The sequence below is a fragment of the Panthera onca genome, chromosome C2 (genome assembly GCF_046562875.1).
Source record: "Panthera onca isolate mPanOnc1 chromosome C2, mPanOnc1 haplotype 2, whole genome shotgun sequence".
NCBI lineage: Eukaryota > Metazoa > Chordata > Mammalia > Carnivora > Felidae > Panthera > Panthera onca.
The window spans coordinates 109,594,195-109,738,373 of record NC_138347.1 but is presented as its reverse complement, the minus strand read 5'-3'; the positions used below and the strand labels follow the sequence as shown (position 1 = coordinate 109,738,373).

At 38.2% G+C, this 144,179-nt stretch overlaps 1 protein-coding gene across 5 annotated transcripts; it reads left to right on the top strand.

The window, feature by feature from the left end:
• The first annotated feature begins 35,129 nt into the window (after window positions 1–35,129).
• Window positions 35,130–141,826, top strand: MME (membrane metalloendopeptidase). 5 transcript variants are annotated; one of them, XM_078432230.2, is made up of 23 exons: window positions 35,130–35,269; window positions 48,826–48,992; window positions 49,723–49,758; window positions 78,760–78,921; window positions 80,091–80,171; window positions 80,258–80,353; window positions 80,472–80,590; window positions 82,367–82,432; window positions 94,076–94,210; window positions 96,419–96,520; window positions 98,043–98,179; window positions 98,289–98,382; window positions 99,528–99,656; window positions 100,628–100,726; window positions 103,687–103,767; window positions 105,072–105,175; window positions 121,971–122,029; window positions 127,971–128,090; window positions 129,121–129,254; window positions 130,077–130,142; window positions 133,057–133,152; window positions 133,486–133,562; window positions 140,963–141,826. In XM_078432230.2, exons 2-23 carry the CDS (start codon window positions 48,836–48,838, stop codon window positions 141,060–141,062), a joined length of 2,250 nt encoding a protein of 749 aa, XP_078288356.1. In that variant the 5' UTR covers window positions 35,130–35,269; window positions 48,826–48,835; the 3' UTR covers window positions 141,063–141,826. The 5 variants fall into 5 exon arrangements, with proteins under 5 accessions (XP_078288356.1, XP_060495013.1, XP_060495017.1 ...); XM_060639030.3 differs by lacking the exon at window positions 35,130–35,269 and adding an exon at window positions 43,798–43,906; XM_060639034.3 differs by lacking the exon at window positions 35,130–35,269 and adding an exon at window positions 44,060–44,173.
• Window positions 141,827–144,179: the final 2,353 nt, after the last annotated feature.

Here is a 144,179-nt window from a genome sequence, read left to right as displayed (position 1 = left end):
AATGCTTAACCGGCTGAGCCACCCAGGACCCCCTGAAGTCTCTCATGCATTTTAACTGCAATGACTGGCCCAATCCTTAGTTCATACTACGTGCTCACATGGTAGGTTTATTTAGTGAATGAATAAATCTTTTACCTACAGTATATTTTTATTTCTCATCAGCATAATCAAATAAAGGCAGAGTACACCCTTGCCTTGTTTTTAGTTATCTATTTACTAATTTCTAGCAATCTGTTTATGCATAGGTAAATGCCACTCTAAAAAAAAGATGATTCTTTTGGAATGCCAGTGAATTCACTGGAAAAGGGTGACAACTGCCATTTATTCACTCGATTGTTATATATCACTCTCTATTCTAGGCTCTGGGGATTCAGTGAAAAGAAAGACAATAATATCCTTACTCTCCAAGAGCTTGAATGGTATAAAGAAAATAAACAAGTAAACAGAAAAGAAAGGTAATTGTATCTATTGATAAGGGTTATGAGGACCATAAAATGGAGTGATGTGTAATATCGTAACTAATTAAGGATGGCGGTTAGATTGGGTGGTTACTTCCCTGATGAGGTGAGAATGTAGAAAAGGAGCTAGCCATGTAAACATCTGGAGGTAGAGGGGCTAGGAGGGCACAGTCTAAAGACAGGGATCAGGAGAAGAAAGGAAACACATGTGGCTGGCACATTATTAACAAGGGGACTGTACAGGGGACCAGACACTGTCCTATCTGCTTTCTGTATTTCCAACTAATACATGTAATACTGATTACATACTGGAAAAAGAAAAAGGCTTTTTTTTTTTTTTTTTTGAAGGTGGGAGAGACAGAGAGAAAGAATAGGAGAGAGAATCTTAGGCAAGCTCCATACTCAGCACAGAGCTCGACATGGGGCTCGATCTCACAACCCTGAGATCATGACCTGAGCCAAAATTAAGAGTTGGACATCTAACTGACTGAGCCACCCAGGCACTCCTGCAATCCATGTTTTATAGAAGGGGCAATAAGTGTCATGGCATGAAAGAACTTTCTCAAAGTCTCATATGTTAGAAGTGGAAGGTACAGTTAATCTTAATGAACTGACTGTCTTCAAAGTTCAGGATCAAAAGTCAACCTTAGGTAAAACACCTTTAGATTTCACTACCTTTTTACTGTTTTATTACTAAACCACTGTGAACACAATAAGAAGCAATTATGGAAAAAATTCTTAACATATTGTTGTCAGAATAAACAATGCCGTCCACCATCGAGGCTAAGTGTATTATATTAAGCTTTTCCTTATTTGCAAGTTAATGTATTTCAAAAAAAATGTTTATTCATTCAAACTGTGGTAGAAACCAGCTTCATTACAAAAGAATTCTAATAGATAAAACTAAAAACTTATTGATATAAATACCAATAAAATTAAAACTCATAGTTACATGAGGATATAGACTATTTGAACCATTTTCTAAAGTTTATTTTATTAAACAAATTTTTTTACTGTTTATTTATTTTTGAGAGAGGGAAAGATAGACGAGCACGAGCAGGAGAGGAGCAGAGAGAGAGGGAGACACAGAATCCAAAGCAGGCTCCAGGCTCTGAGCTGTCAGCACAGAGCCCAACGTGGGGCATCGAACCCACCAACCATGAGATCATGACCTGAGCCGAAGTGGGCCACTTAACCAACTGAGCCATCCAGGTGCCCCCATTTTCTAAAGTTTAAAATAAAATAACAGACAATTTCAATGTTAAAAGGTAACATTTATCTGCCCAGCGTTGTTTCCTATTGATGTTAAAACATTCTATCCATAGTTGAAGGCTGAAATAGCAGATTAAACAAATAAGAAAATGTTGCCATGAAGCAACTATGGGCACTTCAAAAATAAGATTTAGTTTGTAGTCAATATAATGAACAGATGTAGCTGTGTTCTATTAAAAATAAAATAATCTATCGGAGGTAACCACCAAAAGGCTAATTAAAAAGTTAATGAAAATCCCAGGCAACTTTCTTCCCTTGGGCCAGAATAAATTCGAGGTGATATGCAATTTAATTACAACTACATCAGAAGAAATTCCTTAAACCAAAGATATCAACAGATTCAAAATTAGAGAAGTATCTCAATTAATGTATATAGAAAACTTGGCCAGTTGCTTTAAAGAATTAGGCTGCAGATTTTTAGAATGTACACAAGGAAAGAGATGACATCTAAATCCTGTCTAAGAAACACATCTTCCTCTCAGCTTAACAAGTAAGACTCAAGTTTTGAGGAATTGGTCTTTGGGGAGGGGGTAACATAGGGACAGTTTACCTGTCTAGCAAGTACCAGAGGGTTACGACAGAGAGGAAGATAAGGATTTGGGACGGTATGTTCCCCAACCGTCACCAGTAAATTCCTGAGTTCCAAACACATGACAGAAGATTTACTTTTTCTTTTATATCTGTTTTTCCTGTCCCCGCAGGAATCCCCTGGTAATAATAAGCATCTTACTTTACATTCAAAAACCTCATTAGAAATAAGGACCAGACTTATCAGTTCGATTTTAGGAGCAAGAGAGTGGAAATGATGTTTCCCTGGCCTTGTGGACTTCATCTCACTTAGAAAAGGTACAGAGCGTGTTCATAAAGGGCTCTCGTTAACAAGGAAGCAAACAATTTGAAGGGTTTTCTGTACTTGCCTTTGAGATCTGTGATTGATTAGACTTTAGGAGGCTACGAAAGAATAGGACTCAACTAAATTGAGATCTTGTCAAGGCACAGATGAAGGAGAACTGGGAGTCTTATTTTTAAGCTAAACCCCTAGAGTCTTAATAAAATATGCAGTAATCATTATTTAATGTACTGTCTGCCTCTTTGGTCCATCCCAGCAAGGCTGGAAAAGCTTTAAAGAGCGTGTAATTTCCATTTTACCCCATGGGTCCATGTCTCTTGGTCAGTTTGGAAATCAAGCCTAAAACAACTACCAAAGAAAGTTTGAATTTACATCTAGGACAACAAACAGGTTTCATATTCCCTGCCAAATCCAATCAATTAAAGGTGGCTGCCTGGAGTTCTGCAGTTGAGCAGAATGGCAGACAGAGCACACTGGCTGAGTGCTGAAGAAGCCAGAATGAATTATTTATGTTTATAGTAGACTCCGAGAGGACATATGACAGCACTTCCAAGCATTTGTAGGCTGTGATGAAAGATGTTCACGCAACAGTGGAGACAGATGATTGTTTTAGGGAATTATGATGGAGTAAAAATAAAGCTTCCATAGCAAGGGGCGCCTGGGTGGCTCAGTATGTTAAGCCTCTGACTTCGGCTCAGGTCATGATCTCATGGTTTGTGGGTTCAAGTCCCACGTTGGGCTCTGTGCTGACACCTCAGAGCCTGAGGTCTGCTTTGTATTCTGTGTCTCCCTTTCTCTCTGCCCCTCCCCTGCTCACACTGTCTCTCTCTCAAAAGTAAATGAAAACATTAAAAGAAAACAAAACTCCCATAGTAAGAAGGGAGAAAATATAAAATGCATATGTGTGTATAATGCCTCAAGACTAAATCAATTCATTCATTTATTCAATAAATATTTGCATGCTTATTAATATTAATATATTATAATTTATATATTACATATAATATGTATCTTATATTTAAAATATTTATGTACTAAACATATATTAATGTAAAACCAATGTAAATTATATGTTATGTATGACTAGTAAAATAATAAAAATTTATTGAGTGCACCATTCCAGGTGCTAGAGATAAAGAAAACAAAACAAGCTTCCCACTCTCTTATAGTCTATGTGAGGAAAAGACCTAACAAAAGCAATTAAACAAATAAATATACGTCTGGGAATTATAAGGACCGAGAGTAAAAATGCAGCAAGGAAAAGGAACAGAGATCACTTGGTAGGGTTGGGGGTAGCCTGTGACAGGAGACAGAAAGAAGTGACAGCTGAGCTTTGCAGACGAGCTGGCCTGCTCTCCTTCAGGGAGGAGCGAGCACATGAAGACCTTGACTGGAACTGTCTTTGACACGTTTGAGCAACAGCAAGGATTTCAGTGGAATTTGGGGAGAGGGGAGGGGATGCAGTGAGAGAGGTAATATGGGGCAGATGATGGGGTCCAGCCCAGCAGGCCAGTGTAAGAAAGTTGTCTCTGACTCGGAATGAGACAAGTTACCAGTGGAGAGCAGTAGAACACATACCATAAATGAGCTGGAGCTGCTAAGAAAAACTTCCTCAGGGAGGTGGCTTCAGTAATCCAGGCAAAAATGATGGTAGCTTGAACCAGTGCAGTCGTGGTGAAGGTGACGAGAAGTGATCATATTCAAGATGTATTTTTTTAACATTCAACATTTTTTAACTCAAAGTATTTAAATTAAAAAAAAAAAAAAAAACAGTTCACCCATTTCTCCCACCCTACCCCTGCCTCTTGCAACCACTAATCTGTTCTCTCTATCTTTGAGTTTGTTTTCTTTATTTTCTTTTTAAGATTCCACATACAAAAGAGAACATATGTATTTTTCTTTCTCTGCCTGGTTTATTTCACTTACCATAATGCCCTCAAGGTCCATCCATGTTGTAACACATGGCAAGATTTCATTATTTTTTACTGCTGGATAATACTCCCGTGTGTGTGTGGGGGGGGGGGGGGGTGTAGACACCACTTTTTTTTTTTTTTTTTAGTGTTTATTTATTTATTTTGAGAGAGAGAGAAAGAGAGCTCAAACACATGCACATGCACATGAGCAGGGGAGGGGCAGAGAGAGAGGGAGAAGAGAGAATCCCAAGCAGGGTCCGTGTGGTTCCTATCCCAGGAACCCTGAGATCATAATCTGAGCTGAAATCAAGAGTTGGATGCTTCACTGACTGAGTCACCCAGGCGCCCCCACACCACATCTTCTTTACCCATTCATCCATCAGTGGACACTTAGGTTGTTTCTATATCTTGGCTGTTATAAATAATGCTGCAATGAAAATGGGAGCAACAGATATCCTTCAAGTTAATTTTCATTTTCTTTGGATAAATACTTAGAACTGGAATTGCTGGATAATATGGTATTTTTATTTTTAATTTTTTGAGGAACCTCCATACTAGTTTTCCATTTTGGTTTTGCCAATTTACATTCCCACCAATCAAATGTATTTTGAAGGTAAAGCTGATGGAATTTGCCAGTGGGTTAGAGGTGAAACATGAGAGAAAGAGAAGAGTGAAGAAAGACTCTGACTGATGGCCTGAGCAGTTGGAGAAATAAATTTTTCATATATTGAAATGGCCAGAATTGGGAGAACAGAAGGTTTTCAGGAAAAGTCAATAATTCATGTTTGGGCATATTACATTCTTTTTAACTTTTTAATAAAATTAATTTAATTGAAGTAAAATTCATAAACAAAATGCACCAAGTTAAAGTGTTCTGTTCAATGAGTTTTGACAAATGCATACATTTGTATAGCTACCATTGCAATCAATAAGTAGAATGTTTTCCATCATCCCCCAAATTTCCCTTGTACCCTGTCCTAATCCATTCCCTAATACCACAGGTCCTGGGTAACAACTGATCTGTTTGCTGTCCCTGTACCTTAGATTTGCCTCCTTCAGAGTTTTATATACACGTGGTCATATAGTATGTAATCTTTTGGTTAACTTCTTTCACTCAAAGTAGTATTTTCCCGGTTTCATACATGCTGTGTGCATCAGTAGTTTATTTCTTTTTATGACTGAGTGTTGTTTGCTTTTTTACTATTGGGCTGTAAGAGTTCCTGCTACATTCTGGGTATCACTCTTTTGTCAACTATATGCATAGAAAATAATTTCTTCTGGTCTGTGGCTTGCCTCTTCTTTTGAAGAGTAGTGTATATTGAAGAGCAGAACTTTTAATTTTGTTAAAGTCTAATTCATCAAAAATTGTGTATGGTTTGTGGTTTCTATTTCCAAAAAAATTTTGGCTTACCTTGTTTGCAACTACTTTATCCTATGTTGTTTGTTTTTTTTGCTAGAAGTTTTATAGTTTTAACTTTCAGGGTTAGCTCAGTGGTTTATCTCGTTAATTTTTATATACAGTGTGCAGTTTATTTTTTTTCCCCAAATGGATATACTGTTTTCCCAGTACTATTTTTTGAAAATAATTTACTTTATCCATTGAATTATGCTGGCACCTTTTTCAAAATTCAATTAATTATACTATTTTTGGACTCTCTGTTCTGTTGAATTGATTGATATGTGTATTCTAATGACAGTTCCATACTCTCTTGAGTATTATAGCTTTCTAGTAAGTCTTTCTTTGTCTCTCCAGGTAGTGGTAGTGGCTTATTGTCATTACTAATAATGTCTGGATTTCCTCAGCATCCCTTGGTTGGCTTTTCAACTCTTCTAATCACTTACACTACTATTAGAATGCATTAAATTCCCTTTGTTGTAAATGCTTAAAGTGGCTTATGTTTTCCAACTTAAATTTGACTAGTATCAATTCTCCCCAAATTGGTAAGTAAGTACTGTAATTATCCCCGCTTCACAGCTAAGGAAATTGAGGCACAGAGAAATAATTTCCTATGTTTAAAGGGCTAGTAACTGGAGGGGGCACGTTCAAAGCCAGGTAGTTAGCTCCAGAGTTTGTGACCTTAACAGTCTGCTCAGCAGCTGGCAGACATCATTGTATACATGATATTAAAACATTGAAACTGAGTGAAATGGCGCAAAATGGGAATAGGAAGAGAAGTGCTCAGAGGAGTGAGCCCAAGAGAACTCCAGCCTTTAGAGCTCAAACAGTTGAAGAAGAACCAACAAAGGAAACAGAAAAGAAGGAATGAGTGAGGGAGGAAAACCATGGAGTAACCTACAAGCCAAGTGAAGAAAGTATCTCAAGAAGGAGGGAATGCCCAATTGTGTCAAATGCTGCTGGTAAGTCAAATGAAGTGAGCATTGGGAAATGATCATTGAATCTGAAAACATAGGTCACCGATGATCTTGGTGAGAACAATTGTAATGGAATTGTAGGGGAGAATTGGCCTAACTGGAGAGGAAGTGGAGATAATGAGTGTACACAACTCTGTGTTTATTGTAAGGGGAATGGGTAGTAGGGGGAGTGATGGTGGTAGGGAGTGATGAAGTCAGCTTTGGGTGGTCAAGTGGATGATCTAATGAAGAAGATATTGATGACTCAAAAGTGGGGAGAGAAAACCACAGAACACAAATGCTGGAGGAGGCCGTTGAGGCCCACAAATGCTGGATGCGGACCAGACCCAGTGCCAAGAGGAAGGGTGGACTATAGGTAGGAGGAAAAATAACCCCTTCATAGTGGCAGGAAAATAAGACAGAGGATTGGGTACAAGACGGTTTGACAGGCTTTGTGGTGAGAATGTATGGAAGTCCTCTTTTGTTGGCTACTCTTTCCTCAGTGAAGTAAAAAGATCATCAGCTGAGAGTGAAAAGAGGCAAGAGAGTTGTAAGAATTTGACAAAAATGGAAAAGGTGTGTCAGTTAGGAAAGTGAGAATTAAATAGATCAGGGAGAGATAGTAGAATTGCCAGGCGGTAAGGATTTGAGGGTAAGGATCATAAATTTAAAATGAGATTCTGTCAGTTGGTACTGAACAAATACCTCTCATTTTTAAAATGCCCACTTTTTTTTTTTAATATATGAAATTTATTGTCAAATTGGTTTCCATACAACACCCAGTGCTCATCCCAAAAGTGCCCTCCTCAATACCCATCACCCACCCTCCCCTCCCTCCCACCCCCCATCAACCCTCAGTTTATTTTCAGTTTTTAACAGTCTCTTATGCTTTGGCTCTCTCCCACTCTAACCTCTTTTTTTTTTTCCTTCCCCTCCCCCATGAGTTTCTGTTAAGTTTCTCAGGATCCACATAAGAGTGAAACCATATGGTATCTGTCTTTCTCTGTATGGCTTATTTCACTTAGCATCACACTCTCCAGTTCCATCCACGTTGCTATAAAAGGCCATATTTCATTCTTTCTCATTGCCACGTAGTATTCCATTGTGTATATAAGCCACAATTTCTTTATCCATTCATCAGTTGATGGACATTTAGGCTCTTTCCATAATTTTAAAATGCCCACTTTTAAGGCACCTGGGTGACTCGGTTAAGTGTCCGACTCCTGATTTAGGCTCAGGTCGTGATTTCGAGGTCACTGAGATGGAGTCCCATGTTGGGTCCTGCACTAACTGTACAGAACCTGCCTGGGATTTTCCCTCTTCCTCTCTCTCTGTCCTTCCCCCACTGTCTCTTGTGCTCTCTCTCTCTCTCTGTCTCTCTCAAATAAATAAACTTAAAAAAAAAAATAAAATGGGAAAGTGTTATGCTAAGTGAAATAAGTCATACAGAGAAAGACAGATACCAAATGTTTTCACTCTTATGTGGATCCTGAGAAACTTAACAGAAGATCATGGGGGAGGGGAAGGAAAAAAAAAGTTAGAGAGGGAGGGAGCCAAACTATAAGAGACTCTTGAAAACTGAGAATAAACTGAGGGTTGATGGGGGGGTGGGAGGGAGGGGAAAGTGGGTGATGGGCATTGAGGAGGGCACTTGTTGGGATGAGCACTCGGTGTTGTATAGAAACCAATTTGACAGTAAATTTCATATTAAATATATATATATATATGTATATGTATATATATATATATATATGTATATAAATAAAAAAATAAAATGCCCACTTTCATTCCAATAACATTGCTGGGAAAAGATATTAAGCTAGATCTTTGCATTTAAAAATAATGGCCAAAACAATCTCCATAAAATTGGCTGATTATAGTATTGTATTAAAGATAATTTCCTGATTTTGAGCATTTTAGAGTGATTGTGCAAGAGAATTGCTTGTTTTTAGAAAATCCACAGCGGCATATTTGGGGGAAAAGGGACATCATGTCTGCAACTTACTCTCAAGTGGTTCAGAAAAAGAATAATGTGTAAGTATAAGGTTAAATATACACATATGTACACACATATATGTGATATATATTGTGTATTGTGTAGAGAGAGAATAGAGCAAATACAGCAAATGTTCATATTTGGAGGAATCTGGGTAAAAATATATAATATTTCTTTATAGCATTCTCTTTTTTTTAATATTTATTTTGTATAGAGAGAGTGCGCGCGCACAAGCACAAGAGAGAGAGAGAGGAAGGGAGAGAGAGAGAGGGAGACAGAGAATCTCAAGCAGACTCTGTGCTGTCAGCACAGAGCCTGACACAGTGCTGGACCTCATGAATTGTGAGATCATGACCTGAGCCAGAATGAAGAGTTGGGCACTCAACTGACTGAGCCACTCAGATGCCCCTGTTTATAGTATTCTTGCAACTTTCCTGTAAGTTCAAAAGTATCTCAAAAAAAAAAAAAAAAAAAGAAAGAAAGAAAAGAAAAAAGGAGACTGGTCAACAATATTTCAGACCTATATTTAAAATGGAATACATTTGAAAAAACTAAAATTTTTAAAAATTATCTGGATTCCTCCATATAGCCTTATAATGTTACGATTTAGAAATTTTAAGTAACTATTTAAAATTTATATTTGAGGAAAAAGTCAAGGTGAGACTGATGCTAGTGATTCTGAATCTGTGTCTCAAAGCATTAGGGAAACCTGCCATTGAAATGTCAATTTCTGTTGCAAAGAAAGAACATGGCTCTACTAGGTGGTATCTAGACCCTCTCTATTTGCATTTTCCCTAGGACTGTGCAACATAACAAAGAGCATCAGACCACAAAAATTCCACAAAATTCCATGAACCCTTCCTGCAGCCTCTCACTCCCTTTCCACACTTAGTGCAACAGAAAATGCTGTTGTTTTGATCTTTCATATCCATCCTGAATCCCTTACTTCAGTCTCTCTCTAATTGTCACTGGTCCACGTCCACACCATCACTCCCCTGCAGATCTGCCCTCACTATTGTTTCTCCCTCCAATCCATTTTCTATGGAGCAACCAAAGTCATCTTTTATATTTAGACAGTCATGTCTGAATAAATACAGTGCTGTATGTTAACTACACTAGAACTGAAAAGGAAAAAAAAAGTTCATGTCGTAAAAATAAAATAAAATAAAGCCAGTCATGTCTCAATGTTTAAAATATTCCAATGCACCTAGAATTTTCTGGGCCTTGCGTATGCCCATATCTCTCCTCTCCATCGTTCGCATGTTCCGACCACACTAACCTTTCTGCGGTTCCTGAAATAAGCCATATCTGTTCTCAGATCAGTAGTCTTGGAATGCTCTTCTCCTTGATCTCCCTCATCTCAATATTTTTTTCAGCAAAGATTTGTGAAGTATCTCCTATGTGCTGTAGGCTTTAAGATTACGATGATGAAAGCAGCTGACACAGCCTTTTCACGGGGTTTACATTCTAATCAGTGACACGGTAAGGATTTGTAGAGCCTTAAATGAACATAATTTGGCAGGCCCTCTCTAAGACAAAGCAACCTACAAATTATAGATATCAAATTAGATATAGTAGTGGCTACTTATTGGGAATAAGAGAAAAAAATCCAACCACTTTCGGGGCATTGGAGGTTCAGGCCCCTTTCTTCTGAGATACCTGTAAGCAAATTACTAGACATGCCTACATGCTAAGGCCTCTCAGTGGCAGACTGCCTTCCCCTCTTTACCCTGAATACTCCACAGCTTCCAGAAACTCCCAGCACTCACACGGGCCCCAGGTGAAACAGGGGCTCTGAAGTTTAGCTTCATTGACTTCATGGGAAATTGGCCTCCAATCTATGAACAACACAGATAACACAATTATACCAAAAAAATATTTTCAGAGAGTGAGAAGTACGATAAAAATATAAAAGTGGGCAGGCAATGTGATACAAAATGCATGGGCAGGTACTATTAAATATGGTGGCAGCAAAGACCTTAAACTTGATTCCAGAGTACAGATAAAAAAGCCACACACCTAGAAAGGTCACAACTTCTTTGGTTTCTTGACTATTTCTATCGCAGCAAATTTTCAGAAGGGATTTCATGGAAGGGTAGCAGAAGGCTATGTTGCACTTATTATTACACAAAACCGTTTTATAGCTTTAAAAAGATCCATAAATTTAATTTTAAGAGAAAAGAAGGATTTTGTCATGAGATAAATAAAACTAATAAGAAAAAGTAAGACAAGCAACCATTACTTTTATCTTTGAAATGATGGTTCAAATCATCCTGCAGGGTATTTAAGGCCTATTAATCCACCCAAAGACGTTTTGGAAATTGTCTTCATACTCCAGAATCTCTATTTAAATAGAAGTGCACAGGGTGGTATCTTAGAGAAATGAATGAAAAGAAGGAAGAGGGAGTTCAATTTTAATAGAAAACAAAGAGCTAGAGATGAAAAGATAGGAAAGGAAAATGGAAAAACTTAAATCCTCAAGTACCACGTCTTAAATGCCAAAGACCCAAAGGCTGTGTATCAAGTTACTAAAAGGTACAGCCATTTAGAGTCAGAGAGGAAAGAAGATTGTCAGCAGCATCATACTGTCTCAATCAGAGAGATAAACATTCTAAATGTTTCTAAACTTTTATGAACCACTCCTTTTAATCTTTTTGAAATTGAACTTTGTCATCTTATAAGAACTCTACTTAGCTCTCAAAAATGTTTTCAACAAAGGAGTATTTCAATTTAGGAGTTTAGAGAAATTAGTCAAATGGAGTTGGCTGTCTTAATGACCATGCTGGCTTTCATCTTCTCTGAGATAATGTGCACAGACACTCAGGTACTGAGAGCTTTTCCCAACTGCTCTTTTAAATCCTCCTGTCAGGTAAGTTCAGAAGAAAAGATACAAACTAGCTGCTGAGAATCTCTGCAATGGAATTCCTTCCATCAGCCTGGTCATCTTTTGTGAGAATATGAGAGGTAGGCGTCTGGCTAGTTTCTTTTTATTTTGAGATACAGAATTATGGTTAGGGAAAAAAAAAAGGAAAACCCTGTAAACAAAAACATTCATGATATAAAAAGAAAATGTCTCTCTTCCCATTTCATGAAGAGTCCTTCTCTCCAAAGGTAACTAATGGGAAGAGTTTCTTACGGATCCTTCAGGGAGAAGGGGAAAGACACACACACACACACACACACACACACACACACACACACACGTGTTTAATGTTTTACACAAATTGCATCATATACCAAAGAGAATTTGAATCTTCTCATTTTTCAATTTGAATAACTGTTGCTGAATTATCTTTCAAAGAAGTTGTATATTTTGTTTTCCTACCAGTGATACATGAATGCATATGTTTCTTCATACCCTCCCTGACATTGAATATCAAACCTCCTTACCTTTGTTAATGTAAAAGGTGAAAAAGATCACCATTTTTTGCTTTTGTCAACTTTAATTATGAGTGAAAGTGAGTATCTTTTCATGGTTTTGGCCATTTACATTTCTTTCTCCATTAAGCATTTATCACCTTTGCGTGTTTTTCTAGACTCATTGTCTTTTACGTGGGGATTCATATAAACCATCTGTAAATTTAGGAAAATCACCATTTGTAAGCTTTATCTGTTATAAATTTTTTTCCAAGTTCGTCTTTTTTTCTTTTTCTTCTTGCAAATACATTTCTTTTAACTTTTCTTTTATGGCTTTGGTGTTTGGTGTCCTGCCTAGAAAGCCTCCCAATAACAAGATTACATATAAGTTTACCCACTTTTCTCTTAGTAATTTTATAATTTTATTTTTAGATTTTTAATGTACCTAGAAACTATTTTGAGATTCATTTTAAGTAAGGGATAAATTTATTTTTTCTAAACTGTTAGCAAGTTTTTCCAATGCTATTAATTAATCTTTTTTTTCCCCACTGATTTCATATGGCACCTTCATAATATCCTAATTTCCCATAAATAGTTGCACCAACCACAGGATCATTTACTATGTTTCCTAGGTGTATTTCTTTGGTATACTAAACTCTTTTAGGTGTTTTAACTCGATTACACATTTTATTATCTAGTAGACTAGTTTGTTTGTTTTTTTTCATTGCTTTTCCAGAATTGTCCTTCCTATCCTCATATGTTTACTTCCACAAATTTACTCTGGTAACACTTTGTCTAATTTCCCCCCAACCTTTCAGTGTTTCAATGAGATTGAATGACTTAAATTAATAAATTAAGTTAGCATTAATTGATCATTTTTCTTACCTACCCATAAACGAAGTATCATTTCCTTTACCAATCTCAATAGTTTTAAAAATGTAGTCAAAAAAGTCTTATAAATTAAGTGCGTATCTTTTTAGAACCATTGTGAATGGCACCTTTTCTTTTTTTCATCTGACATGTTATAGTTTGTTGTTAGAGAAGGTTCTGACTTTTGTACATTAATTTTGAAACCAGCCATCTTACTAAAATTTCTTTTAGTTTTATTTGATTTCAATTAACTTAAATTTATTTTAAAATTTATTTTAATTGTAAGAGGGTTGTTTTGTGTGTGGTTCTTTTAAATTTTCAAAGTAGACAATCATCTCACCTGCAAATAAGTTTTTCTTTGTTTTCCCTTTTCTTTTTTCCTTCCAGTATTTATCCTTCTAATTTCTTTGTCTTGTTTAATTTGTATTCACTATTACTTCCTGAACAATATTAATAATATTATTAACATTGGGAATCCTTGCCTTTATCCTGATTTTAATTTGAATGTTTATACTGTTTCTCCACTAAGTGTTTTGATTATGATAGGTGTTTGTCAAATATCTTCATTTGAATAGGATAAGAATAATCAGTTTTCCTCTTTTAGGCCAATATTATGAGTAATTAAATTACTTCATTTTCCAAGGTGTAAATATCTTTTCATTCTTGGGATGAACCTCACCAAGCCAAGAAATAGTATTCCTTAATTGACTACTTAATGCTATTTACAAAATTTAAAAGATACTTGCATTAATATTATGAGTGAGACTAGGTTATAATTTTAGAGTGGGGCGGGGAGCACGTTTTGGTATCATTTTTCTCCTGAACTAGTCATGATTTAGGAGAACTAGTGGAACTAGTCACTAGTTTTCCTTTCACTATTCACTGAAAAAAAAAAAAAAAATATATATATATATATATATATATAGTAATTTGAGTAAGCTCTACACCCAGTGTGGGGCTTGAACTCACAACCCTGAGATCAAGAGTTGCATGCTCTACCAACTGACCCAGCCAGGTGCCCCTCCCTGAAATACTTTTAAATCAGGTTGTAATTATCTATGAAACTATTTAAACTGATGTTTTAGAGTATATCACTGCTATATTTTGCATACATTTAGTTTGATATTTTGTTTACCAAAAGGTCTCTTTAGGAAAAGTGTAAATTTTCAGGAAGTTATGGTTTGAGGTTTTTTAAAATTAATCATCATTTTAATATGTGTAGGCTCTTCTCTAATATATTTTTCATTCCTGATCATGACAATTTATCTTCTTTTTCTTTTTTCTTGATCACTTTACCTAAGAATGTGTTGGTCTGTGTTGATTTCGTTGGTTTTTTCAATGGGCCAACTTTTGACTTTGTTAATTTTCTTTATTGTTTGTTTTCTATTTTGTTGATTTCTAATCTTTATTATTTCCTTTATTCTACTGACTTTGGACCTGTTTCACTCTTTCTTTAGCTTCTTAATATGGAATGTTAGGCATTGATTTTAGATTTCTTCTTTTCTTTCTTTTTTTTTTAATCTTATTTTAGGGAGAGAGAGCACACTAGTGGAGGAGAGGGGCAGAGGAAGGAGGAAAGAAGTAATCTTAAACAGACTCCATACTCAGAGTAGAGCCTGTGGGATCTCATTTCCACAACCTTGAGATCATGATATAAGCCCAAATCAAAATCAGACGCTTAACTGACTGAGCCACTCAGGTGCCCCAAGATTTCTTCTTTAAAGCATTTAGTGTTTTAAGTTTTACTCTTAGAACAGCTTTATCTCATAACTGTGGATATGTTGTCTTTTAAGTATAATTCAGTCCAAAGTATTGTCTTATTTTCCTTATTTTCCATGATATTCTTTGAGTTTATACTGTTTGGAGTTTGCTGATCTTGAATCTATAAATTTATGACTTTCAACAAATTTGAGAAGTTTCAGCCGCTTTTTTCTTCAGCCATTTTTTGTGCTTCTATGTCTCTTACACAGACTCTCTGGAACTCTGCTCATGTGCTAGACCTTTTGGTATTGTCACATTAGTCCCTAAGAGCTGAGGTGGTTTGTTATTGTTTTTTTTCTTCCCCAATCTTTTTTTCCTCTATTCTTCAGGTTGGGTAATTTCTATTGACTTATTTCACATTTACTGACTTGTTCCTCTGTCATCTCAATTCAACTTGTAGGTCTATCTACCAGTAAGTTTTTTTAATTTATTTATTACATTTATCATTTCAAAATTTCCTTTTTATAGACTCTACTTATCTTATGAGGCTTTCTCTCATTCCATCTTTTTAGGAGTGTTTCCTCCGCATCACATTGCATAGTTTTAATATATAATAGCTGCATTAAAGTCTCTTCTTGGTTCTGTGTATACAGAGTAGTTTTCTATTGTATCCTGGACATTGTGAAAGTTATGTTGTATAGATGATAGGGCTTGTTTTAATCCTCTGGAGAAACTAATATGACTTACACATTAGGATTGATGGGGCACCTGGGTGGCTCAGTTGGTTAAGCGAATGACTTCGACTCAGGTCATGATCTCAAGGTTCACTAGTTGGAGCCCTACGTCAGACACTGTGCTGACAGCTCAGAGCCTGGAGCCTGCTTCGGATTCTGTGTCTCCCTCTCTCTGCCCCTCCCCTGCTCGTGCTCTCTCTCTCTCTCTCTCAAAAATAAATAAACCTTAAAAACAAATTTTAAAGAAACAGTAGAATTGGTCTTATTTCTATGAGTGGGAATTCAAATATCAGTTCAGTTTTTTGAGGCTTTGCAAATCTCTGGCCCTTGCGTTCATGGATTAGTATGAGAATTTTTGGAGTAGTCCAGTTTTCGGGTCAGGTCTTTTTAGGCCTCTGTTTGGGTCTTTCCCGTATAGATATTGTTCCAGGATAACGTTATTCCTGGGTGAAGCTGAGACTTGTGCATATGGCTCAAAGCTCAGCTCCATGTTTGAAGGCCTTGCCATGTGCTCGTTGACCTATGTACCCAGAGATCAGGAGCTGGGCCTGATCTAGGATCTAGGTGTAGGATCCTGCCTCAAATCAGAAATCCCCTTCTTTCCCTCTCTCCTTTCCAGGACTTCCCTTAAGGCACACTCTTCAGCTGGTGACGACCCCTTCCCCTGATTTCTGTGGGGTCTACCCTTAGAGCAAGGCCACAGAGGAAAGATAAATTCATAAGTAAATGAGAAAGTCACCCTACGTGGAACATTTTCTCAGTTTTTGCTCTTCTACCACCTATCTGGTTTTGTTTCTTTTCAGAGTCCTTGAGCAATTCAGAACATTCTTGTTTATTTGTTGTTCAGAGTTTGTTTCATTGTGATCAGTGGGAGAGATGGGCTAGAGTGAGATATTTCTTGAGATGTTTGCATTTGTTTAAAGATAGCTTTGCCTTAGGGGCGGTTGGTAGAGCATATGACTCTTGATCTCAGGGTCCTGGTTCAAACCCCATGTTGGATGTAAAAGCTTACTTAAGGAAAAAAAAAGATAGCTTTGCCTTGGTGCTTACATAACAAGGCTTACATAAAAATTTTTATTAACTTTTCCCTCAGAGTTTAGTAGAGATTGCCTCACTGTAAAATCTGAGGAAGTCTGAAATTTCCTGAATATAGCCTTTCTATCACTATATTTTTGCAGATTTTTTTGTCCTTGGAGTTCAGTAAATTCTTCAGAACATCCCTTGCTAATGAACAGCCTGCATCAATTTTTCCTCGAACATCGTGGGCCTTTTAATCCGTAGTTTCAGTTTTTCCTTTTTCCTATAAAAATACTCATTATTCTGTATCAGAATACTTTTTCTACTCTAGTGTTTAGTTTATCTTATTCACAGATACTGGAGATCTTTATGTGGCATTGACTTTTGCTCTCCACATTTATTACCTGCCCTCTAGTTGCTTTAATCTTTGTTGCTTTTATGTCAAATCACTGTGATTATCCCAAACCTTTTCTCCATTTCAGAAACTTTGTCTTTGACATGTCTATTCTAATCCTTACTAATTCTAATTTGTTCATTACTTCTGTATTAAGCACCCTCTTTGTTCCCTTGGCCCTGAAATCTCCCATTTCATCTTTCTGAAACTTCACTATTTTATTTTGTATCTCTTTTTTCTAACCCAAATCATGTTCTTCCTAATTCTTTTGCAGTCAGACTTCTCATGGTGTGTGCAATGGGTTGAACTGTGTCCTCCCAAAATTCATGTCCACCCAGAACCTCAGAATATGACCTTATTTGGGAATAGGGTGTTTGAAGATATAATTAAGCCAAGAATTGAGATGAGGTAATGCTGGATTAGAGGGTGCCCTGAATCCCATGACACTGCCTTTATTTGAAACAGAAAAAAAACAAAGAGACACAGGAGAAAAAGGCCACGTAAAGATGGATGAAGAGGTTCGAGTAGTAGTTCTATGAGCTAGGAATGCCAAGGGTTGCTGGCAACCAACCACGAGAAGCCAGGAGAGAGACATGGGAGAGTTTCTCCTTCAAACCAACCCTGCTGACACTTGATTTTGAACTCCTGGCCTTGTGAAGTGCGAAAGAATAAATCTGGTTTTTAAAGCTACCTGTTTATAGTAATTTGTTATGGCAGCCCCAGCAAAGTACCAAAAATGCCAATTTTGGTACTGGAAAGTGAGAGGCTGCAGTACCAAATACCTAAAACTGTGGAAGTGGCTTTGGAATTGGGAAATGAGTAGAGGCTGGAAGAATTTTCATAGAAAAAGTCTAGATGCCTTAAAGAGATGGTTGAGAGAAATATGAATGTTAAAGGCACGTCAGCTGAGGGCTCAGATGGAAGTGAGGAGCATGGTAGACGCAGCTTCCACCACCTTAGAAAACACATGTGTTGTCATGAACTGAATGTTGGTGAGAAATATGAACATCCAAGGTGCTCCTGGTGAGGTCTCAGGAGGAAACAAGGGATATGTTATCGTCAAATAGAGGAAAGATGATTCATGTTATGAAGTGCCAGAACCTTTGGCTGAGTTGCATTCTATAGTTTGGTGAAAAGCAGAATTTATAAATGATGAACTTGGATATTCAGCTAAGGATACTTCCAAGCGAAGTGTGATGGGTTCAACCTAGTTTCTTCTTGCTGAAGCTGATAGTAAACTGTGAAAGGCAAGAGATGGCACCAAATCTGATGATTTGGAAAATTATCAGCCTAATGTAGATAGCACGCTCTAAAGGCAGGATCAAGGATTCTGGGCAACTTTTGTTGAATAGATGAAGTACGGAAATCATGGATCGATCAACCTTCCCAACCAAAGCTGGGGAAGATCTGTGGAGGACTTTCTTGTAAGATGGCATAGACCACTGTGAATTACATGGGAGACTAACAAGTCTTCTGAGAATGTTATATGAGCAGACACACTACCAGCCTGGACTAAAAAGAGACAGAGATGGGACAAAATGAAGGAAAGCTGTCACACTTCTGAGATTCTACAAGGGGGGAAAAAAAAAGCTGATAAATTTCTTGGCTGCAAATATGGGCTTGGCCTTGGCCTTCAAGGACACAGAGTGGTTCCAAAGGCAGAGCTACAGATGCAAAGGGAGAGGCCAGAGGGTAAGGCCACTGCCACAGGCCCAGAGGACACAGCATCACACCTTAGATGATGATTCCCAGGCCTTCCATCTATCTAATGGAATTTTCCCTGCTGGGTTTTAGACTTGCTTGAGACTTGCTTTATTCCTTCTGATTTCTCCCTTGGGAATGGTCCTGTGCCTGACCTACCATTATATTTTGAAAGCAGATAGCTTGTTTTCTAGTTTCACAGGCCCACAGAGAGAGAAGATGGCCAAGGATTGCCAGCAATCAACAGAAGCTATCCTCCAGAACTGTGAGAGAATAAATTTCTGTTGTTTCAAGTCACCTAGTTTGTGGTAATATGTTATGGCAGATGTAGGACACTAATGCAGTGTGCAATTTACTTTTATTTCTTTGGCCTTGTTTTCTTTTTTTTTTTTTTTTTTTTTTTTTTTTTTGCCATATCATGTATTTCACCTACTAGAATTTTTTTATACTAATTCTTTTTTTAATAATTTTTATTATAGTGATTTTATGTAGCTTTCATGCAATTTCTTTTTGCCTTCATTGTTATTCATTTGAGTTTTTTGCCAAAACCTTCTTTTGGTGGTAAATAATTTGGGTACATTCTTCTTATCTTCCTTCCATGTAACTGAGACCCTATTTTTTATTCCATGGAGTTTTGGTATGAATACTATCATTTCCCTAATTGTGCATGAATAGAAAGAATTAAGTCCAGCTATGACAAATCACAGACAGATGATCTTGCCTATGTGCTCTCTCATATCATTGTTAGAAATTCACTATACTTGAGAATGGGCTAAAGACTTCAATGAGTATCTTTTGGCCAATAAACAAACATATGGCTAAAATGACAATGAATGAATTGGCAAGGATCTAAAGTAAACAGAAATCTCATAAATTGCTAATATAAACTACTTCAACAATCTTGCAAAATTGTTTGGCAGTATCCATCTACTAAACCTGAGTCATATGTATACTCCATTACCCAGCAATTCAACTCTTAAATATATAATGAACATGAGTATTATATTCATGTGTTTGCCAAATGTATTCATACGTTCACTAAAAGACATATAAAATATGCTCATAGCATTTCCAAACAAGAAACTGTTCAAATATCTCAACTGTAAAATGGGGGGAAATGTGATATGCTCACACAATGAAATACCATATAGTAATAAGAATGAATACACAGAAATTACAAACAATGTTGAGCAAAAAAGGGAGAATCTGTTACAGATTAAATGTGTCCACTCAAAACATAAATTGAAGCCCTAACCCCCATTGTGACTGCATTCGGGCCTTAGGAGAAAATGAAGATTAAAGAGGTTATGAGTATGGGGCCACAATCTGATAGGATCAGTGCCCTTCTAAGAGGACACACCAGAGAACTTGCTTTCTCTCCGCTATGTGAAGGCACAGCAAAAAGACAACTGTCTGCAAGCCAGGAAGAGAGCTCCCTGCCATGAAACTGAATTCACTGAAACTTGATCTGGGACTCCCAGCCTCCAGAAATGAGAAAGTACATTTCTGTTGTTTAGCCACTAAGTCTTGCCGTTTTTTTTTCCCTGACAGCCCAAAGTAATACAAAGTCTATTGCGTGAATTCTCCATTTATAAACAGTTAAAAAACTAACCTGTGGGATGAGAAGTTTGAATAATGGGTACTTCTGGGACAAATAGGGAATGACTAGTAATGGGTCAAGGGGGATCTCGGAGGCACTAGCAAGGTTTCACTTTTTGGTGCAATTGTGCGGGTGTCTTAACTTTGTGAAAATTCAGAGATGTATACTTGTGATTTATGCGTTTTTCTAAATGTATGTTATACAAAAAGTATAATAAAAAATTGGTTTGCCTTTTTTTAAAAGAGTTCAGGGCCTTAGTTTACTCGTTGTAGTCAGGCCACAGATTTGGGGGGTTTTGTTTTTTGTTGCTTTATTTCTTTTTTAAGAATTTTTTAAATGGAACTACTCTTAGGATATAGCTCATTTTTCTCCATTCAGCAACTTCAGATAGTAATCCCAGATCTTCAATTCCCTTACCATATTTTTTTAGCTGAATTCAGTCTCCTCCCACTCAGGTATTTTTTGTTTTTAACTATAAGACATTGGTTTGTAGAAAATAAAATTGATGGGCTTTCACCTGCAGTTCTCCAAGTGCCTCTCCCCTAGGATGATTTTATTTTATCATTTGGCATCCTTTTTACTAGATCCCTAAACTGTTTTAAAAGACCAATTAGGGGTGGCTCAGGCAGTTGAGCATCAGACTCTTGGTTTTGGCTCAGGTCACGATCTCGTGGTATGTGAGTTCAAGCCCTACATTAGGCTTTGTGCTGACAGCATGGAGCCCTCTTGGGATTCTTTCTCTCTCCCTCTGCCCCTCCCACATACACCCCCCAAAATAAATAAACTTAAAAAAAAAATAAAAGGCCAATTAATTTGGCTGATTATTATACCTTTTCAGACTTCTCTACTCAGCTCACCTCTCGCTGGGTAAGCCCTAGTGGACTTGCCTGCCTCTGGTGTGCTGATAGATAGCTGTTTATATTTCATACTCTCAAAGGGTTTGAGAGTTCTTCCCAAGCTGACGTCTTTATTCATTCCTTTGTCTTTGAACTGTAATGACTGTGTGAGAGGGGAAGGGAACAGTGAAAGGGTAAGGATCAATGATACTTTTTAGGATATAATTCATCTTTCCCCCAATGGCTTACAGGAGGGATGAGGGAAGGAATCTTCACAATGCCTGTTACATTCTACCTCTCTTTCCCTGGCTTGGTTATGTATTTATTTGTTTGACTCCTACTACTACACTAATATTTTCTTTCATGCATGTTTGCAATTGCTGTTTTAAACTTATTTTCATTTTTTTAATTTTTAGAGAAAGAGGGGTCTATGATATAACTTTTTTTTTTTTTTTTTTTTACCATCTTGCTCTGGAAAGCCCATGGCAAACATACTGAACAACAGAGGATACCAACTTACTTAGCTATCACATATTCTAAGATGTATCAATAGGAAGTTGATTTAAAAAAAAACTTGCATAAATCCTTATAAGTAATAATAATAATAATAATACATGTGTACAGTTAAGCTAAAATTGTCAAAATTTTAAATAAAGACTCCTGATCATAATTGACCTCAAGGGTTAGGCAGTAGAATTCTATCAGTTCAAACCCAAGAAAGAGGAAAAGCATCCCCCTGTCCTCAGAGCACATTTAATCACTGCATTTATTCTTGTTGAAGGCAATGCCCATTTTGTTTACTGTTCACTGCCCTACACTCACTTCCAGCACCCTGGACAATGTCTAGTTCTAAATAAATATTTGTGAATGAATCAATTAACTAATTAGTGAGAATGTAATCATAACAAATAACATATAAATATAGTGTGCTTGTGTTAGAAAAAGAGAAAGAAGGGTGCCCAGGTGGCTCAGTCGGTTAAGTGTCTGACTTCGACTCAGGTTATGATCTCACGGTTCATGGGTTTGGGTCCCACGTTGGGCTCTGTACTCAAAGCTTGCTCAGAACCTGGATCCTGCTTCGGATTCTGTGTCTCCCTCACTCTCTGCCCCTCTCCCACTCACTCTCTGTCTCTCTCTCAAAAATAAATAAACATTAATGGCCAACTAATCTTTGACAAAGCAGGAAAGAGTACCCAATAGAAAAAAGAGAGTCTCTTTAGCAAATGGTGCTGGGAAACTGGACAGCAACATGCAGAAGAATGAAACTAAACCACTTTCTTACACCATGCACAATAATAAACTCAAAATGGATGAAATATGAAACCTAAATATGAGACAGGAAACCATCAAAACCCTAGAGGAGAAAACAGGCAACAACCTCTTTGACCTCAGCTGCAGCAATTTCTTACTTGACGAATCTCCAAAGGCAAGGGAATTAAAAGCAAAAATGAACTATTGGGAGCTCATCAAGATAAAAGTTTCTGCACTGCAAAGGAAACAATCAACAAAACTAAAAAGCAACCAAAGGAATGGGAGAAGATATTTGCCAGCAAATGGCTTATCAGATAAAGAGTTAGTATCCAAAATCTATAAAGAACTTACCAAATTCAATACCTGAAAAACAAATATTCCAGTGAAGAAATAGGCAGAAGACATGAATAGACATTTTTCCAAAGAAGACATCCAGAAGGCCAACAGACACATGAAAAGATGCTCAATGTCACTCATTACAAATCAAAACCACAATGAGATACCACCTCAGACCTGTCAGAGTGGCTAGTATTAACAACCCAGGAAACAACAAATGCTGGCAAGGATGTGGAGAAATGGGAACCTTCTTGCACTGTTGGTGGGAATGTGCACTGGTGCAGCCACTCTGGAAAACAGTTTTAGAGGTTCCTCAAAAAATTAAAAATAGAACTACCCGGGGCGCCTGGGTGGCTCGGTTGGTTGAGTGTCTGACTTCAGCTCAGGTCATGATCTCGCAGTTTGTGGGTTCAAGCCCTGCATCGGGCTCTGTGCTGATGACTCAGAACCTGGAGCCTGCTTCAGATTCTGTGTCCCCCTCTCTCTCTGCCCCTCCCCAGCTCACGTTCTGTCTCTCTCTTAAAATAAATAAACTTTAAAAAAATAATAATAAAAATAAAAATAAAAATAAAACTACCCTACAACCCCACAATAGCACTACTAGGAACTTATCTAAAGGATACAGGAGTGCTGATTCATAGGGGCACATGTACCCCGATGTTTTATAGCAGCACTTTCAACATTAGTCAAATTATGGAAAGAGCCCAAATGTCCATCAACTGATGAATGGATAAAGAAGATGTGGTTTATGTATACAATGGAATACTACTTGGCAATGTGAAAGAATGAAATCATTCCATTTTCAGCACCGTGGATGGAACTGGAAGGTATTACGCTGAGTGAAATAAGTCAGAGAAAGACAGATATCATATGTTTTCACTCATATGTGGATCTTGAGAAGATTAACAGAAGACCATGGGGGAAGGGAAGGGGAAAAAAAATAGGGACAGAGAGGGAGGGAGGCAAACCATAAGAGACTCTTAAATACAGAGGACGAACTGTGGGTTGATGGGGGAGTGGGGGAGAGGGGAAAATGGGTGATGGGCATTGAGGAGGGCACTTGTTGGGATGAGCACTGTTTTCATGTGTAAACAATGAATCTTAGGAATCTACCCCAAAAACCAAGAGCACACTTTACACACTGTATGTTAGCCAATTTGACAATAAATTATATTTATAAATAAATAAATAAATAAGATCAGGGGCACCTAGATGGCTTAGATGGTTGAGCGCCTGACTGACTCAGGTCATGATCTCGCAGTTCACGAGTTTGAGCCCCGCATCAGGCTCTGTGCTGACAGCTCAGAGCCTGGAGCCTGTTAAGGATTCTGCATCTTCCTCTCTCTCTCCCTGCACCCCTCCCCGACTCCTCCTCTCTCTCTCTCTCTCTCTCAAAAATCAACATTAAAAAATAAAACATAAATAAATAAATAAACATTAAAAGAAAAGGAGAAGAAACATCTCTTAACTATTTCTTCGCACTTTTAAAGCAGTTTGCCAACATTGTACCAAAGAACAAACTAAAGCATTTAACATAAGTTAGAAAAACCCAAAAAACGAAAATAATATTAAAAGATGACATCAGAATTAAATGGAAAAAAGGAACAAATAAAGAATAAGTTGATAACCAAACCATAACCTGACTCTGAAAATGCCACAAATGAATACATATATTTTAAGTTTCATTAAGAAAAGATTAAAAACAAAACCCATATATTGATACATTTGAAAAATCTTAATATTTTCAAATAGCAAGTGTAATTTTCCAGTAAACTACCCATATCCAAAAAACTACGCCAAGAAGATAAAGAAAATGTGAATTTGTCAATATGCTATCCCCACCCCCTGCCAAAGGGCACAGGTTTTGGGTGATTTCATAACTGAGTTATTTCAAATCCCCAAGGAATAGATAATTATTCTGCCTTTTAAGTGTTTCCAGATCATAGAAAAAGAAGGATCACTTCCAAGTGTGTTTTATGAGGTTAGCATATTGATAGCAAAACCTGGCCAGAATGACGTTAAGACATGGCCAGAAAGACGTTAATGCTTATAAAGAGCTTTTTGTATAAAAAGGACTACTGTAAGTGTTCCAAGAATATAAATTCATTTAACTCTCACAAAATGCTTATGAAATAGATACTATTATCACCTTTTACAGATTAGAAAACTTATACACAGAGAGGTTAAGATCCCACAATTAATAAATGGTGGGCTTGAGATGGAACTCAAGTAACTTGGTTCTAGAAGACAAGCTATTAACTATTACCTTGCCTACCTCCCATAGAGAACAGAAGCTAAAGGCATATGTCTTTTATGAATGAAGATGCCACCATCTGCGATAAATTGCTAGCAAGTTTAAATCAATAGTATATTAAATGATTAAAAAAGAAAAATATAGAGGTGCCTGGGTGGCTCAGTCAGTTGAGTGTCTGACTCATGATCCCAGAATCTTGGGATTTATATATATATAGATATATATAGATATATATAGATACATATATATAAAACCAATGACCAATGTAGGTTTTATCCAAGAAAATCAAAGATATATAAATGGTAAAAGCTATTTCTAGAATTCTGAAATTCTAGGTAAATGAACATTTATATGTAACAAATTCAATAAAAAAGAACAAAATTCAACAAAAAAGAAGCAAAAATTATCATTATTCACACCTAGTATAGTAAACACAAGAAAATAAAATGAAAAAAAATTTTAACAATATAAGAATTGAGTAAAAATGTTGTTGAATAGATTTGGGCCTATGAGACTAGACCCAGAGTGTCCAAGCAGGAGCTGATAATCTGTTTACGGCTCTCTTGAATTATAAGGATAAGCGTAGAAGAATGTGGTCACAAATACTTTGTGTGCCACCTAAAATTACATTGGGCCATTAGATCATAGGTTACTGACTTCAAGAATAGACCTTTATACCTGCCCTTTGAGAGGCTGGGGACAAAAATGATGTTCTGAGAAGTTGCAGCAAAATTATATAATTTCATATATGTGAGACAGTCTCTGTGATCTGCAGATGTCCCTTTGGGCCGGCTGCAAGCTAAAACCCCATTATTAAAGTCCTTTTCTTTTGCTAGAAGCTTTCTTAATGTGTTAGGTGAAATACTTATGGTTATGATGGTTTACTAAGTTTTACAACAGGTATTTATTCCTTAGTGCAGTAATTTAGGGCAAGTATGCTGGCCTCTCTGATCCTTAGTTTACTCATTTGTAAAATGAGGGGGTCTGAACAAATAATCTAAGATTTTTTTTCCAGCTGTAACGTTCCATGATTCTAGAGCCCTCAGGTCCCTCCCAGAGAGCCAGAACTAATGGCTGTACTGGAGGGGAAGTCCAAAGGTCCTGATGACAATAACTGGGTTGGGGGGGTGTGAATCTTTCACTCTGAATCTTTCACAACTTTGTCTGAGATATGCCTTATCAAAGGATAACTTTGCATGTAGCCTATGTGAAAAAAGATGTCCCAACGTGAAAACAGTATGTAAGTAAAAAGTATCTTAGAAGGGACAGATTGTTTTCAGTACATCCTCCTCTTTAAGGTATATCCTTTGGAGTCTAAATCCAAAGCACTGAGGGGTTCACTAGTTTCCTTCTTTGGCAGGCTCTAGCCTCCACTGTGTCTTTCTTGCTGCACAAACTTGTCAAAGCACTGCCGTCTCAGGCTCTCAGACCTCATCAAGAATTGATCCTTTTCCCTAGAGTTTTCCTCTAGGGCCCTGAAGTGAGGACTCACTTTCTAGGTTACCTCTTTCTCCAGATCTTGACCCCTGCTTTTTCACTATTTCATCATGTTATCTTCCTTTGTTTTTCTGTTGTTCACAGTGGGAATGTTGTTCTGAATTAGGCAGCCCGCTATTATTGATGACCACTTTTTAATTCAAATTCCTAAGGTCTCTTGGTCATTAAAAAAATTCTTTTTCTCAAAAAAAAATTCTCAACAATAATATAGCTGGATAAAAGTTGCTAGGTGATCACAGAAGTACCTTATAAATTTTATCTTAAAGGAGGTAAAAGGATTTTAAAATTGCATTTCTACTTCTCCGAGGTATAAATCAGGCACAAACATTTATTTTTCAGACAGGATAACATGATCCTGTGTTCATTGTATGACTGATTTTGTTCTGCCAACGAAAATTGATTTCAGCAAATTTTACACCACATCATTGTCTTATATAATACAATACAGTACAATACAATACAATAGTTGTTGTCAGGCAAAGGCAACCAAAGCATAAAATAATCCTTAACTGAAAGTTATTTGGAATCACGTTTTATCATATGATGACCTTCCTGACAGTGCGCTGGTTAGAATGTAGTGTTAAAGGTAAAGTCCTCAGCAACAATAATATCTGTGTTTGAGTTTTAGCCCCATCACCTGCTGAGGCAAATTAACCTCTCCATTTTAGTTTCCCCATTTGTAAAGTGAGAATACTATGTAATTAATCAGAGATATTTCAAGGGTAAAGAAAAGTTGCTTAGGAATAATTTATTTCTTAGCATATGGTAGTAATATTCATTGTTAGCCATTATGCTTGATCACAATTTTCTAATCCTGGTTCTACTGACATTTTGGACTAGATAACTCTATTTCTGAGGGGATGTGCTGTATATTGTAAGATGTTCAGATCTGGGCCTCTGTCCACCAGCTGCCACCAGCACCCCCAATGTCCGACCCACAGTGGAACAAGAGAAATGTCTTCAGACATTGCCAAATATTGCCCGAAAAGCAAAATTTTCCCCATTGAGGACCTCTGTGCTGGAAAATCACATATATATAGAATAGTCATCATACTCAAGTCGGAAAAATATTAAATTTGAAGTTAGAATATATAAATTAATATCCTACAATTTCCCTTTATTAGTTCTATAACTTCAAAGAATTCCTTGATTTCTCTTCATCTCAGTTTCCCCACTGTATGTATGCATGCACACGCATACACACACACACACACATGCAACACATGCACGTGCATATATTATATAATGTGGATGAATATATGTAGTTATCCAATATATGTGGCAATTCTTTTTATGCTGGAAAAGAAAAAAAAAAGATTTGTTAAACTGTCTCAGAATTTCACTGGCTTGGTAAAGAAAATAAAAATTGCCCACCTGATGATGAATTACACCCTACCCTTTAACTTTGAGATTTTTTTTTTAACTCCATACGTCACCTGGTGCTCTTCATGACAAGTGTACTCTTTAATCCCCATGGCCTACTTTACCCATCCTCCTACCACCTCTCCTCTAGTAACTATCAGTTTGTTCTCTATAGTTAAGAGTCTGTTTCTTGGTTTGTCTCTCCCTCTCTTTTCTTTCCCTTTGCTCACCTGTTTTGTTCACTAAATTCCACATATGAGTGAGGTCATTTGGTATTTGTTTTTCTCTGACTGACATTTCACTTAGCATCACACTCTCTAGCTCCATCCATGTTGTTGCAAATGGCAAGATTTCATTCTTTTTTTATGGCTGAATAATATTCCATTATTTATATATACCACATCTTCTTTATCCATCAGTCGACGGGCTGCTTCTATAATTTGGCTATTGTAAATAATGTTGCTATAAACAGCAGGGTGCATGTATTCCTTTGAATTAGTGTTTTTGTGTTTTGGGGGTAAATACCCAGTAATGTGATTACTGGATTCTAGGGTGCTTCTATTTTTTAATTTTTTGGGGAACCTCCATACTGCTTTTAACTGTGGCTGCACCAATTTGCATTACTACCAATAGTGCAAGAGGTGTCTTTTTCTCCACATCCTCACCAACACTTGTTATTTCTTTTATTTTTTTTTATTTTAGCCATTTTGACAGATGTGAGGTGATATCTCAATGTCGTTTTGACTTGCATTTCCCCAATGAGTGACCAACTTTGAGGTCTTTCAGAAACAGAAAATTGGGCATCATATAACCTTTTACAGTAAAGCTGAATCTTACTAAGGAGCTCTAGAGCCTCAAATCAGCAGGCAGACAAAAATTATTTAGAACCAAAATTATCCGTGAAAACACATCAAGGAGGTGCCAAATTAGAAACCTATAAAAGACCTGCCAGGAATTAAAATATATCCAGTGTTTTGTCCATATTGGAATAGGTACCTGTTAGTTGGTTGAGAACCAAATATAGTGTTTAGCTCATGTTTAGGAACCATGTTATTTATTTTTTTAAAGTATATGGCACAACTGTGTTAATCCTCCAATTGGCAAAATACTCAATGATGAGAGGCCTAAGAGATAGGCTAAGGAAAAGAAAAAAAGAGGCTAAGGTTTGTGTCTCATTTCTTTCATTCATTCTGAGGCACATACTCATTGTGTGAAATAATAAGAAACACCACACACTGTTTGTTTGTGTATTTATTATTCATTGAACTACACAGATCCCTTTGACTTTAAACAACTCACTTGTTTGATGGGATTCCTCTTGGCACTCTTCTACTTTTCTACACCTTTGACCATACTGTTACCTATACGTGGAAGATTTTCCCCCTTAATCTATGTAATGATCTCCTAGATGTCAGTATTAGTTGCCTAGGGCTGCTTTAACAAAGTACCACCACTGGTCCTTAAAACAACAGAAATGTATTTTCTCCCAGCTCAAGGCTAGAAATCCAAAAGCAAGGTATCAGCAAGGCTATGTTTCTTCTCAAACTTACTGGGGACAATTCTTCCTTGCCTCATCTACCAATCAACCACGGACTAAAGTGAACAATGAAATGGGATCAAAAAAAGATGAAATTATATTTTTTGTAAGGATAACAGTTAAAATATTAATATAATAATCCAGAAAAAATAAGAGAAGAGAATTCATGCTGGCTAATGTTGGCTTTGGGAATGGAATGTAAAGAAAGGAGTCAAGAGATCCTGTAGAGATAAAAATGGCTAGGACTTGGGAACTTAACTATATGGACAGTATTAAAGAAGTCATGAAAGACCACTTGGACATATGAAGCCTAGATGAACTTGGGCAATGCTGGTTGTGTAAAATTTGCCTGGTCCCAGAAGCATGCGTATGTGCAGTGTCCTGCAAATGGAAGGAAACATGAGTCTGCCACTCAGGAAACACACGGGACTAATCGGTGAAGGTTTGTTAGTTGTGGGCCACAAGACCATGGGCCTCATGGAACCGTAAAGAAGGATGGATAAAAGCAAGGAAGAAATGGTAAAGAGATGAAAGGAGAAGCAAAGATGCTTTGTTCAGTAGACACAGAGGAAAAAGAGGATGGGAGAGTCCAGTGTTAGCACAGTGTTGTGGAACTGAGAAGTGAAAGTTCACGAAATATATGAAAGTCTTTAAAAGGTCACAGGGCTAGAAATAACAGAGAGAATTAAAGAAGGTTTTCAGTAACCAGGTGAGAGGATTAATGAGAGGGGGACAGCTCAGCATTAAGAGAGGTTTTTCCGGGCCCAGGAAAAGGGTGAACCCACAAATGATTGATTTGGGGGGAAGAAGAGCATCCTTGTGATTGAAGAGTACTAACCTGACCCTTTTTCTTTGAGACTTTAGAGACATATTAATCACTCCCTGCTAGAATGTGAAATTGTGCCTTAGCAATTATTGGAGATATTAGAGGAGGAGAAAAATTGTACTTTATGGGGAAACCTTTTTTTTTTTTTTTAATTTTATTAGCACCTACTTCAAAGAGTTACTAGAGAAATTAATCTGACCCCGAATTCCTTAGCAGAAAGAAACTCATTGAGTTTCAAATGAGTAAAAAGCAATACTGTCAGTTTAACAGACTAGGGATAGGCTCCATTACCTTCAGCTATTTTAATACCCTGATACTGGCTTAATTTAGCAAGAATGTGACTAAACCTATCCCTTATCTTTGTGATGTCAGACGATCCCAGCAGAAATACCTTATTGGGATCTGCCTCCCTACCTAGCTCCAGAAGCAGCAGGAAATGGGCATAATCAGAGGGAACAGGAAGAGATTAGTTTCCCTTGGGAATATAACTGCAGCCTCTACCGATAGCCATTAGATATCACAGGTGGGCTAGGGGAACAAACAACTCATCTATAATAATACAATTAGTCTGATAGGAGCAAAAACAAGACAGACCACATTATTTAATATTTTTGGAGCTTTCAATTACACAAATTTTGCCCTTGTCAAATGGATCCTACTTTCATTTCTTTAATTTTTCTGGCCTACCTTAGAAAGTTATAGCGTATTAATGTGCATGGAGCAAACTATTGTGAAGTATTCCCAAGTCACTGTACTTGAAGGGATTTTTTTTTAACATTGAAAAGGGTCATAACAATTAGTTACAGCAGTGAGTTTTCCTTAGGATTTGGCTTTCAGAAATTGTAAACATTATAATAAAAATATACACTAAAAGCCTCTATGTGCATACATCTGCACGTACAGATCAGGGTGAATTTTAAAGACTTCATTTGGACTTAAAGAATGTAAGGAAATGCAATAATCTGAACTGGTAAGAATGTCTATCTGGTGGAAAGGATTAAGAATGATGGGGTTAAAGATAAACTTTATCTTTGCAAATGAATTGCTAAGGCATAAAGCAGAAAACACGAGTCTAAAATCAAGATATTTCTATTTCATTTGGCGATTTTTCTGGGAAACTATGGATCCAAGAGAAGCTGGGAATTGATTACATTTACAATATGATTATATCAAGGTAAGATGCAAAGTTTCCCACTCAGAGGTTGCTTAGAAGCCACACTTCTTTTCTTTATCTTGTTTGTCCTAGTTTTGACTGTTTGTAATCAGCAACCCCATTCAAGGTCAGAATCAGAAAGAACCAGAGATTTAAAGGTAAACTGTGCCAAGGCTGAACAGCTGTCCCCAATCTGGGTTCTTCCTGTCGCTGCTGTGATGTAGTACTCAACTCCCTGCTCTTGCCACAGATGTCCACAGGAAATGCATCAGAGAGGTCTAATGGCAGTGAATCAGATGCACATGTTCCTTAGTATGTGGTGATGGGCAGCCTCGACGTGCCTGCCACAGACAGCCCTCCCTCCAAGCTAGAATTAGTTCCAGGTTTGTGAATGCCCAGTGTCCACACAAGCTGTGCCATAGAATCTCCACTCTTCCCCTTTCTTTATACGTTGTCAATGCGGGAATTTCAGAGCTGCTTGGGAATGTGGCTGGGGGATGAGCATGGTTCTGTAATTGAGCTTAGTCACGTCCTCATGTGAGGGGAAAGTGCAGCGTGTCCCCGTAGGGAATTTCCTGCCCTGCAATATCAGAGCACATGGAACAGTTTAGCCAGAGAATAGGCTCAATTCCACGTTTTGAAATTTAATTTTCAGTCCGTCAGTTATGGTCAATCAAAAAACTGCTTGGGGAGTGAAACCTGAAGTTACAATGTTTCTGAGTCTCATTTGTCCCATCATAGCAGATAATTATTGCATGTGTCACATAACAGATATTTAGATGTTTTGCTGGACTGTTGGAAGCAACAAACACCCCACTGTTACATTCTATCACATGACAGAAATGCTACAATTTCAACGAGATGTCCAACATCCTATCCACAGCTCACCACTAAATGATCCCTCGCTCTGTGAAGTGACAGACCCACCTGGCTGCCCAAATGCGGGAGTCCCTCTAGATTCCTGCTTCTTTGCTACCCTCAATATTAAAAAATCACTAAATCCTATGGATTCTTTAATCTTTAATTGCCTTAGATCATTCAGTTATTTTAAAAACACCTCTTATAAGAATCATTGTACTAGCTGGCGTGCCTGGGTGGCTCAGTCACTTGTGTCTGACTTTTGATTTCTTCTCAGATTGTGATCTCACGATTCATGAGATGGACCCTGCGTCAGGCTCAGCACTGACAGTGTGAACCCTGTTTGAAATTCTCTCCCTCCCTCTCTCTCTGCCCCTCTCCTGTTGCTCTCTTTGTCTCTCAAAATAAAAAATAAACTTAAAAAAATCATTGAACTAGCCTTTTTTTTAATGTTTATTTATTTTCCAGAGAGAGAGTGTGAGCGAGGAAGGGCAGAGAGAGAGGGAGACACCGACTCCGAAGCAGGCTCCAGTCTCTGAGCTGCCAGTGCAGAGCCTGACACAGGGCTTGAACCATGGACCATGAGGTCATGACCTGACCCAAAGCCGGATGCTTAACCAACTGAGCCACCCAGGCACCCTTCATTGTAGTAGCTTTCTAGCAGATGTCTGCCTACCTTTTTGCCCTGTTGTCCATGATTTCCATGACCATCAATGCAGGCTGGGCATTCTCATGTACAACGCTGACCTTATTGCTCCCTGGCATGAATTCCACCATGATTTTCTATTGCATGCAACAAATTGTAAACAGTTTGCATCAGGTACAAATTCCTTCATTATCTGGTCCCTACCTCTTCAGTCTTTTCGCAAGAAACTGCTCCCCATCTGTTCTTCCTCCCCATGCCTTTTAGCCTTCAGCAATGCTAAACCGTTTGAAGTCATTAAAATATTACAATGTATGTCATACAATATTCAAGACACAGAGAATGTTCTCTATGTTCTCTCTGTCTTGAATGTTTTTATCCTCTCCTCTACCTAACAAATTTCTCAAACCAAATAAAAGATGTGTTATGTGATGAAGTATTCTGATATGCCCAGTGGTAAAAAGTTGCCTATCACATAGCAAATGAACTTTATATATAACTCAGTTATGAAAATTACCATGTTCTAGTGTCCATGCTTGTTCGTGTTTCTCTTACCCACTAAACTATGGCTTCCTTGATTACATAAGCATCATATCTTTTGTTTTCTTTGAATCTATGCAATCCTGCACAGGATTTGCTTGCTTTTTCACTCAACATCATTTTTCTGAATCATCCATATTGATTTGTTTAGCTGCAGTTGCTTATTTTGCATTCTGTGTAGTGTTCTACTAGTATTCCATTTTATGGATGTATTACAATATTTTCCCATTCTGCCATCAATGGAATTTTGTGTTGTTTCTAGTTATTTTTCAGGATTCTTATAGATAATGCTGTGGTGAAGTCTTGCTCATATCTCCAGGTGCACATGTGCAGGCTTTCTTCTAGAATATGTATCTGAAGGGAGAATTGCTGGATTGTAAATTGTGTGCCTTTTCAACTTTCCAGATAATGCAAATGTTTTCCAAAATGGTTTGCTAAAGTGTAGTTTTTTTCCAACACTATATTGGCCTGTCAAACTTTTATTGGCCTAGGCCAACGAAATGTAATGTTTGGGGTTATCTTTTCAATGGAAATCATTAGTGTCTTTGCCGGAAAAGATTTATTTGCATTATTTTCAACAAGAATCATTTCCATTGCTGTCATTTTCCCATAAATTCCCACACAAGTACATTTGCATTGCTATCAGTTTCCAATAAAGGCTACTTTTTCACAGTTGCAAAATAGTATGGTCAATAGAAAGTCAACCTGAGGTATACACCCCAATAAAGTCAGATAATCCTGAGAGATCTGCTAGCCAGGGATCTGCAAACTATAGCTGACTGGACAAATCCAGTAGTGGTCAGTAGCCTGCTTTTATGGAGCTCACAAGCTAAGATACTTTTTAAGGGGTTGTAAAAAAGAAAAAAAGAAGATATGCAACAGAAATATATGTGAACAGTCTAAAACATTAACTATCTGGCCCCTTGCAGAGCAAGTTTTCCTACTCTTATGCTAGCCAATGCCCCAAACTCTATTGAAAAGACAGCCAATAATATCATTTGCCCTTTACAAGGACAACTATTTTTTTCCTCCTGGAAGATTATACAAATTAATACTCTTCCCAGCGATGTGTAAGAAGTCACATTGAGTAAAACTTGGGTTTACATTGGAGTTTTAATTGGCAGTTACCTATTAATAAGATTGTGTATCTTCTTATATGCTATGGTTATTTTTATTTAGCCTTTGTTTTAATGTCTGTCTTTTATCGATTTGGAGGGATTGTCTGGCTTTCATTTGCAGTTCTTTATATATTCTAATAATTTCCACTTTAATATGTTGTAGATCTTTTCCTAGTGCTTTGCTTTTTATTTTCTTTACAAAGGTTTTTGGCCAACAAATAGAATTTAATTTGTAAATTAAATTTAGCAATCTCTTTATATTTTGAACTTTTTGGGCTTTGAAACAATTCCTTATTGCAAGGTCATAAAGACATTCTCTAATATATACTGATAAAAAAAGAAAAAATAGGCCCCAAATTGAGTCACTTGTGCTAAGCCCCACTTCAGCAAACCAAGACTTAGTACCTAATGTAACTGCAGTTTTAACCTCTCCCAGGAATGTAATCTTAAACCAGTCAATCTGGTTTAAGGGATGGTGAAGTAATCCACCTGATAGACCCCTTTCTGTCCCCAAAGGAAGATGAGATAATCAACTCCTCCATTGTTCCCACCCCTTTGCCTATAAAAGTCTCCCATTTTGTTTGTATAGCTCTTTGAAACTCCTTTCCATTTGCCAGATGGGATGCTGCCTGATTCATGAATCATTGAATAAAGCCAATTAGATCTTCATATTTACTCAGCTGAATTTTTAAAAGCAGTTTTGGTGGCGGCGGTGGTGAACATAAGAAGCAAACTTCTGATAGCTTCAGAGAGGAAAAGAAAAACAGGAGTGGTAACCTGAGAACCCTTTGAGTTCAGTCTTGCTCGCCATTTCCGCCATTCGGCCATTTCAGAGGGCTGTGGGTAAGTTTCTCTGGATTCTAGGCTCCACTCTCTTTGTGAAGCTCCTGATCTAATTGAATTTCTAGTCAGTTCCCTATTTGATTAGAAACCCCAGGCCGTAATTCTGCCCCCAGATTCTACTTTGGGAACTGCTGGTAGTTTAGTCTGCAGTTCCACATTTGTTTGGAATTCTTCCCGAGATTCCATGTTGGGAAGCGCTGGTGGCAGCTGTATTTCCCAATTTGTTTGCAATCAGTCTGCAATCCCCATTCTTTGGGGTCCACCAGTTCAGTCCTCTCCCCAGTCCCTAGGTTTCACATTGGGAAATGCTGATTGGTTTGGAATGGATTGGATTCAATTTAAAAACTGGACCAGGTCCAAGATGAGACAGGTCAGACTTAAGAACTGGACTGGTTATGGGATCAGACTGGGTCGAGGTTACTCTGAACTGGGTCCACTAAGTAAAGGCTATATTGCTTCTGGGAATCTTGGAAGATAAAAGGCCACAAAACGTGGTGGGCATGGGTTGAGCACTTAAAAGCTATTAGAGTGTTTGCCACCTAACTCTAAGAAGACTCCTGGGTTAGGATAAGTTGGTCTCAGAACAGGTTAGGTTGACTCTAGGTCACCTGCCAACCTCAAGAAAATCTCTATGCGATGACGTTCACTCTAAAACATCACACAATCTCCACTCCAGTGGCACATCTTCCTTAGGTATTAGTTTGGCTCCAAGAGATCCAAAGGCTTAGCTGAAAAAGAATGGGATACTTAAATCTGCTTATTTGACATGTAATTGCTATGGTCCTGGAACTTATAAATATTTACAAAAATGAAAAAATCTTACCCTCAAACCCCCTAGAATTAGACAAGATCATTGTTTTGTGTCCTGAGAACTTAGTAACTGTCAGGTTGGGGTTCTTAAAATATGGCTGGACAGAAATGTGGGTTGAACTCCATTTGTGGTTAAGGGTCCTACAAAACTGCTGCCAGCCCTCAGGGAGGGAAATTACAATGGCCATTCTGAGGAATGTTCCAATTAGCTGAGATCATTTAAGAAGTGCACTTAAAAATTGTGTTCCCAAATTAAACAAACTGAATGAGATACCTATTTTAATAGGTAAGCTGAAGGCTTCAAAAACGCTTCAAGATTCTAAAATAGCTTCATTGCAAAAAAAAATCACACACACACAACACAAGAGGCACCTGAAATGAAAGATGGACGCAATTCCTACTTCTCCTCTCCTTCCTCCTTTATAGCATTCATTCTATCATTTATCCTCTCTCTACATTGTCTTTCCACTCTAAAGAGATTACAAGACCATGAGCGAAAGTCCACCAAGTCAGTGGCCTTACAGATAACCCTGAATCTACCGTCAACGGAGAACCTCCTTACGGACCCCTCCCAGAGTTGATGACACTCAGGAATTTTCTGGTAAACTGCTATATTATTCCCTTAAACAGCTAAGGGAAACTAAAATTACAGTTAAAGAAAACCCTTGGCAAATTCTGGTAGATACCGGAGCTATACCCTCTGCTTTAACCCCCACGCATAGCCTGTGGATGGAAAACTGGCAGAAGCCAGCTAAGGGTGAGGATACTCACCAGAGTCAGCTCTTCCAGATCTCTGTAGTACCTGATAAACAGAGAAAAATAAAATAGCTTTCGCACTCAATTCGTGAATGCCTCTTAAGTCCAAGGGGGTGTTCAGTATTGCCAGAAATATTTACTGTTTTCCCAGCAGAAATTGAAAGATATTTAAAAGGATTTTTTTTTTAATTGTTGGCCAAACTGGAAGCTGATACTCAGAACCTGATAGGATTTTTTTTTTTTTTTTTTTTTTTTTTTTTTTTTTTTTAAGGTCTTCTCCCCTAAGCTAAAATAAAACTAACTCTTACCTTCTTATCTGGGCCATCTCCTTGAAATGCAAACTTCAGGGAGGTAATTCTCTACAGAAAAAAAAAAAAAAAAGAAAGAAAGAAAAGAAAGAAAGAGAAAGAGGCTTTAAAATACAAACTGCTATAGAAGCTCCCTTGTCCAAAATCTAGCCCACAGCTTCCATAAGATTTCTTGTTAAGGACAAGTGTGTGTTCTCCAATCCTTGGATGAAATGTTCAATATACTTATGGAAGAATGTTAGTATTGTTATTCAGATCTTCTGGGTTGTTACTAATTTGTTCACATGCTTTATCAAATATCAAGAAAAGTGTATTCAAATAATCCTTATCATGGGGGTGCCTGGGTGGCAGTGGGTTGAGCTTCCAACTTAGTCTCAGGTTATGATTTTGTGGTTTGTGAGTTCGAGCTCCATGTCAGGCTCTGTGCTGATAGCTCAGAGCCTGGAACCTGCTTCAGATTCTGTCTCTTTCTCTTTCTACCCCTCTTTGTCTCTCTCTCTCTCTCAAAAATAAATAAACATTAAAAAATATTTTTAATAAAAAATAAAATCATCCTTATCACAGTGAATTATCAATTTCTTTTTATAGTTCTGTTATTTTTTGCAATATATATTTAAAATTTATGGTACTGGATGTAATCACATTTAGAATTGTATTATCCTGCTGAACTGATGACTTTATTTGTTTTTTTTTTTGGTAAATTGAAGTCTGTTTTATCTGATTACAGTATTTCTGTACCAGTTGTCTTTTGGTTAATATTTGACATATGTTTATCCATCATTTTGCTTTCAACCATCCTATGTTCTTATATTTTAGATTTGTTTCCTAAATAGAAGAGAGCTGAATTTTGTCTATTTATTGCATTACAATCTTTGTTCTGTAACTGGAGAATTAAGTCCAATTATATTTATTGTAATTGACATATTTAGATTTATTTCTACCATGTTAATTTTGTACCGTATGTCTTTTCTAATGTTTCCTTTTTCTCTTTCCTTATTTTCCTTTAGATTTCCTTTTATTAATTCTAGTTTTTTTACCTCTCTGCAACATTTGACCTCATGCACTCAATTTCTCCTCATTGAATACTTACACTAGTAATTTTTACACGTATAATTAATTTAATAAAGTCTAAAATCATTATCATTATCTTCCTTTCCGACAACATAAATAAGCACTGTTAGAGTGCTTTGGCTCTAATCAAACTATCAAGTTATACACCATTATTGTCTAATATTTTAGTCGATCTTTTTTATCCCCAGACTTTTCTTTAAATTCAAATTCCAGTTAGTTAGCATACAGTGTAATATTAGTTTCAGGTGTACAATTTAGTGATTCAGCATGTCCATACAACATCTGGTGCTCATCACAAGTGTACTCCTTAATCCCCATCACCTATTTCATCCATCCCTCCACCCCCCCTCCTCTCTGGTAACCATCAGTTTGTTATCTACAGTTAAGAGTCTGTTTCTTGGTTTGCTTCTCTCTTTGTTTTCCCTATGCTCCTTTGTTTTGTTGCTTAATTCCACATATGAGTGAAATCATATGGTATTTGTCTTTTTTGACTGACTTATTTCACTTAGCATACTCTCTAGATCCATCCATGTTGTTACAAATGGCAAGATGTCATTCCTTTTTATCACTGAGTTAATATTCCAGCCAATGGACATTTGGGCTTTTTCCATAGTTTGTCTATTGTAGATAATGCTGCTATAAACTTTGGGATGCATGGGGGTGCCTGGGTGGCTCAGTTGGTTGAGTGTCCAACTTTGGCTCAGGTCATGATCTCACAGTTTGTGAGTTCAAGCCCTGCATCAGGCTCTGTGCTGACAGCTCAGAGCCTGGAGCCTGCTTCGGATTCTGTGTCTCCCTCTCTCTTTGCCCCTCCCCCATTCACACTCTGTCTCTCTCTCCTTCACAAATAAATAAACATTAAAAAAAATTCAAAAAAAATCACTGGGATGCATGTATCCCTTTGAATTAGTATTTTTGTAGTTTTTGGGTAAATACCTAGTAGTGCAATTGCTGGATTATAGAGTAGTTCTACTTTTAGCTTTAAAAAAAAAAAAAAAAAACTTATTTATCTATTTTGAGACAGGGAGGGGCAAAGAGAGAGAGAGAGAGAGAGAGAGAGAGAGAGAGAGAGAGAATCCTAAGCAGGCTCCACACTGTCAGGACAGAGCTCAATGTAGGGCTCGATCCCATGAACTGAGAGATCATGACCTGAGCGGAGATCAAGAGTAGGACGCTTAACCGACTGAGCCACCCAGGTGCCCCTATTTTTAACTTTTTGAGTAAACTCCATACTACTTTCCAGAGTAGCTGCACCAGTTTGCACTCCCACCAACAGTGCATAAGTGTTCCCTTTTCTCCACATCCTTGCCAACACCTGTCATTTCTTGTGTTGCTGATTTTAGCCATTCTGATAGGTGTGAGATGATATCCCATTGTAGTTTTGATTTGCATTTTCCTGATGATGAGTGATGCCGAACACCTTTTCATGTATCTATTGGCCATCTGTATACCCAAACATTTTTTTAAGTCAATGTTTACTTAGATTTTCTTACATTGTTACTATATTCTTTGCTTATCACTCCTTTAAATAACTTATCTATCTAGTATTGATGCAGGCAGGCTGAGTCCAAGAACCCAGTCAAGAGGGTCCTTGGCTTCATGCCGGACACAAATCAAATGCAAGCTGGAGAAAATGAAAACAGAGTTTATTGAATAGGGCGAGTGACAGAGAATAGTAGACAGAATAACTGGGCGACCCCCAAAGAAAAGGAGAATGAGTCTCATCATTGCTTGGGGCTTGGGGTTTATCTTGGACAAGGGTGTAGGGGATGTATATCTTCAGGAATCTATGGTTGGGTCCAATCAGAGGTGAGTGTCAGGTGAACAATAGGTGTTATTCCATGAATTACTGAAGGTAGGGGTATTGATGCCAATATCAGCTGAGGTTTGTTTGAAGCTAATGTTCTGGAACATATTTGGGATCTGGTTCTTCTTAGGCGTTATCAGGTGTTTGAGGCCTAGGACAAAATTCAGAGAACAATTAACTTTCTTTTTCCCCCTTGAAGTGGGAACATAGCTTCTTTGGCTTATTCAGAGGTAAATATGGAATATGAATAAATGGAGCCTAGCAAAAAAACAGTAAAGATGGAGCCTTTCTAAAATGGTAAGCGAGGAATCATGGGAATCTACTCCTGAAATCAAGAACATACTATATACACTGTATGTTAGCTAACTTGACAATAAAAATTGTATTTAAAAAAATAATAAAATAAAAATTTGAAAATAAATAAATAAATAAATAAAATGGAGTCCTTTCAGCTTTCCTACTTCAGTATCATTTTGTTTTATACATGTATTCTCAGTAAGTTCCTTTAGTGAGAGCTAAGTGATAATAATTCTTTCAATTTTTGTTTGGTATAGTCTAGCTGGAACCACTTTACTACAAACTTTTAACTTGGGAATTTTCAGGCCACAGAATTCGTTTACATCCTAGCTAGCCCTACTGTCCATCTGATTATGATTCACCAGTAGCTTTTTGGTGTAAATTTACCTGCCAGAGTCAAGGCCGAAAAAAGCAAACATATTTAGGTTTGGGGTAGGGAGGGAAGGGGGGGAATGTGAATGGGGTTTGAGTTTTGTTTTTTTCTTTTTCTAGTTCACCTTTGCACTGCAGATGTTTCTTTTCAGTGGCCTCAGTTTTAGGTAGAAATCTCTGACTTGACTTTTCCCCTTGCTGTCTAAGAAGTCCCTGGCACTTACAAGTCCTGTTACAAATGCAACCGTAGGTTTGGTGAGGCTGCAGACGGGTAGCCACCCCAGGACAGCACCATCTTTAACACTTAGAAGACTTTCTGAATTCATGACTTTAATCTTGGCGTTTCCTTCACTTTCTTGCTGGCTCAGTGGTGCATTTAAAGGGCCTTTAAAAAATACTGTATCAAGCGTTTGTAAGTGTTGTGTACAGGGACAGCTTTTAAGGATCTACTCTGTAACTTGTCGGAACCAATGCATCATTCCACTGTTAATAACTTATGCATGGTAGCCAGGAGGACTACTTTCTGGTCCATCTCTATAACCCACTAAATTGCATGACCTTGTACAACCTCTATAAGTCTCAGGTTTTCTGAGTTTCCTAACCTGGGGACTCTTTCTTTATTAGATCCTTTAAAGGAGAAATCTTCTTAAACTTGTTTAACCTCCTTCTAGGAAGAGATTTAGCATTCCTGATGAAACCCTTAAATTTTGGTAAACTTTAATGAGATTAAGACTTGTGGGAAACACACCTTCTTGACTATCAGCTGAAAGACAGTCTAAAAACAACTTTAACTATACCTTTTTTCTTTTTCTGTATATTCTCTTTTCATTTTTCTTCCCCTCTAAAATACCCCTACCACTAAGAGTGGATCTTTGAATTGGCTTCCTGCAATGTTTTCCTCTTGCAACAAGACAGAACTAAAACTATGATATATGCTTATCACTGAATAGTCCAAAAAGTTCTCATTAACAAATCTTTAATTTTTAAAAGAATTTAAATGAATTACCTTTATTTTTAACTTCCAGCTATAAGTTTAGAGGCACTATACACAAACCAGATTGTCTTATTTTCTACTGGTAATTAGATATTCCTGAACTGCGAGGGTATTCTATTACCTTCCAAAAAGAACCTTTTTCTGTTTAAAATTTTTGTGCAAATTGGAAAACAAAATGTAGCTTGAAAAGTTTAAATGGAAATGTTAAGATCAGGCATGAATTTAAGTTGCATTTTCTGTTGGTATGCAAATTTGGGGATTATTCTGGCCAGGCACCCCCCCCCCCAATATTCATTATTATGTTAATCAGAAGAAACATATTACATTTTTAATACATGGGGCTCCCTGTGAAGAAACTGAGGCCTGGCTACATGGGGAAAAAAAAAAAAAAAAAAAGACTTTTCTAACTGCTTGTAGTTCATTGTTGATTATGTAAGGTTGAAATAACATTTTGGTAATTTAGCTGAAAAGTAATAAAAATTAAGCACTAGAGTGTTAGAAGAACAAGATTTCTCACACAATGAATTTTAGTAAATCATGTACCTATGCTTCAGTCCTTTCTGTAAAATGAGGAGAACTGTAACTCAGCATTTGAATCAAAAATGAACTAGACTCAGGGGCTCCTGGCTGGCTCAGTTGGTAGAACTGATCTTGGGGTTTGTAAGTTCAATCCCCAATCCCCACATTGGGTGCAGAGATTACTTAAAAATCAGATCCTAAAAAAAATGAACTGGGTTCATATTCCAGTTGAAACAGTTCCCAGTAGTTTTAACTTGGCCAAGCTCCTTATGCTCATTTATGGGGCAATTACATCCATATTTTAGGGTTGTCATGAGGATTAAGTGGTGTGTAACACGTGAACCAGACAAGAGTAAAGCATAGAGATATGGAGAGAATTCTTTTGAAGCCTATATATTAGATTGATGTATATTAATCTAGTTATTTAATAATTATTTTAACTTCTTAAAAAATGTCTCTACATTGTATCCCACTTACTATTTCACTAGCAAGTATTACTATTTCTCCTTGCCTTTCAGGTCTACCACGTAAAGAATGTAAAATCTGTCAGTTACTTGATGTCAAAAACAGGTAATTGCGAGTTCAGGAAAAGTCACCTTATTTCAGTATGACTTCCTCAGGGTGTGTGTGTGTGTCTGTGTTTGCAATGAGACATGATTTGAAAAAGGAAAAGGACACTGTTGAAGCTATGGCATTGAATAATTGAACTAAAAATCATGTAAGCAAAACAAAACCCCAAAACCCCCAAACCACACCAATATGGGAGGTCTAGTTCTTCTAAGCTCCTTGACACTTAGAGCTGCTGTAGGTAGCTTTTATAAAGAAATCGCCTTTGTGCAAAAAGTATTTTTTTTAAACTTCCTTGAGGGGGGGAATCGCATGTCTTACATGAGAATGCTGTGCTGCTACCTGGCTCCATGAAAACGAGAAGGGTCCAGACACATTATAGCCAATTTTAGAAGGCAGAGCAGACACACCTTCGCTTATTTTTCTGTGACTCTCTCGCTCCCGGTCCCCAAGCCTTTGGATATACACATCACTAGATTCCCAAGAGTCAGGAGGTGGGATTGGGGAGTTTCAATACAGAATATAGCTCTTGATATCATTTTGGTCTGACCAAGAAAAAGAAAGGAAGAGAAGAAAGAGGAGAGAGGAGGAGAAAGACGGGAAGAAGGAAAAGGGAGAGGGGTCAAGAAAGAAAGGAAACAAAAAAGGGAAGGGACAGAACAAAACAAATAGGAAAGGAAGGAAGCTGGGATGGAGGGAGGAGAAGGAGAGCGAAAGAAGAATGTGAGAAGAGAATCATTTTGGTCTCAGGTTGACCAGGGAGAGCAACAGAACCTTCATCAGCACTACACATTCTCGAAGAGGCGATGCATTGTTTTCTTGAAAGCCCCGACGCTAAGCAATTCCAAGAATGTTTGGCAAAGCCCTTTTGGGAAGGGTGAGGTGGGGGGGCTTTCTCGCACGCACGCACACCCGGCCCCCACACACGATGTGACAGGGTTCGGGAGACCTAGCGGAAACCTTCAGGTCACCCAGGGAACTGCTCCTCTCGCTCGTCCTGCGGCGGGGGGGACGGGGGGTGGGGGTGAGAGCGCCGAGACGCGCGGGGCGCGGAGATGTGCAAGTGGCGAAGCTTGACCGCGCGCAGGCGGGAGCAGCCGCCCAACTCCCGGCGCGGGATCCGCTGAGAGGCCACGGTGAGTCCCTCCGGGTGCGGGTCCGAGGGATGCCCGGTTCCCCCTCGCTCCTCCGGCCCGGGCCGCCGCGGGGCCGGAACCTCCCCCGAGTCCGGCCTCGCTCGGCGCAGCCGCCGCCCGCCGCCCGGAGCCCGCGCCGCTCGGGGCGCGCTGGGGCGGACGCACGGACCGACCGGCGCTCGGCGGGGCTCCCCACGCCCGGCCCCGCGCGCTCATTGGTCGGGATGTGTCTGCTCAGCAGCCTCCAACTTCTCCCGAATCCCACTGGTGAGTCCTGGGAGAGCGAGCCCGCACCTGGGAGCTGGGGAGAAGGGTCCGAAGGGCGCGAGAGCACGGGCGGTGGGAGCCGGTGGGACGGGCACGGGGCGGGCACAGCCGACCGAGGGCAGCGGCCGCCCGGGAGGCGCACGGAGCAGGGGCAGCGGCTCGGCTCCGGCGCAATCGAGCGCCCGGGACCCCGCGGCCGTGGGCGAGGGAGGCGTGCCCTGGGAAGGTGCCGCATCTGGGACTCGAAGAGTGAGGGAAGGGGCGAAGAGGGTGACCTGGAGGAGGGGTCTGCGAGTGATGTGGGGTCGAGTCTTCGGGTTCATTTCCACAGCTCCCTGCAGCCTCTGCCTTGGGGAGTTATGTTTGGTTGCCGGGATCAGCGCTTCCAAATTGCAGGGGGTCTGATCTGGGGGCTGGGAATTTGCCATTCCGCTGTACAGACACGGATTTTTTTTTTTTTTTTTTAAGCAAGGTTTGTTTTCATTTTGGTTTCTATCGGATTTTCTCATTTGTAACTCACTTTTCTGTTTTTACTTTTCCTAACCTGAAGATCCTTTCATTACCCTAGCTCTTCATCTTGCCTTAACCTTAGCTTGCTATTATATAATTTATGCTGATAGCGTGCTTAAATCACAGAGGGTTGGTTGGCGGGAGCAGGGGGGAGTTCCTGGGTAGGTGAAAGTTTTCTTACCTCATTGGCCTCAGTGTATTTGTATTATTCGAAAATAAGGGTAATTGCAACCAAACGTTCCTCTTTAGCCACTTGATTGAGTCTGTTCCTCCCCCATAGGTGATGCAAATGGTAATTTTATTAAATTGGAAAGTAGTACCTGACGTGCAGTGTCAGCATTGGGGAGCTGCCAATCGGCAGGCCGGCTTTGGAGGCTTGCAGAGTCTTCACTCTTGCATTATTTCTGGGCCCCAGCACTTACAAAAATTTGTCCGGTACTTTCTTGAACTCGCTGCTGTGACTTCTGTTGAATAGCTGCACAGCATATGGGAGTGATGTGGTTGTTACTTTGTGTCCAGACCCCGGGAACACCTATACAGTAATGTCCTGGGAAAAAAGGAGATGGTTTTTCTCTTGACCTGTCTCTTCAGCCTCCTCAGCTACAGCCTAAATATGCAACCTGTCTCTCCTGCTTCCTGTGCCTCAGTTTCCATAACACAAGATTGTTTTAATAGTGTACCCTCAGGGACTTGCAGAAATGCTAATGTGGGAAAGTGCTGTGAAGATGAAAATCGCTTTGGTTTATAGACTTCCCTTTAACAAAGCAGTTATCCTGTAGGTTGATTTGACTCTATTCTCAACTGGTGTAAGAATTGCTGCTTTATATTGCTTTGGAATGCTGTTTCTACTTAAGCAAAATAATCATTCTTTTGGTAATGTTATTTAGCTGAAGTTGGCAGATTTCTTGTTGGGTTAGATCTCCTAATTCTCTGTTCTCTCCTCTGGAAGTGTCTCCTTTTTGGTTGAAACTTTCTGACCGTATCTCCAATTGAGATGTACTATTTTAAACATGTAGGTATTTTGGGGTGGGGGGCATATCCTGCTTTATATGGAACTATAAGTATCAACTTTATAATTTTTTTTGTATCCTTTTGCCCTCTTCCCTCCCTTCTCTAAAATGGGGTTGGGTGTAGTTGACTTGAATATTCCGTATCCAGGGGGTTGGTGATTCATCTTGGTGTTCAAGATTCTGGCTCCTGTTTTCTTATAGGAACATAGTGAATCCACCAGAAGTGTCTGGAAATGAATGGCAAAGTTAACCAGGAAGTTAAACTTGTATCATTTCTCCTTTTGCTCAGTGCTGTTCAAAATTGCTACTTAGGAGCAAAAGACAAAAAAAAAAAAAAAAAAAAAATCAGCGTGTTTACAAGAGGGGCAGATGGAGGGTTTGCAGGTGATTCAAAGATGATATTCTTTTGATGCAGGTAAAAGGGCTAACAGCTGTAGTCACTGCCTTTATTTCCCTGTAACAATTTCTGCAGTCTTAGGTGCAGAACCATTAAAAGCCCAGCTGCCTCTGTACCCCAGTCTCAAGGGTAAGGAGAAGAAGTGAGGGAAAAGTAACCTAGACCGGAGAAAGACATGCCTGCCTACCAGTTTTCTGAAGTTGGAAGCCTGGTGGAGCCAAAGAGCACCTTTAATTTAACCCTGTGGCTACCCTGGTTCCTGGCCCTAAGTTTTACTACAGAAACTGATTGTTGTTTCTCAGAGAGAACTAAAATGAGAAGTGGATCAGGGTGCCTGGGTGGCTCAGTTGGTTGGGCGACCGACTTCGGCTCAGGTCATGATCTCACAGTTTGTGGGTTCGAGCCCCATGTTGGGCTCTGTGCTGACAGCTCAGTGCCTGGAGCTTATTTCAGATTTTGTGTCTCCCCCTCTCTCTGCTCCTCCCCTGCTCATGCTCCCTGTCTCTCGGTCTCTCAATAATAAATAAATGTTAAAAAAAAATTTTTTTAATGAGAAGTGGATCGTATTATTTCAGGGCAACTTGGCTAGATTGTCTTCTGAAATATTAGAGCAGGAAGACAAATGCTCATGAAAGGCAAATGTGATTAATATTCAGATGCTGTTTACGCCACTCTTGAATTCTTCTGGGGAAACTGGGAAAATTATTCTTTTTATTGTTTACCTCTCTGAATGGTGTCCAAGTATTAAATTTGGTCCCATCTTTTCTTTCCCCAATCACCATCCGTATTAAAACTCCAAGGGCCACGATCAATGCAATTCCATATCATAACCCCAGAGTCTGTGAGACTAAGCCAACATGAGTTACATAACCATTAAGTAAGACATTTTAACATTCAGGTACATTACATCCCACTTTTATTGAGCAGACACAGTTTTCATGGTCTAATAAAATATTTTTATTTGATAGTCTGTCCTTGGTTATAGCCTCCTGTAATCAAGAGGACAGCGTGCTTAAGACTTTGTATCCAGAACTCTAAAGTCCAGCTGTGGTTCACTTATTAATAACTCACTGGGGAGATTAAATTCCTAGCTATCAGTGGGATCTCCCAGTCCACACTTCAAATGTAGAATCCATTTTCTACTTTATCCTGTGCCTCAGTTTCCACAAAACATACCATCAGGCAAATTGTGGGTGTTCCACAAAGATCTTTAAGAGTATTTCTGAGGAGTCACTTCATCTAGGAACTAAGTTATATGCTTAATTTGTATAAAGTTATAAACAGCTAATCTGTTAGTTTATGATGCCCTTTTCTACAGTCATGCAGAAAAATTGAAGTTGGAGCTTTGGTGGATGGTCAATAAAGAACCACGAGGGCTCTAAAAGAAACTTAATGAAATTTAATATTTAGGCTTTCATCCCCTTAACTTCCCTCCCCCTTCCAAAAACTTCTGCAATAAGATCTAAAATAGCTTTTATTGTGTGATGATATGATATATTTTTATTTCAAACAGTGACCAAATGTGTTCTCTGTAAAGAACATTTACTAGTTTTGTAGTGGGGAAAGTTCCCTGAGTTTTATGTGCCTCGGTTTCCTAAAGTATAGAATTGGAATATTAATACCCACCTTACAAAGATTAAAATAATCCGCACAGGTAAAGCACTAAGAACTAGTGACTGACACACAGGAAGCACTCAATAAATGTCAGCTATTATTAGAAGTATTAATATTAATTTAAATATAAGTTAAGTAAGTATCTTAACAATTGTTACCCTGACCTGCAAGGAGAGTTTTTTAATGCATATATTTTTTTCTTCTTCAGTCGCACGAAGAAACAGTGATTAACAGCTATTTCTGGGTGTAAACCACTGACTTTTGGTTCACTGAGTGACCATCAGAATGTTGTCTAACCAGTTAATAGATACCCACATCAGCAGTAGCTGTAATTTTGAGCTTGTAAAAATAAAAGTTGTTTTTAAGACTAAAAATAAGGGGTGCCTGGGTGGCTCAGTCGGTTAAGCATCCGACTGCGGTTCAGGTCATGATCTTGCAGTTCGTGAGTTCAAGCCCCGCGTCAGGCTCTGAGCTGTGCTGACAGCCTGCTTCAGATTCCGTGTCTCCCTCTCTCTCTGCCCCTCCCCTGCTCATGCTCTGTCCCTGTCTGTCTCAAAAATAAATAAAACATTAAAAAAAAGACTAAAAATAAGCTATCACAAGTGTTTGTTCCTTTTTGTTTTTATCTGTATTCATGTTTCAAATTACTGCTTAGTCAAAACCTCAAAGTATTAGTCATTGATTTCCATGCTTATGAAGGAAACCATTGGAGCAAGATATAAAATTCACCTTTGACGTTGTCCAAAGTTCAGAAGGGTGAGTTTAAAACTTTGCTTTATGATGGTACAGCAATTATTTGCTTATGAACTGCCATAGGAATCTTATGTGAGTATTTAGCTAAGTCTTCTTGTCTAATTTTGTTTGGATCTTTACTGTTATTTAAAAAAAAAATTGTGACTGATCATGTCAAATTCATTGGCTCTATACTCTGTTTTCAGAATCAAAATTCTGACTTTCAACAACAGCAGAACTTGATTTCTTACCTAAAATGAATTAGTCATTTACTTTTATCTAGCCACATTAGCATTTGGAAAGTTGTACATTCATTTTCTCTTCTTTTTATCTATATATTAGTTTGTTGTTGGTAGTATTTAAAGACTTAACAAAAATTTTTTTTCCAGATTTTAGGTGATGGGCAAATCAGAAAGTCAGATGGATATAACTGATATCAACACTCCAAGGCCAAAGAAACAACGATGGACCTCACTGGAGATCAGTCTCTCCGTCCTTGTCCTGCTCCTTACCATCATCGCTGTGACGATGATCGCACTCTATGCAACCTATGATGGTGAGTGACTCCCACACCTGTGCACACAAAAATGCACAAGAGAGTGAAATCTTCATCTTACGCCTTTTTTGTCTACCAAGCGAATGTGTTATGGAGAGAGATACTTAAGGATGGTGGTATAAAGATTTCGTCATAAAATGTAACATCAATATGTCGAAACAGTTAACTCTGACTAAAGTACAATGTCTTTTATGTTTGAGCTAAGTTATTAATTGCCAAGTATATTTAGTGCACTCATGCTTATTTTATAAGGATTCTAGTGTATAATTTTATTTGATTAAAGTATACACCATTTTGTGGCTAGCTTTAATTAGTGAAATTTGTTGTGTCATTGAAATTCTAAAGGGCTTCACAGGAATCTAAGAGGTCTAATTTGAGTTTTAGCAGTTTTCACAATAAGGATTAGAAAAGATTGGTTCCTTAATAGGGGGAAAAAAAAGATTACCGTACTAAAACAACTGATTATTTCAATTTAGTAGATCTAGGGCTTAGTGAGTAGCAATGATACAATAAATTGGTTTTTTTCATAATAAAGTGTTTAAATTTAGGATTTACCTATTTTATTTCTCTATGTTCTTTCTAACTATTGGCAATGACATACAATACTCAGGTTTTAGTTCTTGCTTTAAGGAATTTATTATTTAATTGGCAGTTTTTAAAAGAACAGAATATAGGGAGAAATTACAAACCCGCATTGCAGATATTTATGCATATTCCCTTCTTTTTCTAGATGGCATTTGCAAGTCGTCAGACTGCATAAAATCAGGTAAGAAGATGGTTTTCAAATGGAATAGTTTTGCAAGTAACGTATTAACATTTAAAAATCAAATGCTAATAGACAAATATCTCTATATTTCCTTCGTGTATACTTTTATTTATTATAGATCATTTATTTATAGTCAAGGAAAATCCAAAAGTACTTAAGTACTAGATTGATTAGCTAGTTTATTCTAAAAAAGAATTTGCTCTTTCCAGCTCTGGAGTGTGTGGTAAGGGCGATAGAGGACTGTATCTCTAGCTTCCTGGAGTTTGCCAGGTGGTTGGAGAAAGACAACACACTGAAATGGCGAGAGCATCATATCATCATGTTGACTTCTCGATGCAGGTGATCAGAGGGGCATGAACTAAGAAGGGAGTGTTGTGTGGTCCGTAAAGCCTGTTGGAGAAGAGAGATTTGGGAGGGGCCTTGATATGGGCTAAGGGTTAGAAGTAGAGGTATAGAAGAGGGAATTCCAAGTAAGGACAGAGAATAGGAATCAATCATGTTGTTGAGAAACAGTGAATATATAGGCTTGATAGATAGGGCCACGTGATGGAGAGCTTTGGAAATGTATGTGTTAGCTTTGATGTTGTAATGAAGGAGAAACGGATATTTTCCAGGACAGATCATTCAGTAAGGCAAAGCCGAAAGATGATTCTGGGAGTGCGGGGTTGGGTAGGTTCAGTGAAAAGTGATGAGCCAGAGAGGGTGGGCAGGTAGGGACTGCTGCTGTAATGGAGGGGTGCCTTGAGGAGCAGCTTAGAGTGGTATGAGAGAGCCCTGTGACCACATGAATGGAAAATTGGATGACTCAGTGTAACAGTATTGCTAAATGAAGAATATGAATGATCTGAAAATAATGCCAAGTTTTGGGGCACCTGGGTGGCTCAGTCAGGTAAGCGTCCGACTCTTGGTTTTGGCTTGGGTCATGATCTCACGGTTTGTAAGTTTGAGCCCCTCATCAGCTCTGCACTGATGGTACGGAGCCTACTTGGGATTCTCTCTCTCTCTGCCCCTCCCTTGCCCTGTAAATAAATAAATAAACTTTAAAAAAAGAAAAAAAGAAAATGATCTGATCCCAAGTTTTAAAATCTACGGGACTCAGGAAAATGGTAACCATGTGCACAGAAATAGAGAGGTTTGGAGGTAAATTTGTTTAAGGGAGTGATGTGATTAATATGGATTTGGACAGGTTGGGTCTAAGCCAGGGGTTATGCACAAGTGGGTATAGACGGCAAGAGGGTAGAGATGGAGTGTAGGAAGATCTCTCGTGTGGGTCATTTGGGATCTGTCCAGGAGCGATAGGTGAAGCCTTGTGGGGTATTTGGGTTCTTAAAAGGAGATGAGCTACAAGGGCTGAACTTAAGAGGACATCAAGAGTTAGAGTACAAGGAAAAGAAAAGTCAGAGAAGGGAACCGAGGGAGTGTGTGGAGTTATAAGCTGTCACATCAATTAGAGAGTGGTGAAAAAGAGGAGAGCATTTGACAAGAAGAAGGTGGTAGCTGGGTGCAACAGCCTGGGATATGAACACTATTTACCTCCTATCTCCTTTGTCAGGAGATTCTAGACCTCTTTTCTAATGTTCACATGTCTTCTAAGAAATAACCTGTCCCAAATGATTTTGAACCATTTCCTATTAGATGGTTTTATCTGGGTTTTTGTTATGCATTGACCTTTGCAAAATAATGATGAGAAAATATCTTGGGATTTTAGGTGATAGTTTAATGTTCTGAATGTTTGCCCTTTGCTCTTCTGTATATTACTTTTTGATGTTTTTATTGCTGTAGTTGCTCTGGATCTCATGTGCACTGACAGGACACCTGAGATATGATGTGGGTGACTGGAGGGAGGCCTGATTGGGACATTAGCCACTGGTTGCTCAACATACTAACAGTCACTTGCCCACCCAAGGGCTTTCCAGAAACAAAAGAAGTTTCTTTATTCCCCAGAAAATGGCTGCACAGATCCCTTGGCTGGGAGATGTCCAGGGGCACTGTGCCAGAGTTGGTATGTGCCCAAGTTGTCAAAGTTATCATTTGCTCATCCCCCACTTTTCTTTTATTATATGCTCATTCTTATCTTGTTTTGAGAAACTCCCACTTATGTATTGACCTCTAATTGTCTCCAAGTTTCTCTGTCCTTAATACACTTGACATGTCTTCTAAGTCTCTTAATCTCTAGGTTCTCTTTCACACTTAGTCTCTCATTCTCTTTCTCTTTAATTTTAATTTAATACAAAGAAATGGAATTAAAAAAAATGTTTTAATGTTCGTTTTTGAGAGACAGATAGACTCGAGTGGGAGAGGGGCAGAGAGAGGGAGACACAGAATCCAAAGCAGGCTCCAGGCTCTGAGCTGTCAGCATAGAGCCTGACATGGGGCTCAAACCCATGAACCGCAAGATCATGACCTGAGCTGAAGTCAGATGCTTAACTGGCTGAGCTACCTGGGTACCATGAAGAAATGGAATTTTTTAACGAGGCAGACATAGAGAGGCTGGGCAGGCTCATCTAGTGGTACCTACCCCAATTAGCAATGTGATATCTGGAATTTGGAATCTTAGGTGTGATTTACTGCTTAGGGATTGGACTTTGGCTTTTTTTTTCTTAAAGTGGTGTTTGGGAAATCTCAATTCATTAAGACATATTTAACATGTATCCTTTCATTGTAGCTTAGAAATCATACCAAATGTAAAACACCTTATAGAATTGTACCTTGGCAGGGAAATATATACAATGGAAATAGTGTCAGTGGTAAACAAAGTTGCTGAATAACTGTGATCTTCTTTATTTGGCTGTGTTTGTTTACAAGCTGTTAAAATACTTTCATATTGCTAGTTACTGTTCTTCCTGGGGGGAAAAATGAAGATGAAACTCACCCTTATGGGTACAGTATTCACACTCGTGCCCACTTACACACCCACAGTTCCCTGCTTGTTAGTCAACCTTTTCTGCCATAAAAGATACAACTACTGTTTTTAGCAGCTCAAATTGGGGCGCCTGGGTGGCTCAGTTGGTTAAGCATCTGACTCTTGATTTCGGCTCATGGTTTCGTGAGCTGGAGCCCCATGTGGGTTCTGTGCTGACAGCACGGAGCCTGCTTGAGTTCTCTCTCTTTCTCTACCCCTCCCCCACTTGCACTCTTTGTCTGTCTCAAAATAAATAAACTTAAAGTTGCTGCAAATTAACAAAATTCTAGGGGAATTCTTAGGCAGAAAAAAGTATTAAAGAAAAATGAATGAGCAGTGAATGGAAAGGAAAAGAAACATGGGGAAAAAAAGATGTTGAGAAGAATATAAGGTCTCCTACCAACAATTTCTAGATTGCTTTAAAAAGACTAGGAGAGGGGTGCCTGTGTGACTCAGTTGGTTAAACGTCCAACTTCAGTTCAGGTCATGATCTCACGGTTCATGGGTTTGAGCCCCGTGTCAGGCTTTGTTCTGACAGCTCAGAGCGTGTAGCCTGCTTTAGATTCTGTGTGTGTCTCTCTCTGCTCCTTCCCCACTCACACTCTGTGTCTCTCTCTCTCTCTCAAAAATAAATAAACATTGAAAAAATTTTTAAAAAAATGACTGGGAGAGGGGCTCCTGGGTGGCTCAGTCGGTTAAATGTCTGACTCTTGATTTTGGCTTAGATCATGATCTCATGGTTCATGACCTTGAGTCCAGCGTCGGGATCTGTGTTGATAACATGGAGCCTTCTTGGGATTCTCTCTCTCTCCCTCTCTCTCTCTGCCCCTCCCCCTGCTTGAAATCTCTCTTTCTCTCAAAATAAATAAATAAGCATTAAAATAGATACATACAAAGACTGGGAGAATTCATCCCTGAGCACAGAGATTGATAAGAATTGGAAAAGTAGGTATTGAGAGCCAAGGTGCTTACTTTAAGTAAAAGTTGGTTCTAACTTATGTCTTTCTCTTGATAGATGAGGATGTCATAGCAAGTGTACTTCTCTGATCCTTTCAAGTCAAGGGATAGATATCAGGTCATACGAAGGCAAAAATGTAGATCATCTTGAAATCTGTTTGGTGTTAGGTACTTTAAATCTGAGAATCTATGAGTTTTAATATTTATAACATACATAAATTATGTTTATAATACATACTTAAAGATAATTTACATGTATATGAAATGCACCAGTATGAAAGATTATACCAACCTAAAATAAAAGAAACACTACTTAACAAATAACAAGTTAAGGTAGTGTTCAAAACCCTACTATTAAAGCATGAGTAATGTTATTCATCTCTTATTTACTATATAAGATTGTCAAAACATGGAGTTATAGAGCTTGCTTGTGATTTCTCAAACTTCTCCATATACATCTAAGTCCTGAAACTGGTTTCCATTGTATTGTAACCTTACTAGCTCTGAAGATTTCAAGGAATCACATGCTTTAAATCAGGGTTTCTCAGCTTCATCACTGTTGCCATTTTGGCCTGGATAATTCTTTGTCGGGGTGAGGAGGCCGTCCTGTGCATTAGAAGATGTTTAGCAACATCCCTGACCTCTTACCCACTAGATGTCTAGTACCATTCCCTTCCCAACTTGTGACAAACAAAAAATGTCTCCAGATACTGCCATTGTCCCCTTGGGACATCAGAGCCACCTCCAAGTAGGTACCACTGGCTTGAATGATCTCAAGAGATCATCCAGTGCTTTTCCCATTGTGGTAGGTAGAATAATCCCTCCCTAAAGATATCCACTTCCTATCCCTGGATCCTGCGAATATATTACCTTATATGGTGGTGGGGGGGAAGGACTTTGCAAATTTAACTTAAGAATCTTGAAATGGGGAGATTATCCTGAATTATTTGGATGGATTTATGTAATCATAAGCATGCTTATAAGGGGAAGGGAGCAGAAGGGTAGAATCAGAGAAAGGGATATGACCAAAGCAGTGCAGAAAGCAGAGGTTGGAATGATACAGCCCCAAGCCAAGAAATGTGTGCTGCCTCGAGAAGCTGGGAGGGGAAAGGAATGGTTCTCTCTTACAGCATCCAGACAGAGTACAGTGCTGGCAACCCTTCTTGGGACTGTATGACAGGAAATTTGTGCTGCTTTAAGCCATTACGTTTGTGGTAATTTGTTATAGCAGTGAGAGGGAACTTCTAATACACCCTCCATCATTCCTTTATTTTCAGACTATTGGTAAGGAATTAAAATATGCACATACATACATGCACAAGCGTTTCCCACCAAGCTGCTGCTTTATTACTAAATGGAGGTGTGTGATATAGAGTATGGGGAAGGAATATTAAATAGATTTACAGGGGAGTATAATAATAGAATATAGGAGAATTAGAATAGAATAGAATAGAATAGAATAGAATAGAATAGAAAGAGACGATAATAAAGTAATCATAGTTAACACTGAAGAGTTATTTGTCTGACACTATTATAAGCAGTTTATATGTATCGATACGTTTGATTCTTACAATGACCCTGTGAGGTAGGTACCATTATATCTTATTTTTATAAATGAACAAACTTGGCCTGGGATGCCAGCCCAGGTAGCCTGATTCTGGAGCTCGTAATGGTGACCATTCCTCCGTGTTGCCTTGAAGGAGACTAGGAGTCTATCAAACTTTTAATACCCAATGTCTTTACATTGTATGAAAGCAGATTGCCTCCCCTCCTGCTAGAACCTAATGCTAAGAGGCATAAGATGACTCTCGGAGAGTTGAAATAATTAAATCCAGACTGAGAAGGAAGAGAACAAATATCTCTCCACTCCAGAAAACAGCTATTTTACTGAGAACAGTGAGCAGCTTCATCAGTGATTTTAGTACATCAAATACAACTGCAATTGAGTGGTCTTAAAGAAGCAAATATTAACAGTGTTGTCTTAGACTCTTTGGGGGATGGAGAAGCCAAGTTAAGATACATGAGCAATACAATGCACAAGAGAGAGAGAAAGACTGTCTGTACAATTGTGCAGGTTGTATACTGCATAATCATGGTAGCCCGAGAGACACCGAGAGACAGGTTCATGGAGCATCAAGCCTTGGATAAAATCTCTCAGAACTATTCATTTCCTTTCCTTTAAATCTCTACTCACCAAGCAAACTTTTTTTTTTCCTACCAAGCAAACTTTTGATAAGTACTTAATTATTAATAGAAGGAAAGGAGGCATTCTGTTTACTTGAAAGATATATTCAGCATGATGAGATAATGTATTCATATTCAGAGTATGAACCTTCAAATTTCTGCTCATTTTTGTAAGGGTCAGATTCTGGTAATGCCCTAGGTGAAGTATCTTGGCACCAACTGGCCTTTTCCTGGCAGCAACAGGAAAAGGTCTCTCACTGTTGGCCACGGTCTCTCCTTTCTTGCCTGTTAACACCCCATGAAGCCTCCATGAAGAAAAATGGCACAACTAGATAAGTACAAGAAAGACTGCAGACTGACTCTTCAGGGCTACCGGGTGTGTAGCAACCTTTCGGAGTAGGAGATGAGGCTATTTTATTATGTAATTAAGTTTGAGAAAAATCCTTCGGGCTAGCAGGTATCTTAGTAGAAAGCTGGCTGAGACACACCTTTGTTCATGTAAATGTGGCATGTGGCAGTTTGCTTTGGGCAGCTTTCCCGACACCATTCTCCCGACTATTGTGTAGCAATACTTCCTTGAAAATTTCCCCAGTCAGAATTAGCATCTGTCAGTCAAATCCTTTCCAAGAAGGGAATCAATTATGTGATAAAAACAAACATATGTAACATATTTTTCTTACCTTCTGGGTAGAATTTAAGCAGTGGTACACCATTATTTTATTTTTTTTCCTTAATGCATGGCCAAGGTATGGAAAACATAGATAAGTTGAATGAAATGGTTAAAGGGAAGGAAATTTAGCAATGCCTGGTAAGCTTATTTGGAATCCTAAGGTTTGTTTCACAGCTGTGAACATCACCTATATATAAAGGAGAGTGGATATAAACTCTGCTTTGGCTAGGACGAGGCCTCTGGCTTTACACTCACTTAACATTGCAGAGTGAGAGGTATGGCTGTAGTTCAAGGGTCTTGCTTTGTTCTGTTCCTCAGCAAACTGTGGGGTGGCAAGTGCTTTCCAATAAGCCTTTGATATAATATGAAGATCAAGTTGATAATATTAGTAGATTATTTAAGGGAAATTGAAAAATAGAGAATTAAAAATTCATAAGGGGACAATTCCCAAACCCTTGAATCCTGAAAGATTTCATTCTCTCCGGTTGTTCAGAAAAGGAGATACAGTAGAGTGGGGGGGGGGGGGGAGGGGGGGGAGGGGGGGGGAAGGAACTAGTTTTTATCCTATGACTGACTGACTGAAAACCAGGATATATTCTCTCTATTCAACATACCCTCACCTTATAACCATCAGACAGGCTGTAATTAATAAATAAATAAATAAATAAATAAATAAATAAATAAGGGTGCCCAGGTGGTTCAGTTGATTAGGCATCCAACTCTTGGTACCAGCTCAGGTCACGATCTCACAGTTTGTGGGATTGAGCCCCGCATTGGGCTCAATGCTAACAGCATGGAACCTGTTTGGGATTCTCTTCCCTCACTCTCTGCCCCTTTCCCGCTCACTCATACTTGCTTGCGTGGGCTCTCTCTCTTTCTCAAAATAAATAAATAAACACTAAAAAAAAAAAAAGAGTATCAAGTGTTAGCGAGGATATAGACTGGAGACATCAAACGTTGGTGGGAATGGAAAAATACCTCAGTACTTCCCAGGTGAATATCTAAAAACCAATTGGGAAAGCATTTGGCGATTTTCATAAAAAGTTAAACATACTCTTTGCATATGACCAGCAATTTCATACCTAGGTATTTCCCTAAAAGACACGAAAGCACATGTCCTCACAAGAATTTCTCTGTGGTTGTTCATTATGGTATTATTCATAATAGCCAAAACATGGAAACAACCCAAATGTCTATCAACAGGTAAATGAACAAAATAAGGTATAGCTGTAAACGGGAATACAACACAGCAATAAAAAGGAACAAACTATGACACATGCAACGGTATGCATGAACCTCAGACATTGTTAAGTGAAATAAACCAGACACGAAAACGTGCATATTATACAATTCCACTTACATGAAATTTTCAGAGAAGGCAAAATTAAAGAGGCAGAAGGCAGAACAGCTATTGCCTGGGGCTGGGAGTGGGGCAGGAATTGCAGCACATGGGCCCTAGGGAGGCTTTTGGGTAATGGACACATTCTAAAGTTGCATTACAGTGATGGTTTTGTGCAACTGGATAATTTATTAAAAAGTGTTGGTTGAATTTTATGGTATGCAAATTGTAACTTAATAAAGCCATCGACAGACAAAACAAAACCACCCTCATCCCTTTTTTTATCTCTCCAGTGTCCATCTATAAATCATTATATTTTTTAACATTGCTTTTAATTTATTTATTTTTGAGAGAGAGAGAGAGACAGAGCACGAGCAGGGGAGGGGCAGAGAGAGAGGGAGACACAGAATCTGAAGCAGGCTCCAGGCTCTGAGCTGTCAGCACAGAGCCCAACGCGGGGCTTGAAACCACGAACTGTGAGATCATGACCTGACCCAAAGTCAGACGCTTAACCTACGGAGCCACCCAGGTGCCTCTAAGTAATTATATTTTGATCTTCTGCTTGCTATTAAGTGTTAAATCCCATTTTTGCAATTAAAAATGATTACATTTCCTTTTAAGTGTCTACCAAATCTTCACTAAATAACTCAAGCTTCTCAGTTTGAGTATCGATTATTGGATTGTGTTAGGCTAATATTGATGAAAGTCTATGGAAACAGAAAATCAAGTAGGAAGTTAAAATTCAAAATTGGACATTGGAAACATTTTTTGTATGCACCGGGAGTTTAGCTTTCAGAGGGTGTCAGAGATGCATGTGATATCATAGAGCAAGGTAGGCCAGCCATTTCTGAAACAAAGTCAGAATATGGGGTCTACCGCAGAGCAGTTTGCTTTTGGAAATAATCCTGCTCTTGGAAAAAATGTGTTGGTTTCACATATGGGTTCTGTGAAATGTGTCCTGTTTCACCTTGACTGCTAGTAAGTCAAGAGTCAAATTTGTTTTCACCTTGTAATTATAAGACCTCTTTGTATACCATTTGATTCATTAGCATTATTCCTATCCTCTTTTTTCTTTCTCATCCAGTGTATATGAGTTAATTTATGTATCCCTGTAAGGCCAATTTGAATTCATTTCAATAGGTTAATAATTGGATGAATAGAACATAGACAAATTCCAGCAGTAGATATGTGTAGAAGAAAGACTGTTAAATAGTAAGCTTTATTTCAAAGAGATACAAGTGTTATGAATAATTAAGGCACAATCTTTTGAAAGATTACTGCTCCTTTTTCCACTAAGCCAACTTAGCATGGGAGAGCAAAGATACAAGTTTTGGCCACATCCTGTGTTGTTAGCATGTGATCTTAATTAAGTTAGTTTAGCTTTCTGCATTTTATTTTCCTTATCTACAAAATTGGAATTACAGTGTCTCATTTTACAGAGAAACAGCAAAGACTAATAATGATAGCCCATTTCACATGACACATCCTTCATGGAGATGCACCGTAGGTATAATGCACGGATATATTCCATTTAATGTGTTTTTTTCATGCAAGTTGCAGATGCCCTGTTTAGCCTATTTATTGAGAACCAAAAAGCAGTCAACATATTTTTAAAGATGAAAGCGTGGTCAAAAGAGAGGGAAGGAGAGAGAGAGAGAGAGAATGTTCTATATAGTCTATATATTCTATATAGTTCAATATAGTCTATATAGTCTATAATTTGTCATCCCTTATTAATATTTTCCTTGACTTCTGTGCTCTTTCATAGCACAAGGTATGACAGGTCCGCCTGTGAATAAGTTAAAGTCTGCACAATCAGAAATGGGCACTTAGATCCACATTTCCTATAGAACAAAACTTACTGTCAGGCACACTGATTTGAATCCATAGTTACTCCATGCTTGCCCTTGCACACTCTCTCTGTTATCCCTTCCCTCGCCACTCACTGACCCCAAAAGTAAATAAACCAGAGACCTGTGGCAATAAGAATAACTAGATCCTTGCTGTTCAAAGTGTGGCCCACAGACTGGCAGCATCAGCATCGGCATCAGCTGGGAAACTTGCAAAAGTGCAAATTCTCAGGCCCCACCTCAGACCTATTGAATCTGCAGCTGCATTTTTAGTGTAGTCCCCAGGAGAATAGTGTGCACAATAAAGTCTGAGAAGTGCTGAAGAATAGTGATTCTCAGCTATGGCTGCTTATTGGGATAATTTGGGAAGCTTTTAAAATATACCCATGCCAAACCATCTCTCCTCCCTGACACACAAAGTTCTTGTTCCTTCAATGGAGTGGTCTCTGTTAGGGGTCAGAAGAAAAGCATTTTAAGTATATCAGTTGACATTAAGGTATATAGGAATTACCTGGATGTTTGCATTTTTAAAAAGAAGTATAAATGTTAACCAAATAATTGCTTTAACAGCTGCAGTTTCAGGCTGTGCTACCCACTGAAAACTCAGTTAGAGTGGGTGAGGCACTGGCCTTTTTATCTGCTAGTAATGGAGAAGTTGAACCTGGAATGTCCTCCTGAATTTCCCTGGAAAAATGTGGACAGGGATGTCTTCACAGAGAACAAGACAACTTCTTTCCTCATCCATCCATTCATTTGTTTATCCATGCCTCTGTTCGTTTATTGATTTTTTTCCAAAAACATTAAGTGGGCACCATCTAAATGCTGAGCCTTGTCCTAGACACTCAGGACCATGAACTCAGATAACCCCTGTCGTCAGGAAAGTGGTAGTCCAGTCAGCATGACAGACCAATAAACTAAATAACCATATGGTGTGGGTAAGTGCTATGACAGAAGTAAGCAGACTGTGCTGTAGGCACTCTGAGAAAGGAACACCTGAACCAGATAAGTCATGGGAATGGGCAGCTCGAGTGACTGTGATGGAGCCAGGAACTCATTATCAAGAGGAAATGTCACCCACTAAGTTCTGAAGAATAGTCAGAGACTGCCAGACCAGTGGAGCAGAGAACAGCATGTGCATAGGCTAGATGCAGCATGCAAGCAAAGGCTGAGTTGAGTTTAGGACCTGCACATGATTCATGATGACTGGAAAAATGCACCAGGCTAGCAAGACATGATATTGGAAAAATTAATTGGGGTAGTTCATGTACTACATGGGTTGTAATTCCTCCTAACATTTATGGAAAATAAATAAATATGTTATAGGGAGGATCTGAAGGATTTTAAGCAGAGGTTTGCCTGCTATGTAGCTCACACCTGGTGAGGTGGAGGAAGAGATTTACCCATACATACAAGGGAATAACATTTCTGCATCCCAAGTGTGAGGGATAGCTTGACAATATTGAGGAACTGAAGGAATAGCTATAGGGCTAAGACACTGGATCATGTGGACCATGGTAAAGTTACCTGGATGTTATCAGGATGTTACTTTTAACTAATAGCCCAGAGAAGTTATGGAAGGAAGTTTCAAATGAAGCATGACTTGATCAGAACTGTAACTAAAGAATGGCTGTGGGCAGGAAACTAGGCTACTGCCCACTTATCTGGGATGAGAGCTAATGGTTGCCTGGGTTTGACTGGTAACAGGTTGGAGAGAATGGATAGATTTTAACATGCAGTGAAAAGTCTCTTTCGAGACAGTGTAGATTGGAGATACTCTTAAGTCTTCCATGTGGCAAAGTCAGGGTTGGAAATAAGGATTCAGGAACCATCAGCATACAGAGGGTGTGGTTGAGATTTCCCAGGAAGGAAATGAAGACTTCCAAAAGGGATAGAAGGGGAGGAGTCAGGGAGGTAAATGGAAAACCAGGGAAGTGTAAAATCACCAAACCATAAGGAAGAGAGTATGTTAAAAAGTAAGATTGTTGGAGTTTACTGCAGCTGAGAGGTTGATAAGAAATGGGAGCACAGAGGAAGAAGTTGAAGTTTCAGGTGGAAAGTAGGAAAATTGCTAAGTCTAGTTCCTGGGGACATAAGAGAGGATATATCCAGGGAAAAGGTGGTAGGACTCCCGAGACAGAGGAGAGCCCCCTCTTCCTCTCTTACCGGGCGAGGAGGCAACGATGGCTTGAATACAAGTATGTTTGGAAGCTGGGAAGGATAGGAAGGTGTGTTGGTTATCATCCAGTTACTTCAGTTTCCCCTGTGAAGTAAGAAGCAAAGTCTGCTGCTGGGCCTGAGCTGGCAGAGAAAGTGAGAGTATCAGAGGCTGGAAAGGGGCAGTGTATAGAGGGGAAGGGAAGGCCAGCCAGGGCCATGTATGCAGAAAGACTGTGCACAGGATTGATAACCCTGTTGGAGCTTAAGACCATTATTTGAAATGGCATTAACCCAGGTAGTTTTGGGATTTTCCAGCACCACTGATAATATCTTCAACAGATATTGAGCACTACACTGGTTGCTGAGGATGTAGAAGTGTTTAACACAAAGTCCAGGCTCACAAGAAGCTCACAATAAAAAAGGAGACGGTCAATGAATCAATGTGTAAAATATATTACTTTTTGATGTTTATTTTTGAGGGAGAGCACAAATGGGGCAGGGGGAGAGAGAGGGGAGGGTACAGAAGATCTAAAGTAGGCTGTGCACTGACAGCAGAGGGCCCGATGTGGGGCTTGAACTCACGAACTGTGAGATCATGACCTGAGCCAAAGTCAGGCTCTTAACTGACTGAGCCACCCAGGTGGGCCTAAAATATACTACTAAATATCTTAGCCTATAGTTGGAGGGGAAAAGAAGGCAGCTGGATAGATTCAGGGTAGGCTTATTTGCAGGGAGCAAGGGAATGAAATACTGTGATGAGATGTTGGTTTAAATGATGGCACTAAGAATGTAGGCTGGATAGAAGATAAACACAAAGGGAAAATAGAGTAGGTGCGAGGTGAGTTCTCAGTGAAGTTCAAAAGCAGGTATAGAGGGAATAAACAAATGAAAAACCTTCTAAGGATCAGAAGGTCGGTACATAGGTTAGTCAAGTCTAAGATTTCAAAGGTAGAACTGTTCTGGGTAATGGCAACCTCAGGATGTTACCATCAAAATGCATGTACTGATGTGGAGTGGAGGTGAAGGTCATGACAGTTCAGAAAGTTCAGAAATTCTAGAGCTGGAGAGTAGCAGAGGTGGTCCCTAAAGTCCCTGATGTTACCTGGGAAGATGGCAGAACTTTCATGGAAGGGAAGACTGAGCAAGGCGTTAATATTTAATAAACAGTGAAGAATGTCCAGACAGTTAAAGAGGTAAGGTAGTTGATGCTGGAATGATCAACTGGCAGAAGCCTAAACAAGCAGTGTGAAGAGAAATGATTTGGATGCTACCTCTAGTGATAATAGAAGGCTAGTTTTGTCTCTCAGTGTCTCAGAGTGCCAGAAGGCCAGGGAGCTTCAGGGGAAGGCTTTCTGATTAAAGCAGAGACCTGGTGGCTGCACTCTATAAGGCTTAGAGCTTAATACTGAAATACTTAATTTAATACTTAAATACTTAAAATGCTCTCCTGTTTCACATCCCACACCCTTATCATTCCTTCTCCAGAGAAAAGTTTGCGGGGGATACCCTTCCGAATGGAAGTAAATGCTGACAGCAGTGAGATTCTAGAGTCTTAGGATGTGACACCAGAGCTAGAAATTAGTTCACGCCGGTTAGGGCTTTTGGCTCACGTGCTGTCATATGTAATTATATAATTCAAGTGGGTAAACAGCAACCAGCAAGAGGTAATGGTGGAGGACCACCCGTCTGGCATGTTGTTGTTGAACTCCATTTGACGGAATCACTAATGAATTCATTCTATTTATCTTTTCACTAGCCTAGGTAGAAGAGTCATAGTGAATCAGTGAGTTCTTACCTTAAAACAAAATGTTTGTTTAAATGTTTCTCAGAGACACGATCTTCCTTCAAAATTAAAAAAAAAAAAAAAAAGCCAAAGTGGAATTGTCACATTTTATTTATTTATTTTTATTTTTTTAAGTTTATTTATTTTGAGAGACAGAGACAGAGAGAGAGAACAGGAGAGGGGCAGAGAGAGAGGAGAAAGATAATTCCAAGCAGGCTCCATGCTGTCAGCGCAGAGCCACATATAGGACTTGAACTCACGAACCATGAGCTCATGACCTGAGCCAAGATTGAGAGTCAGATGCTAACCTGACTGAGCCACCCAGACGCCTTGGAATTGTCACATTTTAGAAATAAAAATATCTTTTTGAATTTTAATTAATTTATTTATTTTTATTTATTTTCTTTAAAGATTTTGTTTTTAAGTGATTTCTACACTCAAACTTACAACCCTGAGGTCAAGAGTAGCATGCTCTACCGACTGAGCCAGCCAGGCATCCCAAAATATCTTTTTTAGAAACTTCGGTCGGCAGGAGTCTAACAAGTAGTAGGACCTTAGCTGTGAACCTGAAAAAAGGGATTTGGTCCACAGCACAGACCAGATGATTGGGAACTCAAATTGAAATCAGTTAGCAGGCAACCAATAGCCCTCAGTGCATTTGTTCCTCAGCGCTTGATGCTTAAAGCAGAAAGAAGCAAGCCAACTATAACATGGGGGATATGGCCCAGGCCATCTCTTTAAAAAGTTTCTTTTGTTAATCAAGGCTTTCCTGAACTTCAAAGAAATTCTTATTGAAAGGACTCCCAAATCATTAAAGACTTATAATAAGATGTGCTTGAGGATCCAGTAGTTACTTAAAAATACTCCCAGAAAAGAAAGCTTTTGTTAAATCCATGGGCTTAATTTTCTGGTATAATGAAATTAGCTGAGTGAAATTAGGATGTTTTGATACGTCTGCTAGTCTGAAGCCAGATGAATTCATTATCCCCAAACATATGTATATAACAATTAATGATTTCACTAACTTAGATATTGCCAAGAAGCAAAATATTAATAATTGTATTTGTTCAGAGAAATAACTTAATTATATTTGAGTGGATCGAGTGAAAGAAGCAATATATAAAAAGTCATTAACCGAACAGAAAATTTCTCAAAGCCCTGTATACACTATTCTGTAGCAAGAATACATGTTGAGAAGCATGTTGAGAAGAAATGGCACAAGTGAAGCCTTGAAAGTCCTCTTAAACCCCTATCCATGCAAATATGAATCTTTAAAATTTTTTTTAATGTTTATTTATTTTTGAGTCAGAGAGAGATAGAGCATGAACGGGGGAGGGTTAGAGAAAGGGAGACACAGAATCCGAAGCAGGCTCCAGGCTCTGAGCGGTCAGCACAGAGCCCGACACGGGGCTCGAACTCACGGACTGTGAGATCATGACCTGAGCCCAAGTAGGATGCTTAACTGACTGAGCCACCCAGGCGCCCCAATATGAATCTTTTAAAAGAGAATATAAGATAGTAGCAATTATTGCTATGAAACTTGACATGATGTATTTTAACTGCGATAATAAAATTAAAACTGAGAAAAGAGATGAGAAGATTTAAAAAGTTTACAAACTAGTTGGGTTCCACACAGGGTCCCTGTTGTACAGTCAGACCCATTTCAGGCCCAGGCACTCACTAAGGTCATGGTCAGTGGCCCTGGCTCCAAATCTGGTGAGTCTCACGGGTGAGCTGCCTCTGACCTCAGCTCCAGTTGTGTGGGGTCCTACCTTGTCCCTTGGGACCTCACTTCTGGCTCATTCCCCGCTTCTGGAGTCTGACTCTTTCCACTTTTCCTTTCCTGTCTTCTGGGACTGAAACCTAGCTTAGCTCCTAACCTCATTACCTTTTGCCAGACCTTGCAGAACTTTCTTGGATCAGCACACTGCTGGTTACATCTCCTTCGTTGGAACTGCCTGTGGGTTCCAATCCCGACATTGCTCTTAGCTGGAAGCTTCCTCTGTTGCTGACACTTGTAGTCCATCTAAAATAGGATTCAGTCTCACTGGACTGGCTCGTACTGCTTTTACCTGAGCCCAGGTTATGTACATGACAAACATTTTACGTGGAACAAAAATGTTTCTTCCTTTACTGAGGGAGGGACAGGCCACTAATTTTGTACGTCAACACAGAAAGCCAAGGATCCTGCTTTTTCTCTCATACATCAGCTACCATACCTGTTAATTTTAAAAACTTAGGAGGGAGGAATCCATTTTTTGTCCTGTTTATTTAATACAAGAAAATCTAATTATGTGTGGAAAGTTAATTTTTTTTTTCGGATATTGCCTACCTGACTTTAAATGAACAATAAAAGTCCTTTTTTTTTTTTTAATTTTTAATTTTATTTTAGAGACAGAAAAGGAGGGAGAGAGAGAACAGGGGAGCAGGGCAGAGGAAGAGAGCGAGAGAATCTCAAGCAGCTTCCATGTTCAGTTAAGGGCCCATAAAAGTCAGTTTTAAAAATTAATTAATTTTTTAATTAAGTGCAACAATGATTTCTGGAGTAGATTCCTTAATGCCCCTTAGCCATTTAGCCCATCCCCCCTCCCGCAACCCCTCCAGCAGCCCTCTGTTTGTTCTCTGTATTTAAGTCTTTTATGTTTTGTTCCCCCTCCTTGTTTTTATATTATTTTTGCTTCCCTTCCCTTATGTTCATCTGTTTTGTATCTTAAAGTCCTCATATGAGTGAAGTCACATGATATTTGTCTTTCTCTGACTAATTTTGCTTAGCATAATACCCTCTAGTTCCATCCACGTAGTTGCAAATGACAAGATTTCATTCTTTTTTGATTGCCGAGTAATACTGCATATACCACATCTTCTTTATCCATTCTCCATCTGTGGACGTTTGGGCTCTTTCCATACTTTGGCTCTTGTTGATAGCGCTGCTATAAACATGGGGGTACATGTGTCCCTTCAAAATAGCATACCTGTATCCCTTGGATAAATACCTAGTGGTGCAATTGCTGGGTCGTAGGGTAGTTCTATTTTTAATTTTTTTTAAATTTTTTGAGGAACTTCCATGCTGTTTTCCAGAGTGACTGCAACAGTTTGTATCCCCAAAAAGTCATTTTTAATTCAAGCATAGTAACAGGAAAAAGAACCCAGTGTCAAAATATTTTAAGATGCTGATAGAGCACATGTGTGATTTTCAAAGCTTTTAAATAACAGATGGTGATAATTTACTATGAGAAGACATACTTAATTGAGAAGGAAGAATTCTTTTGGAATGACCATTATGGCCTTGGTTGTGCAGAGTAGATCCCTTGTTCTGGGTAAAGAGTGTACCTATAATTATTATTGCTTCTGTATTCTGTGGGTTACCTGGAAATATGCTTTGAGTTATTTCTCAGTAATTGCATGTCTCATACTGATATATCATCATTGATGATCCGAGGCCCCATCTCTCATCTAACCATATCATCATACAAATGATGCTACAATATATGAAACTTACAGAGGAGGTCAGCCCACAGCTTAACATCTGTAGTCCACAAGAACTCTGGATTCATGGAGAAGACTCATCTAAGCTAGGGCTCGTGAAAGCATAAGTCCGTTTGGCAGGGCATGTGTCCAAGAGATTCTTGAGAACTTTGTGACCAGCCATCAAGGTAGAAAATAAAGGGAAAGCTGTCTCCATGAGATGCTCATAATGAGAACTTACAGGACAAGGCTGGCTGTTTCTTGCAGCCTCAGCAGGAGTAAATCCTCTTTCCCATGATCATATCCCTCCCCTTCACTGGACAGAGTGATAAGGGCCAAGCCCCTGCTTATTAGTTCCCACAAGTCTGCTTCCACCAATCAAAGATAGGAAAAGCTTTGGGAATGTAGGTGCTGAAGCTTTGGGAACGTAGCTTTTCATCCTTTATCCATCCTGCATCCCTTCTTCAGAGGTTAGCCTACGTTTTCACACCCATAGACTCTTACACTCCAGTCCTCTTTTGTCAAGGCCATCACCCACCTTCTCCACCTGGAACACAGCTTGGTACCTGACTCAAATATTTGTGGAACAATGAATGAATGAATGAATGAATGAAATGGTCTTCTCTCCACCTTTGCCTAGCTAATTCTTCCTTCATTCCCTACATACCCATAACTTACATCTCACTTGTAGTTAGTTGTCCAATGTCTAGTTTTTCCCACTATAGTGAAAGTTTCAACTCTTTCTATCTTATTTATCCTTCTGTCTTCACCACCTAGCAAGGTGCATGGCACATAGTAAATTGTCCATACATATTGGTTGAGTAAATAAAGTTTTCACTTATGTTTTATGTTTATCCTCAACTTCCTTATCTTGATGTCACAAAACCACTGTTGTTCAGGCAAAGTGATTTGTCAGGGCACCTGATCCACAAATATGGCAGCAAAGAAGTGTTTTCATTCTGGCTTTGTCCTGCTTACGTAAGTCAGGTTTCTCAGTTCTATGTTTCTCTGTCAAGCAACCTAAGTTGAGCCCTTTTCTGTCTGATTCATCTCCTTTGCTAGTGGCAAAGCCAATGACTCTCTTCTCAATTGTTTAATTTACCTTGCTAATTCTACCCTCCTAAGCTAGAATTAGGTCAACAAGGAAACCGTTTCTGGAGGTATTTCAGGGAGAATTTTCAATGAATTTCCTACTCAGGTAAGCATAACCAGCTCTCTAGGACCCAAATCACCACTAGTCTGGCCCTTCTTGTTCGACTCCAGCTTCTCTCTTCTCCATAATCCATTTCCACTCTTGTTTAATGAAGCCCCTGTGCTTTCCTTCTCTTGGATGCCCCAAATTAGCTAAGTGTTGCTGGTTTTCAACCATCATCTCCTCAGGTTCCCTATCCCTGGTCATTTCATTCACAACGTGACCGTTCAGATTCCTGGTCAGCTCACACGTGCAAACACAGGCACATGGAAACACCGCATGTGCCTCCTTATCTCAAGTTGCATATAAAATAAGAGCTTTACTTATCAACTGAATACTGGCTAAATTTAGTGATTGAAAATGAGAACCATGCATGTCTAGATACAGTGACATTATAGGAGTTTATGTGCATTACGAAAGAAATAGTCTCGTTTCAGAGGAAAACCTGCAAGCTCTCCGAGGGCAGGGATGATACCTGTTTATTCAGCCTGGTGTGTTCAGTTCTGAGTACTGTCCGATATCATGGGGATACTCAAAAATACTTGTCAAAATGAGTTGAAAAGTTTTGGAGTCTTTTCATGCCCACAAGGAGAACATTTTTTTGGAAAAGGCAAATGACTTAGCATAATCCTCTGTGTTTTTGATACTATAAAAGAGCTATTCATCAAAAAATATAAACATTTGGAGCCAAACACGACCTCGTGTCCACTAATTGCTTAGTTTGTTATACATACTGGATTGAATAGTGCTCACTAGAAAAGAGCTGTCTTATGATTCCAACATCAGTTTTATAAAAGCACTGATGACCCAGCTCATCTTCCTGCTGTGATCTTTTTGCACCACCCCGTAACCAAAATTGATGCAAAGGCAGAATGTTTTGAGTTATTCTCAGTAATTGCATATTAGTGAAGGTGTCTGGTCATTCTTGCTCAGTACCGTGGTCCAAATTAACAAAATGTTTCAATGGGAGAAACAGGGGTATGTAAGTTCACTGCTTTCTCTTTAGAGACATCCACCAGTGTCCAGGGATCTTGGAATCTACCTGACAGAAGTTACTGAGAGAACAACCTAGCCTTTCAGTAACCTTCTCTATCTTTCCTCAAAAAGGAGCATTATTATTCATTAACATTATAATGAACCTGCAGCCCTGATAACTTATTTTAAGTGATATATTGTATTTAAATTGCAGTATAATCTCTAATAGCTTTTTGCTAGCAAAGAATCTTTTAGGATTCAAAATGCAAATTGGACCTGGAAAGAAAAATTATTTTTAGACATATGGCACTTTAACTTAACTGTAACACAGTGTCAAGGCTTTGGGTTATTAAAAGAATATGTTTTGGGTTTTGATTTTTGGAGGAATCCCTATTGGAAAATTATTGACTGTCCTCTCTTGGCTGTGAGCCATTCATTTAAATGGACTATAAGATAATGAATTTCACTAATAAGAATTTCACCAATTTGGGGAGAGCCAAAAAAGAATTATTATTGTGTGTCTATTAGACTTGAGATTTCTGTGATTATCTCAACAAATTCTAAAATTCAGGGCCAAATGAGATAAAAAAAAAAATTCATGTAGCTATACTCACATTATAGAACAATCAAAACCTTAATTTGGCATCAAAACCGCCCTCCCCCCCAAAAACTGGTTGCTGTTTAATTTAATTTGGATTTTCTTCCCCTTTCTGTGTAGCTTCTAAAATTTCTTTAATGTTATTTGGTCATGGCAGAATGATACTGTATTAAAAACAACAGCCTAAAATTAAGCCAATGCTCTATCTAAAGTTATCTTGGTCATCTTGGACATGTGACGACTCTGTGCTTAGATTTCCTTAAAATAGAGGTAATATGTATTACTCTGTTGAGCAATTATAAGAAAAAAACATTTAAAGCAAAGAGGCAACTTAGCATCACAGAAGAGCTCAGACTCTGGCCACCACTGCTTGAGTCAAACCTTGGCTTTGTTGCTTACCAACCATCCTCAATTTCTCTAGCTCTAAAATGGGGACAAAAATGTAGTTACCATATACAGTTTAATGAAAACAAATTTTGAAGAACTTAAAACAGTACTTTTCACACAGTAAGGGCTTCGTGCCTGACACATGTCCACCATTGGCTGCTATTATTTATTATTATTATTATTATTATCATTATTATTATTATTATTATTATTACATAAGCATCTTTGGCTCAACCCAAGTGAAATCCTATAGTTTACATTCTATATGTGAATCTGGTAGTGAGTTTATCTGTAAATTTGATAGCAAATGGATACCAGGTTAACTGTAGCACGTGCATGCAGACATGTGTTTTTGTCTATACATTTAAGGTAAATTGATCACATGCATATCTAAAATATACTTATATACTAACTACATCTCAAGTTAAGACATGAAATAATAGGTCTCCCTTCCGGAGAGTTGCAGCTCTATAGAGTAAAGCCACTATGCTTTCCTCAGACCTACTTGTATAAATCCACAGTTTCTGAACAAATGTATAGTGACAGCTTTTCCTGATGCTGATCAATTAGACTAGTGTTAAGACTTGACCTTGGCTTAGCTGGAACTTCACCAGAGGTTGACAGGGAGTGGTTGATTAAATGATAAACTAGCAGTCTGGATTAAATTCAGCATCAGATATTTCCCCATCCCACTCCTGCAACCTTTTCTTCACCAAGGTATTACAAAAGCAATTTGGGGACAAGGATTTCATTTAAAAATGGAAGAATCCAGAATGTTTGCAATGAAAACCATTTGGTTTTTATTAGCATTAGTCTGTGTGCTTGCTAATTTTCAGTCATTTTCCCTTCAGGAATGGTCCTCTAGAATCCAGTTTCTACATTACTGCCTTTTGAATGGAGTCCTTTGTGACCCGTTGTGATTACATTGCATTTTCCTTGTGTTCTTTCAAAACGTTCTGACTTTGCCTTAATTTTGGTTGGGGGATGGTGGGAGGAGGGTAGCAGCAGGGGAATAAGGTCAGCAATACTTTCAGAATGTTGTCAAAAGAGATTTTTAAATTGTCAAATTTTCCCAGTAAGTAATATCAGGTATTAATAAAGCACACATTTAGGAAAGAAGGTTGGGTCAGAAATGGGTGTCCTAAGGTCTTTACAAGAGCATTTATAGGTACCCCAACATTTCTCTGACCTCTTCTGCACACTTCCAGAACAGTCATAAGCTAGGCTGATTATAGTGATTTTAAGATAATGAAATGAAAATGTTGTGTGGTTGGGGTCAAAAAGCCAATGACTTAGGCTGATTTGGAGAGAACAGGCTGAAAACAGTTTTGCTTATATACCATTTCCTAAGACTTAGTTACGTGCAGAGTAAGAACGGTCAGGGAAGAAATTTTTTCACAGAATCAGATGTGTGGCACTTATGTTGTAAATAGATGCCTAACCTATTCAAAATCTTTGACACTAGAATATAAGTTTGGTAATTGAGGATGAAATTATTTGAATTCATTGCCACTAAATATTGTTGCCTGGTTTGTACATCTTCTGGATAGTTAAAAAGCCTCAAAGAAAAAACAGACGAAAGTATATAGTTGATCCAAATTCTTTGAGAGTTCCCCGTTTGCCAACTCACCTGGCTGGCCAAAATTTATTTGTAACCCCCAAAATCAATGCATGTGGTGCTTTTGAGGTCATTTGCAGACCTGAGCAGATTGGTGAAAGATCTGAGTCACCCAACACATGTGTGTCCGGCTGAGGTCTAACAAGGACTGTAAGCAAGGGTCCTTGGTCTATTTAGTGTCAAATTTGTCGTATTTTTTGTGGTTTTTTGTTGGTTATTTCCCTATTTAAAAAGGGTTCCAAACGTGCTGAAATGCTGTTAGTATTTCTAAGCACCAGAAAGCTGTATCGTGCCTTACAAAGAAAACACCTGTGTTAGATAAGCTTTGTTCCCTCATGAGTTGTAGCACTATTGGCTGTGAGTTCGGTATTAATGACTCCATGATATATATTAAATAAAATGTCTTTCAATCAAATAGAAACATATAAAACAAGATTATGTATTGATCGGTTGATGAAAATGCTCTGTGGTCAGAAGCTAATAAGAACCTAACTCTGTATTTCCCCAATTGTCAATGACTGTGTACTTGCTAATTCAGTGTTAGTTGTGACATTAGAACTCCATCAAATAAAAAAAATGGACCATGCTCATAATTCCCATGAATTCATTCTGATGGGAAAGCATCAGTGAACTACTGAGTAGGGACCAGTATTAACTAATGTTAAGTCCACAAAAAAGTGCCACAGCACAAAGCTTTATGCTATCCAGTTTATTGATTTGCTGCTTGTGGCAATCCTATTTATTTCAGGTTTCCCTTATTTTCCTGAAAATTTCCCCAAGAGCACTTGACACATTCAGAAATCTTTTTAAAACACACACACACACACACATACACACACGCACACACACACCCAGACTAGTCTCTAGGGAATGTATATGTATAAACATTGAAATATTTCTTGGGCATAGTGCCAAAAGTCCTATTTTCAGGTAGCAAACTATTGATATTGTTGGAAAGCAGGGGATCGTGTGGCATGGAAGCCATTGGTGACATGAAGTGGAATTCCAGTGTAGCTGGAGCTTCCTCATGTCCAATCCTATCTGAAAACTGGTGTAGTTATGCCCCCAGTCTATTGCCTGAGAGGCCCAAGAGGCTCCTGAGATTAGAGAGAGCTCCTCTTGGAGGAATAGAAAGTCAAGCTCAACAAAAATGTCCCTTAAACAAAGCCTTGCCCATCGAGGAGAGAAATAATTCGGAACAGAGTGCAGGTTTTGCTATTATTGTCTCCCCCAAACCAGGCCTATCAGTCCTTGTGGTTCTTGGGAGAGGGAGGCATGGAGCTAAAATGTCAGACAGCTATTTACCTGGAGACACGAGGAGCCTCTTTGAGACTCCTCCAAGACGATGACAGATGAAAGAAAGGCATTTTCACACAGGTCCTGCACCAGACCGAACTGGGTCATGGATGGGGCAAAAGGTTATGGAGGCCAAAGGCAATATAGTAGAGAGGAGGCCTGGAAGGAGTGGGCCTGTACACAGGAGATATATGTGTGGCTTCCTGCAATATGGGGCCAGGGGTTTATAAGGGACTGAAGTGCACTTAGAAGTATAGGTTGTTGGGGCATCTGGATGGCTCAGTCAGTTAAGCATCTGACTTTGGCTCAGGTCATGATCTCACGGTTCGTGGGTTCAAGCCCCACATCGGGCTCTGTGCTAACAGCTCATAGCTTAGAGCCTGCTTTGGATTCTATGTCTCCCTCTCTCTCTGCCCCTCCCTAGCTTGTACTCTGCCTCTCTCTCTCAAAAATAAATAAACGTTTAAAAAGTTAAAAAAAAAAAAAAAAAAAAGAAGATGCCCTTCTTGAATACAAATGGGCTCTATGCCACTTGCCTGTCCACTTACCCTGCCGTGAGGAATTCATCTGTTTTGTTTGTTTGTTGGGGGGGGGGGGGGGGGTTAACCTTTTTCCTTCTTCCTGGCCACCACAGACCTTCCAAGCCCTGATACTTTCTCCTACCTTTGACCTGAGACTTGTTGCTGGTGATAAAGTTGGGAAGCTGTGGTTACAGAGTGGCAGAGAGGGGAGAGGGCAAGGGCAAAAGACAGGGTAACTGAGAAGAAGTGGAAAAAAGAAGAAGAAAGGGAAAGAATGCAAGTCGCTGCTTCTCACATACCCCCACCTCATCTATCCAAAATACCGAGGGAAGAGGGTGGTGAACCTGGGACCCTGGGAGCCTAAGTGCAAGGCCTGTGGCTCCATCATTTACTAGCTGCTTGATCTTGGGGACATTACTTAATCTTGTACAAGTAAAAAGTGGTGAAGCTCAGGGATTCAAAACCGGTCTGCCTGATTTAAGGACCCCAAACATTTTCCCAGCTTCTACAGCATCTTCTAATCCATTCCCACACAATAGACCCTTGGTAATGAATACAGTAATTAATAACTTCCCGGATGGTAGTTGAGCTTGTTTTAAATTTCCTATAGTCAAGCAAGTTAGGAGAATGTTACAAGAAGATTAGTTAGGAAAAAAAATGGTGTGTCATATATTATCAGCCTCGAACATTTGGAATTGTCATTCATAAGAAATAAGCTCATTATTAATAGAAGATTACTTTTCTTGTCTTTATGTGACTATTTTCTTATATTAAAAATGCTTTTTTTCTTATTGCAAAAGCAGTGCATGTTCATCTAATACAAATTGGAAAATAAAGATAAGCAACTAATACAAAATTAAACACACTCATAATCCTCCAACCAGATGTAACTGCTATGTCTTTTAGACTTTCTGTGCTTTATGTAGATTTTTAAAAATAGCATAAATACTGTTTCTTTCACTTTAAGAACATGTGGTCAGCATCATTCTGTGTCAATACTTTTGCCTTTACTACATCATTCTTTATGTCTACTTATTAAGGTGAATAATTTTATTTGTTTTTAAACCACATTTGTTTACTCAGGAGTCAGAAACACACAGATAAGGAAACATCTGAAGAGCCCAGGTGTGGCTGTGTGGAGAGGTTGAGTAATTCAAAACAAAGCGCAAAATATAAAAACAATTACGACCAGTTTGACAGCTGAGCGTCTGTTTCCTACAGGCCTTCTACCCACAGGTCTACTGCTGACTTCAAAGAAAAGTCAGCACAGAGGTCCGGATGGTAAGGTGCAAAACGAGAATCAAACCCACGATAAGAGATTAAAGGAAGCTTGATCAAAGACCCGGCATAAAAGTGCTAGCCCATGACTTGCCTTGGCCCATGGCCCCAAAATATTCACCAGGACAGCAAGCTCTCTTTGAAGTGATTGGAAGCGCCCATGCTCAGATGAGCTCTGGTCAAAGGAAATTTGAAAAGTGGCACAGGAAAGAGTTTGCAAAGTTGTCTCTTCCTATCTCTTGCCTGCTAAGCCCTCACAAATTGTTTGAATCCTGCTTCTTTGGTTTGTTTTCCAGATGTAGGTAGTTGAACCGGGTGTCAGGTGATGAATTCCACCTAGATGGGAAGGATCCTCCTTTTTTGTTTGTGGGAGAAGTGAGACGTATAGAGGCATTCACATGGCAGTGGATTTGTGCTCATGAGCATAGAGCCGCTTCACTGCTCCTCCTTTTTGTTCAAGGTGTTTAAAAGGGTATGTGCTCTTTCCAAATAGGCAGTAAAACTTGTTCATTCTACTGACTCATTACTGGCTCGCTGCTCTTCCCCCTCGGAGTTTATTGCTTGCTCCTTGTGATGTTAGGGGCATAAACCTTCCATTTCCCCAGGGAGGAAAGAAGCTAGAAGTGCTCCCAAAATGCCAGTTGCCTTTACAATGCTCATTTTAAATACTTAAAAGTATTTTAAAAGACAAAAGGTACATAAAATTGCTAAAAATATGTGCTTAGACCATCTTTGGTTAGCTCTTCTTTCAGGCTCCCAGTTTTCTGGTTTTTCACTTTAAATGTGATAATTCTCCAAGTTTTAGGGTCTTTATTTTCACCTCCCCTGTCATCATATTTTCATTTCCCTCAGCATTTAAGGGAGTTAGTTTTTCTATCTTTTTAAAATCAATTTCCTAATCTTTACCTGAGGTTTTAAATTAAGAGTTTTTACTGACCAATTTTGATTCACTGCAACATTGGGCTCTGTAAGAGACCTGGAAAACACATTCCCTTCTTTACCAGAACTACACAGTCCAGGTGAGGAGGTAATGTTTTTTTCCAACAACAAAAAAATGAGTACGATGGCAGCTGATATAGATTTTGCGAGGACAGTCCTTCATGAAGAAGGATGATTTGAACTGAGGCCTTGAAAATGCCTGAAATCTCTAAATATGAAAATATTAAAAAGGATATTTTAGTAGGGCTTGATGCAACACAGTCAAAGTTACAAAAGCAGAAAACTGTAAGGTGTTCACAGCACAAACTGACGCAGCCATTTTACTGGGGCAGAAGGCATGTGTGAGGAAGTAGTGAGAGAGAAGCTTCACTAGACGCATCAGAATGAGAATATGCTGTGGAGTCTGTATTTATTTTAAAATTTCTCCCAGAGTCATTTATTCCATCTATGATTTTGTTTGTTTTCTTTTTACTCATGTAAAATTAACATAAAGTGTTAACATTAGTTTCAGGTGGGGATTTTATGATATGTTGCTATATATTTATATATTTTTTCTAGATTTTATTATAAATGCAGATGGAGTATTTTGAAAACCTCGGAATGGAAATGCCATGCTGAAATGTTATGGCAACATTAATCCAGTTGACCCACAGGGTGGATTGCAGTGGGCACAGGCCTGGGGCCACAACTTGGGCAAAAGGGCATGGATAGATCCTAAAAGAAGGAGGGCCCGAAAGAGAGCAGAAACAGTGGGCATTGAAAGGAAGGGATGGCCTGGAGGCCAGGAGATGAGAACTGGTCTGACGTGCAGGAGCGGGGGAGGGGGTGTGTCAGAGGAAGGAGTAAGAGGACTCACAGATAACTCAGTAATGTCATCACACACAGCCATTTGTGCCTGTCTTTTATGAGGTGCTAGGTGATGGGAATGCAAAGAGGCTAAGTTCATCAACAGAATGGTTAGGAAGATGGTGTAGGTGTCCACAATGAGCATTAAGGACTGAGTGAGGCAATGAGCTCTCAGAAGTTCAGGGAAAGAAATATTCCCTGAAAGTATGGAGTCATGGGAGCCTCAGGGAAGAGATGGGCCACATGCTGAACCTTGAATGGTGAGCAGCATTTGGGAAGAAAAGGAAGAGAAGTTAGAAGGGTAGGATGAGGAATTGAGAAGCACCAGCACCCAGCAGAGAAACACAGGAACGTTTGTGGCACATGTAGCGAGGCTGTCTGGTTGGGGCAGAGAGTTTGAGTAAAAACACAGAGAGGAAAAAAAGAGAAGGTAGAGACTTTTTTTGATTAGTAAAGATTTAGAGGCCAAATTAAAGAATTTTGTAATTTAACCTGGGCAGTGGCAAGCTACTGCCATATTCCAGTGAGAGAGTGGCCCGCAAAAGTGTATTTGGGGAAGTTTAATCTGTGAAAGATATGTGGAATATATACAAGTAGAGAGATGGTATTAGCAAGATGAATAGTTGGGTGACTTCTAGCCAAAAGGGAGTGAAAATGTAAACTCATCACGGCGAGTATAGGAAAGAGGCAAAGGAGTTACCAATAACCTAAGCGGGAGGGGGAAATACAGAGCGTTACCCAAAGTTCAAACCCGGGAGGCCATGATGATGGTTGTGCTGTGTACCAAGGTGCGTGAGTCCAGACTATGGTCTGGAGACGACCCGTAGTTCAGCATTAAAGACTTGGAGCCTGAAGTGGCAGCCAGGCAAACACATCCAGAGGGTGGTAAGAGGCGGAGGCTTGAGATTCTGCTGGAAAACAGACTTAACCATTCCAGGTTGGAAGAATCCACACAGCTCAGCAATTGTTTGAAGTTTTTAAATTAATTAATTAACTCAGAAAGTGAAGTCTTTTCAAAAGCTCATTTGAGAACTTATACTCTCTTGATACAGATGAATTCTCAATTGGTCTTTTGTTTTTACTGCAAAACAGTTCAACTTGGATGAGAAAGAACGTGGGGAGGACAGTGGGAGGGTTTTCTCACTCTTCCAGGTGTAGGAATTGTGGGTGTTGGGCCTCCTGTGCATAATATCCTTCTCCTCAATGGCAATAATTCATATTTTATACATCCTTCTATCAACTGCAGCACCTAGCACAGTCAGGGTTTTGCACGTTGTAAATACTCGGTGTTGGCTCATTTGTATTTTCATCGTAGTTTTTCAAAGATAAAAGAGTGGACATAAGAAAAGCTAATGAGCTTACAGCCGATTTTGTAATGACAGACTCTACATAAACAAGTGCAAATTGGATGTCAAATTTGAATTGCAAAAATATTGTGAGCGAGGTCCAAGAAGTAATAATAGTAGAATGATAAAATGCATTAACAGTCCCACAGGGGCACCTGGCTGGCTCCCCTCGGTGGAGCATGAGACGCTTGATCTCAGGGTCGTGAGTTTGAGCCTCACATTAGGTTTAGAGATTACTTTAAAAAAACAAAGAACAATCCCACTTCCCTTAGAATCTCAGAGACATTCAAAAGTCACAGAAATTTGAAAAGTAAAGTCAGCCGCTAAAATTAATAGAGTGAAGAGCCGCCTGTGTCAGCCCCAGGTTCAGGCCTGGTAAGGCAGACCTGTGTTCTTTGTTGTCATCTGAGATAGGAGCTAGCAAGAACCTCAGTTATTTGGAGGTGGGGGTGGGATGTAGGATGGGAAGACCGAGACCTGTCAGGAATAAACCTAACCAACTCTAACAAAGGAAGGGAGGACTATACGTAGATAAGAATCATCATTCCTCCTCAAATGACCATTAGAGAAGTAAGAAAAAGGAGCATCAGTGCAGTTGACTTGATCATAAAGGAGAAATAACATGCCTCTTCCCCCCCTTCCAAACTACTTAAGAAATACACCCTTCATTTGATCTCGTTCATTCTCTGGTCTTTCAGCTGCTCGACTGATCCAGAACATGGATGCCACTGCTGAGCCTTGTACAGACTTTTTTAAATATGCCTGTGGAGGCTGGTTGAAACGCAACGTCATTCCTGAGACCAGCTCCCGTTACAGTAACTTTGACATTTTAAGAGATGAACTAGAAGTCATTTTGAAAGGTTAGTGGAGTTTGTTTCTATGCATCAAAGATTTCTCTCTTAATATATCCATTTTTTAAAGATACAACTCTTAGCCATTACAGAGAATGTCACAGAAGATTAAAGTCGATAATCCCTCCAAGTTTTGTGGCTCACCACCAAGTCTCTCTGAGGGTGGTAAGGCTGAAATGGATATGTTGGCATCTCAGCATTCCTGCTTTCATTTGTGGGTACACATACAACAAAATCTGTCCTCTCTACAGGATGGCATCTTTATGCCGTTTCACACAATAAGAAATTAATTGGGGTGCCTGGGTGGCTCAGTTAGTTAAGCTTCCGACTTTAGTTCAGGTCATGATCTCGTGGTCCAAGAGTTCAAGCCCCACATCAGCTCACTGCTGTCAGCACAGATCTGCTTGGGATCCTCTGTCCCCCTGGCTCTGACTCTCTGTCTCTCTCTCTCAAAAATAAACATTAAAAAAAATTTTAAATGAGTTAATTGATTGCCACCAAACACCACCTCCATTATATTTTCCCACCCTGGCCCTGGGTTGATGTCGATATTGAGCCATTACTGTGTTGAAGATGTTACTGATGTTTATATCCCTGGGTGGGTATTTATTCTAACCCAGCTAAGATACTCTCCCTGGGAAGTTGAGGAAGTCTTGTCTAGTCTTCTGCTATCCTCCGTCTTCTGTTCCCCACTTCTAGAAGTTACTTTGTAGAAAAACAATTTTTGCTATTTTAGAACATCCAAACAAGTAGAATAATTCATTCAATTCATCTGGAGCATGAACAGTACAATCACACAAAGATAATTATTTCCAGCTATCAAGAAGACTATCATATTAAATTCCATATTCCTCTGCATTATTATTTCTTTTTAATCTTAATTTTAAAAAAACAGGAACTTATGTATGGCAGAGCAGTACACGTCGTTGTTCACAAAAAAAGAGAATCTAGTCAAAAAGACTTTCATCTAACTTGGCTAATGAAATCAACTCCCAGTTCTGCACTAGGAATAATGATCTGGTAGGGGGTTTAGTTTTTCCTGGAGGGGTTTAGCATGGGGAGGCAGTGAACATACATACACAAAAGCAAGCTTTTTTTCTGAACCTGCACTGCAAATGTTAATTACAGCTGCAAATGAGCAATTGTATTGATGGGTTGTACTCAATGCTCTATTTCAGATGTTCTTCAGGAACCCAAAACTGAAGATATAATAGCAGTGCAGAAAGCAAAAACACTGTACCGATCTTGTATAAATGAATGTAAGTGCTCTTCCTTGTATTTCATTAAGAGTGTGCCAAAATATGCAAAGACTTCATAAGGAATTTATTTTCATTGTTTCCAAAAGCCGCTATTGATAGCAGAGGCGGAAAACCTCTACTCAGTCTACTACCAGATATATATGATTGGCCCGTAGCAACAGAAAACTGGGAGCAGACCTATGGTAAGGTGATTTTCATTCTTTTTTAAAAATATAATTTCCATATAGAATCTATATTATTATAGTATCACATTAATGCACCGAAACTTCTAAAAGTATTCTTCACCTTTCTTTGCTTTAGGTCCTTCTTGGACAGCTGAGAAATCTATTGCACAGCTGAATTCTAAATTTGGGAAAAAAGTCATTCTTAATTTTTTTGTTGGCACTGATGATAAGAACTCTGTGAACCATATAATTCATGTAAGTTTGTGGGCTGACAGCCAAGTTAGCTTTAAATTGTTAATAAAATTTCTGCATACATTGTTGTTGTTGGTATTTAGAAATAATGCATATTCTCATTTGAATTGCATGAGCAAGATAGTAATAAATTTGTGCTCTGTCCCTGAAACCTGGATTCCCAATTTTGAAAGTATTCTCTTAATGCTGTGGTCGTGTCTCCCTTCTGCTACCTTAGGTTTGATACTGCTTTCTTCATAAAATAAATTAAAGAAATGAAAGGGCCCCCTAATTTGAAACAGCACCTGATTTCTCCATATGCTCATGAAAGGAGCATAGTTTGGTTTACATTAGTAATGCAAATCTGGAAACCAGAAATTTCCAATTGCTTCCCAAAAGAACACAGAAAAGGGATTTGGGGGATTTTGGGGTGGGGGAGTGGGTTTTTTTTGGTTTTTTGTTTGTTTTTTGAGAAAAGGATTTTGAGTACAGTTTTGGCTGTTACTAAAGAATATCTGAACTTTTTTCTCAGTGAAGGTAAATAAAATACCGTTCTTTTAAAATCAGTGTTTTAGATTTTTTTCCCCTCATGTAAGCCATTCATTTAGGTTTACTTAAGGTGTCACCTAAGATGAAATTAATACTTAATGAGTATGTTTGGAATGGACTAAAATATTTACAGAGCTTTATTTTTGGTCTCCTTGTAAAAGAAAGTACCCCAAAAGTTGCAAGACACAGATTCATATTTATGTCACTATTGTATAAATCTTTATGGCCATTTTTATTAAAATCATGAAAGGAATTGAACCCAGCTGTCTTCTACAGTGGGCCCCCTTCTCCCTTCTGGAATTCACTCCTTTGGCTCTTCAGTACCAGCATCCTGCATGATCACCATGAAGAGATTTCCTAGGGAGAGTGGAGAGGTTGGAAAGGGGGCAGAGCCCTATCTGTGGTGACACCTTCTGGCTCTTTCCATACTAATCCTCTGGGTTCTGTTTCTTTTGTATTGTCCTGGGCTCTTTACAGCTGCTGGGTTTCTCACTTTAACCCATACATGCCCTAGTTTGCCCCATACCCATCAAATCATGCGGTGCATAGGAAGCAATCTCGCAAAGCTGCACTGTGTCCAGGTGGCTCTCCAGGTGGTCCAGTGGACCAGACACACTCGAGCAGAGACTAGTTTCCTCTTTCACACACTCTGCTGTCAGCTGGGTCTGCTCAAGTGTTGAGCAGAGCAGGAGAGAACCGAGGAGGAGTCTCCCCTACCCCCCACCCCCAGGGAAGGGAATCTCAAAAAAATCTCTGGCAAGATTTCCACTAGAGAAACAGTTGTAGAGTTACCACAGAGGTTTCCACTTTTTTGGTTTTTTCTCATCCCCATTAAGGGTGGGAGAAGAGAATGTCTTCCAGGAGAGCATATTAGAATCTCAGGAAGCCAAATGTCCTGTAAATGTGTAATTTAGAAACTTCCAAGTCCTAGATTCTAACATGTTTTTGTCCACCTGCACCTTTGGTTTTGCATTAAAAAATTCTTCCTGGTGTATTTCGTTCAAGTTTCTTTGGTTTTCCTCAAATACCTGCAGCATACTCTTCCAGATTACCTAACTACCCATCACTGTAAAACTGCCAAGTAGTATGGAAACCAGTGCCTAATTTGTATTCACTCATTGTCTGACTGTTGTTACCCTTATAAACAGCAAGAACACTAGGCTCTTGCTCATACATAGACATGCTTGTATTTTTTCCAACTGTCCCACATCAACTGAATGGTTTATTTTCTTCTTGGTATATTTTTTACAGATTGATCAGCCTCGACTTGGCCTCCCTTCCAGAGACTACTATGAATGCACTGGAATATACGAAGAGGTAAACAAACAAACAACAACAGAAAGCTACAGAAACAATTGATGTAAACTTATAAATGCCGAAAAAGATTAAGGCCAAATTTAAACTTAATATACATACTAGTGAGCTTCCTTGGACTGAATGCATACTCTCAGCAGAATGAATCAAAGTCCTTTTTTTTTTTTTTTTTTTTTTAAATTTAAAAAAAAAAAATTTTTTTTTGACATTTATTTATTTTTGAGAGAGAGAGACAGAGACAGAGACAGAGACAGAGCGTGAGAGGGGTAGGGGCAGAGAGAGAGGGAGACACAGAATCTGAAGCAGGCTCCAGGCTCCGAGCTGTCAGCACAGAGCCCGACATGGGGCTTGAACCCACAAGCCGTGAGATCATGACCTGAGCTGAAGTGGGACACTCAACCTACTGAGCCACCCAGACGCCCAAAAGTCCTTTTTTTTTTAAATGTTTATTTATTTTTGAGAGAGAGACAAGAATGTGAGTGGGGGAGGGGCAGAGAGAGAGGAAGACACAGAATCCAAAGCAGGCCCCAGGCTCCCAGGTGTCAGCACAGAGCCCAACGCTGGGCTTGAACTCACAAACTGCAAGATCATGCCCTGAGCCAAAGCTGGATGCTTAACTGACTGATCCACCCAGACGTTCCATGAAAGTCTTTTAAGGAATAAGGAAACTTGAAATTCCTTATTTGTGTCTTGATTTTTACTATTTAAGTCATATGACCCATTTTGAAAAGTGAATTATAAGTGTTTCATTTCCTCTATAAATTGAGTCATTTAAAAAGTAAATGGAACTGCCCAGGTGGCTCAGTTGGTTAAGCACCTGACTCTTGATCTCAGCTCAGGTCTTGATCTCAGTTCAGGGTGGTGATTTCAAGTCCCATCCTGGGCTACACACCCAGCATGGAGACTACTTAAACAAACAAACAAACAAACAAAAACAGATAATCATGGTCTAGGGCAGTGCCAGTGAGGTTCAGGGAATGGTCCAGTATGAGAATGAGACACATCATACTCTATAGTGCCCTTTCAGAACCAGTCACCAGATGTGACTTTCAGAGGACTACCTAGGAAGGAGCATCGGGTTCAGACAAAGCTTTGCAGCCACTTTCTGACTCTAACATTGGTCAGGGAGCCAGGGAGCATCATACGCCACAGAACTGGGGGGTATTCTAGAATGCTTTGTATTATGCCCTCACACTGATGTTTGTGTGCCTGTGCTTATTGATGTAAAACACAACACAAGACAAACCCAGCAATGGGACATATAATTAGATATTTGGGGAAGATGTTATAAATGTTTTCCTCATAATTGTTTGGTAACTCAGAAGTAAGTTTATGTTTGATGATCCTGATGGGTTATAAGGTAGTGATATGGCTGAAATGACTTCATAGCGAAAATTATTAGCTAAATATGTTGGTGCCAAGCATTTATTTTGCCTAATTATTAAGTTCAGATAACATGGAATCAATCCACTGTAAAGTGCCTTTTTGAGCAGCTACACAACATTGAAATGAAGAAAAAGATACATTATAAAAGGCGACTACTAGTAGCACAGACGTCAAATGGAGGTGGGTTATTTGGGTTCATTATCATCTAGTAACTGTGTGGGCTGTAGCTATTACAGGCTTTATGAGCTACTTCCTGCTGCAGAGTTGAGGGTGATTGAGGAATTTTGGCTCATTATGTTACACTGTCATCATCATGAACTGGAATGTTTCTCATATTCAGGATTGTGTCCTAAAAAACATTAAATTTTTCCAATCCTAAAAATATGTCAGGTTTTTTTTGACCTCTAATGTCTCTGATATCAGGGACTACCTGGCAGTCAGTGTATTTGGGGGGAAATTTATTCCCCCCCCAAAAAAAAGCAGTTCTTAGGATGATGGTGTATTTGTGTGTTTTGGATTCAGTGCTGTCTTGTAATCTAGAACAGGTCACACACTGGCCATCATAGACTTGAGTCTGACACAGAGGCATTTTTGTTTAACCCGCAGTTTTGTTTTGTTTTTTAAGTTTGGATTAGTTGCCAATATTGTTAACAATATTGTAAGATAACGATATTGTAAGATCTGCGAACCTAGATTTCTTGATAAATTAGTAGGGTTGGAAACCCTAGGCCTGCGTTCCCAGGTGGCAGCTTTTGAGCAGGGCCGTGGTGCCTGCTGCTTTCCATAGTGCACTTGTTCTTCAGCCTTGAGCAGTCATTTAGATGATTACTGGGTTATATGGACTTCCTGGTCCCTGTGTGCCCTTGAGTTTGTAAATTAGTTGGGTTCTGGCTAAGCTACGGTAACAGAGACCTAAAAATACTGAAGCTCCAACCAGAGAGAGGCTTATTTCTATCTCCTGTTGTAATACAGAAGGAGGCGGGCAGTCAGGGGAGGAAGGAAACACTGCTCCATGGGAGTGGCTGAGACCACAGCTTCTTTGACCACCTTATTGCTCTAACATTAAGTCTTCTCATGTTTTATATTAGTCTGTTTGGTCAGAGTTGGTTCGCCAATGCTCTGTTCACATTTCCTGCCACGAGGAAAGAAAAAAAAAAAGATTTCTTTTTATGTAAATGATGCAGAAGTTGCATACATTCCATTGGTTAGAACATTGCCATGTGGCCACAGCTAAATTCTAAGTATTCTGGGAAATGTAGTCTTAAGCTGGGTGGCCATGTGTGTGCCTTTTAACATGTGGTTGACAGGGAGGAAAGCTCTATTACTAAACAGAAGAAGGGAATTTTGGATGCCAAAGACATAAGAGTAGGACTTTATACTAGGAAGGTTCTTTAAATGAGCAAACGATAGGGAAAATCCAGCAGCATTGGCATTTACAGCCAGGAAGTTACCGGTTCAAATTAGGTTCAAATTAGCAAGCGTGCTTGCTGCCTTGCCCCGCTTCCATAAATAGGGCTATTGGTAATTGTACCCTTTCCTGCTAACATCAGGCCCCAGAATACTTCTCAACTCAGTGCTCCAGCTCCAAGCAACCAGTCGAAGGGGGGTTGGCATATGGGATAAAATCTAATTTTCATCCTGGAAATGGATAATTACTAGAATATTTGTGGACCCTCCCCCTCTTTTCAAATCCATTAACTGCATGGGGCGGGGGGATTTCAGGGGGAGAACAAAGAATATGTGTGAACACAGAAGAAATTCCATTTTTTTCCTTATTGCCCTCATGATATATGCTACTCTCTCCCAGCCACACCTACCTATAATCCCTCACTTAGTGTCTATTCTGTATCCCTAGCCAGCTCTCAAGTAAATGTTAATTCTAATTTTCCCACTACCTTGCTATCTCTGAAAAAAGTTGACCCCTGTGAATACTTTTTCCTTAGTGTTGTATTGTTTCATGAAAAACAAATGATGAAAAGGATAGAGTAATGAAATAACATCTAGTGGAAAAGTTATAAAACTAGAAGAAATCTTAATATCATTGTATCAGTGTAACACTGGTCTTCATTGATTTTCTCACTTATAGGCTTTTATATATCTGTTCCCTTGCCTGGAGTACTGTTCGCATGCCTGCCACCTGCCCAGCCCTCTCTCTTCCTTTTCTCCTCACCCTTTCAATCTAAGTTTAAATTTTATTTCCTCATGAAGGCCTTCCCTGGAACTTGTAACTAGACAAAAATACCTTTATGTTCCCATAGCGCATGGATTTCTGGATACTTTTTTATTTAATGTCATTTCCCCCCCCCAGGAAAGTGTAGAATTAGTGGCAACAGTGGCATGTCTCACTTATTCTTTGCTTCATTTCTAGTGTCCAGCTTGGTTCCTGACCCTTATTAGTTATCAAATGAATACTAAGTGAATCAGGGGATGAACGGAATCAGTAGATGAACAGTTGAGGGGGAAGATGGCAGGGAAGAGAGGAAAGAAAAGGAAGGTAGAAACACCCAATCTCTTAGAGCTCCCTCCTAGTTCCTCACCTTGATTTTGGGGCAAGTGTGAACTCTAGAATATCAGTGGCTAATGGACTATATTTCCTAAGTATCTTACAAACATCCTATAAACGATGTATCCCTCTTCCTCTTTTTAATGTCTATTTCTTTCTCTGCTACACTTTCAGTTTGTCTGAGATATATTCACATAGTCAGTGGGCCCCATACTTTTGCATTCCACATTATTTTATTGGAAATAACCAAGAGAAGTTTTGAGGATTGGCATGAGGTCACCAAATTTTACCAGGAAAGGGGCTCCATCTTTGACTAGAGAAGCCTGGCTTCCTTGCCAGTCACTCTAACCAGTGATTTTCAAACTATAGTGTGGAGTCTGATTCTGCAGTTATGCTTCAGGGGCAGGGTAATGAGGGAGGGTCACATCCCCTCTTTGATCATAAAGACCCTAAACATATATCTTGATCAGATCATTACCTAAGCCCATTTCCCCAGATCCTTCTTGGCTCCTCTTTGAGGATATCCAGCTCATTCAAGAAGTCTTCCTCATAATCCTAAGCTAAACTTATCACGAACAATGGAAACAGCACCTACTATGAAAGCTCATTCTGCTTCATAGAAATGTGTTTGTGGTGTGTGTGTGTGTGTGTGTGTGTGTATGTATGTGTGTTTGCTTTTGATACCCTCCAAATGGAATTTTTGTGTTGTGATAATTGTATGGCATTCAAAACAGTAAAATGCTTTGTGTCATTACACTACTAAGTAATGAAAATAGATGATGCATTTTTTTTCCCAAGAACTATCTCTCACCTCCTTCCTCAAAGACAAAACCTATTTTTCTCTTGTTAAAAGGCCTTCTTCCTTTTCAAACTTATTATGTGCTTTTATTCTGGCAGTTTTAAATGTTATATTTTGAGAAATGCATATGATATTCATCTGGTTATCTTTCTGAACTTAAATACCTCTGTTCCTTTTCATTTTCTGTACTTTCTGTCTCACTTAAAGAAGAGAACATGCCCTATGATAATAGAAACCAAAGATGTATATTCTAATATTTCGTACATGACACATTCATATGTTTTCTTAACAATTAAGGTTACTCATGCACAGACTTTAAGAACTAAATGGGACATTAGAGGATTTAGTCCAAACTCTTCTCTTACAAATGAGGAAACAGAGACCCAAAGAAGTAAAATGACTTGCTTAAACTCACAGATTAAAAGATCCATGTGTCAGTTAAGAACATTAATTGTAGGGGCGCCTGGGTGGCTCAGTCGGTTGAGCGTCCGACTTTGGCTCAGGTCATGATCTCACAGTTCATGGGTTCAAGCCCCGTGTCGGGCTCTGTGTGGACAGCTCGGAGCCTGGAGCCTGCTTTGGATTCTGTGTCTCCCTCTCTCTCTGCCTCTCCCCCTGCCTCTCCCCTGCTCACACTCTGTTGCTCTCTGTCTCTCAAAAATAAATAAATTGAAAGAAAGAAAGAAAGAAAGAAAGAAAGAGAACATTAATTGTAAGTAATAAAACCTACTCTGATTAATTTGAATGGCACACTACTACCCTACAGGACAGAAGTTGAGATTTGAAATAATTCTGTCCATTCTAAGGGTATAGTTTCTATGCAAGGAAAACAATAGGAAAGATACACATTACCCATAAAAGATAATCATCCTATCCATAATTTTTCATTGGAACCAGCCTTATGTGAGAAAGTTCTTGTATATTGATTGAGTCACTGAAACGAATGATGGCATGAATTTTCTTAAGAAGCCACTCACCTTCAGAAGAGTCTCCCAACTCTGTATTTGAGGATAAATTGGAACAGTTTTCAAAGCTTCCCTTTAATTACCTCTAGATTATCAAGGCTAATTGTTACCTTGTCCTGTTTTGTAAAGAAATCTGTAGGTTAGCCACACCAAATATTTGAACATAATTGGGTTATAGATATGTTTACTTATGCTCCGTGTTTGTCTGAGAAAGTAGAATAAGCCAGAGTAGCAGTTTCCAAACCTAAGACCTCTTTGTGTGTGTCAATAGCAGGGCTCTGTGTAGCCACACCTTCTTGCCTACATGCTTCAAGACAATCCATCATGATTCATTTTACTTGCTTACACATCAACAAAATATTTATTTGAACAGAGCATTTCAGGGCTAAAAGAAAAGTGAGCAAACCACTGGTCTAGCAGATGAGAACCAGAGGAGATGGGGCAGAAATTGGAAATTAGAAGCCACAGGATATAGTGCTATAGGGGCACAGGAGGGAAGAAGGAGTCCAGAATCATGAACAAATTCAATCCTCTTAGGAAAACTGAGGGCTCATGAAAATGGAGATGTTTGAGGGATGAGGATAGAGGACTTGGAACATGGCCAGGACGGTTGGAAGCCAAAAAGAGATGACCCAGGGTCTGTGTGTCTGAATAAGAGAAAATGCAGACCGGGAAAGAAGGAAGGAACAAAAGCTGAGGTTTGCAATCCTTTCAATGAGCAGGCGCAAGCTGGAATTGAGTTAAACCTACAGAGGATTTTGTTTGCTCACTTACCCAAAATACAAGCAGAGAGAAACTGTTCCAGACTTGGGCTGAGAATGGAAGTCTGATGACATAGGAAGTGAGGGAAACTTACTTAATGTACTTAAAATTTACCTTCATTTTTTAATGTATTTTTTAATTTTTTAAGTTTATTTATCTATTTTGAGAGAGCAAGAGAGAGAGTGCACACGAGCAGGGGAGGGGCAGAGAGAGAGGGAGAAAGAAAGAATCCCAAGCAGGCTCCACACCATCAGCGCAGAGCCTGATGTGGGGCTCAAACCCATGAACTGTGAGATCATGACCTGAGTGGATCATGATGCTTAAGTGACTGAGCCACCAGGTGCCCCAAAATTCATTTTTTAAAATCAGTAGATATTTATTGAGCTTCTACTATGTGACAGATATTTTTCTAGGTGGCAGATATACCAAGGAAACAAGGCAGAAAAGTTCCTGTTCACCTAGAACCCATGTTCTGATGTCAAGAGATAGAAAGCAAAGAAACAAGTAAATAATATAAGGAAATAAGATAAATGCAGACAGTAGTGTTATAAAGGAAACAAAACGGTGATACAAGGTGAGTGACTGGGGATAGGGGTCGGTGGAGAATTTAGATGTAATTTGGTTTGGTTTTTAAAAAGATCACTCTGGCCGCTGCTTGGCTGACTTGATAAAACAGATTCTGCAAGGGAAACTGCTGACCTCATTTTGTCCTTTCTGGGCACCAGGTGACTAACAGTCAGGAGATTGTACCCAGTCCAGGCATCTGTATTTAACAAAATGTAAAGGAGCTTTTAAACTTGAGACTTAGTGAATATGACAAGAATATGTGAATATGACAAGACTTGTCTTGGCATGTGTGGCACTGACAAGAGAATTTTTTGAGATGGATTGAACGTGGTTTATAAAAGGAACTACATACAGCTTCTCAAACATCTGCAATAAGCCTTAGAAGTTACACAATAAGTGCTCACATCAGTCTCTAGGTTCTCCTCATTCATAATCTGATGAAAGCCCCCAAAGAGTCCCCATGCTGGTCTACAGTGGATCCTCTGGAGTCTGGTGTTTCTCCTTCTCAGACTGGGTGCTCTTTCTCAATTCTGTCTGCGGTCCCTGCAGGGGAGCAGGTCTCTAGTGCAACAGGTGCGTGCTCCCTGACAATGATGTTTAAGCGGTCAAAAAAATAACAAGCCTTTTTGATGGGAAACCTGTCTTTCCCACTTGGTGTGTCCCCTGTGTGTTCCTTCAGGAAACTTTCTGTGGAGCATTATTAAAAATCTCTGGGCATCCAAATGTCCATTGATGGATGAATGGATAAAGAAGATGTGGTATATATATATACAATAGAGTATTACTCGGTAATCAAAAAGAATGAAATCTTGCCATTTGCAACTACGTGGATGGAACTGGAGGGTATTATGCTAAGTGAAATCAGTCAGTCAGAGAAAGACAAATATCATATGACTTCACTCATATGAGGACTTTAAGAGACAAAACAGATGAACCTAAGGGAAGGGAAACAAAAATAATATAAAAACAGGGAGGGGGACAAAACAGAAGAGACTCATAAATATGGAGAACAAACTGAGGGTTACAGGAGGGTTTGTGGGAGGGGGGATGGGCTAAATGGGGAAGGGGCATTAAGGAATCTACTCCTGAAATCAATGTTTCACTATATGCTAACTAATTTGGATGTAAATTTTAAAAAATAAAAAATAAAAGTAAAAAAAAAAAGTGAGGAAAACTTCAAAAAAAAAAATCCCTGGGCATCAGTAGATAAGAATAGCACAGTTCGATGACTTCTCAGTCATCTCCACATGACTCCTCTAGAAAAGGGAACGCAGAAAATTGGTAAGAGCTGGGTGTCCCAGGACAGAATCTTTGGAAGTGAAACCCTGATCCTTAGGTTGTTGTTGCCCTCAGGTACCCAAATATCAGCCAATCTAACTAGAAAGCTATCTGTTCCTCCCTGGGTCTTGCTGTTGTTCATAAACAAAGATGCTAAATTTTGAAGGACAATAGTAACATGTCATGCTCTTTTTCTCTTTGGCAACCAACAAATACCAGCTTTGTTCTAAGCAGGAGAAGTCCAATTTCTGAACAGAGCCAATTTATAAGTACCATTTTTTGGCCCTGCAAAATGAAGATAGTTCTAATTAGAGTGACAATTCATGGTCTTGGATGTTAGTAAATATCGTCCCATTGATAATATGTAATTTAAAAATTCACAAAGCTATTATTACGAATTTTACCATAAAACCATGTGAAACCAATGATCATCTCTGAACCTGCTATTATAGGAATTGGGATGTACAAAGTTTTATTTTTAAAAGGAGGGCTCTGTAGATATTTAGGTGGATTCTTTTTTTAAAAAAAAAAGTTTTTTGATGTTTATTTATTTTTGAGAGAGAGACACACACAGAGTGTGAGTGGGAGAGGATCAGAGACAGAGAGGGAGACACAGAATCCAAAGCAGGCTCCAGGCTCTGAGCTATCAGCACAGAGCCTGATGTGGGGCTCGAACTCACAAACAGTGAGATCAGACCTGAGCCGAGGTCAGATGCTCAACAGAATGAGCCACCCAGGCGCCCTGATTCTTTTTCACATAAAGGATTCACTGTGTGAAGGCTTAAACAAGGCCACCTTATGACCACTGGCTGTGACCCTTGTCCTAGTAACTAATTGCTCTTTCAGTAACAAAAAAGAAAAATTGAATTTCAATTTTAAAAATATCCTGGCCAATGTACTATTTAAATGTTAAAATATACGTTGATTACTTTCTCCCCAAATCATGACAATTACTATCATTTGGCATATTACATATCTGTAAGTATCTCAGGGAAGAATATTAAAACCTTAGAGTAGAATCACATCTTGTAAAAAGGATTTAACAGCAGGAGTAAGCTTGGGTTCTGACAGCTACTAGATAAATTTGGAAGCCAGGAAAGATAATCAAGATACTAAGACACACATTTTAATCAGTCACATTGGAGTAGTTGCCAGGTAATGGAGCTCATTAAAGGAGGTAGTGTATTCCATGTAGCTGTATTAAATATTCAAGAATCCCAGAGATTGGTGATATCATATGCTTCCAGTTTTCTGGGAAACCTTACCAGCTCAGCAGACTGGAAGCACCATCCAGAGTTCTTGTGCTTGCCTTATGCCAAGTTCTAGAGTCTTTAAATGAACCTGTAAAGATAAAGATACTGGAGTAGAACCAGTTTGCAGCATCAGTGAAGGGCAGGAGAGCGTTCTTGTTACTGCTTTCTTACCTCATTACCAAAAAAAGCATCCTACAAAATCAAAAGGAATCTCAGCAGACTGATACTGGAAAATTCAAATTACCATTTCCTTCATAGTCAGTAGTAATTCCCTGCTGAATGCAGATGAATTTATATGATTAGAAATATGGTTAATTCAAAACGCTGCATGCTTATACTTTGGAATAGTTGGTCCCGTGAGATGTGAAATCAGACATATTTGTTTACTTCAAAGAGAAACAAGAATTCTGATTACCTTTTAATAGGAAAAGAATGACTTGGTGAGAATATACATAAAAACATCCTTTTATCCCTGTTGCCTTAGTGATTAGGTTTTTAATACAGGCTCACAGCTGAAAAAATAGTTTGTTCTATTGAGTAGCAGTTCCAAGAAAAGAGATGCTAGCTGGATACCCCAGCATCACGGGGTATCCATGAAAAGAGAAACCCTCTCCCTGGGGAACTGTTTACTTAGCATTTAGTGAAGGTCATAGAATGCCAGTATCTAAACCTTACTTTAAGTCGTCCTCTTGATTTTCAAATTGATAATACCTGTACATCTTGCTTGATAAAATATTTTTTTATTTGCCTGTAGGTTTTATGTTTGATCCTCTTAATGAGTCACTACAAATTCAGATGCGCCTTTTGTACTCACAGTGAATATAAGTGTGCTCCTTTCACTGATAATCAATAAGTAAGGATATTAAACCCTCTTGAAACTACAAAGTGTTTAGCACTGTATAACCTCCCTTCGTATTTACCCTTCGAATACTTCAAATGAGTATTAGAAGCACAGAAGTGCCCATTAACCGCAGACTTGTGTGGCATGACTTCCCTAATCATGGTTGTCTGTTTGTCATTAAGCTGGTGCTAGGAACTTGAATTTTGAGTAAATTTTACGGGGTGGGATCATAATTTATTTTAATTGCTGATGGATAATAATGGCTGAATAGCAATGGGTTGAAATCTACATAAGTGGTATTCAATTTCCTGGTGTTGATGCCACTCTGAATTTGAGTAAGGCATTATATATTCTGTAAAAGGTTGATAATATAACTAGTTTATGGCTTACCTTCTCAAAGTTAAAATGCATGTGAAGATAAAATGGAAAGAATTTAAGTCCTTAGAAAAGCGCAAATATCCAGATATAGAAATTTTACATTGTGAGCCAAATTATGAGCACACAGTCTCATTTGCTGCTTAGACAACAGCAGCAAAAACAACAAAAATAAACAAAAAACAAATGCTTGGCCAAAGAAAAGATCTAAAGATGTCCTGATAATGTTATATGAGTTTGTGGCCATCTCTTCAAGAACATTTGAAAAGGACATACATAAGCATAGAAAATCTGAGAATGGAATTCAGTATAAGAATTTATTATTATTCAGGAAAAAATGCTAGGTTATTGCTTATCAAGTGTTTTTGCAACTGCATTCTTAGTAAGGCAATTTAAAATAACTTGATAATGAATAGAAAATTATAGAATTCCCAAATCAAATAGTGATAAATTACTTGGTACCTTCAAATGATACTTTTTTTGTTCTGCTCTAATTCAAACACATGATGACTTTCTAAGAATTTGTGCAGGTCATTTCTTTTTCTTTTTCTTTTTTTTTTTTAAATTTTTTTTAATGTTTATTTATTTTTGAGAGACAGAGCGCAAGTGGGGAAGGGGCAGAGAGAAAGGGAAACACAGAATCTGAAGCAGGCTCCAGGCTCCAAGCTGTCAGCACAGAGCCTGATGTGGGGCTTAAACTCATGAACCTTGAGATCATGACCTGAGCCGAAGTCAGACACTTCACCAACAGAGCCACCCAGGCGCCCCTGGGCAGGTCATTTCTTTTAGGATTTAGAAAATGATATCTGTTTTACTGCGCTTTATGTGTTACCAAAAATTAATAAATTTTAAGTTAAATCGTCATGCTAAATATTTAGAATGTTCTCCGACAGTTCATTGTTATTTATTTCTTGCAGGCTTGTATAGCATACGTGGATTTTATGATTTCTGTGGCCAGATTGATCCGTAAGGAGAAAAGACTGCCCATCGATGAAAACCAACTTTCTTTGGAAATGAAGAGAGTTATGGAATTGGAAAAAGAAATTGCCAATGTAAAACACATTTTCTTTAATACACTAAATTTTCACCACTCTTTTTTTCTTTTCTCCTCTCTATCATATTTTAAAGGTAAAATGTGCAACTTTGTAACCAACTGGTAAGAATGCATAGCTCAGTAATGAATCATTGACTTTATGAGGACCTTTGAAACTGTAGAATTTTGTAGTAAACTGGGTTCCTGATAGCCAGGAGGCATACTAAGTTTGGCAAATATTAAACTAGATACCCTTAATTACTTATTATAAGTGGATTATACCAAAAGCCTATTTGCAGTCATTTGTTGAAATGTCCTTGAGATTCAGGGCACATGCAATTGCTATGTATAGTTTTCCTTTGCTTTATTTTAAAGTTTAAGGTGATCACAGAGATTGACTATCCTTTTGCTTAGAAATACTAGTCCCTGAATATGACCACATGACAGTGTGATGTTACTGAGTTCAGACCACCAGGTTGGCTCAAAGGGTCTGACAGGCAAGGTTTAGCAGCAAAGTCCACAGGGTGTTTTCCTGAGTTTCCTCTAGTTTCAGATGAACCCTTGGAGTCTGAATTGGCACTTTCTTTTTTTTTTAATTTTTTTTTTTTAATGTTTATTTATTTTTGAGACAGAGAGAGACAGAGCACGAACGGGGGAGGGTCAGAGAGAGAGGGAGACACAGAATCGGAAGCAGGCTCCAGGCTCTGGGCCGTCAGCCCAGAGCCCGACGCGGGGCTCGAACTCACGGACCGTGAGATCATGACCTGAGCTGAAGTGGGACGCTTAACGGACTGAGCCACCCAGGCGTGAATTGGCACTTTCTTGTCTGACTTTGCTCTGACAAGAGTCTGCAGTCTCAAGGAGTGAATTCTGTCTAAGCAGTATCAAGGTTATTGATTAAACACATGGTCAGGTTCAGTCTAGAATCTACAGACCTCTCTCTGACATTGCAAACAACAACCCGTGTTCCTAAATCCCCATGTGCTTGCCACTGCCCTCAGCATCTTGAAGACTAAAGATCTTTGAGGGCTATTTTAGCTTTCCTGGAGCTACATGCGACCAAAAATCTCCAATCAGAGCCAGACTTTGCTTGGAGCTGCAGCTGGATGAATGGCATTTGGATGGGTTACATGTGATTCTGTGCTGGACACAGAATGGTGAGAGGAGAATAGTTTATTGCACTGGGTTTTTACCACTTGGCCGTTCCCAGACCATGTCGTCCTTTGATCAGCCTTAGCTCTGTGATAGTTGTATCTTACCTCAAAATTATTTGTGTCTTTGTTTTTCCTTCTCTCTTAAATTCAGGTTGGGGTGAGGTCTTAGTCTTGTTTGAATCACCTGTGTATCTCTAACAGAATCCGGCTATGTATTGCATTCAGGAGATGTTCAATAAATAATTTTTTTTTTAAGTAGTGAATAAATAAGTACCTAAAAGGGAAATTGGAGCCATTGTCACCGAGAAATAATTCCCATATTAAACTTCTACCTTTCGTCTCTCCTCACTTAAAATTGACTTTGCTAATTTCAACCACTAGTTGAGGAGTTGCTACTACGATTTTCTTTTTTGGTTGAGTGAAAAATAAATAAACAAGTAAATAAAACTGGATGCTGTTGAGTATAGTGTGTTAAACTAATTAGGTGGGATAGGAGTCACAAAAATAGAAGGTGCTGGCACTCTCCTCATATGACTGTGGTGTACACTAGGAATTTTCTCTCTTACTGGCTTTAAATTCTTGCAGAAGTCATTATGGTTTTTGGTTTGTTTTTGTTTTTGTTTTTCCTGTCTGGATTTTACCTGGGACGCTGGATAGTGGCAATGAGGAGGTGGGAGAGAGTATTTGAGAGCTGCATTGGAGAAGACTGTATTTGAGAAAGTTATCATATAAAACAACCACAGCAACAACTGAGCTGGCCATGACCCTTAAAAAGAAAGAGGCCTGTGGACACTGTCTGTGTGGTTCAGCAGTTGTCAAAGTATAAAAAGATTTTGAAGAATTTTATATTCGACATGGCAGCCAAATAGTGATGATTATTACTAAATATACTTAAAATCTCCTAAATTTCACTTCTCTTTTTGATATCAATTTATTTTAACCATTAAACAAGTATACAAAATAGAGCTTGAATTATGTTGTACCTATTCCATACTTCTTTTTCCTTCATATAGAGTTATATTTTTCTAAATCATTCTTAGTTCTAAAACAATGATCAAAAATTAAATCCATAGGCTACAACTAAATCTGAAGATCGGAATGATCCAATGCTTCTTTATAACAAAATGACATTAGCCCAGCTCCAAAATAACTTTTCACTAGAGATCAATGGGAAGGTAAGTACCAAGTTTTATGTGCTCTGTTATTGTGCCATTTCTAAAATTATAACATTGAAATATAGTTGGTTAAAATTCAGTGATTATTTACTTTTTGAAATAAATTGAATGTCAAAATGAATTTAGAGGACACCAACCATTTGACTTGATGACAAGACTGGGGGAAAAAAAAACATGTGAAATCATTGTATTATATTTAGTTAGAGTGAATTTCAAATTAAAATTCCTTTCAAGGCAGCTATGCAATGATATTAGACTATTGTAACAAAAAGTTTGGAAAACATTAAACTGGAAAATCCTTCTGAAATACAACTGTATAGCCATTGGACTTGGCCAGTCAAATAATAAAGCCACTAGATTTCTTTTTTAACTCTTAAAAATGATAATTTATTTATGGAACTTGCCATATTCTCATCAAGGCCATGTATCGAGATGTTCCGAGCAATAGTGGAGAAATAGAACACAAGAAATAAGAAGAAAAATCTGTCTCATAGATTCCATTTATAAACAGTTGTAATTCATTAGCCAGTACATAATAATCTCTTTTGGGGACTATGCATGTATCCTTGTGTATAAGTTCATACACATGATTGTGAAAAGTAGCAAGATCCATGGGAAAATCTACAAACCATCACATTCACTGATAGAATTCTCTTTGGCACTAATTACAGGAAAAAAAGGGAGGGGGGATACTTTGTAAAGGCATGACCTATTGTTAGGAATTTCTCACATGAAGCTGCTTAAAATAATAAGTGTTAAGGGTTTTAATAAGTATGTTTTGAAACAATGGTCCGAACTACCAAACGAAATTAAGAAAAGTATATAGTACTACATACTTAGTGATCTTTATTTTTATGTACTTCCACATCTGTGTTTTTTTCTTATATCTACTGGTGGTTGAATAACCATTCAGAGAATAACAGATAAGATTTCATCTCTTAGCAGCTCCAAAGTGTAAAAATTGCATATGCCTATAGACCCAATATTGATAGTTTCAGATGTGTTGTTTGGCTTCATTGGACCATTTGTGTTGTATCTGTGACATTACTGTACCTCTCCTACAATAGTATGCTTTCATTTATAGCAGGATCTCCACTGAGATGTATCACTGTGTTTGAATGGATTGTTTAATATCCACCTTTAAAAGATAAACACTTTATACCCATTTAAATTTTTGCATAAATGTAGGAAGCTTTATTTTATAAAGCTAAATTTCTTTTTCATTTTTTTTTTTTAATGTGAGTTAGACCAAGAAGATGACATCGAGCTTAATTTCTAGCTGTATATTCTCTATGCTTAAGGGCTTTGCTTTTGCTCTTAAATGGTTGGTTGAATGCTGCTCTTTAAATAATCATGCTACAGAACTAATTTCTATTCAGGAACTGATTGAAACAATGGAGGAAAAATCCCACGCAAATAAACTGGACATTGTGGTAATTCTATAGTGATGCAAATGACACCCTAACCATGTCTGACTCCATAAATAAATAAAACTGAATGTTTTATGCTTGCTTTTTTCCAGCCATTCAGCTGGTCAAATTTCACAAATGAAATCATGTCAACTGTGAATATTAATATTCCAAATGAAGAAGAGGTGGTTGTTTATGCTCCAGAATATTTAACCAAACTTAAGCTCACTCTTACCAAATATTCTGCCAGGTAGGTATGTCAGAGTGCCTATGTCCTCAAAATTTACATTTAATATCACTCTTTAGAAGCTTTGCAGCCTCATCTTTTCTGTTGCTGGGTGGTGGGTTTTTTTATACAGAGATCTTCAAAATTTAATGTCCTGGCGATTCATAATGGATCTTGTAAGCAGCCTCAGCCGAACCTACAAGGAGTCCAGAAATGCTTTCCGCAAGGTGAAGAAAAAATCTCTCTTTTCTTAAGACTTAACGCATAAAGAGATACATGGTTATGAAGGCTTGCCATGTGCTAGAATGTGGTGAACTTTGCCAAGAGTCAAAATGCCAAATGTTGATTATTTTGCCCATATTTTGGCTCTGTTGCCTGGGAAAGCCAGCTTTCAAGGGCTTTGCCATCCCATGATTGTCTACTCTGGCAGCATGATTGAATTGCCCTGGAAGGAGGTGCATTTGGTTATTTGAGCAGTTCGTGAGACAATACTGGCTTGGTTTTTTGTTGTGTTAAACGTAACTGCAAGGGGATCTATCTGAATAAATTTCATTTTCAGGTGCCTGTAGCACACTAGACATACAGACAGGTGGACTACATTGATGTGGACAATCCACTGAGAGTACAGCTACCTGGAGACAACCTTAAGGCTTTTTACTAGGCTGTACCTGCATTATTTAAACAATCGTCCTATTAGTGCTGTGGTGAGGGGAGAGGGCAGGAGGGATTGAAGAGGAAAAACTCTGGCAAACGTATTGATTGGTGTTATGGAAAGGAAACAACTGTTTATTTGACATTTCTAGCATTTACCCTTTGAAAGAAAATGTAGACAAAGTTTTGAAATTAAAGCCTGCAAAAATGGTCTTTTGCTCGATTTCCCTTACCTCAGTTAATTCCCTCGTTAGTACTTAAATTTATTCACATACAGTTCTTCTAAGTACTGGAAATTCAGCTAAATTATTAAAAAACTGAAATGTGTTTTCTTGTATACCAGATACCTCCCTTGTTACATAAATTGAACATTACTTCGTGTTTACGTTTATGCAGTTGTAACTGTTATATATATTTTTTTGGTTTTGGTGGAAGGGGGGCCATTTTGTTGTTGTTTTCTAAACTGTCTACAAGGGTATTCACCTGTAACGGCCCAAAGTTCCACTGGGATGTGCTGCCGAAAATATACCTTGTTTTCAGATTATTTGTAAGTAAATGCTCCAGTTGGATTACGTTTTTGTCTTGGGCAAGGACAACATGCCTTGTGAGGAGAAGCAGAATTTAGAGGACATAAAGAACAGAGTCCCTGTGAAATATGTGTTCTACCTTGCTCTGGCCATCTTCTCGTGGTCAGATGTCATTTCCTTTCTCTCGCCCTTAGGCCCTTTATGGCACAACATCAGAAACAGCAACGTGGAGACGTTGTGCAAACTATGTCAATGGGAATATGGAAAATGCTGTGGGAAGGCTGTACGTGGAAGCTGCATTCGCTGGAGAGAGTAAACATGTGGTAATGTTTTCAGCACAATACTCTTATCAGTTGATTGTTTCCATCAATGGGCAATTACAATAGTTCATAATTGGGCTAAAGTTTATTAATTGGCAGAGAATCTCTGTATCACAATTTGTGGTTATTTCTCAACCACTCTCCTCCTCCCTCTCCCAAAAGGTCTGCTTCTGTTTCTGATCTTAAAGTTGTCTAGTCCAAAACCAATCGTCCCCCTTCCCGAAACAATGTATTCAGAGTACCCACTCACTCACATGTTCTGTTGATACAGTTAATTGTAAATTCTCCTATTGGCAAGACTGACCAAGAATTAGAGTTTTCTGAAAAACTTTGAAAGTAAGGTTTTAGGGTTTATTTGAAATACCTAAAAAAGTACTCCATTTTTCATTGTTATTGAAATGAAGACCATGGAACTTAAAGGCTAAGTGAAAGAAACTATTAAAATGCTACTTTATGCTTAATTGAACTACTAACAGTGATGACAGCTACTATTTTATGTGTTTTTTTATGATAATGGAAACCATTATGTTCTTTTTTTTTTAATGTTTATTTTTGAGAGAAAGAGAGACAGAGCATGGGTGGGGGAGGGCAGAAAGAGAGGGAGACACAGAATCCGAGCTGTCAGCACAGAGCTCTACACAGGGCTCGAACTCACTAATGGTGAGATCGTGACCTGAGCCAAAGTTAGATTGAGCCACCCAGGCATCCTGAAGCCATTACATTCTAAAGATAATTTTTTCATTAATGCATATATAAGACCTATTTCACCATTAGGGTCAATAGTAGCAAGATTCCTTTGAAAACATAATTATCCACATGTATCCATTTGTTTAGGTCATGGTTTGTCTATAAATTTACATGCATTAACATATTATTGAGTCCTATAAAGGCAGCTCAAAGCCCTGTTTGTTAAAATTTGTGTTACAGAAAATTAATTCATGGCCTAAATTTGTCTTCTGTTCCTTTCATTTTAGGTTGAGGATTTGATTACACAGATCCGAGAGGTTTTTATCCAGACTTTAGATGACCTCACTTGGATGGATGCTGAGACGAAAAAGAAAGCTGAGGAAAAGGTAAAAAGAAACACAAAGCTAACTATTAGCTAACAATTGCTTTACAAGCAAAGATCAACTTGAAGTTCAGAAGAAAGAAGTTCAAGGATTGCATAAAATTAAGCAAGCTCCTTCAAGATGTCATGTTTCCAGGAACAGTTTTCGTGGATAAAGATTTGTTTCTATGATTTTTCACCTTTTATTATCTCTTTGCATCCAGCTCCTACTGTCCATGTTCAGTTCAAACCTTTGAAAGATCTACAATTTTCCTTTTTTTTTTTTTAAGGAGTCTTCAGAAAACAAGGAAAAATCTTAGATGAACGAGTAAAGAACCGAAAGATACTATCAATGGTTCATACTTCTCCTCTTTTCATAAAGCTTATGCAAAAGGACTCTACTAAAGCCTAAAAAATATCCCTTAATGTTTAATGCAGATTTCCAGCTCAAGTTTTAGAAAACATGCCTTATTTAGACTTTTATATGGCCTAGGGAGAAAAGTGTACACTTCTGTAAGTGTAAGGTGATGCATTATTTGAGTATTACATGGTGATCTACAGTTAAAGGGATGTTGAAGGAGCCTTGTTATAGCTATTCTTATCTACCCCATTGTGCACCTGTTACTGGGACTTCTCATATCTTGCATAAGAACAAAGGTGTCAGGGCTTCTGGGTGGCTTAGTCGGTTAAGTGTCCGACTTTGGCTCAGGTCACGATCTCATGGTTCATGGGTTTAAGCCTGGCGTCAGGCTCTGCACTGACAGCTCAGAGCCTGGAACCTGCTTCAGATTCTGTGTCTCCCTCTGTCCTCCCCGACTCATGCTCTGTCTCTCTCAAAAAAATGAATAAATGTTAAAAAAAATTTTTGTAAAGAATAAAGGTGTCAGATGCCTAAGGAAATCTTAGGTTTAAACTTACTACGATCATTTGTCTTGATAACTATATAAAACTAGAAGGAATATGTCCAGTGGAAATTCTATATACTTTGGCAGCACAATTCACATGCAACCTGATAATTCCTCTGTAGTTGGGATGGCAAGAAGAACAGACCATTCTTCAAACTGATACAGAAAGAGTTTATGAACCTACTATAATAAAAAACCAAGATACAGTCTAGTTCTTTCCAGGATTAAATCATGTGGAAGGACTATCTTTTTCAGTCTTCTCAAAGCTGGAGATAGGTTAGGTCTAGAATTTAGGCACCAAAGTATATCTGTCTTTTCATCACTGACTCAGAAATTCCTCAGAAATTCAGGCCGGCTCTGCTCCTTTCATGTTCTAGCTATCTTGACCTGGGTCTATTTGATGTAGCACAGCTGGATTATGCTAGATCATCATTTCCCAAGGCAGTATCATAAGCCACTGAACCCACAAGTAGTTCCCTGAAGAAGACTCTCACGGTCAAAGAATTTAGGGAACATTTCCTGTAGGAAGACTTTCCTGATCCCACGCTAGACTAGGTTACATGCTTCTAGGAGATGATTTTAAGGTACCATACCTAACACTCATTACATTGCCTGTCACTGAACTTTATGGTAGGCTCTCTGGGGGGAGAAAGTTTTTCCTAGCATTGTATTCTTAGCCCCTTACAAAGTACCTGACTCATCATAGATACTTGAATATGTATTGAATGAGAAAATAGACAAATTAATTCCTTATGCTTACAATTGGACACTTACAATTACCGAATTTTAAGCTGCAGTAAAGAAGCCTGCTTAATGTTTTTGTCACAGTATTTACCCAAAGTATTTGACAATAAATCCTTTTTATGTAGACCTAATTCTGTAGAGTTTGTGTCCCTTAGGACACTCTTTGGGGAAGTGTCTTCTAGAAAATAAAAAACCTCTGAGAAGGGGCTGATGGTAATGGGCAGTGGTGTGGAAACCTACAAGAAAATGGGCTTGGCCTAAAACAGACTTACGCATATCCTGTCTGATCCACTGCAGAACTCCTGTGCTTATGAAACAGATTTGTAGCGTAATTAAATTACTTTTTTAGGTTTTTATTTATTTATTTTGAAAGAGAGAGAAAGTGAGCAGGGGAGGGGCAGAAAGAGGGAGAGAGAGGATCCCAAGCAGGCTCCACACCATCAGCACAGAACCCGAAGCGGGGCTCAAACTCACAAACTGTGAGATCATGACCTGAGCCAAAACCAAGAGTCGGACGTTCAACTGACTGAGCCACCCAGGCGCCCTGCATAATTAAAATATTTAAGAGCAATGTAATATGATAGAATCAAAAGTCAAATATCTTTGAAAAAATGAGAGAAATAAAAAATGGAAAGATATTGCAATAGTAAACTAGTAATAAAATAATAAAAAAATAAGTAAACAATTTTAAAATAATAAAAATAAAAATTAGCAAGGGTAGTAAGCAAGTGGTAAACATGAGCTAGTACAACAAGGCAAGTCCTGTCTTCTACTCATTTAAATAATGCCATTCATTTAACTGTGGGAAGATAGGTACACTGGCCTTGGAGACCAAAAGAGAACATATAAACTCCAGGACTCCATACTCAGAACATTAGCACTAAACTTATAAGCCCATATCTGTTTTCTCAGCCAAATCAGTGAAATGGAAAGACAATTATAAGCTGGTAGAATGGAAGCACTATTACTTACCCCTCCTAAGAAATGGAAGAAAAAAGCCTTTCAGAGAAAAATTTCATAGAAGTACAATACATGAGGAACAATGACTTGTCAGTTTTCATTTTGGTTTTCTTGGGAAAGCTGGAGCCTATACGAATAGGGTATTAGAAGCTAAATTTCAGAACCGGTTTTTGTTTATTTTCAACCCCAGGGAGAAGCCATTGCAAAGATCTCTATTTAAGTGTTGTCAGATACTATTTTTGTAAACAGTATGGAGCAGGTTATTCAATTGGCAGTCATGGGCAAATTATAATGTTTGCATTTAAAAATATATATATAATGTTTGCATTTGAAAGCTATAGAATTATCCTTATATTCAATATTTTAATTTTCATAGGCCTTAGCAATTAAAGAAAGAATTGGCTATCCTGATGACATTATTTCAAATGACAACAAACTGAATAATGAATACCTCGAGGTAAGTCTCTATGCAGACTGTGCTAATGATACCTGGGGCTGGTGATGATGTCATTTGCAGCTGTGGGGTGCCCGAAATGATGTGAAGTAGCCTAAGGCCAAAGGTCTTGTTATATAAAAGCCTTTTCCACCGAAGCCAGAACTTGTGTTTTAGTTTTAGCCTTTTGTTTCATTGGCCTGGTTCATATTTGGTTTTTGTGATCTTGGTCTCCGTATATTCCATTGAACAGTACTGGAAAAATCTGGTGTCCTTTAAAGAGCATCAAGGGGTAGACATCAAAGTGATGAACAACAGGCCGCACTCAGGCTCCTTATCTCCTCTGGTCCAGGCCTGGAAAGTCACGTCTTCAGTTCCCCTTCGCTTTCCTATTATTCCTCCACTGGATAAAAACCAGGTTATGCCTCTGTATTCAAAAAAAAATAAAACAAAACAAAAACCTACCATTTGAAAACCAGAATCGGTTTTATTCCCCTCTGGTAATGTAACAATGAAAAGAGAACAATGAAAAGAGAACAATGAAAAGAGAATTGATTCAAGTCACTACACTATTGATTTAAGACCCAGCTGAGGATCCTGTTGCTAATCTTGTGGTCCCCGCAACTCCTTGAGACCCTGGTGACAACAAGGTGATCCTTGTCCAGAAGTGGGGATGTCAGTGATTCCTAATCCATTGATTACCAGTCTAACATGGGAGTTTGCAAGCCACAGTGTCCTCTTCTCTCTTTACATTTGTAGAAAAGCTTGACTATTTCTTGTAAATGAGCTGGCTGCAGCATCTGAGTCCTGGGGGCCTTTGTGGCAGGAGTCTGATGGCTAAGAACATAGACCCACAGGGAATTTCTTGGGTTCAAATCCCAGCTCCACCATTCACTAACTTGGGCAAGTGACTTAATTGCCTTGGTTTCCTCAGCTTTAAAATGGCAATAACAACCCATCTTCATAAGATTATTATAAGGATTAAAAACATGTAATATATAAAGTGCTGAGAACAGTGCCTGGTACATTGTAGGTGCTAAAATGGAATGTGCTCTTATCTGTCATGTAAGGGTTACTATCAATATAGGAAAGCTTGTCTGACACTCGGTTCATTCGATTAGTTACAGAAGAATAGACTAAAGTAGCGATTTAGTTAGAGCGACAGTGACCTATTATATAGAACTAGGCTAAATGGAATTAAATCCTTCTTTGGTAAGTTTTAATGCTCTCCGTTAACTTTATTAACTAATACAATTTAAGAAAATGTCCCCTATGGTTTTTTAGCAGAAATTTTGACTATTTTTCCCAAAACCTTTTATGTAATATAGTTGAACTACAAGGAAGATGAATACTTTGAGAACATAATTCAAAACTTGAAGTTTGGCCAGAATAAACAACTAAAGAAGCTCCGAGAAAAGGTGGACAAGGATGAGTATGTATATTCCAGTTTCCTATATGTTCATTCAGAAAAGGGGCTTTTCCCCTCTCATTGTTGGGTTAAGAAAAAGAACCTGACTCAATGTTAATGTTAAAAAAGTACCATATTCTCCTTCAATGGAGTGAATACCTCTACGAGCATCCAAGAATATCATACTAAAGGTGGGTCAAAGATTTAAGCAAAATTAAAATTTGTTTTATTATGGTGGCCTCAGGCTACCTCATTTCTTTGGTTTCCTCTCATATTATTACCTCTTTCCTCTACTTTGTGGACAAGTTTCTCAAGAACACCTTGACCTAGGTAACCCAGAGCTTCTGCCAGTTTTCTCTGAGGCCACACTTGTGGAACTCGGAATTATCTCCTGCCCACAGCCCCACCTGTTTTCTATGGGTCAGTCATCCCACAACTCCATCCCCTTCTAGACTGCTCCGTGTGACACGCCCCTGAAACTTGTGGCAGCCGAATAAGAGATAATGGGAGTTGCCTTCAAATGCTCTTAATCCCTGCTTATCAGTGGCATTGGTGCTTATGTTAACATCAGCTTAGTGTTTATTTTTCAACTAAATGGGTGTGTCTAACTCAGTATGTCTAACATATTAACATGCATCAACTTGTGTGTTTGTGCACATAGAGCCCTAGAGCTGCTTATGTTGACTTTTTCTTGCTGGGCTCTTAACTTCTAGAGAACAGGGGCTATTCGTTTTGACTGCTCAGCAGCATGCTGAACACATGGAAGGTTTCCAGTTAAAACTGAGTTAGAGTGAGTGAGCGAATAAAAAAGAAATGTACTAACTTGATCCGTGTGGTAGCCGACAAAATAACATGACAGTGAGGTGCTTGGTTTATTATTCATGTATTCATTTATTCTTTCATTTATTCATTTACTAAACTAATATTGTAGAACACTGACTAAGTCCAGGTGTCATTGGGAACTGGGAGAATCACAAGTGAACTTTGATTATATTATATTATATTATATTATATTATATTATATTATATTACATTACAACAGCAGAAGGTAAGAAAGACATATATAATAAACTCTACCACTAGGAGGGAAATGTGCCAGGAAGTGTACAAAGTGATGTGAGACTGTTTGATGACAGGCTGTTCTGTTCTCAGTTAACTAAGTACAGGTTGGACAAAATTCCTAAGTGAAAATGCCAATACGTTCGATCTCTGTACACCATTTTGAACCTGTCAGGTGCCATGAAAGAGAGATTGATTTCCTTTGCTGACCTCTGGGTTTATACTGCAGTAAATGTATTGTCTGGTGCTAAAAACAGGGCTGCAAATGTCAGAGAACGTTTAGTGTCCTAGCTGGCAAAGAAGGGAGAAGAGTGGGTGCATATGGTTTGTGTTGTAATTGGTTGTGAAACCCTATTTCAAGAAACCCACAAAAAAGTCATCAAAAAGAATATTCAGTGGGTAAACTTATAAACTGAGAAGTTTCTTGTAAGTCTGAATTTTTTTCTTTAAGATGCATATACTTACATTTAATAATTGTTAGTACTGTGTGAAATATCTACAAATATCTACAAATATTGTCAAATAGTGTTTCTGAAAATAGCTAATATAACCTGCATCCATATGACACCAGAAGACTTTTTCATAATTTTAAAAATAGTTGTTGAGTTATGGCTTCATGTTTTCTTTTGAACTTAATGTAGTCCAAAGTTCTACAATTATTTCGTAATATAGTTTGCATTTTTCATTCCCTTTCATCATATATGTTGCTTTTCTCTTGAGTCCTTTTCCCTTACAATAATCACAAGTGAAAGCTGTGTACACTGTTTTAATGAATGTTTGCTCAGTAGCACGCATAGGTCAACAGAACATTTTGGGTCCTTCCCATGAGCTTCTGATAGTCATCATAAGTGCAATATGGCTTCTAAGGTCTTCTCTGCCATGTCAGACTAGTTTCTTTTCCTTTCTCTTCTTCTGCCTGTGTACTGAGTCCAAGGGTTCTAAATTCTGGCTGTACAGGAGAGTCACCTGGGGAGCCCTAGAAATAGTACTGAGGCCCCAATCTCACTACCCTTGCCTGTGATGTACTTGCCTGTGGGTGGGGACCCAGGTATTGGATTCTTTTTAAGTACTACCCCCCAACTTCAAGTGAGAACCTCTGAGTTAGTGTTAGTTCCTTTTGGTTAATGATACTCTTCGTATTTAGTTTTGTGTCATTTTCTTTTTACAGGGTGATGCTTTTAATTTGGCAGTTTAGGTTTAAAATTTATTTTTTGTTTTCCAAAATATTGGAAGCACCTTTGACAGTGATCACGTCAAACCATTAGGACTGTGGGATACAATGTCATGACAGTTCCTTATATTTTTTTGAGGTTTCTTGGAGTGAAAGTTTCAGACCTATTTTGTAATTGTGTAGTAGTAATAAAGTCACTATGTTCTCCTTCCTTTTTTATGTATACCAAATTCAAATCCTCACTGTGTGTGTTCAGGCAGACACATCTACTGCTTCTGCTTTGTTCACATAGTTTGTAGTTACCTCTCAGAGAACTACATTTTCAGATGCTCAAGTCCTCACTCCTAAGGTCTTGCAGGAGAAATGGGTGCCCATGCCCACAATTGATGGGACAGGGATGGGAAAAACTATGGATTATGTAGGGTTTATATTGTAGGGTATTGTAGATGCATTATATTTTCAAGACAACAATCAATTTTAATTAATTCAGTCAATTAACCAAGTAATAAGCTTCTGGACCTGTGTTTGTTTGTTTGTTTGTTTCTTTGTTTGTTTGTTTGTTTTTCCCCTCACTGGGCAAACTCCTATGCTTCTTGGCATCTTCTACCATCATTATGACCACTGAATATTTGTACCTGGCCCAGATTTGTTTTCAACCCACATGTCTAGCTACCCATGAAACATCTCTACATAGGTGTTCCACAGACCCTACAAACACAGAATTTTCCATTTGGGACAAAATTTGATCATCTTTCTCCCCATATCCTCATATTGCCCTATATTTTCCAGCAACTTTCATCTTATTGTTATCAATACAGAAATCAGGGACTCACCATTCTAGACTGATCTCTTTCTCTCATCTCTGACATCTATAGTAATATCTACTCCAGATCCCCATTCAAAACCAAAAGTTTACATCTACCAGCTGCTAATTAAAGATTATATAGGTATTTCTAGGGGATCTCCATCTTACTATCTCCATGGTCACTGAGTAAATTCAGGCATGTCTCATTGTTCACCAAAGTTATTACTAATTTTTTCCTAATCTTATCACCAATCATCTTATCACCAATCATCTTTCCTTCAGCTCATTCTCCTTACTAATACCCTAGAGATTTTTTAAAGACACAGAATGAGTTGTGTTATTTCCTGATGAAAACCTTTCAATATATCCCTATTGCCTATCTCATGGTACAAGGCTCTGCATTCCTCCCATTAGCTCTCCAGAATTCCTTTAGATTCACCCTGCCCACCCTCCCAGCATTGCCCAAACCTCCAGCTATAGGAATAACTCTAGGTCATTCTTCCATCTTTTCTTCCTCCTTATCCCTTACCGTGGATCACCCTTTCTGTCCTTGTTCATCTAACAGAAGCCTATATATTGTTGGACTCAACTAGAACATTACTTCCTTATTCATAGCACCCCACTGCATTTTTCTCTTCACCTTGTGCCTGCCCTAGTCCTTGTTGAAAGCAGAAACCAGATGTTTGTGTCACCAGAGCCTGAACACTGATGAACAGAATGTAGACCCTTCCTCAATGTTTCTGGGGTTAATAAATGATACAATAGTGGTTTGTGATCATGCTGATGAAGTGAACTCAACTGCCAAGGTAGAGAGTGTCACATCCAAGCGTTTCACCATCATGGTCAGTGAAGTTATATAACAGCTCTCCGCTGCTCTCTCTGTTTAACAGATTCAAAACATTGAGAAAGTCCTGGAAGTCTGTATGTGATCTACCTGATTTAATCATTTCACTAAAAGAGCCTTCTGCCCATTTGAGCAGGCAGCTACTGCAAAGGACAGGGATTTAAATTTGAAAAGCTTGGTTCATGGGGTTTCTGAGTGCCTAGTGTTTCCAAAATTATCCCAAACATTGTGTTCTCTGGGTCTTTGGTACCAGTTTGTAAAGAATTTCAAATATGTCATATTATCAGATAGTAAGAGTGATAAACTTAGAATGTAATATCCTTTGGCAAAATTACTTAGATATATATCTGTAATGATCTTATTTCCAGTAACATGATTATTCACTTAGAGTCAATAGAACATAAACCTCTAAAGAGAAAGAAAAATGTACAAGAATAACAACAGAAAACATTCCTTTTCTTGTGTTTTAGATTTGATGTTATTTTGTTAGTTTCTCAGGACACAACTTCCTGTGATATAACTGTGATGTGGCCCTGTTTGTAAATCATGACCACTGAGCCACGGCATTACTTATCAAAAACTACAAAGATTCATTTCATTGCTTCATCTTTCCTGCTGTTGTGTTTCAAAATAAAAACACAGGTATATTGACAAGAGCCAGTTCAATAAGCATTTTATTGAGCAGCTGCAACGTGCAAATCATTGTGCTAAATAAACACTGTAAAGGATATAGATGAATAAAATGTGGCCCTGGACCCAGGAGCTCACAATCTAAAGAAAGAAGCAAGTAAGTAACAGTTAAATCTGATAAAAGGCAGAGTTTGCTTGGTTCTGTTACAAGTGCTAGAACAGCACTTTTTTAAAACCACCATTAAACCTTTACTTATTAGTAGAACATTCTCTAGAAGCAACATGTCAGCATTTAAATTAATATTGACATGAACAGAAGATTCACTAGAAACAAAACAGAACAAAATGGTTGGTTCATCTGTCTTCCCTGTCATTGCTTCAAGCCTGCTGTTTTTTCTAATCTGGGCTCATTGGATGGTGGCAATCCCTGGCAGCCAGCAGCTGTGGCTCTGTGTGTTTTTTCCTGAAAGGCCAACACCACCAAAAATAGCAGGGACGTTAGTACCCTGTGAAGTGACACCATGGATTTGCCACTGCAATGAGTCACTAACTCTCTTTCAGTGTCCCAGTTCTGTCACTTACTACCTGGCCCTTTAAAAGGCATGTAGTTTTCTTATTTATAAAATGAGCAGGTTGATTTAGACTGTATAACATCTTTAAGATTCCAGCATTCAAATTCTGTGGGCCTAACTGTGAAGTTTTGATAAAGGCCAAGAAGTTTTCCTCCTTGGCTTCTACACATCAGGTGACTCAAGAGAAAAAGAACATGCTCTCCAGAGAGGTAGGGAAGTAGCTCACTTCTTTCTAAAATAACCCTTCTATTTTTCCCCTTCACTGGTATTTCTAGAGCCAGTCTTCTTTCTAATGAAGTCCTATATCAGTGAGCTTGGTCATCAAAAGAAAAATAGTATGCAGGGCTATTATATTACATATCATATAATATATCCACTAATATATAATATAATATAATATAATATAATATAATATAATATAATATAATATAATGTGGGTAAGTGAGACGGTATAGAGGTGGTGTTGGTAGGAACTGTCCAGGGTGTGTGTGCGGAGTGCTGGAGACTTGAGACACAAATGAGTCTCCATGAGCATAGACGTATGGGGAGGATTTACAAAAAAGATTATTTGGCTCATCAAGCACTACTGAGCCAGGAACATGGAATAACAGATAGACTAAATTTGGACAAATCATTCTGGTTCCCACATACTGCCATGGAATTCTTGTGTTCTACATTTGTTGTAAGAGTTGAAAATTTGAGATTTCCATCTTTTAGGCTCCCATTAAACTGCGAGGCTTTGTGGTTTTCCGCTGTGTTTTGGAGGCTATAAGCAAAACATATTTGATCAGTAAAAACATTTCTGCTTTTTTAAAATTAAGTTTTTATTGCAATTCCTGGTATGATTAACATACAGCATTAGATTAGTGATTCAACAATTCTATACATTACTCAGTGCTCTTCATGATAAGGATAAAAACATTTCTGCTTTTTAATTAGCACCCAAGGAAGGCTTTGGGTTTTTTTTGTGTGTTTGTTTGGTTTTGGTTTTTGGCTTTTTTAGAGGGGATGGGAAGTAGAGAAGGGAATTAAATGGTTTAAAGGTTGAAGTTTTAAACTAAGAGAATTTTGCAAAAGAATTCTAGAACTTTTACACTAGTGTACCATCTTTTTATTTTTTTTTTAATTTTTTTAACGTTTATTTATTATTGAGAGAGTGTGAGCAGGAGAGGGGCAGAGGGAGACACAGAATCTGAAACAGGCTCCAGGCTCCAAGCTGTCAGCACAGAGCCTGACACGGGGCTCAAACTCACAAACCGCAAGAACATGACCTGAACCGAAGCCGGACGCTTAACCAACTGAGCCACCCAGGTGCCCCTACTAGTGTACCATCTTGAGGGGATGATATTTCAGTTGGTGCATAGCTCTTGGTGGCCATGGCTCTCTATAGCCTGCATAGGAGTGCCTCACCTAGGCCTAGTGCCTTCCCCCTTCCCAGAGTCCAAGGAGGGGAGTCATCTCTCTTGGAGGTTGGAGGACTCATTCATATGCCAAGGCCCAAATACATATTGAGCACCTATCATGTTCCCTAAGTCTTAGAGATACAATTAAGAACAAAGCATAAAATAAACAAGTGAGACAGTATTAAACTAAAAAGCTTCTGCACAGCAAAGGAAATGACCAACAGAATAAAAAAGCAATGTATGAAGTGGGAGAAAACGTTGGTTAAATCATATTTCTGATAAGGTGATAATCTACAAGATATATAAGAGACCTCTAAAACTCAGTAACAAAAAAAGTAATAAGCCAATTTAAAAATGGGTTAAGGGCTTGAATAGACATTTCTCCAAAGAAGACTTACAAATGGCTGACAGACACGTGAAAAGATGCTCAGCGTTAGTAATCGTCAGGGAAATGCAAGTCAAAAACCACAATGAGATAACACATCACTGCTGTCAGGATGACTGTTATAAAAAAAGAGAGAGAGAGAGAGAGAAGTATTGGTAAAGGATGTGGAGAAATTGGAGAGCTTGCACACCATTGGTGGGAATGCAAAATGGTGCAGCTGCTATGGAAAACAGTATGGCAGTTCCTCAAAAAATTAGAAATAGAACTACCATATGACCCAGGAAACCCATTTCTAAATATATTCCAAAGAGTTGAAATCGATATCTTCAGGGAATATTTGCACTCCCTTGTTCATTGCAGCACCATTCAGAACAGATAGATGTGGAAACAACCTGTTTCCACTGACCGATAAATGGATAAAGAAAATGTGGTACATATATACAATGGAATACATTCAGCTTTTAAAGAGTAGGAGATTCTGCAATATACAACATGGATGAACATGAAAACATTATGCTAAGTGAAATAAGCCAGATAGAGAAAGACAAATACTGCATGATTCCACTTATGTGAGTTTTTCTAAAATAGTCAAATTCATAAAACCAAAGAATGGAATTGTGATTACCAGGGGCTGGAGGAGAGGAGTAGATGGGGAGTTATTAGTCAAAAGACGTAAAGTTTAAATTAAGCAAGATCAATAACCTCTAGAGATCTTCTGTGCAACTTTGTACACACAGTTTTCAATGTGTTACAGTGTATTAAGAGGATATAGCTTCTGGCAGATGTTCTTACTATAATTAAAAAAAAGAACTATCATTGATTCCATGGAGTTACTGTCTAATGAGATTGACAATAGACATAATGTAAGTTATGTTATTGCTAAGGGTTATATAGGATAGAAGAAGTTTCAGTTCTTGAGAGATCCCAAGATTATTCTAAATCAGGAAAAAAGTCATCAAAAGAAAATTCTGACAGAACTGATTCACCCACCCATATATTTTCCAATTTGGGAATTTCTCTGAATTTGGCACATCACACAAATGAAGGGGCACACATTTGTGCGTATACGCATAGAAACTTATCAAAGACTAAAAAGAATGTGCCTTGTTGCCAAACTTAGAACGACATGCCACCAACTGATGACTCCTAGGAAGAAAATCACATCAGTGATTTCTGTTGCATTTTGTTGAAGAAGTGGATTCTCCCAATTTCAGGTCACAATGGGTGTCTTGGTTCTCACCTCTCAGGTAATCAGAGTACTTCAGTTATGTTAACAACTCTTCTGCAACATCAATGAATAGTTTAAAGAGGCTCTTTTATCCTGCTGTGCTTTTATCTTTGGGTAAAAAACATTGCACTTTATGGAACAGTGGAAAGAATTGGCAGTCAGGGAGGGACGGTGGGACAGTGGAAAGTGGGACTTAGAATGGGCAGCCCTGAGTTAAGGTTCTTGTTCTGCCACTTACTGTTTAACCTCGACAACCTCCATAATATGAGTATCAGTGATTCCTTTATAAACTGAGGAAAATAACATCTACTTTTGCCTTATGGGGTTGTTGTGTTATATATTGTATATGTGCCTGTCGTATAATTTAGGTGCTTATTGAATAGTAGCTGTTTTTGTTATAGTCTGGTCACGATCGGTCTTCTAAAATGACTTCGTTGTAGTGTAGAGGCCAGCATCCTAAAGTGTATTAGGGTAAGGGGGAGACCTAAGTATGAAACAATTTTAAAAGGAGCACTTTCTAAGGGGCAGTCCCAAATGGCAGCCTGGGAAGATCCTGAACTCACCTCATTCCATGGACTGAATCTATAGCTACATATGGAACAATTATTCCCTCTGATAAAGACCTGAAAACTAGCTGAACAGCTTCTTCATGACAAACAGTAAAAGGGCTAAATTGAGATGGGTGGGAGAGGCAGTTTGGTGGTCTTGCCAAAAACACTATCCCTGGTGCAGTGACCCACAACTGGGAAGGGGGGGATCTCACAAATCCAGAGCTTCTTTCTGAGGACTGAGGTGTTTGTTCCCCACATCACACCAACCTGTGGGACCTGCAATGGAGACATGTGAAAACCAGTGGGACTCAAATCCAAGAGACCCAAAAGGACAGAGAGAACTGAGATAATTATCTTAAAGGGCTTGCATGCAGCCTCCAGTCACTCCAGGGACCAGCACAAAAGCAGCAGTTTGAAAAGGGCCTAGATTATATGTGAAGGAGATTTATTTGCTAATCCTAACTCATCTGCCGCAAGGGCATGGGCCTGTTGGGACTCCATGGGGAGAGAGGAATGGGTGGACACCAACTTTGCTCTCTCTCTCTCGCTCTCTCTCTCTCTACCTTGATAACATAGGTAGGAGTGCCTCAGCTCTGTGCTATTCTGCTGCCTTGCTGAAGTGAACGAGCATATGCAGGACACACAGGGGATGCTCCTTAATTACCTGGCTCTGGTGGCCAGGGGGCTTGTGTTAAGAGGCCACCAGATCCCAAGGACTGTAACAATCTGAGAGATAGTTTTTGGCAGGCAACCACCCCCAGAGTACTACACAGACTGTAGACTAAAACATACCTCCGGTATTTCTGTGTGAAAGCCCTATTTATTTGTCCAGGAGCTTCAGTCTGAGGGGCAGACTTCAGGTGTGCTACAGATCTAGAGGCTATGGAGGTGCTCTCAGGAAATGCAGGGTGGGGATACCATCTTTGCGTCTCACTACACCTCCCCCGTACCTCCCAAAAAGGAGCTTATACACTCTTCAGAAGCCCCAATTTTTATAACTATACACCAGGGACACCTGCAGATCAAGTGGTCTGGAGGCCAGCAGGGTTTACAATTGCAGTCCCTCAAAACTATGTATTTGCGTACTTTAGAAACTGCTGTCTCAGGGGCTTCCAATCAACCTCAAACTGGGTGCTAAATGAGATTCCTCCCTTTGGAACACTGACAAGTCTTGCCACACCCTCAACAACTGGGATCTATGAAGAATGAATCAGGTTGCTTTGATACCTACAAAGGTTGAGAGACGGCAAAGACCTAGGGCAAGGTTGAGAGATAAGTTTCCTACACAAGGGCACTCCTTCAGTACTTCGAAAGGTAGTTGTTTTGCCTAGTACATAGAAACAAGTGAAAAGAGTCAAACAAAATGAGAAAGCAGACAAATATGTTCCCAATGAAAGAGCATTAACACCATATATTCCATATTACCAAATCAATCTATAGGTTTAATGCAATCTCTATCAAAATTCCAGTAGCATTTTTCACAGAAAAAGAACAAACAATCCTAAAATTTGTATTGAAACACAAGACATCCCAAATAGCCAAAGCAATATTGAGAGAGAAGATAAAAGCTGGAGACTTTATATATATATATATGTGTGTGTGTGTGTGTGTATCCTACAACTCATCAGCAAAAAAAACAAACAAACAAAAAACCAGTCCAATTAAAAAATGAGCAGAGGATCTCAATAATCATTTTTCCAAAGAAGACACAAAAGATGACTAAGAGGCACATGATATGATGCTCAATGTTACTAACCAGAGAAATGCAAAGCAATCACAATGAGATATCACCTCACAATGTTAGAATGTTTATTACCAAAAAGAAAAAAATGGCAAGTTTAGCAGGGGACCTGTTGTACACTATTGGTGGGAATATAAATTGGTGCAGCCACGATGGAAAACAGTATGGAGCTTCCTAAAGATACAAATAGAAGTATACCATATGACCCAGCAATTCCACTTCCTGGTATTTATTTGAAGAAAATAATAACACTAATTTAGAAAGATATATGCACCCTTATATTTATTGCAGCATTATTTACAATAGCCAAGATGTGGGAACAACCTAAGTGTTCACTGATGAATGAATAGATAGAAGATGCAGTATGTATGTATGCATGTGTGTGTGTGTGTACGTGTGTGTATATTTATACATATACATCATATACACACACATACACACAAGGGAATACTATTCAGCCATAAAAAGGGTGAAATATTGCCATTTGTGACAACGTGGATGGAATTTGATGGTAAATGCTAAGAGAAACGAGGCAGAGAAAAACAAATACTGTATGATTTCCCTTATATGTGATACCTAGAAAACAAATGAAAAAACAAAACTCATAGATACATAGAACAGAATGGTGGTTGTCAGGGCAGAGGATGGTTTGGGGCTGGGTGATATATATAAAGGGGATCAAGAGATGCAGACTTCTAGGTATAAAATAATTAGTTGTGGGGATGTAATGTATATAACATGGTGATTACAGTCAATAATATGTAGTGCATACTTGAAAGCTGCCAAAAGAGAAAACAAAAACATGTTTTTCATAACTTTGTATTGTGACAGATGGTAATTAGATTCATTGTGATGATCATTTTGCAGTGTATACAAATATCAAAGCATTATATTGTACACCTGAAACTAATATGTTATATGTTAATTATACCTCAATAAAAAATTAAGTTTTCTGATTCATGAAAGTGGCATATCTCTTCTAGGTTTTTTTTTTTTTTTTTCAAAAAATTTTTTTAACGTTTATTTATTTTTGAGACAGAGAGAGACAGAGCATGAATGGGGGAGGGGTAGAGAGAGAGGGAGACACAGAATCGGAAGCAGGAAGCAGGCTCCAGGCTCCAGGCTCCGAGCCATCAGCCCAGAGCCAGACACGGGGCTCGAACTCACGGACCGCGAGATCGTGACCTGAGTTGAAGTCGGACGCTTAACCGACTGAGCCACCCAGGCGCCCCTCTTCTAGGTTTTTAAGTCCTCTTTAATTTCTTTCAGTAGTGTTTTGGAGTTTTCAACGTACACAGCTTGCCCTTCTTTTGTTAAATTTGTGCCTAAATGTTTTATTGTTCTTAGTAGTATTGTAGATGGCATTGTTTTCTTAATTCATTTTGGATTGACATTGCCAGTGTATATAAATAAAACTGAGTTTTGTATATTGAAGATAAGTAAATAAAAATGAGCACTTTCATTTTTAAAGAGTTTAGCAAGGAAATGGCATTCATCCTTGTACTGAAATGTGTTATATAATACAGATCAACAGCTCAGAAGTAGAGGATTTGGATGGAAGATGAGAGGGTCCTCTTTCTCCGTAGTTTACATATCTGTGTCCCTGTTGTATTGCTTAGTTTTTAAGTGCATTCGAAGGTCAGAAAAGCATGCTGTGCCTTAGTTTCTACACCTGAAAACTGGACGTGTCATCTATCTTGTATGATTGGTTTGGCTGAATGAAGGTCTATAGGTCTATAGGAAACTCTGAAGTCTTGATGAAAGAATATTAATAAATGTAAAAGTTTACAGTGGTTATTGGGATTACAAAATGAGAATTCTCCTTTCCACAAGGACTTGAGGAAGATAGAGAAAACCATTGTTTCGTACTGCTGATCTTAAAGGAGTTGCTTTGGGACCACTAGATGCTGGGAAATGGAACACTTTCAGGGAAAGGGGCATTAACAGTTTTGTTGTTTTAAGTTTTAAAGTTACACATGAGAGGGTGAAAGAGGAGTTAAATTCCAGGTGCTTTTGCAATCCAGTGGGTTTATTGCATCCAAAAGGCTGCGGGATCAGGCTGTCGACTTCTGCCTTTCGTCTCTGCTATAAAACTGATTCTTTGTGCTTTAATTTCATCACTGCCTGGGTTCTTCAGGGTAATAAGAGATAGAAGAGAAACACCTGGTCCCCATCTCAAGGGTATTTCAGTCATATTTCCCATCCACACTGTTAGTTCAGCTTTGAGGTCTGTGCGGCTTAGAGTGGCCCGTCTTTGTTCTACTGTCAAATGCCCCCAAACCAAAATCCGTTCACCTGACAAAGTCATGGCTCCAAAATTAAAAATAAAGTTTTCCTCCTTCTTGCTTTCCCATTCTTGGTTAATACCACACACACCCAAACTCCTACCCCCTCAGACCATTGGAGGCAGGAAGAAAAATCAAAGAATGGGTGTGATTTCATCACTCAGGTCTGATACCTGCTCCAGGCAGCTGCTAGTATCTGGCCTCCAGTCTGGACATTAAAGGTACCGTCAACCTGCACGATCCATTATTTTAGGGCAAGAATCACCACCATTTGGTTTTCTCTTCTGTTGTGCATTTTCTCTTTTCTGTGCTGCTATTCAGCATCAAATGTGTCTCTGTTCCATAAATGGAAGCTTTTCCTGAAACTTTGAGGCTGCGTCCAAATCAGATGAACTTATGGTTTCCATTACGTCACCTTTAACTTGAAAAATATTTTCTTTGCCCTAATTTAGCTTTTTACATCCAGCGTACTAAGATATTTCATGACTGACCACACATGTTAGACGCTGAACCTGTAGCTGTTATCATCATTTTATTTAAGGTGTAACGATTCAATCTCAGTATTTCAAGTTCCTGTTGTTCCCAGGGACAGTATGCCCTGTGCTTTTCAATCTTGAATCACCCAGGGGTAGTCTAAGGATGCATTGTGCAGGTTCTCAGGGAAGAAAAGGCAAACGCTACACACTACTGCTCTGTAGTGTGTAATTCCAATTTTATTTGGGAGTTTTGTGGTCATAAATAGCTCCATATTTTCTTGAAAGTATAATTCACCATGGACGTTTTAATATGTAAAGCACTCCCTCCTGGAAAGTTACAGACATGAATCAAAATGCAATCATAAACCCCTCAAAGTCATGTAACAGAACAGCAGGAAAGCACTAAAACAAAGGTATGACATTTATTTTTACCAAAGCAGTAAACATGAGAAGGGTCTATAAACTTCATTCATCTATGTCCTCCTTCTGAGACCTGTTGCTCTCTGAAACATTTGCATACATCCAGCTCCTTTCCTCTGTGCTTTACTTATTTTAAGAAAACATTTTGGATTGGTACCTTTGGTCTGTCATTTGTAGCATGTGCCTGAGTCCAGAACCAAAAAATTGGCATATGATTTGTGATTACCCATAAAAGTCCATGAGGAGTCACTAAATCGGTTCATAATTGAGAAACTGAACCTTAAAACAACTGAGACCTGGAAACATGTTACATCAATTTTATAACAATTAAAATGAATAATTTTAAGCTATTTGGGCATAAAGTCTACTGCCATAGGTGCTATCAAAATGTTGAGACCACATGAAAAATACCTTTCTGAAGAGTCACTATAAGGAATGGTGTTTCTCCTCAGGAGTAGCGAGAGCACGCTGTCCATTTTGCCCCTCCTGCCACACAACTCAGAGCCACACTTGAACCTAAGTCGTAATAACTATGTGAATAACTATGTGAATATATGTAAACATAATCCTGATAAATCATTTTTCCTGATCATGGTTTTTACTTACATAAGAATTGTCTTTTGTAATGCCTTTTTGGTCACACAAACAAAATCGACTTGCTCTGTATGGTTCCTGATCTCTTGATTTTAGTCTTAACACCCCTGGATTTAATGTTTTTGCTGTGAGTCATGTGAGAATCATGTGGGAATCAAGTGGAGTTTAATTAAAATAAATGTAATTATTTGCTTGTAATCCTCAACCTGCAAGAAATTTAAATACTGATGACTCACCTATGATGAAATTAGGAAAAACTGATCTATCAGTCACACCATCCTGTTTGAAAATGTTTTTATCTATTTAAAATGGCATCAAACTACAAAAATATTGTTCAACCATCCCCTCCCACACACACACTCCATCTTCAAATTTATTTTCTTTCTAAAGAAAAATTCAGAGAAGTGTTATCTGGATTTTTTTTAAATTTCCCGATGTTTTCTATGAATGTCTGAGTCGTGTTATTGGAGATAAAACTCATACTTAATTAGAATTTATCAGACAGTTGTTATATATGGCTTTCGCTCAGTTCTTTTTAAGAGATCAAAATAGGAACTCACATCTGACATCCCACAATAGTTACTGAAATTGTAGCTAAAATGTTGATTTGGACAGCTGACTTTGTACTGCTTACCTTGCAAAGCAGGGTCTGGAAACAGTTCTGATTTAACCTCATTGTACTAATTACTGTAAACTCCTTCCATGAGTAGGATAATAATTGGCACGCTAATTATTGCCCTGAAAGTGGCATAACTACAGTGAAACCGTTAGCTAATAATATATGATTGTCTTAAGTGTATGCATGTGTGCTGACATTTAAGGGATTATCTGAAATTAAGCATTATCTATTATTCAATGACTGTGTGTGTGTGTGTGTGTGTGTATACACACATATATATACTAGTATATATAATATATATAAATACAATGTATATATATAAAAGTCTTATTAAGATTGGAATATTACTCCTGTTGCAAAAAAGTGCTGAACAATAATTTTATTTTTTATTTTACTGAAGTATAGTTGACATACAATGTTACATGAGTTTCAAGGGTACAATATAGTGATTCAACAACTCTGTATTATGCTATGCTCACTACAAGTGTAGCTACTATCTGTCACCATACAATGCTATTATAATACCATTGATTATATTCCCTGTGCTGTACCTTTCCTCCTGGGACATTTATTCCATAACTAGGAGCCTGTACCTCCCACTCTCCTTCACCCATTTTGCCCATCCCCCCACACCCCTCCCCTCTGGAAATCATCAGTTCATTCTCTGTATTTATGGGGTCTGTTTTCGATTTTTGTTTGTTCATTTGTTTTGTTTTTTTAGATTCCACATATAAGTGAAATCATGTGGTATTTGTCTTTCTCTGCCTAACATCTTTCACTTAGCATAATACCCTCTAAGTTCATCCATATTGCCACAAATGGCATGATTTCATTCCTTTTTAAGCCTGAGTAGTATTCTAACAATGATTATTGGGGTTTTTTTTTTTTAATGTTTATTTATTTATTTATTTATTTTGAGAGAGAGAGAGAGAGAGCACGTACACAAGCAGGGGAGGGGCAAGGAGACGCGCGCGCGCACACACACACACACACACACACACACACACAGAAAGAAAGAGAGAGAGAGAGAGAGAGAGAGAGAGAGAGAGAGAGAACCCCAAGCAGGCTCAGTGCTGTCAGTGCAGAGCCCAGCGTGGAGCTCTATCTCACAAACTGTAAGATCATGACCTGAGCCAAAACCAAGAGTTGGACCCTTAACTGAGTGAGCCACCCAGACACCCCCAACAATGATTACTGGTATGCAATTTTCATAACATCTGAGCAGAAAGACATGGGAACATTGTCACCTGTTCTTTAGCTTAATACTGCCCTCAAATTATATTCTGCGAGCTATTTTTTTTTTCCATTTTCTCATTTAGTCTTATGGTAATTTATGCTGCTTTTTCATCTCTTCAACTAAACTGAAGTCAGGAACTGTATTTTATGAAATCTCTGAATGCTGCATGGAGACTAAGTCATGGTATACATAGACAGACAGACAAATCCACTTAAGATCCACCTGGATTTCACTTTGCAGTCATTATACCAAAATATGCCTTTGCTCAATTAGCTGGATTGCTTCATTTAAAAAAGGTAATTTTAAATGGCAGTAATCAGAGGCAGACTACCTGAAACTAACTACCTGAGAAGGGGATATCTTAGTTTCAAAATAAACTAGAACATTTAAAAGATGTAAATATATTTGAATATGAAGTTTTAACAACTTAAACTTCAATATCCTGCCAATTGCTCCAGAATTGTTGGTATAGTTACCAAGTATCAGGAACCTAAAGGTAAGCATATTTCAATATAATGTTAATCCATTGCAATTTCCAAAAAGGTACATATGAATAGGTACATATGAATTCACACAGGTGAAATAACAGATTTGCAGACGGGGATATATTCTGATTTTTCAAAAAGTAGAAATATTTTCAAATGAGCTGTCTTACCTAGTGAACTAATTTTAACTTGGTCATATTTCAAACAGAAAGTTAAGATTCCTCTTGGAATAGTAATAATGCTTTTATTGCGTTGAGTAGATTGAATCAGATGATAATAGTATAATTTGTAATGAGTTCTTATGTTTTCCATAGGTGGATAAGTGGAGCAGCCGTAGTCAATGCATTTTATTCTTCAGGCAGAAATCAGATAGGTAAGGTCTATTCCTAAACAATTCTTTAATATTTCTCTGTTGTTACCAACTTGTAGTGAATTGCATGACCAATTTAAAGTACTCCCCATAAAAGCACAGCAGAGGCCGAGTTATTGATTTATTGAATATACTCCTTAAAAGTAAATGCATCCATGTACCTCTTTTCACTGTAATAGCAAATTTGAAGTTAGTACAAATTACATTAAGTGGTTTTCTTTCTTTTGCAATGTTCTCATCTGTGGCTAAATGGTTTATCTTATGTCTAAGTACTTTTATTTTATTTCTGAATGCTTTTTAAATGTCTCTCATGTCTCCATCAAGTTATATTGACTTTAGGACTTTCTAAGCATCAGCATAAGTTTAAGGTTCCATGAACCAGCTTTGCAGAAATCCCATCCTCCAGGCAATTATGTATGTTAGCTCTGGTGGGGATGGTCCTGATCTCTATCACCCATTTTTCTGGAAGATTCCAAAGGTCTCAGAAAGTTGAAAAGTCAATTATATTAGGTTGAACCATATGAAATTATATTTGCTTAACTACTTTTAATCAAAAAAGAAAAAAAACTAATATGTTCATGAATAGTAATGTTATAGGAATATGTGTAGAAATGAATACATGAGTGAGAGATATAATGAATAACTAAATGACTTAATAGAACAAAGATATATAATTTTTTTCCCTGGGAAGACTTTGAGATCTTTAAACTTTTTCTTAGGTATTACATAAATGGACCCATTTTTTCCCCAAGGGTTTTAAATATGTAGAAAGGCACCCAACAGATTGACTACTATCAGAGGTATACTAAACAAACAGTACAGCCAGTGTCTCCAGGTGTACTTAGTCTAGCCCTTCATTTCAAAGTGTGGTCGAGAATCAAGAGGGGAAATATTTTCAGCATTATTCTCAAATAAAATCTCATGCCCTAAACCTCATTTTTCTTGAATTCTGTTACAAATTAGATTAGATATGGTGGAAAATCCTGCAATATTTTTCACTATTGGTTAAAAAACAAACTTTAAAAGAAACTATAACTCTGATTTTGTTCGATTATACCTTTCCCCCTTGCTTTTAAACCAAGGAAAAGTAAAATTAAGAAATTATCTACATTTTCTTCTGGTATGTTTATGGTCTTTATTTTTGAAGTAAATCATTAGCCATCTGGAATTTATTTTGGTATATGACATGAAAATTAATTATATAAAATAATCAGAAAAGTTGTGTGTGTTTTGGGGGGTTTTTTGGCGTGTTTTTTTAAATTAATTTATTCATTTAGAGAGAGAGACTGTAGGAGCAAGTGGAGCCAGTGGGGGAGGGGCAGAGAGAGAGGGAGAGAGAGAATCCCAAGCAGGCTGTATGCTCAGTGTAGAGCCCAATGCAGGGCTCATTCTCACAACCATGAGATCATGACCTGAGGTAAAATTAAGTCGGATGCTTAACCAACAGCCACCCAGGTGCCCCAAGACTTGTTTTTTATAACATATCAATAATAAGTAAGTCATATGCAGTTGGTTAAAATCAATTAGTTCAAAGTCTAGTCTAGTACATTTCCTAGCTAGTGCAATGATTACCTAAACCCAGACCAGAGTCTGTTTAATGATCAACTAAGAATGCATGCAGTCTACCCTTTTCAATATATTCCTAGAAACCATTCAGTCCTTTCTTAAAAGTGCCTTTCTCTCTGGAGAGCCTTCACTTTGAAGATCTCTTTTTGATATTGACTAGTTCTGTCAGTATAATATCTAGTTCATTATAGACTTGGACTTAAACAGGATAATGAGCTCTTATGGAATTCCAAGGCAAAATGAGGCAGCCTGGACTTCAGTCTGTATTTGAGCAGACTAAAAGATACAGCTTTATTTTAATCCAGCTGAGGAAGGACCCTGGATCCTATCAGACCTGGTGCTGATTCATTCCAACAAGAAGACCCATACAGACCTTTTGTAGAACCACTCTGGTATGATAATCCCTTCAGCCCCTCTCTAGAGCAGATCTACAGTTTAGGTCAAGGCAGGATCTTGTTAGGCTCTGAATTACCTCATATCCCTGGAGCTGGCTCAAAATTGGTTTACTTCAGAGATTCCCTGATCAGAGAAGACCAGAGAATGTTCTCAATTTGAATTTAATACCCTCTAACCAAAGAAGCACACAGCAAAAGGAAGAAGAAGGCAAAAGTGGCCTAACATTTCACAAAGTAGTCAGTTATCCTCTGAATAATCAAGAATTGGCTACAATAAGCATTCTTAATAAAAAAGACCTTTTAAAGATTCTGAAGATAAATTCATCAGATAGAAATTCAGTATCTGAAAAATTGTTAACATCTTTTCATATGCTTGTGTTACAATAACAGCAATTCAGAGGAAAGGAAAGTGTCATGCAAGAAGAAATCTTTGACATGTGTATGTTTTTTCTTTGACAATTCATTTAAATCTTCAACGTGGGGATTGTCTTAACTAAAAATAATTGAAGATCCAGATCTTCATCTTTCTTCTAGATAGAAGTGTGTGTGTGTGTGTGTGTGTGTGTGTGTGTGTGTGTGTGTCTGTCTATCTGTATACATACATAGATATACAACTTTTGATTTTGGAATTGTGCATTACAGAATTAGAATAGCTATAGAATAGCATGTGTCTCATAAATGACCCTCCTACCCTCACACAAATACCTTAAATTAGATCACATATAATTTCTCATGGGATTGGCCTTTTTATGTTATGGTAAAAAAGAACTTGTTTTATTATCATTTAGGGAGTTATCATATTAATAATTTCTTCTTTTTAATTCAATTCCAAACACTTTTTGTTCTAACTCACAGGAAGACTATATTCTGCCTTATGTACCCCTGCCAGTTTCCATCAATTTAAAAAGAAATCAGCTTCCCAGACAGGAAGGCATACTGAAAGTGTTTAATTCACTGGTTCTTATTCCCCACACATTTGCTCCATAGAGCTCCAGAAACCTCCCATGGATTATCTAGTGTATTCAACCTGGGTAATGTATGATGACGTTGAAATAATAAATTTTCTAAAGTTATATTACTTGTTCTTAGGAATCTCATTTTCAGGCTTGAAAATTAAGAGCAAATGTTTCCAAACATATTGATATTCCATTTAACATAAAAAATAATCTTTAGCTTTTTTCCACCCCAAATTTATTTCACCTGATGTCATCAAGCTTTATACAAGATTCTAAAATTGAATTGCTCGCAGCCTTAAAAAAATAAACCAGGGAAGCAAGGGCATGGGAGTTAGGGAGAAACACAGTTTTTTGTTTCATGGACCAGTGACTTATGTAATTGACTAATTGACAATCATGAATGTAAAAAATGTACAACTAAGCAATTAGTTATTATCAACAGTTGTGAAGTCTACTGGTAATAGTGATAGACTAATGGGGAAAATCCTCATCATTGAGATTTAGCTGATAGTGTAAAACAAGAAATCATAATTTGCAAAGCTGAGCTTGAAGACTAGTATTTAATATGAGCCATAAAAATATTATCACTTGCCTGAAGAATGACATATCAGGGTACAATTAAAGCAGCAGGATCTTTACAGTTAATGTTTAGTCTTGATAGCACATTTCATAAGAGCATTTTATATAACGGGTGGATTTTAATCAAAGTACATAGTGTGGGAGATAGTATTCACTTTAAGTGAATAACGTACTGCACATAATTTTAATATTTTAAGCTAAAAATAATTTCTTGGCACTGTTGATAACTCAGGCAGCTACATGTGAGGTATAACTTTCATCAAAATTCTCCAAGGACAGAAGTATTTATTTTCTAATTATTTTGTCATTTTGGATGTTATGGCAACTTTCCAGATTTTTTTAAAGATCTGGAGAGCATTTAAATTGTCCAGCATATTTTTGAAGTCTCCTCTGTAAATATCCAATATTTATCCTTGAAATCCATTCAAGGCTATGCCATATTTGCCCCACCCAAAAGACAAAGAAACAACATTTGCTACTCTGTATAACTAGATCTTAGATTTCTTAAGGTCGGGACCTTCTCTTGACTTTTCTTAGAATCCCACATAGCAGTCGCCTAGGGTTTTGCATGCAATAGGTGTTGTTACCAAAGATTTTATTATTATTACTATTATTATTATTATTATTATTATTATTATTACAGGATGTAACTCAGTAGATACTAGAATTTTAAAACATGTAAGATGAAATTGCTAAGTTATGAGTACTATGAGGAAGGGGGTGGGCATGAGGAAGATGAAGTAGGAGAGGACCATGGAGGCAAAGGCTAGGAAAAAGATGCTATATTTAGTTAGAAAGTATCAAAGCCATCCAAGGATTTTTCGCAGGGGAGTGATAATGACCAGAGTTGCGTGATTTTTTTTTTTAATATGATTTATTGTCAGATTGCTTTCCATACAATACCCAGGGCTCATCCCAGCAAGTGCCCTCCTCACTGTCCATCACCCACTTTCCCCTTTCCCCCACCCCCCATCAAAGAGGTGCATTTTAGTCTGGCTGCAGGGTGGAGTAGATCTAGGATAGATTATAGTTGGGTGAGACAGGAAGTGGAAAGATCACATAGGAAATTAAATAATTTTTTAAAAATTTTTTAATGGTTATTTATTTTTGAGAGACAGAGCACTATCAGGGGAGGGACAGAGAGAGAGACAGACAGACAGACAGACAGCATCCAAGCAGGCTACAGGCTCTAAGCTGTCAGCCCAGAGCCCGACTCAGGGCTCGGACTCACGAACCATGAGATCATGACCTGAGCCAAAGTTGGATGCTTAGCCAACTGAGCCACCCAGGTGCCCCATGTAAATTAAGTAATTCTTAAGACAAGGAATGATAATATGAAGTAGGATGGTGGCGATAAGACTGATAGGAGGAGATAAACAGAAGAAATGCTTCTGGAAGGAAGGTATATGACCTGGTCTTTTCCTAAGTAGACTATATAAGACTTTGTAAAAACAAACAAACAAATAAACCAATATTTAAACAATAAAATAAGCATGTAAGATAAATATAAAATGTTCATGTTGGATGATTGGGACCCTTCAGATGCCATTATCAGAAATAAAGTCAAGAGAGTGATGGTTTAGAAGGGAAAATGATGAGTTTGATGTTTGACACATGAAATTTAAAGTTTGTGAGACATCTAAGTGTAAAAAGCTAGCAAGTTAATGCAGATGTCAGGGTAGACATAAAAAATATTTATTTAATAAAGTCTTTAGTAAATTCATTTGTTCATTTATCATTGATCATTCACCTATTCAACCTATTTCTTAAGCACCCATTATGTTCCAGGCACCTTGCTAGTTTTAGATGCTAAAGATAATGAACTCAAAAAACAAATGGACTCAACAAATAAACAAATGTATCTCTGGGCCCACAAATCTATGCTCTCAAAGGACTGATAGTCGAGGGTCTAGAGCAGGTGAGGGCAATAAGAAAAGGAAGGACAACAACCAAAAATAAGGAAATAAACAGCCACAGGTACCTTGTTAAAAGTAAAATTGGGCAATGTGATTGGAGGATGCCTTTCATTGAGTAGTTCTGTTTATTTAACAAGCTATTGTAGATGAATAAAATGTTAGAGATGACATTAAAAGAAATACTTGTGTTATTAAATAACTGTTTATCCCAAATATTTGCAGCAGGGAAAAGACTTTCTGAATGAAGATGATAATTTTCCCTTGCTCTAAACTCTTTATAGCAAAAAACAATCTTAGCAGAGTTTGTAAAGTAAATTGTGATTATAAATCATAGATTACAGTACCGCTTTGGGATGAACTCTCTGTTGTCATCAATAATAAAAGACCTACATTTGTTTTATCACAGAAGATTTTTATATACAATTAAGTGAAACTGACATACTGGAAAATAGCTTACCAGGCAGAAAGCCAGCCCCAGGCCTGCCATCACAGAATAATGCCAATAATCTTTAACCATCTTCTTTCTTTGTAGTCTTCCCAGCTGGCATCCTGCAGCCCCCCTTCTTCAGTGCTCAGCAGTCTAACTCATTGAACTATGGGGGTATCGGCATGGTCATAGGACATGAAATCACCCATGGCTTCGATGACAATGGTAAAGTGCCGTGGACACTTTCCTTTGGCTGAGACAGATCCTAATAAACCTGATTAAGAGTTATTATACTTGATCAATACAAGAACATATTTATTCATCCGTGTACCACTGGCTAATAATCATACTTTTAGTATTCCTTTTAAATTGTTCTTAGGAAGATCAGAAATTTCTAGTAGTGAGGTAAGCAATGTGTGCTTTCCACTCTTGACGGAATAACACAAATATTTACATTGAGAAGACACTGATATTTGTCAATGATAAATGTTTGGTCTTATTTCATGAAAGTGTCTATTAATTCAACTATACAGTAATTTTCACAGGTAGGTACTAATACCATTTCAGTTTTTTTAATGGAAAAAAGTAAAGGCACATGAAAGAATTGCTAGGAATTAGTGGAATCAGGATGTGAGTTCAAGTAATTTGTCTTTGTAGCCCTTTTCTTATTCACTACATCATAAGTAACTATTTAAAAGGATGATAAAATGAAGTCTTAAAACATGACATGTAATAAATGCCACTGTAGCTCAAAAAAGGGAAAGATCAATGTGTTTAGATTTAGTGGGAAAGCCCCAGGAGGAAGGCACTTCTTTCTGTGTGCTTGAAGTTGAGGGAAACTGAGTCCACGGTGTGTCTCATGAAGGGTCTGAGATATGAAATGAATGCAGAATAAAAATAATGGTCTTTTTAAGTTTCAAAATATCAAATTAAACAGTCTTGGTCAACATGAAAACTCTCCAAGAGAAACAAGGCACGATTTCAGGACTGGCTTACCTGGTGGCCTCGGCTGAGATATCAGGAACCAAGTGGACGCAAGGCCTGGATTAATACTAAGGCACATCAGCAAAGCAGGCCCTGGCAGCCCAGGTTTCATCAACACAGGATGAGGAAGGGAGCAGTTCCTCTCATTACCTGTACAGTGTAGTGTTCTCTCACACAGTGGTATTTTGTTCCTTGCCTTTCAGATTAAACATACCTTATTGTAATTCTTGATGTAATGAGTTCCCATTTTACTTAAATCATTATATTACAGGCAGGAATTTTAATAAGGATGGAGACCTTGTTGACTGGTGGACTCAACAGTCTGCAAATAATTTTAAAGACCAATCCCAATGCATGGTGTACCAGTATGGAAACTTCTCCTGGGACCTAGCTGGTGGACAACATGTATGTCATCAGCACTCTCTTGAAAAGTTTTAGATGTATTCAATCTTTTTTATTGTTGTTGTTGACGACGATGATGTTTTATTTTTTTGAATATAGATGACATGTAATGTTACATTAGTTTCAGGTATATAACTTTGTGACTTTACAATTTTATACACTGTGCTTTAACCACGAGTGTAGCTACCATCTGTCTCTTGACATTGTTATTACAGTATCACTGACTGTATTCCTTATGCTCTGCCTTTTATTCCTGTGCCTTCCTCATTCTATAACTGGAAGCCTGAATATCCCTCTGGTCTTCACCCATTTGGTCCATCCCCCTGTCCCCTTCCCCTCTGGCAACTATCAGTTTGTTCTCTGTATTTATAGTTCTGGTTTTTTAATTCATCCTTTTTAGATTCCATTTATGCGTGGAGTCATATGATATTTGTCTTTCTCAGCCCGACAACATAATACCTTCTAGGTCCATCCATGTTGCCTCAAATGGCATGATCTCATACTTTTTTATGGCTGTGTAATATTCCTGTGTGTGTGGGCGTGTGTGTGTGTCTCTTCTTCCTTACCTGTTTGCCTATCCATAGACACTTAGGTTGTTTCTGTGCCCTGGCTGTGGTCATGCTACAGTAAATAAATATATCTTTTCAAGTTAGTGTTTTTGTTTTCCCTGGGTAAATACCCAATAGTGAAATTATTGAATCATATGGTATTTCTATTTTCAATTTTTTGAGGAATAGATATAGTCCATCTTAAGTGCATTATTGATGCCTTCTTAACAATCCAAATACAGGTAAGAATCTTTAAGCATCTTTTGTTTTTTAACAGCTCAATGGAATTAATACACTGGGAGAAAATATTGCTGATAATGGAGGCATTGGCCAAGCATACAGAGTGAGTAATAATATTGTTTCCCATTTTAATGTTTGGCGTATATATTATATTTAATCACTGATGTAAAGCCTTTAGCAAAAGGTGCATATAATGTAGGGAGTAAGCAATGAATAGAAAGTAGAAAATACATGGGGAAAAGGGGGATTGGGCAGTACAGTTATGATTGAGCTGAACACCAGTCTAAGCTCCTGAGAAGCTGAGAAGAAGAAACATGGAATGTTATATGAGCAGAAATGAGGAGACATGCACGTTCCATAGAGGAAGCAACATTTTTCTAAGAAATAATCTCTGAAATAATTTTTTAGAAAAGGTATCTCATAAAAAGGGTTATTTCAGTCATTGATCAGTGTACTAAATGGGACCCCCCGTTTCACAGCAGGTGAAGCAGTTAGGAACCATAATCAGCATCAACCACAGTCCAGTTACAATGATACAGTGAGGGACTGAAGTGATATGGCCTTGTGGCATGTGGCCTTGTAGTCATCCAAACTATTATATCCAGAGGGGTATATCCATGGAGCATCCCTGAGAATCTCGTTTAGCCTTCCATTCATTCTTGCATTCAACAAATACTTGTTGAGGACCTTACTATTCTCAGCGCTGGAGATGTAACTGCAAACCTTCCATGAAAGATGCCATTATTTGATGGGTTGAAGGATGATCTAGTCGATGCCATGCGCACAAGAAAAAGTAGGGATTTTCACAAAAGAGTAGAGGGATACTGGTCTTGGAATCAACAAGGAGAAAGAGAGAAGGTAGTTTTAAATGCCTCTTCTAACCCTGAGGTAGCTCACATGTGAGACAATGAGCAGTGTCTACTTGAGAAGGTACAAGGGTCAAGGTGCCTCAGGACAGAACCAGGCTTCTCTAAAACCAACACAGATGGAATGTCCTATGCAATGGATGAAGATGTAGGGTTATTTTCCCACTATAGAAATGTATGGGTTAAAGGGGAGTAGGAGGGCCTTAGTGGTTGGGCCAGGAAAGGGTAAGCAGTGAGGGAAAGATGACTGGTAGAACCTGTGACTTGGCAGTGACCATGGATGATCAAAGTGTGAGACTTGAGAGATTGAGCTGCCTGCAAAGTTTCCAAAAGAATGAATCCCAATAGAATCTGGGGTGGGTGGGGGGTGGTACGTTGCTGCTTCTTTGAATGCTTGGTAATATTTTGACTGGATGCCAGTCAATGTGCATTTTACCTCTTAGGATACTAGGTATTTTGTTTTTGCACAAATATTTTTGAGCTTTATACTTGGACACAGTTAAATTCCTTAGAAATGGTTTGATCCTTTTGGATCTTGCTTTTACAACTTGTTTGGTGGGACTAGGGTAGTGTTCAGTCCAGGGACAATTATTCTCCACTGCTGAGGCAAGACCCTACTGTGTGAAACTCAAGGTCTTCCATTTTTGTCCTGTGTGAATACTAGGCATTTTTATCTCTAATCCTTTTTCATGGTTCCTTCCCTAGTTTCTGGTAGTTTGCTCATATGCATACTCAGAAACATACTCAGCTGAATACTTGATCTCTAGAGATCCTCTTCTGTGTGGCTTTCTCCTCTTCAGGACTCTGTCCTTGGTGTCCTTGAACTCTCAGCTCCTTCTCAACTCAAGCAGTCCCTTAAGCTCTGATTGAGTTTCTCTTCTCTACGTTGTAAACTGCAAATGCTTAAGGCAATACACTGGGGCAATTATAGGGCTTATCCTATATGTTTACCATCTCAGAGAGGTCACTCTCCTTTTTGCCTGATGTCCAGTGTAATGTGCACCATTGTTCCATATATTTTGTCCATCATTTGGTTGTTTCAGCAGGAAGGTAAATCCAGTTCTTGTCACTTCATTTTGCCTGGAAGTGGACGGAATTGGCACTCTTAATACTCCCAAACCCCGACAGTTATTCTAATATTCAGACAGATTAAAAATCATTCCTGTAAAACTCTAGTCAAAATCTGGGTTGATGGTACTTCCATGAAGATCCTCACCTAAAACAACTACAGAATTATTATAATGAAGCAAATTACAAGTGTGCAAATATTTTATTATATGTGAAATCATAGCATCTAGTACCTTGTCCCCTTGCTATATTGTGAGCTTCCTAGGAGGGAGCAGGATCAAGTCTTCCCCATGCTCCTAGCATCTTTTCAAAGGAGATACTCAGTAAATCTATATCAATGGCAAGGAGGAAGAAATCAAATATATCTTCTGCTTATCTGAGTGATCACTTTCCTTTGTATTAAATTGGAAGTAACACATCTCAGAAAGTTTGTTGTAAATCTCTTGAGTATATTTAGTAGAGAAAAACTACATTTCTTAATAGTGTTCATAAAGCCTTACGGATTAAGAACACTTTCTGACATTCAAGTAACCTAAATTCCTTCTTCCTAATGTAACTGAGGTTCAGTCTATTTTCCCTTGTCTTCCAGGGGGCCATAATAACTGCTCATCTTTATGCTTAGAATCACAGGATACTAATTTTTAAGAGATCTTAAGGAATGCCTTGACTTTGGGCCTGAATCATTCAAACGAAGTCTGATGAAAGTCTTTTTGCTAAGAGTAATAACTGTGCTAAATATAACCATCACAAACTCCCTTGGCAATCCATTCTTCCAACAACTGGACTTATCCATCTCTCTATAGAACAATATTTAGATAAGTTTTTCATCATTTATTTAAGTCATCCATTCATTCAACTGACATTTATTGATCATTGATATTTTCAGACCATTTGTAAATAAATTCTGGTTTTCTTTCTAATCCATGAAATAGTTGTTAAGTTTCTATATGTAAATATATTATTATGGCGATCCTGATATAAAAGGTTAATTACTTGGTTACTTGGTTACATGGTCTTTTGCATAGATTTATACATAAATTTCAAAATTATAAACATCATGTTTCTATTTCATTAACTGCCTAGGCCTATCAAAATTATGTTAAAAAGAATGGTGAAGAAAAACTACTTCCTGGACTTGACCTAAATCACAAACAACTATTCTTCTTGAACTTTGCCCAGGTAGTGTATCTTTTTTGATTGATAGATATGAAAATCATTTTGAGTTATAATTTCATAGTAAGTTAGATATTGCATGCTGAGTTTTCTTGTTTTAATCAGTTATGGCAGAGCATTTGACTTGACTGACTTTCATTGTTTATAACAGACTATCATATCATATTAATGGTAATTATGTTTCTGGTTGCCTATCACTGAACAATTATTTGAAGAGTAAATGGCTGGGGAATGCAGAATTCCAGTTTAATTTTTGCAATAGGAAGTTGGCCTGCTCAAACAAATAATCTTTGACTGAACCTAAGCACACTACTTTCCTTTTTCTATCCCTATCCCTAGGTGTGGTGTGGGACCTACAGGCCAGAGTATGCTGTCAACTCCATTAAAACAGATGTTCACAGCCCAGGGAATTTCAGGTACGTGGGTTTGAACAGCAGTCAGGTGCTCCAATATTGACTCCATTACTTCTAAATTTGGAAATTTTTTTTTTCTAACTGTGACTATAAAATTTTGAAATACAGTTGTTGTTGTTTTTTTCTTTTGAGGGTCATGGAACAAACGATCACCAGAACAAAACAGGATAAATGTCATGTTTACATGAGCATAGCCTTGACTGCTGTTATCCTCAGAATATACATGACCAATGCTCAGTGCTTGATGGATTCCAACAAAGATGCTGCCTGAGAATAGTAGCTCTATTTAAAGCTAGCATAGACATTTTTAAGAGGCTATGAAAAGTTTAAGCGTAACACCAATGAGTAGCCATTCCAAAGAAAGATTTGCATTCAACATAAAGAGAAATGTTCTTTAATTAGAGGTTGATTAGAATTAGAGGCTTAATTAGATGTAATCAGTGGCTGTCCAACATAAAGTTAGCCCCAGAGCTCCAGGAGAGGATACCTTGAAGCGGAAGTCAGAGAACAGCTCATTAAGGATGCTGGAGAAAAATGCGCTGTAGAGTGGAGGGTTGAGTTAGAAGAAATCTAAAGTCCTTCCGAGACCAGAAAATCTCAGAGAAATCACAACAGTGAAAGAGAATCACTCGAACCAGTGTTTCAGTGTTAAATCCTGGATCCCTGTGTATCTAGTTTAGCACTAAATTATTAATGCTCCCCCTTCCAACATACTATACCACTTCATCGCTGCTAAATGATAAACAACACTTCTCAAGCAGGAACTCTGAAAAACAAATTAAAATTTTGTAGAGTGGTTAGAAAAAGTTTGAGAAAAAGAGAGAATTAAGGGGCTGAGTTTTAAAAGCCCTTCCTAAAATAGCCATAAGTATACTGCCCGGATCATTCACTCCTGGGGAAAAACTACATTCAGTTATGAAACAATAAAATAGCACATTTACAAATTAAAGAATTTACTCAGCTTGTTCTAGTATCATCATTGTAATCACCATCATTTAGTATTTGCCTTAACAGTTCTTTCAAAATTCATTCATTCAGCAACTGTTTATTGTATGCCCAATATGTTTATAATCCAAGGTAAATTCAGTCTTGGTAGAATATTCAAATTAACTTCTTTTTTAGGTAATGAGCAGCAAAAGTCACTAGGTTAATTCCCATTATGGTTTACCCAAGTAACTGTTTCGTTTCTAGAATTTGCTTTTTCCTTACTGAAGTCTTCAGAAGTGAAGGTACAGGAATCTAATTCTGAAGACAACGAATGCAATTCATACGCTCACATTAACCATGATAACAATCTAATTGGTCAAAGTTCTTCCCTCCATATCCCGATGAACTAAAGCATATGTCCGTAGAAACCTAAGTGAATTTAAGTAGTATTATTGTAGTACGTGATACACCTGGCATCCTCAGAGAATGAGGCTTGCAAATTGAAAGCTTTTGATAGCTACAATTTGTCCCTTGAGTGTTAATGTTTTCATCTTAACCACTGAATGAAAATTTCTCTGTTTAAAATATTTTCTGCCCTGTTGCCTTATTAACACAGTATCCTCAACAAAACCTAGCCTTTGTTTTTAAATGACACAGACTATTGTTATGACTACTAGTTGGCATTTTAGTGCTTATTAGTCTCCTGAAATCCTCAAAAGCTAGTGTGGGGAGCAACTTATTCCTACAATACGGAGCCACTGATGGGGATACAGTAGTGCTTTTTTTTACTTTTAATTTTGGCTTTTTATTAGGGTTTTTCTGTTTGTTTCTTTCCTAGTTCTCTTTTCTGTTACTACATTGCCTGCCTTTTGCCATCTCATTCCTTTATTCTGATTAGGTCAGAAAGCATATCTTTATACTTGTATGGTAAAAAAAAAAAAAATGCAAGCTTTGAAGTAAGAAACACTTGAGTTCCACCCATGATTCTGCCATTTGCAAGCTGTTACTTAATCAATTTCTTAATATATAAAATGAGGATTAAGTTCTCATAAGAGCCATTGAAGATTAATGTTAATATAGAAGTGTCTGTTACATATATGTGTGTGAAAATTAGTACTAGAATTATTTTTAGACACGAAAGGTATAAACAGAGTAAGAATTTCCATGAGTAATTTGAAACAGTTTTTATTAACTAAAGTCAAGGGCTCTTTGTTGCTCATTTCTTATGTCTGTATAGTTCAGAATGTCAGTAACTGATCACCGGTTAAATGATATGTAGGTAAATATGTAACTGTTCTACCTTCAATTTTAAACTGAAAGGATTTTATTATAAATATGTAAAATTTTCTCTCTATAAAAGTACATACTATTTTATTATAAAATATGTAAAATTATTTGTAACTTTCATTTTCTCTATCCTGGTGTAAAAGATGCCTCCTTGACTATTTTTCATTTATAGCAAGAAAAGTATGTGTTGTTTTTTTTAAAAGGGTAAATGGAATGCCAACCCTTTGTCAAGGAAACTATTATTTTCTCTGGAGGTAAAGGGATTTCCTTGGCAAAAGGTTGAGGTTACATTTAGTTTTGGAAACAAGCTGCTTCCTGGCTCTACAAAGTAAAACATATTTTTTAAAGAGCCTTAAAAACTAATAGAAATTGAATTGCTAGTGAAAAATTGTGCATAGTGGGCTGTGTAGAAACATTTCTGAAATAGAGGGAGATTTTGTAAGCTTACGCTTAAATATTCACAGTATTAACAACAAAAGACAAAATATACTTGATATAAAGCTGAATCTATAAAACAATTTGTTAGGTCTGAGCTGTAATTGTCTTATTCTTCCTAACCAAAGTCTTATGTACTTTACATAAACTTCTAAAAACTTTAGTATTTAAAACAAAAACATTTCCCCATGAGGTTCTAGAAATTGAACTCAAAATTTAAATGACTTCTTTGGAAATTCAGTTTTTCTTAGCCATCTGCAGTCACTCAGAATGGTTGTTATGCTAATATTTACTATATAAAATACACATGTGTTTCTAAAGTTATTCAGATGTAATACTTCTAAACAATATAAAAGGGTCTGATACTTTTTTTAAAGGAAGTCCAAAGGGACAAAGTGATACCAATGTATATGCTACTTAAATAGCAAAAGTGCTAATTTAGATGCTTAAGTTGCTAGGGTCCCCTTTGTGGCTCAGTCAGTTAAGCATCCGACTTTGGCTCAGGTCATGATCTTGCAGTCAGTGAGTTTGAGCCCTGCATCGGGCTCTGTGCTGACAGCTCAGAGCCTTGAACCTGCTTCAGATTCTATGTCTCCCTCTCCTCCTGCCACTCCCCTGCTCATGCTCTGTCTCTCTGTCTCTCTCTGAAAAACAAACACTTAAGAAAAAATTTTAAAATAGATGCTTAAATTGGTGGATAATTGTCTTCCAGTCAGAATATAAGGGCACTTTATAGAACTAACACTACTAATAAAGCAAGAAATTTTCCCCACAGATTAATTTCTAGCACTTTTTGTAAGAGAGTCTTTCTAGTGTTTTATGTAGACATTTCCAAGTAATATGGTGATTTTATTCCCTATTATTCTATGATATAGTATGCATATGCTAAATCGTCTTTGAAATACTAATGTTTCCTCCATTTACCTTAAATATTAGCATTGGTTTTGATATTTTGTAAGTGTTAGTTTGGATTTTGGTGAACCTTGTAGAATTCCTGTTAGCACTTGTTAATCTTCAGACTGGATCTGGGAATCTATTCTGGCATTTATTTCTTTGTCAATCCATAGTGGAGCATAAGCTGATCAAGGTGACCTTACTTTAACAAAATCATCAACAACAGTTAATGATAAAGATTGGATAGTTTACTTATGAATGAAGCTAGTTAACCTGGTAACCAAGTCATTCATTTAAAAGAAGGAACAAAGGGTTGTCAGAAGACCAATTAATTGCAAAAAGCTCATTCAGTAATTCAAAAATCCAGTTAAGTGCAGGCAGAGGTAGTCTTCTTGATCACCTGATGTTCAACTCTCTATATCTTAAATGTTTTTAAAAGAAGTGATTATTTGCCAAGGCAATAAACAACAATAGTACAATAAAATATTTTATATAATAAAATAAAACTTTCAAGTAAATCACTTTAAGAAATAATTAATAAAAGCCATTTATCTTTGTTATTATAAACACATATGCCACACAGTTTTCATGTAGCATGAAATTCAGGTAAGTATTTTATGTAATATTAATGAAATATGACCCCACTCTTAAGAGAAAGGATTCATTTGATTAATAATGTATCCACTTTTTGAAATAGATTATTTATGTCCTCCATCCAAAGATTTAATGTAAACAATAAGACATTAATTAGAGTGCTAGGAAGGTAAGTGAAGACCTGGTATGTTGTTGACCTAATTATTCAGAATCAAATTGTCTAAGCGAAGCCTTTGGATGGAAAGAGAAGAGCTGGAATTTAAATGAAGAGCTAAGTGTGCCTGAGGTTGAGTGTTGCCACATTGCTAACTCCCATTGGTGCTTTGTGAAGACTTCCCTTTTTTGAGGTGTGTGTGTGTGTGTGTGTGTGTGTGTGTGTGTGTGTGTGTGTTTAATTTCCTTAATATTTTTATGACAAATGTAGAATTAAGTCATGGGTTTGGACATTTTACTGAAGTACTTGTCCCCATATGATTATATCTAAGACACAATCCTTTTATTAAAAAAGTTTACTAAAATGAAAACAAAAAAGAGCACCTCTTCCATTCAGTGACTCTCAGATGATTTCCTTGCCCATCAGGGAGCTTCCTCCCCAGTTTGAGGAACAATCGGGCCACCATGATGACTGTCATTCAGCCAGCATATAGGGCTTCCTAAAGTGGAAACGGGATTGAATTAAATGAATCAAAGCATCTTTCTGTCTCAGAGTCCATGAGCCCAGAAACTTAAAAGACTAAAGACCAATACAAATTCCTGATGTGTAAAATCCTTTTATTCTTTGGAGCACCTGGCTGGCTCAGTCGGTAGAACATGTGACTCTTGATCATGGGGTCATGAGTTCGAGCCCCACATTGGGAATAGAGATTACTAAAAATAAAATAAAATCTTTTTATTCCTGCATATAATCACTTTTGACCAAGTATCAAGTGAATTTGTTCTTAAACTTTTAGATGTAAGAAGTGACACATTTATTACTATTATTATTATTATTATTATTATTATTATTACTATAATAGCAAATTAACTCAATCGCAAGCTCCCACCCTAAGCAAGGAAGTAAGAAGTTTAATTTCAGTAGTTTTCAGTGTACTCCTTTTTAAGATTGTTCAGGAACCCGAAGACCTAGAAATTAGGGAATTAGCCTCCATCTCCAGCCTGCTGTGGTCACTGCTGATATCCCTGCAGTTCAAGGGCTCCCTCTGAAGTCAGGTGGCTCCATTTCCTTCAGGTGGTCATGGGCAAGGGCCCATTACACCCCATCCTATCAGAGGTTCTCTCAGGACCCTGCTCATAGTGAGAGGCATGTCTGTGCCATTCACACAAAGGAGAGGGCACATTACTGGGCCCCTTCTCAGCACTGGGAAGCCAGTCTTTTCCATATCAAATGGACTAATAGATGTAAATGCCCCAGCTCTGGCCCCCACCCCATTTCAATCACCACCCGCCCTCCCCCAAATACCAGGAAGATTCCTATTAATCTTTAGGACTTTTCTAGGAGTACTAAAAATACACACATAACCAAAAAGATTTACATTCTCCCTGAAGGGATAGAGGAGTTGTGATGTTGGGGATGAGAGATAGTTGATGTGGTAATAGTTGACACATTAGGGAGTCAGATTTTCAGAAATTCAGTTATCTTTCCTGGAATGGGAATAAGGAAAGCAAATGCTTGCTTTCTCTCTAGTTGGTTGTAGCAAATAAACAACAAAAATGCCAAGCGGGACATTTTCTTTATAATGCCCTATTCCTCGTATACATGTAATCACCGTGACCAGCCAACAGACTCATTTATTCGGTATGTATGTCCTGAGTCCTACAATATACAAAGCACTGTGCTAGGCTTGGGGGGAGGGCAGCAGGGAGCAAGAGATACACAGTATTTTGCCCTCACATTACAGTGTAGGGTTATGTCAGGAAGTAAAGAAGAAGAACAAATCACTGTGAATCGAGAGGGCTACTGCAGGTGGAAGGAACTAATCTGGACATTATTTGAAGAAAGCCTCTGAGGAGGGGTGTTTAAGTGGAGGCATGAAGGCTGAGAAGGAGTGAGTCATGTAGTCACTGGGGAGTAAACTTTCCAGGGACTATGGTCAGTGGGAGCAGAAAGCTCTGAAGAGGGAAAGAAATTGGCTGGTTTGATGAATGGAAAGTAGGTCGGTGTAGTTTGAGAGAAATGGGATGAAGAACGAACGTACTATGAGGAAGCCGGGAAGGTCGGCTGGAGCCCTCAAAACACTGGAAGCCACAGAAAGGAAGTTGACTTTCATTCAAGCCCCTGGAAGATTTTAAATAAGGGAATTAGGGGATTTGATTTAGAGAATGGGTTAGAGGAGATAAGAGTGCAAAGATTTACACTTAGCACATCTGCCACGTAAGGAAATCTCAGTAATTAGAACATACTCTCCTGTCACTTGCTTGAGGTCTTCCCATCACCCTAGTCTGTTTGCCTCCCTGCCCTTCCTCCCAATCCAAGGTGGGTGTGGTGGGGTGGTCCCAGTGGGAAGAGAAGGGAAGGAGCTGGTTTGGGGTTGACGTGAAAACATCACCTCTGCATCACTGCACTGACCTATCTGTCTCCTCAAATGTTGCTTGGTGCCGAAAGTGGGTTGGACAGTGTTGTTTTTGCCCATTGGGGTCAGAGATAAGAAGAAATTGACTTTCTGCCAGCCTTTTCCAGTTACTCAGGCTGAATCCAGTTTCTGATATCTATGGAGTTCTTTTGGAAAGAAAGAAAATAATTCTCTTCCTTATTAAATCAACAAATATCTATTTAGTCTGTTATACTTGTTATTGTGTGAGCCCTTCCAAAAGATAATGAACACTCATGATTTTATTTTTGACCAAACTCTTATTATAATAACTGCTATTCCAAATATGTATTATTCATTTATTTTACAACATGTATATCTTACTTACTTTACTGACAACCTTAAGATGCATGTACTATTATTATATGCATTTATAGAAAAGGAAAGTGAATCACAGAGAAGCAAAATAGATTCAACTTATAACCAGGATTCAAGCCATGCCATCTTCAAATCTGTGCTCTTAATTCCTGTGCTTTGTTACCTGCTCACTTAAAAATTCTATTAACAAATAACAAATTTATTCTACCTGTTTCTTTTTTATGATAATTATTATTCTCTTAAACTGTAAATTTCAAATTCCCTCAATAGGCCTACACCTATAGAAATTCTGTAGAGCTTCTCCTATAGGGTATGGACATAAGTATCAAATGCTGATGGTGACTTTGTTTTGTTTCACAGAATTATTGGGACTTTGCAGAACTCCCCTGAGTTTTCAGAGGCCTATCATTGCCGCAAGAACTCATACATGAATCCAGAAAAGAAATGCCGAGTTTGGTGATCTTCAGAAAAAGCGACGTAGCCTTTGGTTAGCCTTGCCAACACCATGAAAATGGGAAACTCTGTCCAAGAGAAAATGGGCCACCGAAGTCACTGTAATTACATGGGGGTAGTTAACAGAGATGAGAGAGCATCATTTAGAAATGAAGTTAGGTTATTCTGGAAAAGGTATGGAGAGGAGGGGTGGGGTCTGGTGTCTATCAAATCAATCACTTCTCACTGTGTAAATAACGCTTTATGTCTAAAGATATTACCATTCATTTCTGTTTCTCATACGATCTGCCAGTTTGATGTCACCTCTTGAAAACAGTGTTAACCACTTGATGTAGACTGGGATTTCTAATCAAAGGGAGAAAGAAGAGATTGGAGAATACAGTTGGCTCCAAAAGCACAGCAGTGGCATGAGAGTTAAAACACACATTGCCTAATTACTTATTTTTATTTTTATTTGTAACATTTATGCTCCTGCAAAAATCTTCCAAAGAATTCTTATACATGTTGGGGCCGTGGGACTTAATGTAATTTTAAACCAGTTTTGCCAATCATCAGTTATTCATCCTGAAATCATTGTATTTTAAGCTACTCTTAGGGAGAAAATGAATGTCTGAAGCTATTTTTCATTATACCTGCTTTCACGGATATTGAAATTCTCAAGGCTCCCTGCAATTTTCTAAGCAATTTCTTGTTCTCTCTCCCTCTCAAAACTTGATCTTTTTAAGAGATTTGTAGTAATGTATAAATAATAATTTTTATATTTAATTATTACATTTATGACTAAGTAATTATTATTATAGGTAATCACTGAATATCGAAGTTTCAGACAGATAGTTCCGAACCAAGATCTGTAAAGTGATGTACAGATGAAGATTTGAGATTTTTACACTTATAAATCATATTGATAAAAAACTTTAAGCACAAACTAGGTGAAAAATGGCCATTGGACAGTTGTCTAAAGATACATAAGACCTGTGGTTTACAATCAGGATTTTCAGAATAAAATCTGTCCCTGAGGTGGCTCTGATAAAAGGGCATCTATATAGCTCTGCATCTCTTTATCTTTTCAGGTTTGTTGTCTGATGGAAATATTTTGATAATAAATTGAAATTGTGAGCCCATTACTCACTAAGCCTATTGTGCTAGCTGTCTAGCTTTGGAAAGTGCATTTCTGAATATAAATGAGAGGCTTCCCCACCTCAGACAGACCTGCTTCTAAAATCCTAACTCACATAAGAGTTCTGGGAGGGGACTGTTGCGTCCCTGATAGGAACTCATCTCTTGAGGCTTTCATGTTCTCTTTCCCTGTCCTTTTGGCTAGTTTGGTTCATTTCATTACTTGATTAATATTTTACAAAAGAGGCACACTTCCAACATCCTTATTTTTCCTAACAAAACGAAAATGAGGGAATTTCTGTTCAAAATATGAGTGTTGGTTTTCTTGCTTCTTGAAAGATGCCCATTGGCCTTTTTTTAAAGAAAAAAAAAGTTATTGAAATATAACACACAACAGTTTCATAAAACGTAAGTGTACCCAGCTCAGTGAACTTTCTCCTACCATAGACAGCCCTGTAACCAGCACCTTTAAGAAACAGAACATTACTAGTGCCTTAGAAGCCCCTTCTTCCAACCACCACTTTGCTCCTCCAAGGACAGCTACTGTCCTGACTTTTAATATCATACATTAGTTTTAATTAATTAGTATGTGTTCTTTTGCATCTGGCTTCTTTCACTCAGCATTACATTTGAGATTCATCCATATTGTTGCATTTGACTGTGGATCTTTCATTCTCATTGCTCAATAATATTCTATTGTGTGATTATACTACAGTTCACCCATTCCATTGTTGATAGGCACTTGAGAAGTTTCCAGTTTGGGGTTGTTACAAATGGTGCCATCTTTTTTAACTTGAGATTTTAATGGGCTCATTTCCACAAATATTTCCTAAAGTTATTATAAATATTGAAAATACAGTTTTATACTAGCCATGGATATCCTTATCTTTTCTTCTTGTATCACTACCACTGTTATCATGGACAATTAAAAGTATACTTATGGGTATCTTTCTTTAAACTAAACTGAAAACACTTTTAAGTAATATTGGTAATTGGAGCAATAGGAGGTTCCAGTTCTGAAGAGAACAACTATCTTCGAATCACTTAGTATCTATCTTAGCCAAAAAGCAACTAGTACAAATTATAAAAAGACACTAGATTCCCCACTCTTTAAAATGTCAGACTCCCATCCCTATGGAAGGACTTGAGTGAAATTTTATGGGCGGATGGGGCAGGGGGGAACAACTCTCTAGTGTCTGGATGTCCTGTGTCTAGAAATACCAGATTTCCTGGGACTAAGGGATACACCAAAGTGAGAAGGCCAAAACTTTCCCCTCCCTCACACATGAGGATGTTCTTAATCTTGCATGGCACTGTTGTTGAGTTGTATGGATCTCTGTCAACCAATCCCAATCACTTGGAGTTGTTCCATCAGGTAAGCTCAAACGTAAATCCAATTTCACCATGGATGAATCCTGGTCAAGGAAAGAGTTTAGAAGCTGAGACATTAAGGGTCGGGAGGCAATGTAACTCAGGGATGAGGACAAAGAATTACTCAGCAGCCACCCTTGGTAAGGAGTCTGCCTTCATGCTTCAGTGTCCATGTGGATTCTAGCTCTAAGGTGGAAAGGATGCTATCCTGGGAGAAGAGTCTTCTAGTCCTATTCTTCCATAAATGACAAGGTGACTTTGGACATTTGATCCATTCTCTTGGGTCTTTGCTTTTCCCCCCTGAAATAAAAGAAAATTAGATTCTACCAGTAGTTCTCAACAAGAGAAGGAGAATGTATCCAGTACTTCTTTGCTTGTAATTTATACCCCCAGTTAAGAACCACTGGGTAAAATAATTTCAAAACTCTTGTGTAAATGCCTGAGTCCAAGTCAACAACGTTATAGTTCAAAGGACACAGACCAAAGTTTTATCTAGTTAGGGTCTACACTGCTCTTAGTAGTTTTCTTGAAAGCCTTTATTATTCCTGTTGTCACAGGTGGAGTTCTCAAAGTAGAAGATAACTGCTAGTTTGGAAATGAGACTCCATCCTGGAAAAGATGGAAAATCAGAAGGTTT

Coding starts and splice junctions, on each gene's coding strand:
- MME (XM_078432230.2), top strand. CDS start 48,836: ATGGGCAAATCAGAAAGTCAGATGGATATAACTGATATCAACACTCCA. Junction 98,383..99,527: donor CCAGAAATGCTTTCCGCAAG/GTGAAGAAAAAA, acceptor TCTCGCCCTTAG/GCCCTTTATGGCACAACATC. Junction 128,091..129,120: donor CCATGGCTTCGATGACAATG/GTAAAGTGCCGT, acceptor ATTATATTACAG/GCAGGAATTTTAATAAGGAT.